At 52.7% G+C, this 121,067-nt stretch overlaps 2 protein-coding genes and 1 long non-coding RNA gene across 6 annotated transcripts; 2 read left to right on the top strand and 1 right to left on the bottom strand.

Moving 5' to 3' along the window:
- Window positions 1-3,847: 3,847 nt before the first annotated feature.
- POLE3 (DNA polymerase epsilon 3, accessory subunit) lies at window positions 3,848-6,511 on the bottom strand. The gene is made up of 5 exons (XM_074846420.1): window positions 6,397-6,511; window positions 6,240-6,315; window positions 5,378-5,463; window positions 4,572-4,690; window positions 3,848-4,073 (listed from the first exon to the last, which is right to left on the bottom strand). The coding sequence occupies exons 2-5, from the start codon at window positions 6,303-6,305 to the stop codon at window positions 3,913-3,915; spliced, it is 432 nt and encodes a 143-aa protein (XP_074702521.1). The 5' UTR covers window positions 6,306-6,315; window positions 6,397-6,511; the 3' UTR covers window positions 3,848-3,912.
- Window positions 6,512-15,783: 9,272 nt separating this feature from the next.
- Window positions 15,784-105,205, top strand: RGS3 (regulator of G protein signaling 3). 4 transcript variants are annotated; one of them, XM_074846178.1, is made up of 24 exons: window positions 15,784-16,001; window positions 18,728-18,880; window positions 30,524-30,574; window positions 32,742-32,800; window positions 33,485-33,579; window positions 34,478-34,546; window positions 35,332-35,392; window positions 37,290-37,380; window positions 38,037-38,104; window positions 42,266-42,347; window positions 43,052-43,157; window positions 43,432-43,771; window positions 44,230-44,269; window positions 48,539-48,729; window positions 51,022-51,105; window positions 58,734-58,845; window positions 65,857-65,897; window positions 78,712-78,834; window positions 94,284-94,940; window positions 98,296-98,369; window positions 102,065-102,166; window positions 102,921-102,982; window positions 103,670-103,836; window positions 103,927-105,205. In XM_074846178.1, the coding sequence occupies exons 1-24, from the start codon at window positions 15,959-15,961 to the stop codon at window positions 104,110-104,112; spliced, it is 3,057 nt and encodes a 1,018-aa protein (XP_074702279.1). In that variant the 5' UTR covers window positions 15,784-15,958; the 3' UTR covers window positions 104,113-105,205. The 4 variants fall into 4 exon arrangements, with proteins under 4 accessions (XP_074702279.1, XP_074702280.1, XP_074702283.1 ...); XM_074846179.1 differs by lacking the exons at window positions 15,784-16,001; window positions 18,728-18,880; window positions 30,524-30,574; ... (4 more) ...; window positions 37,290-37,380; window positions 38,037-38,104 and adding an exon at window positions 39,724-39,865; XM_074846182.1 differs by lacking the exons at window positions 15,784-16,001; window positions 18,728-18,880; window positions 30,524-30,574; ... (15 more) ...; window positions 94,284-94,940; window positions 98,296-98,369 and adding an exon at window positions 99,381-99,744.
- Window positions 105,206-108,990: 3,785 nt separating this feature from the next.
- LOC141932694 (uncharacterized) lies at window positions 108,991-110,491 on the top strand. Its single transcript, XR_012625887.1, has 3 exons — window positions 108,991-109,048; window positions 109,577-109,825; window positions 110,299-110,491. It is a non-coding gene; the product is annotated as an uncharacterized LOC141932694 (long non-coding RNA).
- Window positions 110,492-121,067: the final 10,576 nt, after the last annotated feature.

The raw sequence follows: 121,067 nt of genomic DNA, 5'->3' as shown, positions 1-121,067 counted from the left end.
GAATGTGCAAGTTGTGTCCTATAGATGAACTGAGCTCATTGTAATGTGAAAACCACACCTCCTGGTGAGCAGCAGCCCCCTACTCAGGTAAGACCCTCACCCTTTGAGTTTGCACAGAATAATTCAAACACACGGTAACTTTAAATCAAGACGACGCACGTTGTTAACCAGTGAGGGACAAAGTGATAAGAAACTCCCCCGTGGTCATTACAGTAAACGTGTATTCGTGTGGTTTGAAGTGCATAAATACGTCACCTGCCCGTGTCTACTGTGCCAGGTTTGTGGAATTACCACCTAGCACCCATCTCTGTGCGGCTATGGGTTAAAAAAATATCTCAACTCTGCGTTTTTCAGCTCATTGCACACTGGGTAAAAGAACCCAGATTTTGGCACAACACTGCAGGGACATAGAGCAGGGCTGGGGGTGCTGGGAGGGACTGGAGCAGGGCGTTAGGGTGCTGTGGGGCCATACAGCTGGGTTTTGGAGTGCTGCAGGGTGACCTGGAGTCAGGTTTTGGGGTGCTGGGGAAGCTGGAGCAAGGCCTTAGGGTGGTGTGAGGGGTCTGGAGCAGGGCTCTAGGGTGCTGGGGGGTGTCCAGAGCATGGCTTTGGGGTGCTGGGGGGCCCAGAGCATCGCTTTGGGGTGCTGTGGGGCTCAGAGCATGGCTTTGCGGTGCTGGGGGGCCCAGAGCATGGCTTTGGGGTGCTGGGGGGGCTCAGAGCATGGCTTTGGGGTGCTGGGGGGCCCAGAGCATGGCTTTGGGGTGCTGGGGGGGCTCAGAGCATGGCTTGGGGGTGCTGCAGGGGCCTGCCAGGCCAAGGGAGGCTGGAGCCACGCTGCAGACCTGGCAGCACACATGCAGGACACACTATTTTCTCCATCTCATCGGAGCATGGGAGATGCACGGATCAGGTTTACTAGTCTTTAGAAAGATCAAACAATAAAGCATTTTTCCCAGAAAAGGGGCTTATTCTAACATACTTTCTCATGGTCTTCTATAGCTCCTACACAACAACCGCATGTCCAACGTTAACAGGATGGGCTTCAACAGGGCCAAGTGCCAGGTCCTGCACTTGGGCCACAACAACCCCCTGCATGGCTACAGGCTCGGGGAGGTGTGGCTGGAGCTGTCTGGAAGAAAAGGATCTGGGGGTTCTAATTGACCAGCAGCTGAACATGAGCCGGCAGTGTGCCCAGGTGGCCAAGAAAGCCAACGGCATCCTGGCTTGTATCAGAAATAGTGTGACCAGCAGAAGCAGGGAGGTGACAGTCCCCCTGTGCTCTGCACTGGTGAGGCCACACCTGGAGTGTTGTGTCCAGTTTTGGGCACCTCAATACGAGAGAGATCTCGAGGGGCTGGAGCGAGGGCAGAGGAGGGCAACGAGGCTGGGGAAGGGCCTGGAGAATAAATCCTGTGAGGAGAGATTGAAGGAGCTGGGACTGTTCAGTGTGAGGAGGAGAAGGTGAGGGGAGACCTCATCACTCTCTACAGCTCCCTGAAAGGACGTTGTAGAGAGGTTGGTGCTGGTCTCTTCTCACAGGGGATTAGTGACAGAACAAGAGGGAACGGCTTTAAACTGCAACAGGGGAGGTTCAGGCTGGACATGAGGAAAAACTTTTTCCCAGAAAGAGTGGTCAGAGAGTGGAATAGGCTGCCCAGGGAGGGGGTGGAGTCACCATCCCTGGATGTGTTTAAGGGTCGTTTGGATGAGATGTTGGGGGATGTGGTGTAGGGGAGAACTTTGTAGAGTCAGGCTGATGGTTGGACTCGATGATCCCAAGGGTCTTTTCCAGCCTGAATGATTCTGTGATTCTGTCCTCGTCCTACTGCAGTGCAACACCCCGACCCAGTCTCTCCCCTCTCCCCCCAGCCCAGTGCCCCTCACCGGGAGCGAGGGTGAGCTGAAGGCTCCTTCCACCAGGGATACAACCACCAGCACCCGACCTCACCTCTCCGGTAACCGGCACTCCGCTGGTGCTCCAGGTCTCTGTGCTTCCCTCACTCCTCTCACACAAAGGCTGGGTTGCAGCAGCCTTCATCCTCCCCTTGCTGTCAGCTGCTCCGTGAGCAATTTCAGAGCGAGTTTGTTTCTGCCATCGCTGCACGCTCAGACGCATACCCATGCAGTCACAACCTGCTGATTTTATTAATTATTAATGACAGAAATAAAGAGACTCCATTTCTGTAAAAAATCTGGCTTTTAATTAGATATTGTTCCCTTCCAGAATATGCACCCCAGATATGTGCTAAAAGAGGAAAAAAGAAAAAAAAAAAAAAAAGATGAAAAAGAGCTAGAAGGAAGGCCTTTTTTGTTATTGGAGATCTTGGGAAGACATCGTCAACTCAGTTTTTTCATTTGTTGTTCACTGCCTGTCAGTAGAAACCAGACAGCTGAGAATCTTTTGCTGATTGAGTCCCTTCCAGGAGCTGGGCTTCTGTGTGTGAAAAGCCATCATGCCATAAAAGCATAAAGACAGGGTAGCTCTTGTGGGTACTCTGCATCAGTTTTTTGGTGAAAAGGACATACTATTCCTCACAAGTGCTATTTTAAAACTGCACATCAGCAAGACTCATGGGTTTTACTTAAACATAGCTAAAACTTTCCTCATTTCCGTCACCAGATGTCAGTTAAGTTCAAATACTAGGTTTACTAGTCTTCAAAAAGATCAAACAATAAAGCATTTTCCCCCAAAAGGAGCTTATTCTAATAGTTACTTTCTCAGAGAAGAGAAAGGAAAGGCATCAAAACTACAATTCAAGTATAAAAGGACAAACCTATATGACTACTAGGAGTACAGCTTGCTTCAACCCATCCTTCTTGAAGGAGCCATTTTAAAAAACTCAGGCTGGCCCTCCCAGGTAGGAGCATCCTGCCCTCCTGGAGCCCGTCACACTGCGAGGAGGTCACATCTCTGAACAACTGTCGAAGGCTAACGAGGGACCTCTGATGTAATGAGTCCATTCCAATTGGGAAAAGAAAAAAACAAACTGAACAAGATCCACCACTCTATTCTACCACGTGTAAACTTGCTGCAGTCGCCAACCTGTCTGCAGGAACTGCAGCTCTGCAGAGGGAAAGGTGAGACCTGCAGATCCACTGGTGCCCACTGCTGAGCTGCAACAAACGGACCACTTGGTACGGCCGCCTTTTTTCATTCCTATCACATTTTAGTCGTTCATTTTGCTTCAGATTCTTAACAAAATTCCTCTTGATCTCCCAGGGTTTAAAGACACAAACCAAGCACTTCCGGTATTTACATCATGAGCGCTGCAAAGTTTTTTGATTTAGGCTGATCTGGGCGAGAGTCAGCCGAGTGGAACACTGATCCCTGTACAGTTGTATTGTATTGCTGCATAATAATGTATATAATAATGTAAGGTTGAAAGACACAGTATCACTGTCACAGTTACAGCAGGAAGAGAAGGCACAGCCAGAATGCAAGAAAATGAAGAAAAAAACTAAGTCACTTGAATAAAAAGCTTAAATATTCAGCTTCTAAGCCTCCTGATATCACGTAGATTCTAAACCCCAAAGGGTTAATGACCTATTGATTCACCCCGACTTGATTTCACAAGATTATTCAACAGTCTCTCAAGTTCTCCTGGCCAGCTTCTGTTTCTTTTTCCCTCTATTTCAGAGCCAACCCCACACAGAAAGCTCGGTCCCATCGCTGTCTGTTCAGAACCCGGGGAGGGTGCCAAGCCCCCCGTGTGCGGGGAGGAGTGGTCCTTCCATGAGAAAAGCTTTAGCAGAAGTCCTTTATGTACAAGTTAAAGCCGAAAAGGGACAGGCCGCAGAGGAGCAGGACAAAGCTCTACTGGAAACAAGAGGGCACACAGCAAGGTTGATTTACAGCGTTTATATCCCTCTGAGCAAAACCCAGCCCCTGCACATGTCTCATCAGCAAGCTCAGTTGTCCACTTCTTCCTCATCATTTTGCTCTTCTTCCTCCATCCTTTCATCATCATCATCATTTTCTTCCTCTCGACTCTTATCCTGCTCCTCTGAGTCTGCCTTCTTGTCTTTATCTTTCCTTGCTTCTTTCTTTCCTTTCTGTTCACGCCTGTAAACTATAAAAAAAAAAAGAGAGAGAACACTGAAAACTTGCAAGCCAATGTTTCCACGGCATGGACAGTACAGTAGCTGAAGTCCAACGCCCACTTGCTCTCCAGGCTTACAAGGGGAGCAGTGAACTCATAGCAGCAACTCACCCTATTATTTGAGCTGTGCTGACCAGCTCCATAGGAAATCAGGTTAAGTTTCAGCAGAAAAATGCTGAAAAGGACGCAGGAGTTCACATTTACAGGCAGCACCTAAGACTTTCCTTAGATAAACATAATAGGGGAGTGATAGCAGATGAGACTTTCTCAATCCTCATCAGTTGTGCAATAATGTTATCCCAATCCTGTTAAGGTGCACATTATTTATTCCCCAGGCAAACTGCAGTGTAGGATGCTGGGCAAAGAGAAGAGAAACAAGACAGGCAAGTAAGTGTTGCTTGTCCAGTGTTCAAGAAAAACAGGACTTGGTGCTACTTAGACTCCATCGACACGAACTGAGGATGATACCTTCCAGTGATTCTTTCAAAGGAGCTACAAATCGCTGAAACTCCATTTCCTCCATGGCAGAGAGAACATCGCCAGCATTCAGCGTTTTCCTCTTCCCCTTCATGGCAAAGTTATTTGCACTAGTCAAAAACAAAAAGGAAAATAGAGTTGATTGGTAACTGTCATCCATTTAGTCTTGTTTATTAGTCACAAGCAACTTAAAAAAAATAAGCTGTCTCCGAAACATTTGGGGTTTTTTTAATCACTTACTAATAGTAGTTTAGATACCTTGTTTACATTGGCTGTTTGTGCTTTCATCTAGTTGCACTGCTTTCCCACAGCATTAGTTTTCTGCTTGCATGGACCTTTTCTACAACCGGGGGGAAGGAGAAAGTCTGAACGTTGGCTGTAAGGTGACAATTCCACAAAGCCACGTCAGTACTTAACACCAGAGAGTGTGCTGCCTGCACAGCATATTCTGGGCCACCCCAAAGACAAGACTGTGTCCTCTGTGACCAGCTCCAAGGCTGACTAGCTTGGCTCACGCTCGCCCATACGCAGCGATGCGGTGAGCAGCCTGGGAAGTGAGCAAAGTGCTCTTGCCTTTGCTGGGAAAAGCCATACTCCAAGGCTAACGGCAGTTTGGGACACCTCTGTGTGCAGAGCCAAGCTGCCTTCCCCACGGGTTGTTAAGGGCAGTCCAAACCCAACTAAAGATTGCTTTATTTATATAAACTGACAATACCGAAACAAATACTCCAGGACAGCCAGCAGAGAGGTGAATTATAAGTCAACTGCGCTGGTTTTCAGATGCAACAAACTCTTACCATGATGTTGCATAAAGCACAAACACACTTGCCGCACGGGATATCGCGCTCCGAGCTTCTTTGGAAATGTTTACTCCATCAGGAAGCTGAAAAATAAATTCAACATTTATCAGCAGCTGCTATAAATGACTTAAACTTGCAAAATTCACATGTCAGTTCTGTTAAGGCATTGAGAGCTCAGCACAATTGGAAACTAACTGTTGATCTCGGATGCTATTACAGAAACGTTGATGCCAGCTGAAAACCAACCAGAATTTGACTGAGCTCTCTCAAACGCAATAAGCTACACAGAAGTAAAGTAACTTCTGGGTCAGTGGTGGGTCCAGCCACTATCTCTGGGGCAATTCATCTGATGACTACCAAGCTCCTGACACAGACCAATCACCCTGCCATGTCCAGATCCATTCAGCAATGTCTCGTGGCTCAAGACCAAGCGTCTCATTAAATTAATGACTGGAAATTATTCTAGATTTTTGTACAGACAAGGAATCACTTCTGCTCTTTGTTCGTGGACCTGGTTCGGTTAGTCCCACTGCTAGAGCTCCCCTGCCTTTGAACTTTACTTCCAAACACCACTTGGACCATTACTGCGGGGTTTTGCAGCCTGGACCGTCGCTGCTGGCGTCTGAGGGCCACAGCGAGAGCCCAGGAGGCCTCGGGGACACAGCACGGGCAGCCCGCCGGGGGAGGCTCCTCCCGGGCTCGGGCACGTTCTGAGCAGCGAAACCGCGGAACAGCGAAGCCTCAGCGGGGGCTATCCGGGGAGAGGGGGGGCCGGCCGGGGAGAGCGGGGCCGGCCGGGGAGAGCTGGCCCGCCCGCAGCCGCCCCCCCGCTCGCAGGGGCCGCGGGCCCGGTACCCACCGCCTCCTTGATGATGCGAGTGATGACGGCGTTGGGCAGGTTCAGATCCTCCGGTCTCTCCGCCATCCTGGGCTTCCTGCAAGGCAAACGGGACGTCACCAGGCGCGGCCAGCGATGGGGGACCGGGGGAGCCCGGGGGAGCCCGGCCCGGCCGTACCTCGCCCGTACCGGCCCCGCCGCAGCCCGCGCAGCTCCGGCCCGTCCCGGCGTGCACCGCGGCCCTTCCCGCCCGCCACCGCGGCCGCGTTGCCTGGAGACGGGAGGGCGGCGGGGGGGTCGTGAGGGTGGGAGAGAGGGACGGGGAGTGGGGGCCTGGGGGGAGTGGGGGAATGGGGGGTGGAGGGGGGGGAATGGGAGCCCGGGGAGGCTGTGGGGGGGGGAATGGGAGGCCGGGGCGGGGTGTGGGGGGGAATGGGAGTCTGGGGGGAGTGTGTGTGTGTGTGAATGGGAGCCTGGGGGGGGTGGAGGGGGGGGAATGGGAGCCCGGGGAGGCTGTGTGGGGGGGAATGGGAGGCCGGGGGGGGGGTGTGGGGGGGAATGGGAGCCTGGGGGGAGTGTGTGTGTGTGAATGGGAGCCTGGGGGGAGGGGGGGGGGGAATGGGAGCCTGGGGGGGGTGGGGGGTGGGGAATGGGAGTCTGGGGGGATATGGGGGGGGAATGGGAGCCCGGGGGGGTTGTGGGGGGGGGAGTGGGAGCCCGGGGGGGGGGGTGTATGGGGGGAATGGGAACTGCGGGGGGGGGGGGGAATGGGAGCCTGGGGGGTGTGTGGGGGGGAATGGGAGCCCGGGGACTTTGTGGGGGGAATGGGAGCCTGGGGTGTGTGTGGGGGGGAGTGGGAGACTGGGGGTGTGTGTGGGGGGTGTGTGTGGAAATGGGAGGCTGGGGGGTGTGAGGTGAGGAAATGGGAGCTTGGGGGCTCTGGGGGCGCGGGTGTACCGGTGCAGGCAGCGGTATAAAGGGGAGACTGGGGAGTTAGCGGGAGCCTGAGGGGCTGTAGGGGCTGAGAGCAGGAGCCAGGGCAGAGGGTGAGAGCCTGGGGGGGCCAAGCTGATGGGAGCCCTGAGGGCAGAGGGCTGGTGGCCCTGGGGCAGGGGCTTTGCCCCCTCCTAATGTTCTCTGGCCTCTCCCCGCAGCGTTGTGTGAGGGCACGCAGCGTGTGTGCCCCTTCAGCCAAGTCACTGCTGCCCCACAGCACTGCACCTGACCCAAACGTCCATTAATTTCGTGAGACTTTATCCCTATTGATAACCTGACAAGGTAATTAAATAAGCTCAGAGCGCAAGAAGGGAGGAGATTAATTTGGCACTCTGTTGGGGTGATACTTGAAATTGAGAATAGTGTTTGTCAATGCAGCTTTTTTCTATAGAAAGTATTTTCCAGTAGCAAGGGCAGTATTATTGTAATGGGGATAGTTTACTGACGTTTGTGAGACACGCTTATAGGTAGAGGTAATTGTATCAGACATGATAGATGCCAAGGATATAGACAGCATTTTGAGTACACAAAGGTCAGACCTGAAGAAAGGCTTGTGTGCATGAGAGCTTGATGACTTCTCCAGTTACAGTGATTGGATTAATAAAAACCGTCATTGCGTGTACAAATCATGTCTCTCGAGTCTCATTTTTAGCTCCTATTAATGTATTCTGTTGGTAACTCTGTGTCGCCTCAGGGCTCTCGGAGGTGCGATGCTGCAGCGGGTGTTGCTGAAGGCAGTGCCTGGCTGTAACCGGAACAGACGGTGCTAACGTCGGCTGGGTGCTGTCAGAGCCCTCTGAAGCCGCAGCAGCTTGTTTTGTTTTCTGTTTTGCCAGAGGGCGAGGTTGTTTTGTACATGACTTGAGAACAAAGCGAGGCAGTGTTGGGTTACTGTCTGGTGAAGGGGGGAGGATGGAGCAGAAACAGGGATGATGTATGGCCCAAAGCTCCCCTGCTCCCCAGCAAAGACTGGGCCCCTACTATCAAGTTGTGTGTATCTTCCTGATAGAGCAGGCTCTCTTCTTTCTGGGATGCTTTGGTCACTGGTGTGTGCATATATTTGTTTTCAATTACTGTATCTGGAGGGTCGAGGTACATCTATTAAAGTATTTCTGTTTTCATGAGGTACAGAAGAAAAACACTGTGTTTTCATGAGGTACAGAAGGTCAATATTGTCTCATGCTTTTTCCTTTTCCACTCAGACTGGTTTAGTCAAGCAGCTGCTGGTGTGTTGCTGTATTTATTTATTTATACATGTGCTACAAACAGCAATTTTTTTGTATCAGTGTGAAATGTGACTCGCCGTAGCAAGCTTGACTACTCCAAGTCACATTTAACAAGTTTCATGTTTTACACATGACGGCTAAATGAGACTAGAAAGCTGTTTTAACATAAAAGCTCTGGAGCTGCAGGTTATCAGCCTACAATGACCTAGGATGTACCCATACCTGAGGACAACCTGATTCCTCTGTGATTTTGTTCTGTTAACTTTATTTCACACTATATACATCCCCAGTGTTTTGGGTTTTCTTTCCGCCAAGTTAATTTGCACAGATTTTCTGTTTTGCAGAGTGTTTGAATAGATGATACCATCTTCCTGCTCTCCCTGCTGCAGTGGTTGCAAAGATGATGACTGCAGATATGAGCCAGTGGGATGGAACTGCTTGCGGTATGGTTACTTGTCAACATCCACAGGGCTGGGATACACTAAACAGAACTGAGGGACATCCTCGGATCGGTTTAGGAAACTCTGATTCAATTTTTAGAGCCTTTTTGGAAAGGGAAGGGAAAGTTATGGTTAAATTCTGATTTTCACTAAATAAGGGAAAAGAGCGTTCTTACTCTTGAGATAACTAACTTGGAGTCCTAGTGAAGTTAAGGCAGGTTTTGGTTTTCACATGAGGTAGCTAGTCAAGTTGAACACTGGTCACAGATTTTTAAAGCTGGAAGTGATCAATAGGTTGCCCAGTCTGACCTGTATAACGGGTGACTTCGCCAGAATTCACCTCAGTAGCTTGTTCAAATAAAGCCTCTCTTCTGTAAGTAACTCAGCTTGCATGGCTGACATCAAGAAGAGAGAACGTGTTACTTCCCTTGGCTGAGAAGTATTTCCTATGGCAGGAAATGGCTTGTTAAATTTTAGTGCTCAATTTCCAACGTGATTTTTTCCTCATGTATATATGTGCATATAACCTCACTCACTAATGATTTTACCTGTGGACCTCAGCAACTTTCTCTAGTTAAGTCCTTGTAAGTGAGGTTTGTATATCAGCTGCCTGGAGCTTGCTTTATATACTCACTGATCACTTCTTTCTAGTGTGTGCCTGTAGGTGTGATCTCCTGTTTAACCAAGTGATTCATCAATATTAGACAAACCTTGCCCTCCTATTCTTAAAGGGTTTTCTTGCTGTCAGCAAGAGCTGGGTAACTATGGAGTGATGATTAAGAAGAAAGAGCGGTTATACTTCCCTTACTAGAGTGTCTCAAGATACACAGCAGTCCGACCACGTGCCCTCCTCTTCTGTAGCTGGAGAGAGCCCTTTAATGGTGATTGTGAGCAGCAAAGTGGCCATTGTGGTTGTGGTGAGATGCATTTTTGGCAGTTAGGCCCTGGGAATGTGGTCTGCATATAGGAAAAATTGTACTGGCGATAAGGTGAATTCTTGTGGTTTGCTTAGCTAGAAATTCTGGTTATTGTTAAATGGAGGCATTGTGGCACTGCACTCTATAGTTTGTAGTTATCAGATCCTCAGTGTTCATCTTGCATTTGCTTTACTTTTCTTAGATGAACTTCCAACATTGAAAATAGTAAATATCCCCCCCAGCCATACTTCAGGGAGGTAAATTAGCTGTTCTGAGTGTCACAAGACTCCTTCCACCTCTGCCGCACCCTTTCTTCTACGTTCTCTAATTGAAGAATGCTCAGAAGAAGCTACTGGTGTCAGGAGAATTACACTGAAGGCCTATCTGTGAGTTTTAAGCCTGCAGTGATGGTGGGCACTGGGATGATAGACTGCTTGTTTTTCTCAGAATTTCACAAAAATGTTACATTTATGGTCCAGCTGCAGTAGACACAGAGCTTGCAAAGTGGTGTTTGTACTGCACAGAACACACTGTACAGATGGGTTTCAATCTTGATTAACTTGACTTCTGTGAAAATGATACTTCAGTATCATCATGGCCAAAGGAATAATAATAATAATAATAATAATTTTTAAAAGTACAGATTATTCCTGTATAGAGCAGTCATCATGGAACACCTATATTGTTTCCATCGTTCTTGCAGCTGTATTATTATAAGTGTGATACAAGTCCTGTAATAAAGAGGCTCTTACTGCAATAGATTCACCTCTTCCTCTTCTACAAATGGGGGGAGGAAGGACGCCAGAAGGTAGTCCACATGCAAGTTGATGATCTGATCTGCAAAACCTTCACTCTGGGCACTGAAAACAATCCTGTTGGGTCTGCTGAGAGTGCTCAGGTTGCAAAATTAAACGTAGGTGTAAGGTTCTGTGAGGTCTCGAGCCTGAAAATCGTTAAGTGTGTAGGGGAGTCAGAGGGGACAGCAGAGTGCCCAAGGCCAGAGTCAAGTGCATGGCCTGTTAGCTGTCAGTGTTTGTAACAAAACAGCAAGAGGCTGAATGTTCACAAAGCTGAAGGCAGGGACACAGCTACCCAGCTTGAACTGGAGTGGCTTCAGTGGTGTGGGATGTTGTTATGGGGATTTGCATTAACTAGTTTAAATTTGTCTGGGAGACTGTCCATGGCTGCTCTGCTGCTTTTTTTTTTTTTTTTTTTGGTTATAGAAGAAGAATGAATTTAAACACTTGACAGTATCCTTTTTAGAAGGAAATAAACTTTTACTTTCTCATTGTATTTTCTAAATTTTCAAGTGCATCTGTCCTCAAACATAGCTCTAATGTCTGGAATCATTCCAGCTTTCCCTAAAGACAAAACAGACACTGCAAGGAGGAGCCCAGTTCCCAGTGGAGTGTGCTGCCATATAGATGTCACTCACACACTTCTCTTCCTACCTCAGGTCTTCTCAGGTTAGATCATCTCTGACTAAGGCCTCCAAATACAGCAGTTTCATCCTCAAAATATCTTCCTGGGATCCTGTTTTACCATAAACTAATTCAGCAGTTTTGACTATCAAAAACTTGCCAGCCTAAAATTCTACTGATTGAGTGGACTTTCCGATCTGACCTAAGAAAGATATTTGGACAAATTTTGTGTACCAGTTAAGGAGCTATTTTCAGCTGCATGGACTATTACATTAATGCTAACTTTGTTAATTCATTTTGGGAAGTGCTTTGAAAAGGAAACCTGTAGGGTAACCTCTGATTTGCCTTTCATACTGTTAATTTGAATTTGTTTCACCATGAATCGTGCTTCTGTTTGTATTGCAGTTCAGAAAGACCTGTTTTTCCAGGCCTGAACTCTGCAGCAGGGTCAGACTTTATCTCACCTGGACAGATGAACCTCATGCTCTTTAATAACGTTGTAAAAGTGAGTGCTTTCAGTTTGGAGGGAGGGGAAGGCCTTTGACTACAGATAATATAATCATTGTGAAACAATATATGCAATAACCAGGCTATGCTCTGCTAATCGATCCAGAATGCAAATTAATTCACAGAGGTGGCTTAAAGTGGCCACATTAAGGCTGAACTAATGGTGTGCCACCACCTAAGTGGGATCCAACTCCTGTGGCTGCAAATGTACACGAAAGTCAAGTTGACCCTATTGTAGTGGAAAGTCCTTGAATTGAAAATTGTTAGGGGCTGGGCAACTATTCTGGGAAAATGTCTCATGTGCCTGCACTATTGTTGTGTTCAACCCTAGGCATCACCTTCTGACCGCTGTCAGAAACAGGATACTGAACTACACAGACCTTTGTCTGACCCAGTACCTCTGCTTTTATTTTCTTAAATATTCTTGAATTCTGTTAGGAAAAGGCTCTTCACTTGAAAGGGTGGTCAGTCACATAGTTATGGCGAGAGAAAGAAGGCATCTGCCCTTTCAGCAGCAGCCTTCAACTAAATTAGCTTAATCTGAACACAAATGTGTGGGAGAACCTTGGTACATTTTATTTTATTTTGTGCAGTCTAGAAGTGGGGCTTCACCAGATGACCAAGGAGATCTCTGCCAACAAAAGGGCATTTCTGGCATTTGATCTCTGTCTCCCTGCATTGTATGCCCTGGCCAAATCTGTTTGCTATAGAAATGCTAGAAATAGTTAATTTTCTGTTAAATTAGTGAGCTGAGCTGGCTCACTGAGAGGCTGAATAGTGCCAGACCCTGGGGGAAGCCCTGGAAAGCAGCGCCCAGGTGCACGGTGTCAGCTAGTGGGTAGAGCATTTCATGTCGTTTCAGACAACACACAATTCAGCTCAGGTGACAGGCAGTAACTTTTTAAGCTGTTTTAACTTAATTACTTTGATCCATGTGACCATATTAAGGCTAAAAGCATAATTCCCAAGAGGTCTTTTGCTATGCTGAAACCTGTCTCTTTTATGAGAGGTGTCACTAAAATTTTTGAAGACCCAGCTTGATTATTATATTATTTTTATTGCATTAAAATAAATCAGCAATGGATTAAGACTTAGCATTTGTCAAAATCCAGTAATCCACAGCAGCACTGCAGGCTCAGAAAAGCATACCTCTTCCAGTGTCTAATTGTTCCCTATCTGTATGCCAGCTTTGAGTGTTTCATTTTCCTGAGATAGCTGCTTTTAGGCAGGGTTACTGTTCAGACAGTGGAAATCTGGTTGTTCAGCTGGTCCCAAATAAACATCAAAAATATCAAAAGCCTGAACCACAGAAATGTCAGAGAGTTAGTTAACGCATAGAGAGGTTAACAGCTGCTCCAACAGCAGGGTGCTGGGTCCCAGCTCTGCGCAGGGCAGCGGGGGCTGAGGGCAGAGACTCAGCGTCGCAAACCCAGAGACCAGGTAGCCCCAGTGTTTAAGTGGCAGCAGTTGCTCCAGTGACCTGTGGGACTAGATAATCCTTGTCCAGGATTGCTGTACCTCATCGCTTGCTGGTGAAGTTTTTGCTGCATTTCCACTGTATTTATTTATTTTGCATATGTTTCTGTTTGACCTAGGCTGTCTTCTTGATCAGATCTTATGGGGCCTTGGGCTGTGGCAGAAGAACTGGATGTTCAGATCAGACATCCTGTAAGAGACATGGAATGTCTCACAGTGCTACTCTTCAGAGTGCATGGGGAAGAATGGCGCTGTGAGTTTATGTAGTGCTGTAATTAGGTGTTTTTATTTGGGTGGGACAGGTATGTGTTAAACACCTTGCCTGTGAAAGTCCCACTGCCTTTAAGAAATGCAAAGCCAAGGACAAAGCCTTGACATGGTAAGATTGTGAGGTGTTTGTGTGATGCTCCTAAATTAGGTGTGTGCCCAGCCTACTGTTATACTACAGGAGAGAAATGGCAAAAAGAAAAAAGGAAAACAAAAAAAAAAAAAGAAAAAAATAGTTTATTGTGACCCATTGATGCAACAGGGTCTGTATCTCCTCTCAGCCTCTGAGAGAGAATCAGACTGCGCCGTGTTCCTGAGGATAACCCACAGTTGCTCTGATCCCAGTATCCTCTATAGCTGCAATTTCCTCACTGTAAAGGGTGACAGTGGGAGGCTCTGCCAGCCCCTGTAGGAGACATTTTGTACAGGATGTTTCTGGAGTGACCAGGAAACATTGCTGTGATTCAAAGGGATCCCTTCCAAATTAGCCAAGGATGTTTCTCTTGCCAGCCAAAGGGCAGGCGAGGGAAGCAGCCAGGTAGTTTCTGCAGCCTCAGAGTGTTCAAGACAGGTGAAAATCTTCAAGAACTGAAAATAAAAGCAGATCTTCTTGCTCTCCCACCTGTTTCCCGGCCGTGTATTGTCTCATGGGGAGGGGCTGGTTTATGGAGTAGCTCTAATACAAACCACAGCCTACTTGTAGCTGCCTTAGTCTGAACAGTTTCAGCTACAGTTTAGCCTTAGCAGTAGAAAGGGGTGAGGGACAAGATGATCTGTTTTCAGAGTTCAGCAAGCTTGGCCCTGCTCAGAGATGGGCACAGGAACGAATAGTTGTGCATGGGGCTGTTCTGTGCTCTGCATTCCTTGTGAGTAGCCGAGGAGGTTGGTAACAGCTCCTGCTCATGTGGAATTTGTTGCAGATCCTTTGCCTGCCCTACAAGTACTTGCTGTGCTTTCAGCCACAGGCATCCTGAGTTCTTATAGCAACGCCTCACCAGTGCAGAGCCCAAGAATTGCTGTGGGTTAGTCCCTTTGCATGTTCAAATTGTTAATCTTTTGGGGAAGGGGCAGAAAGATTGATTTAGAAAAGGGATCAGCCAAAGAAGTTTGTTACCCAAAGCTATGGGTCAAAAATGCCAAACATGTCAAGTCCTATAAAGATGGGAAGATGAGATTCCTGTAAAACTCTGGACATGGCAGAGACTGGTCTCTCAGCAAAGCAGCAGTGCTGTGTTGGGATCCCGTGGTGGCTGACAGCTTTGTGCAATGGGCAGGAGCAGCTCACGAGGCGTTTGCTAACTTTGGGCCAATGCTAGATTAACCCCCAGGGCAGCGTTCACTCCCTGCTGGGAGGTGCAATTTTGCAGGAGCGTGGAGTGCAGGTGGATCTGCTCTGAAAGTCTGCCTGTGGTGTGAGCAGAGGGAGCTGCTGTTTGGCAAAGGCAGCAGCAAGGACCGTGCTGGGGCACAGTGTGGGTGCTGCTGTGGGTGCTGCTGTGGGTGCTGCTGTGGGTGCTGCTGTGGGTGCTGCAGCTGGCTCGCAGAGTTGAGCTCCAAGAGGATGTGCAGACTCTGGGATGTGAGCCAAGAAGGTGGGGTGTTTCTAAGATAACCTTGCAGCAGGGGAAGCCTTTCTTGGGTCCCAGATTGGAAAAAGATTTAGTAATCAGCCAGTCTGCATCTCTGTTGGATTTCTCACTGGCATTTTTCAGGGATGATTCAGCTGTGCTTGCTGCAGAGGTGGTGTCGGGGACAGGAGCTCCCCAGCTGTGCCCTGTACTTGCTGTAGCCCCTGGGGGAGAGGGGGCTGCAGCAATCCCACCGCTGGGAAAGTGCTGAGGTCAGTGTGTCCCAGAAATCTGCCCTCAGGATTGCCCAGAAATAATCCAAACTCTTTCTGTTCCATTCTCTTTCCATCTGGGAAGTCAGGTAATTTTTCCCAGTCTGATTTAGCTTCTTCAGTTTCAAAGCCAGCTTCAACCTTGTGGGTTTTCTGTGTGTGTATGTTACCCTTTTGCCTGGAATAACTGTCTAAGCACGTGTTTGGATTTGAATATCCAGCCAAAGGCAGATCCTGGTGCTGGCAAACTGAAATTTGTGATGGAGAACTGTGTTAAATTTTAAAAGAAAGTCATTAACTCCCAAGCCAACCAGCTGAATGTGCAGTTTGCTGGAGACTCTAATAGAAATGCAGGTTAAGGTCAGTCCCCTGGGGTTTGAATGTGAAGAGGAAAGTTAGAAGGAGTCAGTCCCTCGCTGCTTGGAGCCAGTAGAGGAAGGGGCCGTTGCCTGCGCCACTGCCACCATCTCTTCCCCGCATGCAATTTAGTTTGTAGCTTCCTAGTCCTGGAGCTCTGCTCACTTGGGACATTTATTACTGTTTCTTCCCCCCTCCTTTTTGGTGGTGCCAAGGTCAAAGGCTCGTGGCAGCTAAATCACAGCTTGAGTCCAGGACGTTGCTGGAGAGAGTGAGGGTCCCGCGTGGGAGTGATGGAGCGGCTGGGAGAGCCAGGGCTCACGCATCAGTGCTCAGGTGATTTCTTCGCTTAGTTTGCAGTGCTGTTCTGTCTCCTGGTGAAGGTTGGATTATGACTCTGCAGGTGCCTGGTTATCACCACTGAACCAGATCCTGGCTCTTGGGGGAGATGAGGGACTGTATCTCCCACATGCCCTTTGTGGGGTGTTGGAGATGCCCAGCTCCTTGTGTTTGATCTTGGGGCTCTCTGCTAGTGCCTTGCGCTGCAGGATGGAGCAGACTTGAGTCTGCTGGGTTTGAGAGGAGTGATTTTTGCAGACAGTGAGCCTCAAGCCCTCTGGGAGGATGGTGTGGGGGACTCCCATGGCCGTAGAGTCCTGAAGTCCCGCAGAGACTCTTCTTTACCTTTACTATTATTTTTTATTTATTTTGAAAAACCCTATCTCACAGGATTCTTTTACCAAAACTTGTGAGACTGCCTACTTTAGATAGACCTTTTACTGTTTGTTACTGCCTTTTGTTACTGTCCTGTTCATCTTTCCTTTTGCCTCTTAAAAGCATTTTGCAATAACGACATGGAGAGGGGAGGTTTTGTGTGAGCCTGGGGAGCTCCTAGCAGACAGGGTGGCATGTAAAAAAACCTCTCACCACTCACTGCATGTGCTGGGGAGAGCTGCAGGCTTGGCAGTGCTGGAGAAGAGCAACACAAGCCGTAGTCTCAATGCTGTTGTGGGGATTTGCAGTGGAGGAGACAAGGGCACAGCAAGGCTGGGCTGGTACACACTCTGCTTGCATCAACAGAGGTTTGGGGTACCTGGGACTGCTGAGTGTATCATTTTCTTGGTGTGGCATGTCCTGTGGGTTGAGATGTGCTGTGCTGGTCACTGGGAGCTGGGGATGTGCACTGAAACATGCAATCCAGACTGTATTTTTTTCCAGGGGTAAGTAAATTTTCCAGGATAAAGCTTTAATTTTGATAGGTGGCAGATGGAGATCACTGGGAGTGTCAGCAAATGGATTCAGCTGAACAAATGAGGGGAAGAGTTTCTGATAAGCCTGAAGGGAGGAACATTTTGAAGTGCCTTAGAAATTACCCTGTATCCCTGAACAGTGCCCATCCCACTTGTGTGCTGGTTCCTCATTGTCCAGGACAGTGCTTTGACACCATTTACGTGTGTCTGTGGTGCTCAGGCATCAACAGGGCTTCTGGAGGATGTGGCAAGGGATACATGGGTGATGGGAACAATAGCAGGGTTCTTCTTCAACCCTCCTGTCCAGGAGGTGACAGCAGCACTGACCGTGACCCCAGGCAGTTGGGGGCCTCTTTCCTGGGACCCCCATCTGCGATCTTGCTGTTAGACACAGCTATAAGAGAGGGGTTTTGAGCCTTTGTGAGGTTTCTCTGCAGACCCCAGGGCTGGGATGATGAGGGGTCCCCAGACCCTCCCTGTGGGGAGGAAGGGAGAGCTCTTGTAATATTCTGTAACATTGTGACTCAGTTCCTCTCCCAGGTTCATTGCCAGTGCTGCCTGTGAGGACAGGGGATGAAGGTGAGCATGGGGTGAAGGTGTTCATCCCCTTCTCAGCGCTGTGTCCAGAGCTCTCTTGCATGCCAGCAGATGTGGTAGAGGATGTGACACCTCCAGTTTCAGGTTGTTACAGTTTGGGTGAGCTCAGATGTTGGTGAGCTCTGCTGGAGCTGAAGGCTTCCCTGCTGGGGAAAGCCAGACCTGCTCCGCTGGCTGTACCCATGCCTACGAGAGAGCAGAGAGCAGGCCATGAGGATGTGTTTGTATGCCAGGGTGAAAATATCTCCTTGGGCAGCTGGGACAGGGAACTGCAGGATGTTGTGGCATAGGCTGCCTGCTTGGCCAGGTCATCTCTTCACTGGAGAGCCTGCATGTGGTGTGTGGGTGTACTCCTGGCTGCTGGCAAAGGACCTGCTTCCTCTCTGGGACTCCATGTTCCCCTCTTCGTGTTTGTGGGTTTTGTTGACTGCATTAGTCCCTACCTCACACAAAGCCAGGTACTTGTTATGGGCAGAGATGCTTTTATCACAGAGCCCCAAGAGCTGGAGCAGCCTTTTCCCTCCTGTGTCCCCCATGTTCCACCAGGCTCGCCTGAGCTTGCTGCTTCGAGTCCCTGTTGAAGAGGCTGGAGCCAACAGCACTGGCTTCCCCAGCTGCCTGTGGGTTACTGGGTCCTGAAGGATTCAGGTGCTCTGAAGGCTCCTGGGAGCGCTGGGGCCACCAGGCAGACAAAAGAATTTAGTTGGTGGCCCAGGCTTGCAGGGTTTGGACCAGTGTCACCAGGATGCATCTTCTGCTTGCCTCCCACGCCTCTGACATTGTCAGCCTTGCTGGGAAACTGGGATCCGTCTTTCCCCTGTACTCAAATCCAGCAGTATTGTGAGAAAAGACAGATGTGCTGGAGCTGCAGCTGAGCCGTGTGCCAGGGGTGACTCCCTCTGAACGCGGGTCTGTGTTCTGCTGTGACACTGCATCTACTGTGTTGCTATCACTCCTCTCCCTTCTGTGCACAGGCGGGGCTGGGCCGGGGGGTGATGGTGTGGGACAGATGTGCCATGCTGCCAGCACGTGCCACGTGCAGGTCTGGCCAGGGGAAGCTCAGTGCAAGAGACCTGGCAGTGGGGTATTCTCGGGAAGGCTGGGGCAAGGTGGAGACATACCCCTGTGGCAGGTAAAACGAAGGGTACTATGATGTCCCCTGTGTCCCAGCTCCCCACCCTGCCGTGTCCTGTTCTCATCTCCTCCTTTCTCCAGCAGGGACAGGGCAGAGTCCCCAGCTGCTGGATCTGGAGTGTCTGCCAGCGCTGGTGAAGGGGCGATGCGGGGCTGTACAATCCTCCCTGCGGAAGCAGCGGGGACCATTGGGGAGCAGAAGGAAGATCAGCCATGCACAAGTGAAGGGGAAAGGTAAGTGATGGGCATGTGAGAGGGGCTGTGAGCCAGCCAGTGGCTCAGCCCTGGTCAGGCCTGTGTGGAGGGGTGACCGTGGCGAGGAGTGGCAGGCGTGTGTGTCCAGCACCCTGGACTCTACAGGAGATCTTGTCCTTTTCCATCCCAGGGAGGTCACTATATTTGGTATTACTTCAGCTGGATGCAGGCTGGGAAATGGAGGTGCCTGCACAGCACTGAGAGCAGCCATCCACACTGGCAGTGCGTCTGCACAGAGCCTGCGCTGGGGTGCACCCTTGTCTCTCCCGACCTTCACTTGTCAGGGCTGAGCTCCCCCATTGCCCACCTCTGCCTGGGCCCAGGGCAGCAGGACCTCTCAATCGGCTGCTCTCACCCTGCGGGGCTGATCCAGGCTCACCACAGGCCCCCAGGTTGTTTTGGATCCTGTAGCCTCACAGCAGTGCCACGAGGAATGGAACTCATTGAGCAGGGCATTCCCTGCAGCACGGGGTGGTGTGGGAGCAGGTCCACTCTGCTGGAGATCAGTCCCCCATGGGGTCCTGTGCCGTGGGGAGTAGGGCTGCACAGGTCCGTGGGGGGGAAGCAGAGAGTCCTGGGACAGCCCAGCATTTGGGGAGGGTTTTTTTCAAAGACACCATCTCCATCATTCCTCCACAGTCTGCAGAAATTGTGCTCGGCCCTGAGTGCCTCCTGGTAAGCTGTGGCACAGCATCTGGAGCTGGTGGGTGCATCACCAGCTCCCAGGTGATGGAAAGTGCTGCTCTGGGGTCTTGCAGAGTGACCCCATGAGCCTGGGGGGGCTGCATGCTTCTTTCCTTGTTACATGAGAGCCAAGCAGGTAACCCCTGCCCTGCCATCCCTCCCTTTCTTGGCTCACCTCCACAGACCAATTCTCCTGCACCCTTTCCTTGCCTGCAATAATTTCCCCGCAGTGCTGTGAATGCCGCTGTCCCTTGTTGCTCCGGTGGGACAGTTCCCCGAGCAGCTGAGCATGTTCCAGCAAACCCGATGGCACTCACAGTCACGGGGATTACTTACAGCCTGGCACACTGCTGAGAAGAGGAAACGTTGCAAGGTTTTCCCTTTTTCCCAGGAGCTCATTCCTGGTGTATCAGCCGTGGGACGGGCGCGGGTCTCGGGCCTGCGGGTGAGGGCAGAGTGCTGCCTGCATCCTTGCACGTGGCTGCGGTGTGAGGCTCGGGCCTGTTTGCTCAGACAGGTGCAGTCCCCGTTCAAATCCGCGGGGCCGATGGGAGCTGCGCCGTTCAAACATGCGGCGGTTGGACGCGCGTCCCATGGAAACCCGGCTGCACGGCTGCCTGTCACTGCCTGCTTAAACGGCTGCTTGGCTCTCCCGGGCTAGGCAGGGCGGGCTCCAATTACTGCCTAATTAGAGGTGTCCTGCCATGGAGCCCGGCAATGTCCACAGAGTCTCGCTCTGCACCCACCAGGCTGCCCCCCTGGGAGCTTCTTTCTACCTCACCACCTTCGGTAAGCGTTGAGCCTGCAGCTCCGGGGAGCAGGGGGTGCACGCCATGCCTGGGGGATGTGGCCATGGCCGTGGCCGTGGTGGCCGCTGGCAGCTGCAGCAGGTCACAGCCAAAGCCCGGTGCGGTAGGAACGGGCTGGAGAGCTGCTCCCCGAAGGCATTAACGCTGAGCGGCAGCCTGCTCGCTTCTGCCTCGCTGAGCCAGAATAATACGTGGCTCCATCGAGCTGGCGGGCTGGGGAGCGCCCTGAAACCAAGCTGCAGCCGCTGTGGCATGCTGCGGGAGTCAGCCGGATGCCCAATACCCAGGTCGTTTTGCCCCCTGGATGGGCACAAGCTGGGATGCTGTGTAGGGCTGGCTGGAGCTGTGGCCCCCATTACAGCAGAGCCCCAACTTCTTTCTTTGCTCCTTGTGGGTCTTTCTGTGGCTGCCTCAGTTTTGCCACATGGACTTGAAGGAGCCCATGGGCAGTGGTGGCTCAGCTCTGTGGGCTGGAGCCAGCCCAGAGATGGCTATGAACCCTGTACACCTGCCCTGCGAGCAGGGGAATTTGACAGCAAATGTCATGGCCATCACTTGTGGTATGTGATGGCTTGTCAGCAGCCGTCTTATGCAGAGGGAAGCTGGGTGCCTTTCCCGGGTGCCACTTTTTAAGCAGCAGTTTTCTTTCAAAGCTTCTGCTTGTTCTGGTGAGCAGGGCAGGCAGTCATGCAGTGTGATGTTAAAGAGGCTGCAGGGAAGCAGAGAGGGTTATGTGAGTGGAGAAGGACGTCCCTTTCCTGGGCAGCCGGGGATGCTGCTCCTTCCCCCCTTTGATTTGTAACCATCAAACTGCTCAGGACAGCCTGGAAGCTGAAATCCTCCTGTTTTTGTCTGTATGACTTATGCATGTCAAGTAATGTGAGTTTTGCGGTGCCTGTAACCAAGTCCAGGCCAAGCATCATCTCTGCAGTCGCAGTTCCCTTCATGGGGTGTTGAGAAGTGACGTTGCGTGCTCTGAGCAGGAGAGCAGTGGCAGGACAGGGCCAGCACTACCCTTTCCATGTGGGTGACCAAGGAGAGGGTCTTCAGAAGGGCTGGTGCCAGGGCCCGAGGTTGCAGATGGTGATCTCGGGGTGCTCTGCCTTGTGCATGGGGACCTTCTGCCCAGGCAGTTATCTGACACTGCTTTCCCCTGTAGGAAACCCCCTGGTGTGTGCACTGATGGCTCTTGGCTGTGCCAGCCAGGGCAAAACCTGCATTTTTCCTACAATAAAACAGAAAAGCATTTAAAGAGCAGAAACCCAAATTTTCCATTTGTCGGAGATCATCAGTAAGAAACAGATTTTCCTGCCTGCTAGTTCTGCTCCCAAAGGACAACATTCACTTATCCCCTCCCTTAGCCTGGCAAACTTCTCTCATGGGTGGGAACCTGTTTGATTACCATCTTGTGCTTGTTCATGCCCTGCTCACCTTGTGCCAGCTTTGTTCATCAGCTTGAACTGCCTCTCCTGGCCCTGTGGATGGGGCCTGGGCACCCTCCCTGCTGCAGCCCTGTGAGCCCGGCTGAGCCCTGCTCTCTGTGATGGGGTGTGCACCCAGGAGCTGCGTGTGGGTCCTGTTGTGACATGAGCTGTCTGTTTTTTTGTCTCTCTCCGGCCCTTCTCTACACCTATTTTCATTCGTATTAACATTTATTGAACACATGTGACCTGGACAAGCTGTGTCAGGGCCTCTCTGCTGAAGCTATTTCCCTTAGTTCATGCTAGGGATGTATCAAAAGAGAGAAACCCTGGGGATAATGTTTCTCTGACCCTCTGCTCTTGGAGTGAGGTGGAAATACAGCCCAAGAACTTGTCTTGACAGGGGTTGTGTTTCTGCCCACCCAGGTCTGGAGGAAGGTTACTGCTCCCTGCACCTGAGAAAATGCAACTGCTGCCACTGAGCCGGTCTGTCCAAGTGCAGATGTTGGTACAGCAAATCCCTTCCACCAGCTCAGGCTGGATCGGCTCTTTCTGACAGCAGCTTCCCTCTCTGATCCTGGCCCTGTACAAGCACTGGAATTGCTACAAAGCCAACAAGTGCTTCCCCGGCATGAGCGGGCTGGGACCCCTCTGGGGTCGGGCAGGCTGGCTGGGTGTGCTGGGTGTGTGATTTGTCCCTTCATGTGCTTTGGAGACGCTTGGGATGCATTAAGAGAGAAATGACATCTGTTGCTCATGGGAAGGAAAGGACCTTTCCCACCGACACTCCCAAATACTTTCTACTAGGGGCAATTTATGGTACTTCTGAGAAAGGCGAAACTGCCCATCTTCTCCCTGCTCTCCTCTCTTTGGTGCTGGTGCAGCCTGCCCACAGGCACTGTCCCTGCACCAGAAGCAGCTCTAATTCACATGATGCAGGAGGCCGCGGTCCCGTCTGACCCCATCCCTCATCCTGCAGAAGCCTTGGCCCCTTGTGCTGCCTCGGGAGCTGAGCGGCCCCAGCCGCCCCCAGGCTAGGGCTGGGCTTAGCCTGCTCCCCCCCTGAATTACCCAGCACAAAAGCTTCCTTCCTCCTCCCCAGGGCCCATTCATTCCTGGGCTGACTCCTTTCATGCTTGGTTAGACAGGGGCAGTTTGCTTTCGTGTTGTAACGGTTGTTACAGGCTGACAGTGGAACAGCGAGAGGGTTCCCACAGCCTCAGAGATCTGGAGATAGCAGAAGGGTTAAAGCCTTGGTGCAAAAGGCACGATGAAACTGGGAGACAATATTGTCGCTGTTGTAAATCACTATTACCTTTAATAGAGCTGTCCTGATTTACCCCACCTGGCTCTTGTCTTTCTCACCTTGCTCTCACTTGCACAGGGATAAGTGCACATAAAGCCATGTGTTTCCACAGGTGCACAGACATGTGCTCTCAAACATGCAGATGCACACACAGACACCTGTGAGCTGGAGAGGGGTTTGAAAAGTTTCTGTTTTTTCGAGTGAAAAATGTGTTCTTTTGACTTGCTTCAGGTTAAACAATCCTGTAATATATCCCCACCCCAGCAAGCCTAAGCCCTTGGGTGTGTCTTTTGCAAAATGGAATGTTGGTTTTTAGTTTGAAAGATATTTAGAAGTCTGTAAATGATATTTACTGTTTATTTTGTTTGTTGTGTTTTCTAAGCTGGAAAACAAGTGAAAATGGTATATTTTGCTTTGGACTAAATGAAACGTTAGGCTAATGATGCTTTCAATCTTTTGATTTTTGAGGAGGATTGAGAAATATTTAGTTTTGGGTTGGTCCAGAATTATTACACAAATTTCAGACCCTGCTTCACCCTTAAAATCTGCACATCCTATGCAGGCTGGCAGCCGGCAGCTCCCAGGGAACCTCTTGGGAAGGTGTTCAGCGGGGCAGAGCCCTCTGTGCCCGAGCGGGGCCAGCGAGCCAGGGGCTGGCAGCCTGCTCTGCCCCCCCGACCCTGACAAATGCTGTCGGCGGAGTCTTTGTGCCAGTCTGAGTACTGTGGATAGATTTTTGCAGAGTCACTAGCGCATGGGAAAGCAAGTGCGTGACTAAGTAAGCTGGCAGAGCAGAGCTGCTGCCCTGGGACCCGTGTCCTTGCTCAGCAGGGGTTTACACGCGTGGCTCTCCCAGGTGCTGGCCTCCTGTGTGCGGTCTATGACCAGTTGGGTTTTCAATGCTGGGAATCAGTTGCTGGCAGACAGGTCCAGGCAGTGCTGAACATCACAGATTCAACTGGATGAGCTTCAATAAGGCCAAATGCCAGGTGCTGCACTTCGGCCACAACAACCCCCAGCAGTGCTACAGGCTTGGGGAGGAGTGGCTGGAGAGCTGCCAGTCAGAGAGGGACCTGGGGGGGTTGATTGCCAGCCGGCTGAACATGAGCCAGCAGTGTGCCCGGGTGGCCAAGAAGGCCAATGGCATCCTGGCTTGTATCAGCAATAGCGTGGCCAGCAGGGACAGGGAAGGGATCTCACCCCTGGACTCAGCACTGGTGAGGCCACCCCTCGATGAGTGGGTTCAGTTTTGGGCCCCTCACTCCAAAAAGGCCATTGAATGACTCGAGCGTGTCCAGAGAAGGGCAACGGAGCTGGTGCAGGGTCTGGAGCACAGGTCTGATGGGAAGCGGCTGAGGGAACTGGGGGGGTTTAGTCTGGAGAAGAGGAGGCTGAGGGGAGACCTCATGGCCCTCTCCAACTCCCTGAAAGGGGGGTGCAGAGAGAGGGGATGAGTCTTTTTAACCAAGTAATAATCAATAGAACAAGAGGGAATGGCCTCAAGTTGCACCAGGGATGGTTTAGACTGGCTCTTAGGAAGGATTTCTTTGCAGAAGGGGCTGTTGGGCGTTGGAATGGGCTGCCCAGGGCAGGGGGGGAGTCCCCATCCCTGGAGGGGTTGAAGAGTCGGGTTGACCCAGTGCTGAGGGATCTGGTGGAGTTGGGAACTGTTAACGTTGGGTTGATGGTTGGACTGGATGATCTTCAAGGTCTTTTCCAACCTAGACAATTCTGTGATTCTGTGATTCTGTGATTCTGTGATTGCAGCTCCAGAGAAGAGCTGGGAGCTCAGGGATCTAACACGGGCATATTGAAAAGCAGTGGGAACTGCAGGTTGGATTTGGAGCTGTGTAAGAGCTGAGTTTTATTCTTGGCTCTGTTTCAGAGTGGGCTGTGAGCAGTGTATTCTGCAGTTGTGGATGCCGTGTTTGCAGGTGGTGACTTTGCCTGTCGCCAGCCAAAGGCATGTTTGGGATGCTCCTTCCTTCATTCTTTCTTTAGAAATAATCTTCCCATCTTGTCCGTGCACCTCTGCAGAGGGGTTTCTGGATTCAAAGGCCTGCCTGAGCGCCCCCTGCCTTTGTAGTCGGGTTTCAGCTGATCCTGTCCCAAGTAGACGAACTTCTCATGAGCACAGAGGTTGGATCTGCCCACATAGTCCACACTGAGAGCAGGTCCCCAGGGGGATATTCAGGCCGAGCTGAGTTACTCTGGTCTGCTCCCTGTGGAACCCTGGTCTGACACTTCCCTGGCTCCATCCCTCCCACCTCCTCTCTCTGCTCCAAGTCCTCCCTTCCTCTCTCTCACCTTAGGTAACTTAAAAGGCACTGATGGATAGAAACATTGCCTGCTGCCCTGCTGTCTTGTACAGGTGGGTGCTGCAGCACCCATGAGGGACTGCCAGGTCCCACGGTGAGCTCTTGCTGCTGTGCTGTGCTGTGCCAATCTACATGGGGAGAATTCTCCTCCTGAAGGGCTGCCTGTGGGGTGGGTTAGGTTCTGGGTCCTCCTGCAACAAGTCAGATCAATCTCCTGATCCAAGAAAGATCCTATAATTTGCTCCAGGCACCAAATCTTGGCACTTTGAGCTCTCTTTCTCTTCTATGTTATTCTCTGCCCCACTGAGGGGCAGAAGTGGATGCCCCTGTGCTCTCATTAAGATCTGCTCTTTTGGCCTCTTAATGACTGTTGGAACCATCCTGCCTTTGATCTTCTGACTGTGCTCCTTGCTCTGCTCATGATGATGATGGGCAGCAGGTCCCCTGCAAGGCTTGGCAGGCCTGGCAGCCGAGAGCTGGGCACCTGTCACGGTCCACTCGGTGGACTCGTGATGATTCGTTTGCTACGATCTCGAAAGTGCAAAATTAAGGTGACCAACACCAAAGGGGATAGCAGTAATCAAACAGTGAAACTTTATTGGGTTGCCTGTGAAGAGGCACGCGATAGTTAGAGATGGGTGAAAGAAAGGAAAAAAAGTAAAGTTAAGTTTTAGAGAGAAGAGGGAGAGAGGTTATAGCTACCACCGCTGATCTCACGACGTCCTAACGGTCCCGGGTCCAGCTGATGCAGCGTCGTCAATCGTCGTGGTCCTTGGTGGGGAAGCTTCCAATTTTCGTTGTCCAGAAGTCATCTTTTATGCTTAGTAACACACCTTGCTCCACCTCTGCCTCAGGGGTCTCCGCCCTTCTCAGAATTAAATTATCATATCTCCACCCCTCTCGAGCAAGGCCATCGCGCGTGCGCGGGGGGGAGTGTCCGAGGTGTGGTCAGTCTCAGAGGCGGGTAACCTTCAACCAGGAGGTGTGTTTTGGTATTATAATGAAGCAAAGTTCATCTGAGGTTCATGATTTCTTCATCGGTGTTATGGCAACAGTCACGATCCATCTTTTTGACAATGGCTATGCAATTACCACTAACTGCTCTGGTTAGGCCCAGGTACCGAACAATAGCACAACACTCTTTGTACTGCACGGCTCAGGCACCAAAGAACAGCCCTGCACTGTCTGCACCACCCGGTTCAGTACTCAGGAGAACAGCACAGCACTGGCTGTGCCACACAGTTCTGCATTCAGGAGCCTTTGCACCACATTCCATTCCAGGTGTCGGCAGCTGCGCTCCAAACAGGCCGTTGTCGGGTACCTCACTGTCCATGTCCCTGATGACAATGTTGAGACAATGCTGATCTTCTGACCGACTCTTACAGCACCCCAGGCAGGCTGGCCCTGCTTCCCGGCTTGGTGGGTGGCTGTGGGTAAGCCAGTGCATCGGGAGCAAGGGTGGTCTCCATCCAGGCCAAAGTCATGTTTCTTTCATGTAGCTCCTCAAGGCTCTCCCTTATCACTACCTCCTCAATCAAAAGCTCTGGGTGCTGTTGTGCAGGGAGCCAGGCATTTCCCCAGCAGTGCTGTGTCACTGGGAACCAGGGGTCCTGCTTGGTCCAAGCCCCCCCAGGCTCTGTGGCAGAGGGATTGCAGGATTGTGGAGCACTGCTCTTTGCTGGGGCTTGGCTGCTCCTGGCCTCGTTGGCCACCTGACAATTGTTCAGTGTCAAAACACATGACTGAAACCATTCTTGTTTAATCCTAGATTAAAGGAAGTATTGACCCCTGTTTTTAGGAGATTACCTGTCTGCTCACCAGCCCGTACTGTCTGGGTTCCCCAGGAAATGCAGGAGGCTGCAATGTGGGTGCTCTTGCTGTGCTTCAGTTCCTGGGGGCTGGGTTTGTGCTGCAAGCAGTGCTGCATTAGTCCTTGTTGTTGAGTCTTCTCTGCTCGATAGTGCCAGTGATAACAAACTGTTGCTGGATGTGACAGTCGGTGAAGGGGCTTCTAAGGCTTTCTTGTTTTCCTCAAAACCACCCTGGACAGATGAGACATGCAGTAGGGCAAGCAGGCGGGAGATGTGCGTGGAGCAGGGTCCCACAGCAGCGGATGGACAAAAGCGGGTTAGTGCCATGGCCCAGGGTCCCCCGGCGGGGCCAGCCTTGGCTGACCCTGTGCCGGCATGTTCCTGCCACCAAAGGCACCAGTTGTCCTTGGCATTTGTCCAGGCCGCCTGCAGCTTGGCCTGCTGTCACCTTCTGCAGGGGTGACAGCCCTTTGCTGTCAGGGGAGCAGCAAAGGGGAAGTTGAATCTGGGCTGGGGGCAGGATTTGAGCGTGCTGCATCCCTCTTAAACAAGGGCTAATTCATCCCACAGCAACTGTTTCATCTTGGTGCTTCCACTTCCCCTCTGCCATGGGCTTCTGCCTCCTGCCATCAGAGTTTGCTGTGTGCTAAGAAAACAGTACTCAGGTTTTCCTGGAATGTTTTTGCATCTGAAGCCGTAAGACATGGGGCATGTGTGCATGGGCAACCAACAGGAGGAGTTGGAAGCCATTGTGCAGTAGGAAAACTGTGACATAGTTGCCATCATGGAAACATGGTGGGATGACTCGCACAACCAGAGTGCTGCAATGGATGGCTATATCTCTTCAGAAGGGATAGGCAAGGAAGGAGGTGGTGGGTAGCCCTGTATGTTAGGGAGTGTTTTGATTGTCTAGAGCTTAATGATGGTGACGATAGGGTTGAATGTTTATGGGTAGGAATCGAGGGAAGGCCAACAAGGCAGATAATGTGGTTGGGAGTCTGTTATAGACCATCCAACCAGGATGAAGAGACAAACGAAATATTCTATAAGCAGCTGGGAGAAATCTCAAAATTGCTAGCCCTTGTTTTCATGGGGGACTTCAACTTACCAGATGTCTGCTGGAAATACAATACAGCACAGAGGAAACAGTCTAGGAGGTTGCTGGAGTGTCTGGAAGAGACCTTCCTGACACAGCTGCTGAGGGAGCCAACTAGGGAAGGCGTCCTGCTGGACCTGTTGTTTGTGAACAGAGAAGGACTTGTGGGTGATGTGATGGTTGGAGGCCATCTTGGGCACAGCGATCACGAAATGATAGAATTCTCGATTCTTGGAGAAGTAAGGATGGGGGTCAGTAGAACTGCTACCTTGAACTTCCAGAGGGTAGACTTTGGCCTGTTTAGGAGCCTGGTTGACAGAGTCCCTTGGGAGGCAGTCCTGGAGGGCAGAGGAGTCCAGGAAGACTGGACATTCTTCAAGAAGAAAATCCTAAATGCACAGGAGCAGGCTGTCCCCATGTGCCAAAAGATGAGCTGGTGGGGAAGAAGACCGGCTTGGCTGAACAGAGAGCTTTGACTGGAACTCAGGAAAAGAACAGTTTATGACCTTTGGAATAAGGTCATCCACTCAGGAGGACTACAGGGATGTTGTAGGTTATGCAGGGAGAAAATCAGAAGGGCCAAAGCCCAACTAGAACTTAATCTGGCTACTGCCGTAAAAGACAATTAAAAAGTATTTACATAAATATACTAGGAACAAAAGGAGGGCTAAGGAGAATGTCCATCCTTTATTGGATGTGGGGGGAACATAGTGACAAAGGATGAGGAAAAGTCTGAGGTGCTTCATACCTTATTTGCCTCAGTCTTTAATAGTAAGACCAGTTGTTCCCTGGGTACCCAGCCCCCTGAGCTGGAAGACAGGGATGGAGAGCAGGATGAAGCCCCCATAATCCCAGGGGAAATGGTTAGTGACCTGCTACACCACTTAGACACACCAAAGTCTATGGGGATGGATGGGATCCACCAAGGGTACTGAGGGAGCTGGCAGAAGTGCTCAGCAAGCTGCTTTCCATCATTTATCAGCAGTTCTGGCTAACTGGGGAGGTCCCAGGTGACTGGGGTTTAGCAAATGTGATGCCCATCTACAGGAGGGGCTGGAGGGAGGATCTGGGGAACTACAGGCCTGTCAGTCTGACTTTGGTGCAGGGGAAGGTTATGGAGCAGATCACCACCATCGTGTGGCACGTACAGGACAACCAGGTGGTCAGGCCCAGTTCATGGGTTTATGAAAGGCAGGTCCTGCTTGACTAACCTGATCTCCTTCTGTGACAAGGTATGAGGTTCAACAAGGTTCAGTGCTGGGTCCTGCAGTTGGGTCACAACAACCCCATAAAACACTACAGGCTTGGGGCAGAGTGGCTGGAAAACTACGCGGTGGAAAAGGACCTGGGGGTGTTGGTCGACAGCCGGCTGAACAGGAGCCAGCAGTGTGCCCAGGTGGCAAGAAGGCCAGTGGCATCCTGGCTTGTATCAGCAATAGCGTGGGGAAGTGATTGTGCCCCTGTACCCAGCACAGGTGAGGCTGCACCTCGATTACTGTGTTCAGGTTTGGGCCCCTCACTACAAGACAGACATTGAGGTGCCAGAGCATATCCAAAGAAGAGCAACAAAGTTGGTGAAGGGTTTGGAGAACAAGCCTTAGCCTGGAGAAAAGGAGGCTCAGGGGAGACCTTATAACTCTCTAGAACTACCTGAAAGGAGGTTGTAGCGAGGTGGGTGTCAGTCTCTTCTCCCAAGTAGAAAGTGATGGGACAAGAGGAAATGGCTTCAAGTTACACCAGGGGAGATTTAGATTGGATATTAGGAAAAAGTTTCTCACCAAAAGGGTTGTCAAGCATTGGAACAGGCTGCCCCGGGGAAGTGATTGAGTCACCATCCCTGGAGGTATTTAAAAGACATGTAGATGTGGCAGTTAAGAACGTGGCTTAGTGGTGGGCTTGGCAGCTTTAGGTTTACGGTTGGACTTGATGATGTTAAAGGTCTTTTGAAGCCTAAACGATTCTGTGATTCTATGACTTTTTTGGTAGCAGAAGATGTTTCCTCCCACCTCTTTCCCCTTGGCTCCCTGAGCGATGCCCCCATGCCCAGGGGCGGGGAAGCAGGATGGGTTTGGCCCCGTGCAAGCCTCAGAGCTGTGGGGTCCCTGTGCTGCTGAGTGCCGACAGCGGTGGGTGCGCCCTGCGTCCTTCACTCTCTCCTCTCCTCTCCTCTCCTCCAGGCCAGCTGAAGCTTTCCATCGAGGTGCGGGGCCGGATCCTGGTGCTGCACAGTGAGTATCATCTTGGGGCTTATGGCGAGGTGGCCCTTGATGGGGACAGCACTTCTAAGCCTTTTCTTCAAACTCTTTGGAGCTTTGTGGCAGCCATTGGGAACAACTCAGTGGTAGAGTGGTACGATTCAGGGCTCTTAGATTTAGAGGCCAAATGGAAATTTCCAGGTGACCACGGCGTGTTTTGTGTCCACTTGTATACATTTTTTTCTTTAACTCCATGTGAAGAGAAAAAAGGCAAATATAATTTGAAAAGGAAAACTTGAAGTTCTTTGTCTGCTCCAAAATGTCTTTTACATTGGCCAAAACTGTTTGCCAGATTTGCCAGGTTTTCCAAATAGTTCCATTACCTCTGAATGCTGCATTTTTTTAACACCAGCAACATTTCTTCAGCAAAAGTATTTCACCTGGCCCAGGCTGGGGTTGCTGCCTGTCAAGCCATGGCATGTCCCACTGGGGACACAAGATGCTTTTCTTTCTCTGGGCACTCAGACTTGGCATGATCTGGGAAACTCTCCATCGCAGCCATGAGGCAGGTCCCAGGGAACTGTGGCACTGCATGGTGTTCATTACAAAGGCCAATGAGAGTGTGAAAACTAGCTCTTTTCTTTAGAAAAACCTGTCTGAAGACACTTAGGGGGGTCCCTTAGGATTGCTCCTGCAGTGAAGGATGTGTGTGTCCTGGTTTCCTGGCACAGAGCTTTCTACCAGAGGCTCATCAGGGCTTCATGATAAGTAAATGGTTAACAAAAAAGTTTGAAATGGTTAGAGCAAAAATTCCCTCCCTGTGAACACAGCAGGCTCGTTGCTGCCCAGGGTAGGGTGAAAGGAAAACAGGGCCCTGGGACTCCCAGTGCTTTTGGGGGTGGCTACCCTTTGTGGGGAAAGCACCCCTATCCCAGAGACCTGCACAGCAGGGCAGGAGGGATACAAAAGACTCTGAGCAACATCCCACCTTACAGCCCGGTCCCACCCTGCCTGGTTATAATGAAACGGGGGCAGAGGATGGCCTGGGCCTGGTGATGCTGCAGGGACCAGCCGAGCCCCACACAGCCCCTGTCCTCCGCTCGGCAGCCATGAGAGCTTGCTCCCCTTTTCTGGCTGCAGGCAAGTTTTTTAAAGAAACAACAGCAAAAAGATGTGGGTTTTATTTTTTTTCTTCTTCCATGCTGTGTGTGGTTCTGAGGGTCCGGCACAGGCTTTGCCCTAAATCCCTCCAGAGAGCAGCCCCAGCGTGAGCTGGGTGCGAGTCACTGTTTCGTTCTGATGCTGTCTTCAAAGGAGGGTCTCGGAAGAGGGAAATGGTCCAACAAAGAGGCAAAGGAGGCTCAAGGTCTGGAACTCGACATCCCGCTGCACATGCTGAGTGGTCAGGGTACTCGGTGTGGGCAGGAGGAGGCTGGGTGATGTGGGGTGATCCGTCTTACTTTTTCATTCTCCACCCCAACATCTTTAAACCCAAAGCAGGTCTGGCTGGAGGGGGAAGCTCCTGGCGCAGCCTGTTCGGGAGGAACCTTGCCAGACTGCTTTGTGAAGCACTAGAGGGTCTTGCAGAACCCCTTTCCCCTTATGCACTGGGGTGTCTGTTGGGCAGACCGTGTTTATTAGGAGCACATATCTGTATGACAAAGACAAAGTCACTGCTGCCTTGCCAGGCTTGTTAGGAGGGAGCTTAGTCTCATTCAGGCAGCCCATCCTGGGCTATCCAGACTCCGCTGCACATCTATTGCCTCCAGGCACACGGCTGGGGAGTGCAGGGTTCCCAGCTGTTGGCAGCAGTGCAGTGCTGAGTCCCTGCTGGCGGGGCTGCCATCAGGATGTGGCCATTGATATTTAACTTGATGATGCGTTTGGCTTCGGGGCAGGGAGCCCAGAGTTGTGTGAAGTCAGGCAAATGAAATGCAATTTGCCATCCGGATGCTGAACTGCATCTGCCACCAACCTCACCCACAGACGCTGGTATTTATAGCAAACACAATAAACTCCTTCACCTGTTTGTGGGTGCCCGGTGAGAGCAGTCTGCTGGGGAGCTGTGCGCGGGATCCTGTTGGGGCAGGAGGTGGGTTTGGTCCCACAAGGAGGGAGCACCCCGTGGAGCAGAGTGCTGCAGTGTAGGAGGATGCCTTCCCCGCTGCTTTGGAGCATCACCGTTTTGTTTCCTTTCCAGTCATGGAAGCAAAAGGTCTGATGGGAAAGGAGTACCGGACTTGTGACTCCTATGTGAAGGTGGGTTCTCCTGGGGCTTTGCTTGGGGAGCTTCATGCTTTCTTGGGATTTTGTGGTTGGGTCCTCCAAGCATGCTCTGGGCTGCCTGTCCCTTCCCTTTCCTCCTCTGTCCTGCTCTGGCTGAGCATCCACAGCATGCAGGGAGGTGGTTGGTCTCTTGCCCAGCGCTGGAGGGTTCACAAACCCCTCTGCATGGAGCTAGAAAAGCAAAGAACGGGACCCTGCTAAGGTCCGTGTCAGCCATTCATTGCAAGAGCATCCCACTGGGTGCCCAAGGACTGGTGGGGATAAGTGTTTGGCCAGCACAGTGTGGCTCTGGGCTCTCCTGGAGGTCACCTTGGCAGGCTGCTCCCACCGTGGTGTGCACAGTGCAGGCAGCATCACTCCTACAAGGGGGCTGCACATCAGACACCAGCCAGCAACATTTGTATGTATCAGTCCTTGACTTTTCTGCTCGTTTACTTCCCTTCCCTGCCCCGAGGAGTTTTGTAATGCAATTACTTGACACACATAGTGTAAAGTGATCTAAACCACCCGTTAGCACTGGCTCAGCTGGATATTTGAGGCTTAGCCATCCATAAAAGTGGCTGTGCCGGTCTCCTGCCACTGCGGCGGCAGAGCTACAGCTGTGTGCCAGTGCTTGCTTTGAGAGTGCTAACACGCTGCTTGTTTTCCTCTGTAAAGATGTCGATTGTGCCAGATGCTGACTGGAAATGCAGGCAAAAGACGAAGACTGTGCCAGACAGCAAAAATCCTGTCTTCCACGAGCACTTTCTTTTGTGAGTATGACAGCGCAGAGGTAGCTCTGACCCATCCGCCAGCACCGTGTTCACACTGAGCAGTGAGGGACCCACGTGGCTGCTGTCCTGGGGTACCCTCTTGAAGCCAAGACCCCATGTTTGCTTTTGCATTATGGTCTATAATAAGCACGCATCATGCATGAACAGGTCTGCTGCTGAGATGAGGAGTGACAGGCATTATACTGCTGGTTTTTATAGCTGAAATGCCTTGAACTTTTGGGCAGAGCTCTGCGGAGGCTCATGAAGCTGTTAGCACACAGCATGGCAGCGACGTTCCTGCACGGTTGGACTTTCTTGCTGGTCAGGAGTTGGGTAAACACACTCCATTTCCTAGACCTTACACCTGCAATAGTATGGGCATCGGTATGAATGAGGAAGGTAAAAGGATTTCCTTATAGCTACAGCATGTCTCTGCATGGGAAAGGAGCTGTATGGCTCGTGTTTCGGTAGAGTTGGTCACTGCTAGCTAACCAGTCTGTGTCAGATGTTTGTCCCCATGCAGCATTTAATCTGGCACAGGATGGTTGTTTCAGAGCATGGACTGTGGCTTGTTCCTTGCATTTACCCTTTGTTGTTGGATGTGTGTCTTTCTGCAAGATTATTTTTCCCCTTAAACCACCTGAGCAGTGTCCCCACTAGCTGCCCAGGACAGGTCACATCCCCTTGCAGTTGTCTGTCAGGAACGAGGGAATTAGTGCAACAGTAACTTGTTTGAGGAGGTTGCTATTTGGGGTGATGCTGCAGTGCTCTGTGCAGAGAATGATGGAGAAGACCCGGCTCTGAGGAGGGCGAGGGGTCTCCAGCCATGAGGGCAGCCCTTGCTGAGCCCTCCTGGGGAAGGTCAGTGCTCACGGGCTGTCCCCTCTGCTTGTTACAGCCTGGTGCAAGAGGAGCATGAACAGAAACGTCTCCTGGTCACAGTCTGGAACCGAGACAGAAATTCCAGGTAAGGGGCTGCCAGCCTGCCATGCAATCTGTTTCAGATGGGGCTGGTGTGGCAGTGAACCTGCCATCTGCTCTGGCCACCCCATGTGAGCTCGTCCAGCACCCAGGCCTCAAGGGCTGGCCCTGACGTCAGAGCTGCCCTGCATGAAGGCTGCAGGTCAGTGAAGTGGGGGGAGCTAAACAGTGGGGCTGGGACCTGCTGGCGGGGCGCCCCGGACAGGGTCATGCTCATGGGCAGCTCATGCTGGTGAGCACCACACCGTGTGCAGGCTGGCGGAGAGGAAATCCTGCCCTTGATGCTCTCTGTCGGCATTGCTGTGGCTTGGTAGCCATCAGCTGGACCGGTGTTTGAAAATTCTGAAGCCATTCATGTCTGCACTGCTGGATAAAGCCAAGTGGGGCTGGAGCCTGGCTCTGGGCTGGCCTTCCCTAACTGGGGGCAATGCAGTGAGGAGGGAAGCCCAGCAGCAAGGGGTCTGGCATCTCCCAGGCTGTGCTGCCTGCTCAGGCAAGTGGCATCTGCCTCCTTAGCCAAGCTCCTGCCAGCATCAGGTAGGCTGGGGGTGACCAGGATGCTTCAGCCCAGCTCCTCCTTGCCCCTGCTGCAGCTGAGCTGTGTGGTTACCCCATGCTTGCTCAAAGCATGGAGAGGGAGGCATGTCCCGGGCACTGCCTGACTCCTGGCGTGGGCAGGGATGTTTGTGGGGTCCCTTCGAAGGGGTGTATGTGCTGGTCCCTGCGGAGTTTTCACTAAGTGTGTGCTGACAGTCTCCATCTCTCCTGCAGACAGAGCGAACTGATCGGCTGCATGAGCTTTGGTGTCAAGTCCCTCCTGACTCTGGACAAGGTACCTCCGTGCCGGAGTGCAGCGCGTGAGGCTGGGGCCTGACTCTTGGGTCGGTGGGGGGGTGTAGTGCACCCGTGGGGCAGGAGCAGGCTTCTCCCACCCTGGGACAAAGATGCTCTGGAGGTGCCCAGGGAGTTCCCTGGTCCCATTCCCGGTAGGGATGGCCACTGGGAGACTGGTGTTGGTGTGGTTACTGGAGGCAGGAACAGGGAGGCTGTTAGAGGAGGGATCCTAGGACAGGGGACTGTCACTCCCTGCAGGGACAGAGAGTAGTGGCAGCTGGGCATGCAGAGAGGTGGCCCCAGCGAGTGCTGCCTGCCCTGCTCGCAGCAGGGCTGCCTGGGGGACGGGAGCTGGGGCCAGCCTCGCCCAGCCGGCATGTGTCACATCTGACACGTGGCTGCTGGTGGGTGCGATGGTGGGGAGATGCTCCTCCTCCAAGGAGTCTGCCCGATTCCCTGCGTTCAGCAGCCAGGGTGAGGTGAGGTGGAGGTGGACAGGGGGCAAATGCAGAGGTCTTGGGCTGTTCCTGGAGGCAGCAGTGCTGCCAGGATCCATGGCCCCACTGCTGCGGATTTGGTCACAGTACTGCTGCCCCAGCCTGGCTGCTGCTTGGTAATACAGCTTTCACATCAGCTGGGTTTGCCTTCCTAAAGAAGCCTGCAAGGCTACTGCTGCAAATGACTCCTGCCGACCCACTAAAACATGGCAGTGTTTCATCCTAGCTGTCAGTGGTGAGGGATTTCACCCCTGGACAGCTCTGGTCATCTTCTCTGGACATCAGAGTATGTCAGCAAACTGAAAGTGTTTTCTGAGTGTTAATACATCACCTGAGGTGTGAAAATTTACTCCCTAGCAAGAGGTTAGAAAGGAGCTATTTGTGGCAATGACCTGAGAAGAGGGTAAGAGGTAGCTTGAGCATGGCCTCCTCTGAAATTTGGACAAGTGCAATGCAGCTTTTTCATAACAGTGAAGGTAATTAGGCAAAGCAGCTCTAAACTGCAGCTCTCCCCAGGAGGGGCCTCTGCTCTGGTCATATTTGGCCTCCACAGAGATGTCCTTTCCTTCTCAGATTTAGGCAGTGAGTTTCCCAAAGTGTCATTGTGTACAGAGAGGATGGAGTGTTCATGTGTACAGCACCCATGCACAGCACCCTACTCTTGCAGGGAAGGGAGGAGGATGCATGTGGTCCTCCTGGGACCTCAGGAGGGACTGAGATGAGCTGACCCTGTCTCCTGGGTGCTGCATGATGTTGCTGGATATCGCCCCCTTTCCTCAGTTTCCTCACTGTGGATTTAAAACACTAATTTTAAAATAGGCTCCTTTCTCTGGCCTTTGGGAGCATGGTTCCTGCAACCCCATCTGACTCCTGGCCTTGGTCCAGAACGGTTGGTCTCTCTGGCTTCTGCCCAGGGAGCAATGGGAGACAGCAGCAGCTCCCTGGAAGAGAGGCGAGGGATCACCAAGGTCAGCTCTGTCCTCTTGGCTGCCCTGGCCACATGGGTAGGGGACAGGGGCAAAGGCAGCCCACTGCAGAGCACCCAGCACTGGTGAAGGCTGGTTTGGGCATCCTCCTCTGGTGATAAGGCTGGAGCTGTGTGCTCCCCGTGGGACTGCCAGCTGCTGCAAACATGATATGGACAGTTTTACTGGAGAGTGTCTGCTTTTCTGCACCTTGTCTCCCTCTAAAAACCTAGAAGCTTGCTACTTCAGTGATGCTTGGTCCCTCCTTGCAGGGGGATGGAATTTTAGCTGTTGCTGCATCCTAAGAGAAGGACTCTGGGCTGCGCCTCTGTGTGCAAACAAGTCTGGGGCAGCCCCTGCAATGGGACCCCTCTGGGGTTAAGCGAGGGTGAGTATCAGCCCCTGCACTGACAGCTTCTTTCCTCCCACCCAGGAGATCAGTGGCTGGTACTATCTCCTCGGGGAGGACCTGGGCAGGACCAAGCACCTGAAGGTGGCCATGCGGCGGCTGAAGCAGAGCAGAGGTGTGTCTCCCCGCTGGGATGTCCCAGGAAGTGCTGGCAAGGTTTGGAAGAGGAGTCAACCTCGCGTCCGTCCCTGTGCTGGCATGGAGCAGCCCCATGGCCCCTGTGCTCCCGTGGGCACTTCTCAGCCCTGTGATGCTCAGCGGGCACCGGGAACCCAAAAGAGCGGTGTCAGGGAGACCCTAGCTGGTTCAGCAGGCTCTGCACAGGCACCCAGCTCTCCCCTTCAACCCTTGCTCTGGCTTACCTGTGCCTGGCTGGGGCTCTGTGGGGATCCCAGTATTGCAGCCACGTCTCTCCCTCTTGCTTGGCCTTTTGTCATGCTGATTCCTGCCTCTCAGGCTTGGGGCTGAATCCTGTTGGCTCCTGGGCTCTGTGCAGGGTGGTGGGGAGCTTTTTCTCCTGCCTTGGTCTTGCTGTGCTGCCAGGGTGTGTGGAGGAGGACAGGCTGGCACAGGGCGGGGTGAGACAGCAGTACCTGTCCCAGATGTGCAACCACCCCACAGCTGCTGCCATGCAGGGCTGCCCAGCCTGGAGGAGATGTGCCCATGACATGTACAAATCTTATATATAGTGTTTAGATGCAGTGTGGAAGAAAAGGGATTGTCAGGAGGTGTGTGCTGTTGGGCTGATATGGCCTTTTTTTTTTTTTTTAGAGCCGATGCTGGGAAGTCAGAGTGCGGCGCAGGAGAGCCAGGATGCTGCTACCATGAAGCAGGTGAAGGTAGGTGTGACAGGGCTGTGACCCGCCAGGGGCATGAAGACGTGGGGTCAGGAGCTGGCTGCCAGCAGAGCCTGCATGGAGGGGTTTCAAGCGAGCCAAGGGACAGAGTATTAGTGAAGGTGATGCTGAGGTGAGAGCTGTGTCAGTCTCCCTGTCAACACCATGATTTTTACAGGCAATTCATTAACCCGATCAAGCAGCAGCTGATGGAGGTGAGTGATGTGGGTAGTAACCCCACACTCGCTCCCCATCGCCATATGGAGACCTCCTGTTTTTCCAGTATATTGCCACAGAGACAAAGCACCAGCCATTGACTGGGAGTAGTGGGGACTGTGAGCAATGGGGACGGGGCTGGCTGGCTGCCTGCCACACCGCATCAGTCCCTGGCCGGCTCCGTGTCTCCGTGGACGGGTGCGTCTGCTCCCCTCCTCCTTTCAGAGCCATTTGCTCTGGGAAGGGAAAGGCCCATGGTGGAGCCTTGGTGATTTATAGGAAAGGCAAGGATGGGAAATGGGAGCACAAACACATGGCTTGCATCGGAAATTGGGCTCAGCCGGCCCCGTGATTTATCTGTGCCGAATTCCGCTTTGCTGCTTCCCTCAGCTGCATTTTCAGTTATTTGTTTTAAAGCGTAGGATTGAGCAAGACAAACAAAGCCAGCGCCCCTCTCCTCCCTTCCTCTCCGGCAGTCGCCACTGACTTGAAAGATGGTGGCTGGGAAGGAAGATCGATCCTCCTTCCAGCTCAGCCTGGCGGTGCAGCGGGCTGGGACAACGCGCCCGGGCAGCCTCCAACGGCCCCGCCACGCTGCCCGGGCTCCTCGCGCTCCCTCCCCAGCCTCCCCTGGCCCAGCCACCCCAGCTGCTGTGCCAGGGAGCCCAGGGTTTGGGTTCTCTTGAGCCTCTCCTCTCTTTTCCATCCCCATGTAGGGGTGTGGAAGGTGCTTTTTTCTCCGTTGCAACCCCGTCTCTAAGGGGTTGCGCTGCAACGCTGGCAGTTGGGGCTGCACCGTGCAGACTCACTGAGTCCTGCTTTGCACCCTGCTGCTGGCTGTGTTAAGAGTTGCTCTTTGTCTTTAATTCCAAAATTACACCATGGGTACAATTCAATTGACCTCTCTGCTTCCCCCTCCGTGACTCTGTGAGCACAAAGCATCGGGACGTGCATATCCTCTGGGTCTGTGCTTTCAAAAACAAACTCTGCTTTTTCTTTTTTTTTAAATCTCTCTCATCCTTTACGAGTGTAACCAGTGCAAGCCGTCTTTTTAATGAAGTGAAGCTCGCACAGCCGGTGCCTGTGAAATGCCGCTTAAACATCCTCAAAGTGTTTGTGAGAACATTGCAATAACAAAGTGCTCCGTGCGGCTGAAGAATGCCGCGGGAACAAAAGCCACATCAACAGAGCAGGGACTAGGGAATACTAAAGAGTTGACAGGAATTTTAATATAAAACTCTCTCTCTTCCTTGTCAGTTAGGGGTTTCAGGAAGCCCTCTGGCTTATCGTAAAGCGGCATACAGCCCAGACAGGGGCTGGGGAGGTGAAAGGTGGCTTCCTGCCATTCTTCTCTGGAGCTGGGTTCCCATGGGCGGTCATGCCAGTTTGACTGTGGTTTGTTCCACACTTGTGTGATACAAGGAGATCGGGATTACGGCTGCTTCAGGGGACTGGATTTTCATGGGCTAACGGCGAGTTTAGGGTTTTCCAGCCATGAACCGCTTCAATGGACTCTGCAAGGTGTGCTCGGAGCGGAGATACAGACAGGTCTGTATCTCCCATGGAAAAAAATCCGTGTGCCAGCATGTGTGTGCGCGTTGCTGCAAGTCTCAGTTAAGTTTGAGTGTTTGTGGGCTTTCTTACCCTTTTTGGGCTCTGCGTTTGCTGTTTCTAGGGTGTTGATTTGCTATCATTAATAAATGATAATATTGGGAATACAAGGAAAGCATCTTCAGATAGGTGTCTAGCTGATCTGCCCGTTGCTGCAGTGTGTAAATGGGGATCAAGGGGGAGCATTTGCTGTGTACCTTGAGGATAGCATGCTGAGGATGAAGGTGCTAAGCTGTGAGGAGCTGTCTCAATCTACCACTCATTAGAGGAGACGCAGGCACAGCAGGCAGCTAAGGCTCTGCCAGGCTGCTGCTATCTCTTTTCAAAATTGTTTTAATGTGACGGTATTTGGGAATCAAGTGTTGCTTGAAGCTACTTACAGCCAACAGTGACTTGCTTTATGAGAAGTGGATTGCTGTGCTCCATAAAAGCTGGTGCAAGTTCTCTTGGACCCGCTCGGTGTGCAACGCTGGGTGCTGGTTTTACTTGTGCAGGTCCCAGTCTCCTACATTTTTGAACATAATTTTCGTCCCCATGGTCTGTGTTGGGGCTCCCAGTTTATGGTCAGCTTTTCTCTGTGCTCCTGTGCTAATCTTTCATGTCACGCTAAAGCTGTGGTGGGGGACAGTGTATATGGGGAATTGCACAAAGAACCAGCTTAAGTAAAAATACCCACTTCTTGTCAGGGCTATTGTGACTGTCTCATGTAGGAATGCTGCTTTGCTTTGTATTAATGACAACTGACTGATTTATTTCTTAGACCTCCTCAATTCTCTATTTCAACAATTTCTTCTGCATTTTTTTAACAAAGTTATGGGTACAGTGAGCCTCCGTGGTGCTGGAGTCTCTCACCATCTTACCATCCACCTTCCAGCTTATGTCAGATGCTTGTTTCTTAGTTCTGTGCACAGCAGCAAAAATGGATGTTTGACTCCCTGTAACGGCTGTGGTGGTGGGAGCTGAGGAAAGTGAACCACCAGCAGTGAGAAACTGCTATTTAGTGGCACAGGGAAGGTGTCTCCCTCCGTTGGTGGTGGACAAGAGCCAGCCAGCTCAGGGAGAAGGAGTGGGAGACCTCTCGGCACAGGGGAGCTTTGGGCTGGGAAGTGACCGTGGAGTGTCCTTGGTGGGAGGGATGCTGGGCTGGCTCCCGAGGTGCCAATGGTAACACTTCTGCAGGACTCGGATCCCCCGGTGCTGAATATTTGAAATGTGAGGTTGGTTTGAAGGTGCAGAGCCACAAGCAGTCTCCTCCCCTGTTTGAGGATCCAACAAACTCCAGAGAGAAAAATACTCAGGGTAGTGGGACTGGACCTACTTTTTGATCCCGCCAGGGAAAGACAGTTTCTCTTTTGAAGCCTGATTTTACGCTGAGCAATCAAGCAGGGATGAGGTGCAGAGAAATGAAAGCTCACTGCATTTGCCCTCCCGTGGTAAAGGAGCGAGGAACCAGTTCCCCTCCTTGGCAGCTTCTGCTGAATTTCTTGTCTTCTCTCTGGCTGTTTGTTCTCAAAATAATACAGGTCAGATGTTGGATTTTTTCTTTTCTTTTCTCTGTCAGTAAAACAAGTATCTTGACAAATGTCTTGGGGGGATAATCAGGTATTTACAGGAACTGTCATGCTGAGCTGCTGCTGGAAGCCAACATCAAAAAAATAAATATCATTTTATTAATAAGCTCAATGCTTCTTGAATCAGGAGGAGAAATGAGCCTTAATTAACACAGCATCCATCCTCTCCAAACTCAGCAAGAGAAAACACGCTCACCCCAGCTAATGGGGTGATGCAGACAGAGCCTGCTCCAGCACAGCTGCCTTGCAGACAGGAGTGTGCTGATCCTCGCAGCTTCCTCTGGGAAGTGCTGCTATTTCTGTACTACCCAACTGGAAATGAAATGTTTAAGTGACTTGCTTAGAGAAGTCGTGTTAGAAATCAGTGTCAGAGCCAGACTGCCACATTTTCCTTTCTAATGGCTTATCAGACCTTTCCTTACACTTGGAAGAGTCACGAGTGGAGACTTGTGTATGCTCCACAAACACTCGTTTTGTGGCATTCCTCTCTGCTGATCCTTGGCTCGATTTTGCATTGCTTTTTAGCACCCTTTCCACCCCTCTTTGGCTGCAGCAGGGGAGAGACCCATTGTCCATGGGGTTCACAGAGTGACAGTGTTCATCACTATGACGGTTCCTTTGGGCTCTGTGACCACTTCTAGAAATGCCGTGTGTCTGCATTTCCAAAGGCTGTGGGGCAGCGTGTGGGTGAAAGGGGGGATGCTCGCTGATCACACACAGCAGCTGCTTTCACACTTAACAGGGTGACTCCGGTGTCTCTCTTCAGATTACGATCCCTCGAGGAAGTGATGGGTTTGGCTTCACAATCTGCTGTGACTCCCCAGTCCGTGTGCAGGCAGTGGACTCTGGTAAGAAATCAGATCATTTTTAGCCGTCTTGATTTAAATGAATGACTCTGCTCCTTTTTTGCTTTCCAGAGCATGTTGTGATACAGAAGCTCCCATGCCTTGCAGGACTCTGGGCACCTCCAAGAAGCTTCACTTAATTAATTCTCTGTTGCCTCTAATGAGGTCAGAGGCCACTGTGTCACTATTTTGGCAGTGTGTTGCAGTAATTTGCAGAGATTTTGTTCCCTTCCCTCTCCAACCTGAGGAGCTGTCTGGCTGGTTGGGAGACCTATGGGAAGCATACAGGGGGGTGTTTCAGACAGGGGCACAGAGGGGAGCAGGATCACAGGAGCCCTCAGTTGCCTGACTAGATCCTCTTGGGATCTAGTCTAACCTGCAGGATGGACTTGGTGTCTCCATTGTACCCTGGTGCTCTCCACTGCACATGTGAAGTTCATGCAATAGTTCTGAGAGAGCTTTTATGACTTTGTCCTGGGTGCTCTTCATGTGTGTGCATGTTGGAAGGTGAAGCTGCAGGCTCTGCTAGCCCCACTTCATTTTCAGGTGTGGATGTGAGGGGAAACAGACTGGCTTTAGAGGAGTGAGTGGTGCAAGCTGTGAAGCTGTGCTATTTGGGTGTTCGCTAGCCCCAGCGCTTCTCATCCCCCTCATACTCTCAGCTCTCTGTCCAGCAGGTCACTGGTATTTGTCTCTTCTCTCTGCAGGTGGCCCGGCAGAAAAGGCCGGTCTGCAGCAGCTTGACACGGTGCTGCAGCTGAACGAGCAGCCTGTGGAGCACTGGAAATGTGTGGAGCTGGCACACGAGATCCGGTGAGTGTTCACCCAAAGCAACAGTGCAGGGCTCTGGGAGAGATTGTTTGAGGGAGCTCAGGGCAGGGGAGCAGAAGCTTTGAGTGGCTACAGGAAGGGGAAGGCTTTGAGGTTCAGGAGACTGAGAAGGGACTCTGGAGTGGAAGAAGAGAGGATACAGGGGCAGAGGTGTTAGAAGGAGGAAGGACCGCAGGGCTCATGGCTGTTTGAAGGACATGGGGTGCCTCACTCCCTGCTGCTCCATCTCTGACCTGCCCCATGCCATCTCTTTCAGGAACTGTCCCACTGAGATCATACTGCTGGTCTGGAGGCTCGTCCCGCAGGTCAAGCCAGGACACGAGGGCATGATCCGCAGGTCATCCTGCAAGTCTGCCTATGACCTCCAGTCACCGCCCAACAAGCGGGAAAAGAACAGCACCATGCCTCCACGGCCTGAGCAGCGCCGGAGCTGCCACATACTGTATGACGGGACTGATGGGCTGGTGCTGAACAGCTGGGAGAGGTACACGGAGATCGGCAAGCGGAGCCAGAACACCATGCCTCCCCTATCCCGGGTCCCCTCCACGGCAGACCAGAACTACATCATCTTGGCGCCTTTGAACCCGGGGAGCCAGGTAGAGCTGCTTTCCAGCCCCACGCTCAAGTTACTGCATGTGGCTGTTGGCTGTGTGTGCTGGATCCTCTCTTGGCCTGTGCTTCAGCCTTATCGAGCATCATCTCTAAATGTTTGCTAGAGCACATGCCATTTTTATAAACCCGTATCCCTTAGTGGAGCTTTCACTAATTTCCTAAAACATTTACCACTAGGACTGTAGAGCCGGGGTGAACGACCTGCTGCCTCCTCTCAGGGCTCACTCAAGGAGTAATGATGTGGGAAGTGTTCCCACCGCATAGACCACAGTGCAAGTCATTGCTCTTATTTTCTGCTGGCAATAGGGCAAAAATGATTCTCACCTCTCTAGAATGCTTTGGCTTTCTGGGTTTGGCATGCTAAAATTTACAGTTGGTTGTTGTAAAGTCTACCTCAAGCCTACTTCAGGTGACTGTGTCCTTTCTGGGTTGTGTTTTACAGCTGCTGAGGCCTGTCTATCAAGAGAACAACACTACTGCGGGTAAGTTGCCAATGTGCTGCAAACACTGCTCAGAGGAGCTAGGCATGGTCTTTCTAGCACTATCAAACCCTTGCCCTTAGTCCTGCAACAGAGTCCCTCATGTTTTGAGGACCCTGGCAGAAGCCTGGGGCTTTTGGGTACCATAATCTTCCTAGTCTCTGTGTCAAACAAGAACCCTACCCCCAGGCCCAGAGGAGAACACAGCTCCTAGTGTCACCGGATGAGCCTCACAGTGAGAAGGTCTCTGTGGGAGCTCGCAGAGCTGCTGAAGGGAGGCTGGTGGCAGGGACTTTCCATCAGGGGCGCGATGAAAGCATGAAGTGTGAAAGTGCTAAGCGCTGATGTTGTGGCGGTTCCCCAGATGTGTCTGTGGGCCTGTCCGTGACGTGTTTCCCTTCTTGTGCATGATGGCAAGCTAGGGGAGTGCTGATACTCTGACCCCTGCTTTGAGGTTCATTTTATTAGTAAGGGAATGAGGATGGCCATGACAGGAATTTGTACAAAGAGTAGTGCAGGTTGATGTGCCAGATTTGGGGAATACTCATTTCCAGGGCTGCTGCAAGGTCTCTGGCAGTCTCTGGACCAGCTCTTCTCAAAAACCCTTGGAAGCATAAACTCATTTTCTGCGACAGGTATGCTGGGGTCTTCCTGAAGAACCAGGTATGGTTGGGCTTGCAGGAAGAGTGGGATGAGGTGTGTAATGGCAGGGCTGGGGACTGTATGAATCCAGGTCCATGCAGAAACGCTTGCTCATTGGTTTGGGAGCTTTGGGAGGCCGCGCTTGCACCCTGGTCTGTTAGGATGCCCTTAGGATGAGCTGCATGGCTGTAGCAGAGGTGACCTCCCAGGCGTGATCTTGCAGGAGTGTCTTTAACCTGGTGCGGGCACAACCATCAGCAGCATTTCCAGCTAGAAAATATTGTGCTGCCTGTAAAGGTGGGGCAGCGTCCATAGAAGGCAAAGTGTGGGGCTGGCAAAGCCGTGGTGGGGATGCCGGGGGGCAGGGGGGAGCAGCGTGTGTCTGTGGCCCCTGTGCCGAGGCCTCTGCAGCCAGAAGAATTTTCCACAGCTCAACTGCAGGGGATGTTTTGTACCGTGGATAATTGCAACTCTTTCCTGCTGCTTGTGGATCCTGTGAAAAGATGAGCTGGACCGTGGGCACTTGTTCTTACAGCAGGGTGGAATTTGAAAGACTCAGGCTTCTTCCCATAGCAACTTTTAGTGATTGTTTTCAGTTTATTTAATGTTAAGTCTTGAGAGGGAAGAATGCATTAGTTAACCTGAGCAGCGATTAAGCGCGGCAGTGCAGAGCTGGCCACCAGTCACACAGTGACAGGAGCTGATGCTTCAGGCAGGCTGGATATGTTTCTGTGCCAGTGTGCAGAAAACAGGACTTGTGCAGGTGATGAATTTCTCTGATAAAATGAGGTTATTTAGGGATAAGAGGAAAAGCAGATCCTGAACAGCCCAGACTGATTGTATCTGTCCTGTGTTGAGCTGTCTCTCGTGCTTTGATTTTATCTGGCAGTGCAACCATGAAAAAGGGAAAAGAAAAAATGTCAGGATTATTGCACTTAGAGGTGGAAATAACCTTTTAGGTCACGAGGGCCACCCCCCTGCAAAGGCAGGCTGTTAAAGCAAGCAGTAAACAGCAGGTCTGGATTGCCAACAGAGCACGGTCTGGCTCTGCTGGTGTTTATCTGAAAGTAAATGCGCTATTTCCTGATACTTAATGGAATATGTAATGTTGGGTAGATTCGTATATTTGCTTTGGACGAGACCTTATCTGCTCCGAGCCATGTTCAGAAGTGTTTTGGCTCATTTCTGCTTGGGAAGGTTATGGGTATCCGTTACAGTGCAAAGGCAGAAGCCACTGTGCAGAAGCCTGCTGTGGTGGGAGCAGAAACTCCTGGGGCTGGGTGGCTGGAGGGAAGGATGCTGGGGGGTCTCTGCTGGGACACCCCTCTAGCAGGGAGCTGCAGGAGGGTTTGCTCAGGCATGTTCCTGAGACATTGCTGTGGGGAAGAATGGGCTAATGCTCCAACTTCTCACCGGGATATGTTAAAATCCAAGTGGAGAGGTCTGCCTGCTGGACCCAAGCTGGCTTGGTTCATCAGCTTCAGGAGGGAGGGGGGAAGGAAATACTTTGTTTTTTCAGTGCGGTTTCTTCTGAAGAAGGCATGAGGTTTTGGTTAAAGAGACATTCAGTTCCTGTTGGAGTTGTTTCCTGAGAGTTTTAGGACAGAGCACAGGTTGCAGGACATGTCTGGGGTTAAAGGCTCTTGGAGGACACGGACCTGTCCCACCTTCTCTCCCCAGCGTGGTAGGTCCTGTGATGGGAGTTTGTGTGTGGCAGGAGAGATGTGCACTGTGGGCCTGGTGACATCAGGGATGGCCAAAACTGTATGCTGGGGTCACCAGAGAGTGCTGAGGCCCTTGGGTTTAATGGATTAATATCATTAACGGGAAATATTTCACAGCTGCTCCTCGCTCAGCAGCCGTGCTGTCCCGGCACACCTGAGAGGAGAGCAACCCAGTGGGCAGCAGCTTGGCAGCTCCTTGATGGTTCTGGTCCTGTGTGTTGGTCTCATCCTGGCTCCATGTGATGGGTCTGGGGAGGAGGACGCATAAACCCATCCTTAGCACTGCTGCCTCCAACAGATCACCCACCAAACCCTCTAGTTGCTCACAGCGAGTTGTGCGCACCGGCAGCGGCTCCCAGCAGCCTGTGATGGTCTCACCTCGTTGTGCTGGTGCTGAGAAAATGGTACTAGCTTCTATCCAGGCAGAGCATCTTCAGAGAGCCCCACGTCCCGTGCCTGCACTCGTGAGACAACGTGCTGGTGGGAGCTTGCTGGATGTATTCAGAGGCATTCCTCTGGGCTGGGAGGAAAGGGCTTGGAAATCCTATATAGCAGCAATTGCCCGGCAAGAGGGGAAGGAAGGACTCACTCATGCAGCAGCTAGCAGGGAACAATGATAATTGTTGATAATTATCAATAATGCTTTTAATGACAGGATTATCAATTACATTAAAGATTCTGGGACTGGTTTGACATATGACCTAATGTCTCCTGGCCTCTAGTGATGCAGGTGTGGAGTGGCCGCAGTAGCTGGTGTTGGCTCGTTGGGAAAAGTCACAGCTCTGCTTGACCAGCTGAGACCAGCTGCAAAGGAAAGCTTCTGTGTAATCCCTCCTTTGAACGAGGATAACGGCTTTCTGCGATAAAGGACAGAGTGAAAAACCAGTCAGACTGCTCAGACTTTTTCCAGCACTGAAATGTAATGCTGAAAAACAGTGGATGATGTTGTGCCAGCCTCAAGCGAAATGAGATCATCCTTTATAAATACACCCCCAAGTCTGAGTAACCTGGGAGCGATTTGGAAAGGCCTGGATTGATCCCATGCACATGAATGTATTTATCACTTCTGTCCCTTTCTCTGACACCTCCAATCTTAGTATCTTCTAAAAACTGTGATTAACCCGCCACCCAGTGCCCCATGACATGAAATTCCCACACTTTGCTAACTCCCATGCCCGGAATCCAGGGCAGGAAGGGCTGAGGTGGATAAAAACGTCCCAAGGTTTAAATTTCCAGTGTTGATTTTTTCCTTCACCCTGAGTTAGTCACAAGATGGTTCTCCCCTCCCTGGAAAGGGAAGGGTTATATTTCAGTGGTGCAGGCAGGTATTCCCTGACGGTGGGAACCTCCTTGGTGCTTCTGTGATTTAAGACTGATCATTTAAAGTCATGTTTGGGGTTGTTCTGTATTTCTTATTTCGTACTTTCAGTACTGCATAGGGAGTTGCATATAATAGTACCACATCTCTTCCTTCAAAGTACTGTATTCATAAATTGTGCAGAAGGCGGCGTACACCCAAACAGAGGCTGATGTGCTGGCTTGCAGCTGAGCTTGCTGTGACTTCCTTGGGTGTTTCTTTGTACGTACATAGATGTGTTTGTGCTGCTGGTGTGATCCAGTTAAATCCTTGGTCCAGCAAGCGAGTAGCTCTTGAGCAGAAATGTCAAGGCACATCTTATTTTGCATTAGGAAAAATGAAGTCAGTGCTGTTATTTCATGAATCCCTGGGAAACTTTGATAGCAGGGTGACGAATGTCCCTGCAACTCTCAGCTCCAGCTATTCCCCTTAGGCTTTGTGTGTCCTCCTCCAGCCTGCGAGAGCAGGAACCGAGCTGGCAGCGTGCAGCAGCTCTGTGGGAGCTCTCTTCTGATTCTGTGTTTCTTTCTGCTTCCTCTGTCGCTCCAGGAAATGCAAGTAAAGGGAAATTGCACATGGGGTCTGGGAGAAAATCCAGGCTGATGAAGACTGTGCAGACGATGAAGAGCTATGGGAACTACCAGAACTGTACCATAGTGAGGCCACACGTCCCGCACTCCAGCTACGGCACGTATGTGACGCTGGCTCCCAAAGTGCTGGTGTTCCCTGTCTTTGTGCAGGTAAGTGCAGCTGGAAGTGAGGTGTTATGGATCTGATGTAATCAGGGCCCAGCCCAGCAGGCTGTATCAGAGCTTGCTGCTGTAGGTTGGGTCCAGGCTGTCATGGATATATTTCCCAGCAGTATACACCATGAATGTATGGATCCCCTGTCATCCTCAGCTCTCTCCTCTGGAGCTGGTTGTACTCAGCACAGTGCTGGGTACTTTCCCAAAGGGAATTGTGTCCTGTCCAAATGATTCTCTGTTGGAGTTTTTTCCCTTTTCAGCTTTCAAATCTGGTCCTCAGGTTCTTGCTTGTCAGGAGGTGTCCCAGCTTCTGGGCTTCAGCAACCAGCTCTGTGTAATTGAAGATCAATATGGTTTCTTCCTGTGGGTTCTTTGTGCTGCTAATTATAGTGTGCAAACGAAAGTTTTTTAGTTTAGCTTGTGGCCAGCACTAAAATCGTGGATGAGGGTCCAGAGCAGTAATGGCTTAACAGAGGATGTTCTCACTCCTCAGTTCTATAAATGGTTTTCTTAAAACTTATCCCTGAATTTGGTGGTAGTAGCTCTAACTACCTCTGTGTCTTCCATTTTGTCCTTCATATGGCCAGAACCCCAGAAAACCTCATCTGATCCTGTATGTTTAAGTACGTTGGTGATGAATACCTTCATCTCTGAGACCGTGGGGAACCATCCGTCCTCCCCTGCTAGCAGCAATGGCACTGTCATGTCAGCTCAGACAGGAGATGTCCTTTGGGCTGAAACCCATGATCTGTGTTGTCTGTCACTCCGGCCTCAGCCAGCAGACTGCTTGGGGCACATGTGGGGCTGGGCTGGTGCTGGCGGGCAGCCTTATGCTCACCTCCATCCTCCCCAATCGCAGCAGGTGGCTGTTCATGTTAGCACCAGCACATTCACCAGCCCTGGCTGCGTGCACAGTTTGCCTGTTGGTAGGAACACAGCTGGCACTTCTGCCTCTGCACTCCCCAGACTTGTGTCTTGGATTGAGTCTGGGGTGTTTCTGCCTCTTAAGGAACTGGTTTTTATGCTTTGCTCCTGCTGCCAGTCAGAGAGGGACCTGGGGGGGGGTGATTGCCAGCCGGCTGAACAGGAGCCAGCAGTGTGCCCCGGTGGCCAAGGCGGCCAATGGCATCCTGGCTTGTATCAGCACTAGCGTGGCCAGCAGGGACAGGGAAGGGATCTCACCCCTGGGCTCGGCACTGGTGAGGCCGCCCCTCGATGAGTGGGTTCAGTTTTGGGCCCCTCAACCCAAAAAGGCCATTGAATGACTCGAGCGTGTCCAGAGAAGGGCAACGGAGCTGGTGCAGGGTCTGGAGCACAGGTCTGATGGGGAGCGGCTGAGGGAACTGGGGGGGTTTAGTCTGGAGAAGAGGAGGCTGAGGGGAGACCTCATGGCCCTCTACAACTGCCTGAAAGGAGGGTGCAGAGAGGGGGGAGGAGTCTCTTGAGCCAAGGAACCAGCGCCAGGCCAAGAGGGAATGGCCTCAAGCTGCGCCAGGGCAGGGTCAGACTGGCTCTTAGGAAGGATTTCTTTGCAGAAGGGGTTGTTGGGCGTTGGAATGGGCTGCCCAGGGCAGGGGGGGAGTCCCCATCCCTGGAGGGGTTGAAGAGTCGGGTTGACCCAGCGCTGAGGGACCTGGTGGAGTTGGGAACGGTCAGTGTGAGGTTCATGGTTGGACTGGAGGATCTTCAAGGTCTTTTCCAACCTCGATGATTCTGTGATTCTGTGATCGTCCTGGGCTGGTTTTGCAGGGTTTGTTCTGCAGCTGGGACAACTGAACGTGTCCTGTTCTTCTCCAGCATTAAACAGAGGAGGTGCTGACTGGGGAGCTGGATAGGCAGCATGGCATGAGAAAGGGCAGCCCTGTTAAAGTTGCTTTAACTTACTGCAAGAGTAATCCATAAAATCATGTAGCAAATATTCTTGCCTGAGGGACATGAAAACCTAACCTGCCACTGTTGTGGTTGTGTTTCCTGCTAAAAAGCACCCATAACCAAGCCTCTGTGCAGAACAGTTAACGTACAAAGAGGCAAGTGGCTGATTGTCTTTTTATAGATGGATCTGACGTAGGTGTTAAGCGTAAAGCTTTCTTTTTATCGTGTAGCTGGACTGCAGACTTTCTGTCCTTTTGAGCACAGTGTGGGGTGGCTTCTCCCTGAACGAGTTACAGCTTAAAGTGAAGACAAAGTGGGTTTGGTGGGCGGAAAATTTTTCTGACAAACCACACTTCCAGTGGAAGGTTTGACTGTTTCTTTTTCTTTTTTTTTTTTTTTTTTCTTCATATGTAGCCCCTAGATCTTTGCAACCCAGCCCGGACTCTGCTTCTGTCAGAGGAGCTGCTTCTTCATGAGAGCAGAAGCAGGACTATACAGGTAAGACTCTTTCCATGCTGTCTGAGCTTTCTAAACGTGCTCTTCTGCAGTCTTATATAGTAGATTGAGAAGGGAAATACTGTGCACTACTTATGATATTTGGAAAAACTTGTAGTTTCATCGTGGATGGGATGAACTAAATATCAAAACTCTTCTCTGCTAGAAATCAACGTTTTTTCTTGTCTTCATGCTCACGAAGAAGAAACTGCACATGGCAAATGCATGCCAGTCACAGCCCAGCAGTTGAGGCCACTGCTAGACTCAGAAAGAGGGAGTTTAAGGTTATTTTGTACCAGGTTAGAGAATTAGACAGAGAACTTGTTACAGGGGTTTTCAGAAATTTAGTTCCTGAAATGGTCACATGTTTTGTCCAAATTCCTCTCTTTTTTCTTACTTCAGCTTCTTTTCTGCAATGTTATTGGAGGGCTGTTAAAAATCTGGGGAAACAACTAAGCTTTGGCTGCTGAACCTGTGTATGTGACAACTTTCAGCATCCAAACTGGCAGTTTGGACGTGTTGATATTTGCTGCTGGCTTCACTTGCATCCAACTGTAAAGTCTGCAAAGCCCTGGAATTTGGGACAGAGGAAGCAGCAGCTGGGAGAGCCCACTCATGCATTGCTCACTAGTGCTGGAGGAAACTGCAGTTTCTTTTGGGGCATTTTCAGATAATCTCACCACTGTACAGAAAAATTTTGGTTTGAATTTAGTTGGAGCGAACCATGTGTCATCTTCACAGAACCATAAAGAAATTTTTACTTGACTAATCTTAGTTTCTGGGTAGCACCTTCTGGGTGGCTGACAGCAGAATCTCAGAGACACGTCATACCACTGCCCTGTACCAAACAGTACAAGATTATGTTATGTTAAGTGACTCCTCTCTCTTCCTGGTTTTCAATGTGTAATTCATCCCCTGCTTTGACTTGAATCACTTTTTTTTTTTTTTTTTGGCCAAAGTACATGAAAAATCGCATGATCAGTTTGGAAACTTGCCACTGATTTGTAAATAAAACTCTTCCCCTGTCTGTCCTGCTGTTCTTTATCGCTCAGGGTCTTCTGGGCACCTGCATGAATGAAAATCAGGTAAACACATGGCTGTGTATCACGACTGTGCTGGGATGGCTTGGAAATATGGTGGTCAGCCTGAGGTCAGGATGCTTCTCCTGGGTGGTTTGGAGTTGTTTGCTTTCAGGTCAGAACAGAGGTCTGTAGTAGCGGCCAAATGGGGAATAATCATGAACAACTAATGCTGTTTGCAGCCTTGGGGGGAGCATGTGTGGGTATGGGGGTGTTCATATTTAGACAACAGAGAGCCTCAGGACGAGCATGTTTGGAAGAGGTGTGCTTCTGTCTCTCCAAATGGCCACATTAGCCATTTCAGAGACCCAGCTGTGGGTAGGATCAGAAGAATGTCTCAGGGAAAGGACTCTGCTTACGATAAGGATGAGCATGAGGCTGGAAGAGGATTTCCCAGTTGGAGCTGCTGCCAGGAAAGGGCAGGATGCTGTATGCTGGCCAGGAACCTGAGACAGTGTTTGATGGTGCCTCGAGGCCGTGATGTCTGTGTAAGCCTGGCAGAGGGGCAAGGCAAGAGGTTGTGACTAAGCATAGTGAAAAAATAGAAGCAGTGAATGGGAACAAGCATGTGGCAGCATCTGCTTTGGAAGGCAGGATTCTTTCCCTCGGTGTGAACCCAGGCGTGGTGCTGAGCCCTGTATTGCTGGGAGCTGACTGTGTAGGTAGCAACACTGGGACATCAGCCATATCCCTGGAGAAGGGCTTTCTCTTGTCTGCAGTGTGTCACAGGGTCATGGCAGGATTTGCAGAGCTTCAAGGAATCAGCGCAGGTCTGCTTTGGTCCTGATGGGCTCTGAGACAGGAGAACCCAAACTTCTGAGGCCAGCAAGACCTAAAATGGCCTGGACACAATGAAGCTTCCACTGGTAAAGAAGGGCTCTGGCTTCTCTTTTTGCTGGACTTGAGCTCACTCTCTCTCCAGCCTTCTCTGCTGCCCGAACAGAGGCTGCCTTGTTTGCGGTTGGTCCTTTCTTCCTTGCTCCATGTGGTTTTCCATTTTCCCACAGCTCTTCCCACCCAGCCTCTCTCAGACTGAACCGCTGCTCCTGTGCTTTGCAGGACTGTTTTCTGTATGTTATTCTGCTTTGGCTAAGTGGCTTGAGAGAGTAGGGTACAGGTGCAGGGGCTGGAGATGGAGGTCCCATTTAATTTTTTTCTCAAAAAACCAGAATTTTTTCCCCTTGGCGGTTTCCATGTCAGGCACTGCATCCTCATCACTGAGCAAACTCTCCCATCTCCTGAAGGAGTCAACCTATCTCTCTGGAGGCTTGCCAGGATCTGTCCTTTCCCTGACCTTACCTCTGGGGCAATCCTTATTCAGGCCTTAATCACATCCTGTCTAGACTTTGTTGCAATTCCCGCTTTTATGGTCTTCTGAAATCTATCCCTCCAGCCTGCCAAGTGCCAGAGGAACCAGTGTGGTGCAGGTGATTGTGCACAAGGTGTCTAACATGGACTTAGTCCTTGTTGGTCCATCTCTAATGTGCCTGGAGGCAACTTTCCAAAGCCCTGAGGTACCTTCACAGCATGGGCCATGCTCACCCCCTTCTCAGCTCTCTCTTCTGCCATCCTGTCAGGGTCTACAGATCAGGATGGTTCTCCCTTGAACTTTGAAAGCCCCCACCTCTGTCAGGAGTCTGGAGGACATGGACTGACATGCCCAGGTTTTATGTTCTTCTCTGCAGAGCAAGAGGCTCTTCTCTCTCATCCCAACTGTTGCCCTGCAAATTCCTGGCACTCCTGGCCTGGGATGGGGTTACCAGCTCCCTGTTTCAGTGGGTGGCTGAGTTTGGCCAATGCAGTGGGTTGACCAAAACCCTACTCCCTGGCACCAAGGTTTCAAGATCTTGTTTTCAGCCTTTTTTAGACACTTTCTTTTGGGTGAGAATACCAGAAAACTGCACTGACCTTCTCCCTCCACCACACTAGTACCACTTAGTCTGTCCCTTCTTCTTCACTGCCTCTTAATATCCTTCTCTTCCTCATTTTTTACACCATTTCCCCATCTGCACAGCCACTGCTTATGCTAGCTTACCCCTTGAGGTCTTCAGTGCCTGCTCTCCCCTGATGCTTATGGTAGAATAATGTTTGACTTGGGTAAGCCAAGGTGAGGTTCAGGGTTTACAGCTAAAGCCTTCACCACGGATCTCCTTTTGGCAAGTGTGGTGATGTATCTTCAGCAAACTCTAGCTGAGCATATTAACTCCTTCCTGAGTGTATAAATTCCTTGCCAGTAATTCTGGCAGAAAAAAATGTGTGAGGTGGTAAAGGAGGGTAAATGCATTGTGGGCTAAAAGACTGCTGAGAAGCCTTGGAGAACATGCATTTAATATGGATACATGCAGAAGTAGAAATCCAGGAGCAAAGGAGCAGGTCATGCTTAGAGAGTTAGGGCTGTAGCATGGAAAGCAATGACTCAAAGGCTTCAGTGTATCACTGAAGGGTGGGAAAGTTTCCCTGACCTGGGAAGTTCATGCCCACCTTGGAAGTGCCATGCCTGTGTGTGTGCACCTACCCCACCTGCAAAGCCTAGACTGCTTCTCTTTTTAGGCTGGGGCTCAGCTGACTGGGATGCTAATGTACGAAGCTGTGGTAACTGGATTACTTGTAATCATGTTCTCCTGCTGCTGTGGTCTCTGTGAAAACTGAGTAACTGCCAGTGCAAAGCTGTAGCCAAGGATGTCACCACTTTGAAGCATACGATCAGGGGAGCACTGAATAGAAGTGACTGGGTGATACCACCCTGTATGTGGGGAGCTGCATCATTCTTGGTCTGATGAGTCCAACAGTGATGTCTGCTTCATAGAGGATGCTGAGAATTTAGATGGTCTCACAAGAGGGCTACAAGGATAAATCAAGATCTGAAAAATTTGAGTAAGATTAAGAAAGCTTCATCCATTTAGCTCAACTGAATGAATGGGGACACATGAGCTCTGCAGGTACAACCCTCTTACTGCTATCACTGGAGTTTCTCTTTGGGGTTGCACCCAATTCTTCTGGAGAAGAATCCAGTACTGGGAAATAGAAAATGTGTGTGGCTCAGTCCTAGGGGTGGATACCTGTCTTAAGAGCTCCCAGTCAATGATTACAGGATTTCTGTAGCCAGCTGCAGGCAGCATTCTCTGGCCAGCGATGCAGGTGATCATCACCATGTTCTCCTTTTGCCATCTGACAGCTCTATCATAAAAGACCTGCCTCTGCTTCACTCTGCTTCCTCAGCTCCCTCTGTTTTGCTGGGCACAGCTACGAGACTATTGCTCGAGAGAGAGAGGGCGATGTCTCGGAAAGCATTCACTGGCTCAGGCTTTTCCTCCGGGCGCTGGGACAAGCAGGCAGGGTTTGCTCTGATCCGTTTTGCCGGTGCCTCTGCTGATGTGCTGCTGCACTTGCAACGTGCAAACTCCTCCCTGCTGTAACCCAAGTGGTGGTGGCTCTCTGCATAGGTGAGCAGAAAAGGATGGGGTTAGGAAGAGAGTTAATTATTCTTAAACTTGAATATGAAGGTACTTTGGCTGCAAGGCTTAATTTCTGAGCACCTTTTCATAATGTTTTTGTTACCATATTGCTTTACAAAGCATGGTTATCGCTTCCTCCTTCCTGTGGTGGGGCTTGGTAGCAGTCCCAGCGTTGATCTCCTGTTCTCATCTTGGGGAAGCACACTAACCTACTGCTTTCCACCTTCCCTCCTGGCTTTCATTTTCTCTTGTTTTCTTTTAGAAGACACTTTAAATGTGCCCCTTCCTTCTGTAACAGTGCTTTGCCAGTTATATTCTGTAGTTAGTTAAATCTATCAGAGAATAGGCTTTGCTGTTTGCCATGGTGCAGAGCACATGCGGATGAACATGTTCAAGACATCAGTGTCAGCCTCTATGATCATTTTTTGTTTCCCTGTAAAATCTATTCACATTCCTCTAAAAGGTCTGTGTGACAACTGCTCTAGCAATAACACAGGTGTGCCTATCTCTGTCTTCAGAGAAGTCCTTTCATCATGTCAGGTGTTTTATTTTTGATTTTGGGGTAGGAAATTAGTTCTGGGAAATACACAAAGTTACTCTGACTCTCCAAGGAGGAACTCTGGTGGATTCTGTGTCTTGCCTGGATGAATTCAGGTGCTACATTTCTCTTTTGTTTGCTCTTTTGCTGTTATGAGCCCTGTGATTTGTCATGGTAGATACCAGATCTGTTTGCAAAGGGCTGTTAGAGACATGTTACAGCTTGTCAGTGGTGTGATGGCAACTCTAGGCAGAGCTCCAGATTACTCACTCCAGCCCTCCCCTCTTATACCTGCTGGCTGCTGCCTTAGGGTCATCCATGATTCGAGTTTCCTGTGCTCAGCTCTGCAGGTGGGGTCCCTCTGTGAGCAGGGGCTGCTGGAGCCCTGGGCCTCGTGCTGCTGGGATGCTCTTGGCAGGCGCTGGCTGGCTGGGTGGAAGGGACACCCTTATTTTCTTCCTCCAGCAACTTGGAGGAGCAGAGGGACCTCTGTAAACTGTTTTGTGTGGAGCTGTTCTAAAATCAAGTATCTTTCTGGAAGCAGCATCTAATAGAGATGCTCTTATGTAACCCACACTGCCTGTGCTTTTATTTATCTACATCCTGAGTTCAATCAGTCCCATCTTCCCATAAAAGCACAATGTTACCTGTAAATACTTTTTGTGTATTTCTATTTCCATGATTCCCTATTTAAATCTGCTTGGTTTAGAAGTGATTTTTTTCTCCTGCTGCTCCTTCTAATCTTTTTCTACCCTTTAAACTTCCTTGTGTATTAGGTCTTAATTTTCTTTCCTCCATTTCCAGCATGACCACTTGCTGATCATGCTTTTATCTCCTTCACTTTGCTGAGCTGCTCTTCTCAAAATCCCTGAACATCTCTTCTCTGAGACTGAGGGACCTGGGATGGCACCAGTCATGTCCCAGAAAAGTTACCTTTTGGAATAAGATGGGTATGGGAGAAAGTTTATAGTGCAGTTTGTACTTTGTTATTCCTTCTATTAATAATAAGCTCAGAAGTAATGAAGAGGGTGAATGTGGGCACTAGGCCAACTGTATGTTGAGAGCAGAGGAAGGGATTTTCCAAATAATACAGAGAAAAACAGACACTCCCTGGTTTCATTGTCAATTAAAGTTATGCCAGTAGCTTTGTGCTTATTAAGAATCCCACAAAAATGAATTTGCCCAGCAAGGAGAAATCCTGTGGCAAGGGCTTGATTTTGGTTTCAAAGCCAGATGCTGCTGCCGTGATGTGAGACTCACCACCATGTGATAAACTGTTACCCAGCTTGTCGTCCTCCTGATGTGTGTCTGTCGTGGGCATGGAGACAAATTGTACTGGCAGTGTGTCCCTGTAAACAGTGACTCAGTCCCTGTCCAGAGCAAAGTCACCTTTCAAAGGGTGGCTTGGTGGTGTCAGAGGTACCAGCTCCCAGCAAGGCCCTGGGATTCTGAGATGTTTGCTTCTTTTGCAAAAGGTTTGCTAAAAGGCCACAAAACCTTCGTTGCTGTTGCTCAGTAATGCAAAGCAGCTTTCCCTTTGCTGTGCGAGGTTTTGGGGAGCATCTCTAGGAGCAGCTAAAAGCAGTGCTCATATGCTGTGTCCTGTGCTGAGAGCAGGGCGTGGTTTGGCAGTCCAGCATCCAGTATGCCCATGGGCATATTGCAGACACTTCCTGGCATCTTCTAATTTTTGCTGCATGCCCCCAAGTCCTGCTGGAGAGCAGGACAGGCTCAAACCTCGACTACCAGCATAGTGATTGCACCAAGCTACTCACCCCCAGTAGGCTTCTGGGTCAAGGATCTCCAGCACGGTGGAGAAGCTCATGCTTCTTAATGACGCTAATTTGAACTCAAGACCTCAGGCAGAAGCAAAACAAAATCTACCTTTCGAGTTGTGAGCACTTACCACTGCTCCGGAGTAGCTCCCAGCTTCTAGGACATTTGAGTTGCTGCTCAAGCACAGAGCTGGGCAGACACTGGGTTCAGTGTTTGCTTTCCACCCGTCAGCATGGTTTAAAGGTGTCAAGTTTGTTCTCTGCAACTGCTCTCATGGGTTCTGCTGCTGTAAAAGCCGAACTGTTATTTTCTCAAAGGGAGCGAAATGGGGCGTGCAAAGACTGAGAACAGTGAGAAGCTCTTTCGTGAGTGTGTTCAGGGAGATCACGTTTGCTTTTAAGTTGCAACTTCTATAGTGTGTTGGGATTAGTCGGCAGCTTATTCCCTCCTCCTGGTCCTCTGATTTATAACTTATGTAAATGGGAAGTTACACGAGAGCAGAGAGGGTGTGTTTGTGTGGCGTTAGACTGTCGGGCAGGTTTATCCCTCTTGTCACGGGACTCCACAAGCCTCAGTAGGTGGCTGCCAAGCGGGGGGAGCCTCGTCTGAAGCTTGCTGGGAGCACCCTGAGGGGTGTAGCAGGAATCAGCCCCTTAGGGAAGGGGTGCCTGGGCTGACTGTCATGGCTGGTGAATCTCCCCAGGGTAGAGGACCTTTCCAGGACATGTCCTAGTGCCAAGAGATGAATTCCTTATAGCTGCTTTGCTGCTCTTGTGCTTCCAGGTGACCCTCTTTGTCTACTCCGACCTGCTGCTCTTCACCAAGGAGGATGAGCCTGGGCGCTGCAATGTGCTGAGGAACCCTCTCTACCTGCAGAGTGTCAAGCTCCAGGAGGGTGAGTGTCTGCAGCAGCAGTTGGAGACATTTGGGGCATTTTCTGGGCTGCTAGCTATAAGGGTTTCTGGCCAGCAGCAGGACAGCACCCCACTAACAGTAGCATCAGCACAGTAGCAACAGTAACGGTACCGTCCAACTGGTGCTGGCAGATCATCCTTCCTTGGGCTGCAGGGCCAGCATCACCCTTCCCATCCCTGCATTAACCCAGTCCCTGGGAGCTCCATCTCCTGGGATACCTCAGGGCACTCAGGTAGTGCCAATTTCCAGGACTTTTTGGGTGCGTGTCTCAGGGATTTGGGGCTGGCATTCCTCAGGGTCTTGCTGTGCTGGGCTGTTCCCCTTGCTGGTGTTACGCTGCCTACAGTGGGGGCTTGCCAAGGCTGAGAAAGGGAAGTGAAGTCTTGAGGTTTCCCCCATGGTGCCTTGAGAGAGTTCAGAGGTTGTCTCCAAGGGAGTTTGGCTAAGCCCTACTGACCTTTACTTTGCTACTTCTCCCTTCAACCACCCACGGTTTTCCTCTGCACTAGCATCCCTCCCCCACGCACACCCCACTGGTGAGGAAAGAGCAAACCCTGGCCTTGGTGGGAGGCTGCAGACCATGCTCTTACTGTCTTCACCTTGGCTGGGCTTTCACATCCAGCTGAGGGCTCAGGGAGTGCTTCTAAGGCAGGGGGGTGACTTGGAATCAGTTATTTCAGTTGAAATGCTGAGACTGTATAAAAGATGGCCTTTAGCTTCTCAGGGTCAAAAGAGGAACAAACCAATTGCTCTACCACATCCTATTTGCTATGGTGGCACCACTTCTTGGCCCCAGGCCCAGACCCACCGTGTTCCTTTTATGGTGAAGTTGCTTTTTGTGTATGGGCGTGTGTACTGTTGCTCGACTGCCTCAGCGTGGGCCGATGCCCTGGCTTCTCCTCGAGCCCAGGCAGCACCTATCGCTGGACCAGGACCCCACATGGGAAGTCGTGATTAGATATAAGGAAAAACTTTTCTATGGTGAAGTTGGTCAAATATTAAGTTGCCCAGAGAGGTTGTGGGACCTCCATCCCTGGAGGTGTTCAGGACTCAACTGGTCACAGCCCTAAGCACCCTGATTTGAGCAGGGGCTTGGACTAGAGACCAGCAGAGGGGCCCCTTCCAACCTGAATTACTCTGTAACTGTATGAGCTGGTATCTTTATGCAGTCTCATAGCCCTGACCAAAAGGGATTAATCCAGATCTGGGCTGCTTCTCCAAAGGGATCATTTTCTGGATGAATTTTGCCACTTCCCATGACTTTCCCCAGAGGAGCTGTGAGCTCTGTGGATGAGCTGTGTCTCTCCATGTGCCCCACATTGTTGTGAGCCTCAGTGCTGGGGATTTGCAGCGCTGTGCCAGACACCATGGGCTGCCTGTCAGTTGTTATTTCCCATTTTCAACAATGTTTTTGCTCCGAGATTTATTCACTGACCCATTTGGTGGGGGCAGAAACACAGTGAGGGAGACGGGGCACCACGGCGTGAGCCATTTAGAAAAGCCATTGAAGCTTCCCTGGGGTTTGTTGAGTTTGTTCTCAGCGCTGCTTATTTCTAAGAAACGGACAAAAGAAATTGTTCCTTGTTGAAGTGCTTGTTGGTCAGCGTCTGCTCCTGGAGTGCACGCGCGTGTTGCCCCTGGCTGCTCTCAAAGGCTGTTGAATAACCCTGCTCTTGTCCACCTCCTTGAAGAAACCAGCTTCCTCGGTGCTGGTCCCAGCTCCGTGCACGAAGGTCTGTTTGCAGCTTGGCACAGGCTCGGTGCCTCCTAACCTCAGGCAGAGCGGTTGGATTTCGGGAGTGGTTTTCTGCCACTTATTTCCTTGTTGCCATAATAACTTGGCTGGATCACATCTGGAATAGCTTAACAAGCCTCTCTGAAGGGGATGTTTGTCTCTGCAGCACCGAACCACCCCTTGTACGCTGGGAATCCAGCACAGTCGGTTTTCAGGCAGCTCACCCTCCTGGTTTGGGCAGGGCTGCTTCAAAGGCGGGTGGAAGGAGCAAAAAGATGTCCGTCCCTTTTGGCAGGGATTTTCTGTTGGTCTCCTAAATAACTGAATGGCACATTAATAGGAACAGGCGTATTGCTGAGTATAACAATTGAGACATCTCCGGTACACTGAAGACCATTGTGATGTTTCCTGTTTCTGCCGCTCGCTGCACTGTGCGAAAGCAAATCAGTATAATCTGCTTTACAATGCTCTGTCTTCCTGCTTTAGAAGCCGAGCATGGCTGATGAGCACCACACCAGCCCATGTTTCCAGTGTGACAGGGCTGGCTTCCTCACTAGATACAGTGGGAATTTCCACGTGAAGGTCGCCGCCTCGCTGGGATCCTGGCCCCCCTGGGCGGGTGTGCTCGGCTTTGGGACAGAGAAGAGCCACTCCTGTTTTGCAGCCGGAGTGAGGACCCCCAGGCTGTGAGCCCCATCCCCAGCCAGGATCCTGCAAACAGGGACCTCTCATGTGCTGCTTTGCTGTCCCTGACATCCCAACCCACCATATCTTATAGCAAACAGCTCCAAGATAGACAGAGATTATATTATTATTAAAGTCTGATTCATGAGCCTTTTGCCCTACCATGGCTTCTCCCTGCTGCCCCAGGGATGTTGGGAAGCACCCAGGGCTTGCACCCAGGGACACGTGCCACAGAGTGTGACAAGCTCGCCCCATCTTGGCAGCCAGGTTTGGATATGCATAAGAGCCTTTCTCTTGCAGCCAGGGCCCCGTAGCACCCTGCCCTGTGAGCTCCTCTTTGGGTGCTGGATGCGGTCCCGTCCTCACTGAGCAGATGCAAGGGAGCAGGATACCTGCCCTTGCCGTGGGCATTGCCACAGTCCTCTGGGCCATGCAAGGAGCAGGACCATCTTCTCTCTTTTCCCATCTTTTTGACCCAACACCCAGCATGCACCACCCAAATCCTGCAAGCAGCGGGTGTTTTTCTTGGGTTGCACAGGGAGGTGGGCAGAGCCAGGGCGGCGCTGACAGCTGCTGCTGTGCCGGGAGCTGTGTAAGTGCCTGCCCCGCGCGTCAGCATGGGTGTGCAGGATGAGGCTTAGCCAGGGAGGGGGATGTGTCCCCACAAAACCTGCACCCTCCTCTTGTCTGTGCTGAGTGTACGCAGCAGCCTAGCCCTGGGGCAGGGATGGTCCAACTTACTCTGAAAGACAAGCCAGTCCCCGTCACAACACATCAGGAAGAAACTGAAATATTTTCAAGTGAGTTTTTTTTATTCCTGCTTATTTCCTTTTAACGTTTCACTTAATTTGGCTGAAAGTATGTGCTGTTCAGCTGTCAAAAAAGGCACGGATGTAGTGCTGCGCAGGGAATGGAGCCCCAGGTCAGCCTGGGCAGCTGGCTGCTATCTCCCCGGTGCAAGGTTGTGCCTCTCCTCTTCTCTTTCGTGGCCCCTGTGCGGTGCAGGAGATGAGCAGAGCACGTCACACGGCTCCGGGGCACAGTAGGCTCCGGCACTCCAGCCTGACCCTCCAGAGACTGGAAAAAGCTCCAGTGGAAGAAATCCTGGCAAACCTGGTTTGTGCTGAAATCTGCGCTCGGGTCTGCCTTTTCTGGCTCTGCCATTGCTCTCCTGCCTCCCCTTGTGCCTCGCTGGGGATGGGCACTGGCTCAAGCCCAGCTGCTGGGCTGGGCAGACAGTCTCTTACCTCCCATTTGTTTTCTCTGTGAAGGCAATGACTGGTAGAAAGCGGGATTTAAGCAGTTCCTTAGCTTAGGCTGGCTCCCTGCTTTGTGTCCCGTAGGCGCTGGGCTGCTTGGCCATGTGTAACAGTGAGACTTGGAGGGACAGGGGACAGGAGCTGCTGGTGGTGGAGGTTGCTAATGCCAAGATTCATAGCTCAACAGAGAGGAATTTGGAAGGGAACTTAATTTTGATGGTTTTGGGCTTTGTCAGGATCACTTGTTGTTGCAGAAGGAATAAACAGAGGCCCAAGAGAAGTGGGGTCATTCCCAGGGCCGTTACACTCTGACGTCACCTTTCTTTGCTGAGGGTGCGTGTCTCTAGAGGGTGACTTGTTCCTCACATCAGCCAGGAAAGCCTGGTTAAAGGTCCTGAGGGAAAGTGGATGGAACATGTTGGTCTTCTGCAATCTTCTTTGCAAGGCAGCCTGAGCTTTGGTCATGGTGCAGGGAGGGGCAGACAGCCTGGCTGAGAAGATGGGGTGGTTTGTGTACTGCTGACCACATGGGAAGCAGAAGCAGCAGAAGGGGAGGGTGGACTTGTGGTGTGCCGGCAGCAGACTCGGATCCTGCCTCCAAACCCTCCCACAAGGGGAAAAGCACTGGCTGAGGGGCTCCCATCAGAGGCTTTGGCTTTGCAAGGAAAATGCTACCTGATGGTCCTGCTGGGATTTACGGAAGAGGGTGCTGGGAGAGCTCGGGCACTCCATGGGGAGTGATGAATGGCTTTCCTGTGGTACAGGGGTGAGACATGGGCTCCCAATGAGGCCCATTCAGTGTGTGCTTTCAGGGTCCAGCATCACTCCCCTTCTGTAAGTGAAGATTTGGAGGGGCCCTCGGGCCAAGCAGATCCTGACCCTCACATTGCCCAGGGTGGAGCAGAGTGAAGGTTATGAAAACACAAAAAGGCTCCTCATCCGTGAGATGCACAGCAGTGCTCCTCGTGGTGCTGGACTCCGGCAGCTGATGTGGCATGGTGTTCTGGTGTCCCCATAGTGATGTTCCATATCCTGCAACGTGCATTAAACGTGAAGCTGGCAGCAGCAGCAGGCCTGCAATCCCCAAAGGGCAGCTGGAAGAGACATCCAGAAAATGGCTCCATGCCACTGCACTTCTTCATGGGTTTCGCATTGCCCATGGAGTGACTCAGGAGGCATCTGAGTCCCTCAATGGATCACAGCTCTTATCTTGACATTTGGGCTGCTGCCTGCGGCAGAAGAATTGCTTTCCTCTAGGGAACAGGGTGTTTCCACCACTGTACAGAGCCTGTTCCCATCGTTAGCGCAGCTCAGGCTGTTGAAATGAAGCAGAGCTTGTGCTGACACTGCTTTGAATAGGATCTGCAGCCATGCCCAGACTGCGGATCTGATCTCATGGCTGGGATAATGTCATTAAAAGGCTTATGAAAGCTGCACTCCAGCGGTGCTGCATGCTGCCAAGGGCAGAGCTGGTGCAGGGCACGCTGGTGTGAAGGAGCAAGCTGGCTCCAGGAGATGGGATGTCCTGCTTCAGAGCTGAGGTGACCCTGTCCTGTGGCAGCTTCGTGTCCTCCTGTGAGGCTGACGTATGCCAGGAGCTGGCTTCCTTGGGGCTGTGGCACTTGTGTCTCACCAGCTGGGATCGAAGACCAGGGCAAATCTTCCATTTGTTGGATACAGGGAAGGCTAGTCCTGCAGGAACCAGCCTGGTGGAGCAGCTGGAGTGTACCACATCCCCTGGGATAGCTTCAATAAGGCCAAATGCCGGGTGCTGCACTTCGGCCACAACAACCCCCAGCAGTGCTACAGGCTTGGGGAGGAGTGGCTGGAGAGCTGCCAGTCAGAGAGGGACCTGAGGGGGTTGATTGTCAGCCGGCTGAACAGGAGCCAGCAGTGTGCCCAGGTGGCCAAGAAGGCCAATGGCATCCTGGCTTGTATCAGCACTAGCGTGGCCAGCAGGGACAGGGAAGGGATCTGACCCCTGTGCTCGGCACTGGTGAGGCCGCCCCTCGATGAGTGGGTTCAGTTTTGGGCCCCTCACTGCAAAAAGGCCATTGAATGACTCGAGCGTGTCCAGAGAAGGGTAACGGAGCTGGTGCAGGGTCTGGAGCACAGGTCTGATGGGGAGCGGCTGAGGGAACTGGGGGGGTTTAGTCTGGAGAAGAGGAGGCTGAGGGGAGACCTCATGGCCCTCTCCAACTCCCTGAAAGGAGGGTGCAGAGAGGGGGGATGAGTCTTTTTAACCAAGTAATAAGCAATAGAACAAGAGGGAATGGCCTCAAGCTGTGCCAGGGCAGGTTCAGACTGGCTCTTAGGAAGGATTTCTTTGCAGAAGGGGTTGTTGGGCGTTGGAATGGGCTGCCCAGGGCAGGGGGGGAGTCCCCATCCCTGGAGGGGTTGAAAAGTCGGGTTGACCCAGCGCTGAGGGATCTGGTGGAGTTGGGAACTGTTAATGTTGGGTTGATGGTTGGACTGGATGATCTTCAAGGTCTTTTCCAACCTAGACAATTCTGTGATTCTGTGAGGAGCCATACTGGGCTGCTCCATGGTTTAGCAAGATGCGGATCGCAAGGTTGGTGATTGCATTGCCTCCAGCACCAACTCCTTTCCCAAAGTTGTGGAAGTGCACGTCCCTTGACCAGGTCTCCTGAGTGGCACCACGCTGGCGGGACCTTGGGGAATTTGCCCTCAGCCGGATAGAGCAGGATGAGATCTCTCCCCTGCCCCATGTCAGCTGCTTCCCATTGCCCTGGGATTCAGCTCCACCTCCTTGGAGAGGCACCAACCCCAACCACTGGCACTGATGGAGGCTGGGACAGACAGCACTAGACAGAGATACCACCAGCCTTGCCAAGGGCTTGGGGCAAGAAGCTGGGAATAAACAAGGACATAGGAATAGGAGCTGCTCTGGTTAGTCCTCCTGGGAAACATCCACAGAGGTAAGATGGGAGAGACCTGACCCCAGTGCCCAGGATGGCTGCGTGGGCACTGGTGGGGCGTCTGCAGCCCCCGGGAAGGAATTGGGCAGCACGTGGCCTCTGAATGAAACAAACCTTTTTCCAAAAGGACAAGCCCAAAGGAAAATCCATGACCGTGCAGTAAGTCCATGCAAAATACCATGCAGTGCAGCCTGCCCAGCGCATGGCCCCTGCAGATGCAGCATACATCACTCCCAGATCACAGCCTGGTACTGTAGGATGACAACAATAAATATTCATTAAATGCTGTCTCTTAGCCAATTCCTCTGCCAGTGGCTCTGCTTGCAGAAATGAAGTTGTAGCTTAATTATGATCCTGTTTTTTCTTCTTCATAGGTTCAGAAGATCGGAAATTCTGCATCCTTTACCTTGCAGAGGTGAGTAGTGCTGTTTTCCACATTAACTTTCTAGTGGGAGCTGAACACATACTAACAACTCTGATCCTTTCTGCTGGGGCAAGGAGCACTGAACGGGCTGATTTTAACTTGCTTTTAAACTAATTTGTCAGAGATCTGAAAAGGAAATGTAATGGCTGTAGCCAGAATATATTAGCGAGAAGCTGCTAAAAGGAATCTGTGAATGGGGAGGCTGGGCAGCACTGAGACAGGTTTGCTTTTCCCCTTCCCCTTGTACACACATTCCTTGTGGCATCTCACTTTCATTTTGTCTTGGGATTCTTTCACCTGGGGGCAGATATCCTTGCCAATTGTTTTGTCTCTATTTTTTAGGCATCTTGCTTTTCTTGTCTTCAAGCACCCAGATTTGAAGCCCTCAAATAAAATAAGGAAGCTCAATCTAAAAGATAATTATAACTCTAAAAATGTGTGGCTGGTACATGGCTAAATGCTCTAAACAGATTTGGAATCACTCAGACATTGGCACAGTTACGTTTGTGTCGTGAAGCAGCCAAGGAGACTGAAAAATTGGTTCACAATGACTGGACCTATTTATTCATTGAATATTGCGGCTTTTTTTCCTTTTCAAGTGACTTTACAGTGTTCCTGGTTTCAAGGCCTTGTATTTTCAGAGGTGGAAATTTGAATCTGGGAAAGATCCCCAGGGCACAGAGGAGAAAGGCAAACATTGCTCAGCAACACCACGAAATAATAAGCTATTGTGAAAGTTGGATGAAAATGTTCAGAATGAAAGTTGTTCACCTTGAGTGGCTGGGATTTGGGCCAAAGCACGCCTTGCTGTGTAACCATCGGCTGATGAGTTCTGTCTTACATTTCCCTCTTGTTTCTTCCTTGTCTCCTCTATTTCTTCCTGGGGCGGTGGGGCGGGAGCTGCCTCCTCGGGGTTTGCTCAGTGCGTGTCCCAGTGTGACATCAGGCTTGCGTGATGTCTCCTTACCCAGCTAATCCTGTGCTGTGACTCAGAAAGGCTGAGATGGGTGTTTGTCAGCGACATCCTGACAGTGGGATGAGGCACTCCTGCGTTTTCTCATGCATTTGGAAAAATGCATTTGGAGCCTGACGTTTAATTTAGAAGTTTTGGGCCTCTAGGTAGAAGTGACTGAAAGAGAGCTGGCTGTGTTTTATGAGATCCTGAGAGGTGAAGACTCATCTTTGTCAAGATGTAATGAAAATTAAATGGCTCTAATAGCTCAGGTGATTGAGATCTGTGACATCCATTGCGGTTGGAGTGTAGTAGTTTTATGGAAAATATGAAACATTTGCTTTCCTACATGCATGCTCCCCCGCAGAGGATAGTAGGTCTGGACCGGCCACGCTTACGGATTCTGCAAACCCCCTCTTGTTCCTCCTGTCTGCTCAGAGTGTTTTGGAGCTGGTCGCAAGTGGAGCTGGCACTTCCCATCTGCCACATGCCCATACCCCAGGAGTGGCTGCTCACACCCTGCGCTGTGCCAGCCCACAGCTTTCAGGGGACATCGGGGCAGCCCCTGGCTCAAAGATGGCACCCTGCTGAGCAGAACATCCTTCCCTCTCAGAGCCCACGGGGTTGCTTTGAGGCTGGTGGTCTGCACAGAGCTGGGAGATCAGGCTGATGTGAGATCCTGCCTGTGGGGAGGTGATTCTCCAGCTGCGTGGTTTGGCTGGGTCATTGCCACAAGGATGGGAGAAGGCGGCTTTTTTGTGTGCGCTGTGAGTACATAGCACAGATAGAAACAGCCGGCTTCAAGGTTAAGGGGACAGTGCACTTCCAGCTGTAAGTCTCATCAGACTCTCCAGTAATGGGCAATTTTGGTTCAGAAGGGGAAGCTGAGACGCAGAGAGGGGGACATGCCTGTGAGTCAGCAGCGAGCCAGCGCAGGACGGTGTGGCTTCCCGACTTCCCTGTGGCTGTTCTGGGAAACAGTGACATGCAAGTCACAACCCCGAGAGCCACGTGGAATGGGTGACGAGGCTGCAAGGACACGGGCTAGTCGTTAAAGCATGAGAGCAGAAACCCCTTGCTTTTGCAGCGTGGGGGATTGTGTGACTCAGTGAACTGTCCTCAGTGCAGGCAGACCTCAGCAAACAAAGATGGGCTTTTCTTAAATGATGGGATGCTGTCGTAGGAGCCAGCCTGGGAGTATTTAAGCATCTTCTTCCTACAGGGAAGCTAAGAAGAGAGTCACCTTCAGGTCAACTGTCTTTTCTTCTTTCCATTCACTTTTCAGGAGCAAGGCTTTAGTTAAAGGGTTGTGGGAGTGTCACCAGGAGGCTTTAAGTCTTGGCAGCCTGTGGGAGGGGATGGTCCCCCTCAAAGGCATTCCTGCAGGCTGGCTGCACACAGAGGCATTGCAGGCAGCTTGGATACCTCGCTGGGCTGGTGCGAGCACCAGTTTGTGGTGTTAAGGTTACTTTTGCAGCAGGGGGGATTCAAGGCGTGGCCTGCTGTCAAACGAAAGCTGGGATTTGGGCCCAGTGAAGTGGCACTCTCCTGTGGGGCTGTTGCGGGGGGTCTCCGGGCCAGCCCAGTGTGGCTCTCCCCATTGCCTGATGGCTGCGGTGTCCAGTGGGTGCCATGCTCCTGGCTGTGTGACCTCCTTTTGCCCTGGTGCAAGGCTCAGCCTCCTTCCTGACTGTGGGAATGAGACAGTTTCCCTCTGCAAGGATGGCTTCCCACGGCAAGGGGCTGGCTCTGCTTCGAGGCCGTGCTCGGGCTGCCGGGAGTTAGGACGGGGGGAAGCTTGGGAGGGCATCCCTGGCAGGGTGCTGGTGCTGGCACAGTCCTGGCACCCCGAGGGTCCCAGCGATGTGGTGCAGCAGTGCCCTGTGGCTGGGTCCTGCTGGCGGACGCAGCTGTCCTGCTGCCCATCCCTGCGACTGCTCAGAGCAGCTAGAAAGCTTTGTATAAGGATGGATAAGGGAAGGATGCTTGTGTGGACATGGCTTTTTCGTCCCATATCACCCTGAGGGGTCTCTCCCCGTCCTGATCTGCTCCTGTCCTGCTCTTTGCAGCAAGTGCTCCATCCCTGGGCTTCCCAGCAGCACTTTACCCTGCTGGGAGTGTTTTGCTGGCTCAGCTCTGCAGCTGGTCCTCTCTGGGGTGGAGGTGATGGGTCTGGGGACTTTGGTGATCATCATTGCCTGAGCTCTTCTGTCGCCGTGATCTGGGCAGACGCATCCATTGTGCTGTCATGATGGGGCCTGGGAGGTTGGTGGAAGCTCTCGTTCTGCTGTTTCTTACCCACAAATCATCGGCAATGAGCAATGATGTATTTAGTGCTGCTGTGAGTTGAAAGGGAGCCCACAGGGCCGGGCTGACTTTGCGTTTGCTGTGGGAATAGCTCTCTGCCGAGGCCTTGTGCTGCAGTTTCCTGCTCCTTCTCATCTGGAAGGTTTGTGAGTAATGTTCTGACCCATAAAGTTGCATTTTTGCATTCGGATCTGTTGTGATCCAAAATAAAAGTATGTTTCCTTGTCTGTGAGTTGCTTATTTTAAACAAGAAAGAAAATTCCAACCTTCAGGGCAAGTGGAGTGTCATAAAAAAGCAACCGCTAGTGATCCCATCTAATCACATGTAAATAAATCACTTCACAGAGTTTAAGTCGTGTGCATTCTGGTTATTTACAGTCAGATAGCAAACAGTAATCTTTATAACTTGGTGTAGGTTACAGCAGAAAGGGTGTTTATTTTACAGGCTCTTCAGCATGTGAATTGCAACGCTTGGAGGTCCTGAGTGCAGGTGACCCTGATCCTGGTGGGGCACGTGGCCTTCTGGAAGGGAAGGGCTAAATATAGGTTGGTGTTGGAAAGAATGCAGAAATAGAGGAAGGTTCTCCCCTGAGCTGTCCATTCTTGGTGGTTTTGTTCCTTGTGGTGGTCATGGAGTAGCACATAAGCAAGCCAGCATTTTGGAAGTGAAGGTGGTACCTTTTGATCTGAGGAATAAGTGTATACCTGGAAGCTTGCCTACTTTTTCTATTTGCAAATTGGTATGTGAATAAGTACTACTAATGCATGCAAACCTGGTCTAGTGTATGTTTCATTTCATTTTTTTGGGCTGATTCAGTGTGGGCCCATGTTTCTGCACCCTAGTGAATCTGGAGCGCGGGGGTTTGGCCCCGTTTCGCCCCTGCCTGCCTGCCATTCCTTGCAGCGCACATACACCTTCTATGATGCCATGTGTAAAACCTGTCAGAAGAAAACGTTTGCTGCGTGGTGGGAACTGGTAGCCTCACAGGGAGCCAGTCCAGAGATGTGAATGTGGTCTGGGGCTGTATTCACACCCTTCCCTGCTCCGGAAATATCCTACTGATAGGAAACTGCAGATCAGTGTTTTATTGCATTGTTAGAAGTTTTTTTATTTGAACCCAACATATTCAGACCAAATTGACTTAAAACCAAATAACTCAGTAAGTTTTTCATTTGAAAAGCACTAGCAAAATCGATCTTTTTCTCTGGAAGTTTTCATGTGCAGACACTGGAGTTTCTCTTGGGGAACTGCTCCAACAGAAAATCTTTCCAGTAGCAACTTCTTGGCCTGATGCAATGACCACACTTACAGACCTGAGCAAATTAATGCTGTAAATCTATGGTTGATCTTGTTTAGCCTTGGAGATGTGCATCCTAACTCTGCACAGGAGATGCTCTAGACAAGTATCAGAGAAATGACACTGTCCCCCTCTTTGGCTCCCCCCCCCCCGGCCATGCCCTGGCTCTATGTGGACACATCCCTGCATCCCTGCACCCGTAGGGTCCTCCGTGGGCACCATTCTTGTTTGCATCCTCGAGCTATGTCCCGGCTGCTGCCAAAGGCGTGCTTTGAACAAATGCTCTTTAAGCTGGACCACAACTTTAGTGAGGGGCAATATTGTAGCTTGTGTCAATGTGCATAACTCCATAGTCTTCGCTGGAGATGTCCCAGCTTACTCCATAGGAGAGTTAATTTCCCAAAGTGTTCTCCTAATTTAATGCCCTTAGGGATGTGGCATTTCCATTTCTGTCCTGCAGGGAAAGAGCAGGAATAACAGGGGCTCCTGTCTCCATACAGCAAATCTGAATGCTGGAAAAACAATTTACTGATGGTACTTTAAGTCTCAGGGACATGCTGTGACATGGCAGATATTATACACCTGCGTAATTTTGAAGTCAGCTGTTTTGGACGTGTCATCAGAAGAGTTTACAAGGAGGTTTTTTGGGCAGTGTCCTGGCAGATCTAGAGGGCAGATGGTTTGGTTATAGGGAAAAGGGCAAAAGAACTGGCCAGGGGTGACATCAAACCTACGCAACCAACTGAACAGCTAAGGTGAATTTGTTTAGTAAATAATTAAAAAAGTAATTTTTAATGAAAGATAGATAAAGAGTACAGATGGAGCACAACTAGAGCAGACATCCTCACAGGCACTTGGCTTGATATGACACAACACTTGGCCTGAAAACCTGGAAAGACAAGAAATTGCTGTGGTGCTTAATAAATAGTTAAAAACTCTGGTCTGAAATCTCAACATCATCTTCCATGAGCATTGCTCTGCCAGAGAGGGCTTGGGAAGCCTGGCTTTTGCTTAATTGCAGACAGTCATCATTGACATGGTAGTAAACAGCAAATTGTGCCTGATAAAGTGTGCACATGACTTGAAATTTGGGGAAGTAGGAGATGATAAGGAGGTGAGTTCACTGATAGAGCAGTGAGGGTTAGTTGTTAAGGTGGGTGAAAGCTGATCATGTGTTTTCGTGTGATCGTGGGGAAAAGAGGACTGTACACACAGGTCTGTGAGGGTCAGAAGTGACTGAGAAAGGCTTGTTGGGGGAAGGATAATCAGCAGCCATGAGCTCCTGCAGTGGAAAGACAGCATCAGTAATGATAAAAGTTTGGGATTCAGTCAACTTTCCCATTCCTCTGTTCTCTGACCCCAAAGTGATAGATTTGCATTTTGGATTGAATTTGTTTCCATCCAAAATGGGATGGTTTTGTCAGGAGGCCAAAACAAAGGAAGTTGTTCCCCTTCTCCTTTTTCCCAGCATTAAGGAGGATCTGGTGCCCTGGGCTGGGCTCTGCTGTTGCGGTTTCCCCCCATTCTGGTTACTCTTCTTAGTGGGGCTTGGGTAGCCTGACAGATGTTTTGATCCCTCCTTTTCAAATGCTCCAGCTATACTTTTGGTGCTTAAATACAAGAAAATACCCACAAAATGCAATGACAAAAAGGCCAGTTTAGAGACAGAAAACCTTGAGGCTGTGAATGAGACATGGAGCCAAGAACTGTGCCCAGCTCTGCCCCCCAAAGCAGCGCTGGCCAAAGGACACGGTCTGCGAGACCCCAACACAACTCACTGCAGGAGGGGTTTAACCACAGCCACTTTACAAAAAAGAACAGTGATTTAGCAGTCACTCAGCCTGGCCAGAGCACAGAATCCTGAATTTTGTGCTGTGATAGTCACCCTGCAGATGCCAGAGCACCACAGGGTGGAAGTATAGCTGGGATTTAAATTCCTGGTAAGAGAAAACCAAGTGTCAGCTGGCATTGGGTGCTGTGTTCAGGATGGGAGAAGGTAGAAGAGGTGAGCGTGTCTGTGAAGTGGACTATGTGCTCTGTTGAAATTGTATCTCAATTTCCTCTAATTCATTCCTCATAATAGGAAAAGAGATAATTGTCACATTTATGGACTGTTTTTGTCAGATGGGCTTGTTGTACTGCAGTAAGGTGAAAGATCCTCTGGGCTGTGGTGGAGCGGGCAGTGCAGACGAGGCTAGAAGTGTTGGGATCAGTCATACCAAAGGACTTCAAGTAGGGAAAATCTAGACACAGTCCCTACTGCCTGCTCTTGCCAGTTTTATTACATGAATTTGAAGCACACTGAGAGAACATGAAGTGTACTCCTCTGCATTCCTCCTCCTGTACCCAGTCCTATTCAGCATAAGAGGGGACTCCCTCTCCTCCAGCCGCTCTGCTGGTGGTGGTCAGGAGATGTTACCAGATGCCCTCTGACATGTCCTTTGCTTCTTCCGTGTCTGGCAAGCAGTGGCTCATTTCTGGGATGCGGGAGAGGTTCACCAAGCGGGGCTGTGTCCTGTGCTGCAGCGCACTGGCACGCGTTGCTTTGAGTCACCCAGCTCACGTGAAAACAGGACACACAATCTGCACACGCTGAATCCCCCTGCCGTGTCACGCCTACAGCAACAGCTTAACACTTTCCTGAATAGAGCTTTCCATTTTCCTCCATCCAAAGGATGGCAGGTCCCAGCCACTGGATTCCTCTGTGTGTGATGCTGAGAAGTCCCAACTGCAGCCTGGAGGCGCAGTGAGATAACATTAGACCAAGACCACCAACATTCTGAAATGTGCTTCTGAAGGATGTGACATGAGCCCGTGTGCAGATTACCCCAAATGCCAAGGCATTCCTGAAATGCAGCCCTACCCAGCAGCCCCATGACATGCCTCAAATTTCAACCGCAACTGAAACGTTCATCTGGTTCAAGCCAGCACTCTAGTGGCACGTGCCCGGAGCCAGAGCGTGCAAAACGATGGCTCTGGAGCTGGTGGCCAAGCTGCTTCTCTGTGCAGACAAGCCCCCGGGCTCTGTCTCCTCTGCCAGCACGCATTTACCCAGGTTGGGTGATGTGGGATGACACCAGTAGCAGAAGCCCTGGGTTAGCATAACCCACAGCCTGGGGACAGGGCAGCTCCTGGGCACTGACAGCTCCCAGTTCAGGTCTCTTCAGGCAGAGCAGGGAGTGCTCGTGTCTCACTTGGAGAAACAGGTAAAGAGGGGCGCTCTGCTTCCCTGGTTTTGTGAATCTTTACACAGTTCAACCTAAATATGAGTTTTGAGATGACCACAAAATGTGCTTGTTGGAGCAGAAATTCTTAATTTTTTTTCCCAGCTTTAATTCTGTGGTCACATTTCCCAAATGTTGGCAAAAATAAGAGCCAATATGATGCAGTTACAGTACTAGAGAGATTTTTAAAAGACCCAGGCACCAGAGAGTGATTTTGGAGGCAAACTGCTGTTCCCTGGGGCTGGCTGCACAGGCTGGAGCTTGCTCTCTTTGAGGCTGTGCTGGGGGAAGAGCCAGGGACAGCTCTGGGGCTGCATTTGCAGCGTGTGGGTAAGCTTAGTGTTACTGTTGCTGGGGCTGCTCAGCTCTGAGTCCTCTTGCCTGAGAGGAAAGCATGTTTGCAGAGTGGGAAGGTGGTGGACCTGCTCTCTGTTTGCCAGAGTGATGTTTGCAGTGGGAGCTCCATGCCTGGCTAGTCTCAGGGCTGGGGATTCCTGTGAAGGCTGTTATCTGATGAGCCACTTAAGGACAACCCGCTGGCCTGCGAAAACAGACCAAGCCCTGTGTCATTGTTGGTTGCTCCAAAATGGGTGGAAAATGTTATTGAGGCTGGCTTTTCCTCCTGGAGGCTTAGCATCCTCCAGGCTGTGCCATGAAACAGTGCTCCCGTGGCATTACTTCTCCATCTTCCCCCTCCTTAACAGTAGCATCTAAGTGCAACAGGGTCTGTCTGGCCTGGAGTGAGTTGGAGCCACTGGTGGCTCCGCACCATGACGTAGCAGGTCCACTTTGCTATCTTGGTGCCTCTCCAGATTCATGGGTGTCTGTAGGACAATGAAAACCCATTTCCTAAGAGCCAGCCCTTGGGGTCATGAGGAAGGATGGACACATCTATCATTCATCTTCACCTATTAGAGTATCCCTGGCCCGAAAACAATCCACACAGCAGTGAGCGATGCTTCTCTGCCGAGATTGCTGTGCCCTGCAACCGGCAGCTCTGTGCACATCATCTGTGCAAGCACCTGTGAGATCCTGTCACCTTTTGGTCACCCCAGCTTTCAATAGGGCCCCGGCTGTTACTGCCAGTGTTTGGTTTTTGGGCACCACCAGTGTGTCCAGGAGTCCAAAAACCACAGGAAGAGACATGGTCCCCTGCACCCCCCAGCACAGCTTAGCACGGGAGCAAACTGAACTTTCTTATCAGACCTAGCTCTGTGTGTCTTGAAATAACCAGCCAGCAGTTGCCCATGTTTTGTGCACAGGATATTCCCAGGGCTTGCTGTTTCGCTGGTGGAAGGTTTGCTCTGCATTTTAAAAGCTATTGTAGTCTGGAGCCCATTTCCGAGGAACTTCCCCTCTGGGATCTCTGCTGGGTTTGGCCACGGACCAATGCTCTGAATGTTCGAGGCCAGGGGCTGGGCAGAGCTGAGCCAGGCTGCCAGCCCTGTCCCTGAACCACTTTTCCATAAACCCGGCAGAGGAGAGGAGCCTGGGGAAAGGAGCAGAAGTGCATCCCCCTGATCTGCGGGGGGAACATCCACCCAAGGACCTGACCACCCCCTGGGAGCAAGGTCTGCTAGCACAGCTGGGGGAGGCAGTGGTGAGATGAGATAGCCCCAGGGCCAGGCTGGTCACCGAGTTCAAGGCATTGGAGGTGTCAGGCTGAGGCTAGCTCATTGTTGTTGTTAATCTTAGCTTTGCAGTGTCATGTAGAGCCACACTTGTGTACCAGCTGCTGTTGTGCTGGGTCCTGCACAGAGGGGCATGTCTGCAGTGTAGGGTCTTGCTATGTAGGGTCTGGAGGCCTCTCCTGCGGTGTGGTGCCGTTCTGTGGGAGGTCCTTGGCTGATCTATGGGCTATGGAGCCAACAGTCTCTCTTTGGTTGGTGTCTGCTGGGGTACCCAGGAGCTCTGCTTGGGCAGACCCCTTGCCTGTTACCTCCCCGTGCTCCTGGATGCAGTGGGGCTGGGTCTCAGTCTGGGGGAGCGTCCGCAAGGGTGAGCTTTTCCCATGGAGCAAAAGGAATATTTTCCTGCAGATAATCCCTGGCTGTAGCAGGGCCCGTCTGGGGCTTGTGTTGGCTAGTGTGTGTCCTCCTCTGTGATACATGCCCTGTGTTTTCCTCCTGCTCTCCTATGGGCAGTACTGGTACTGGGTTTTGTGCTGGCGCAGGGTCTGGCACTGCCCCGGAGCCGTGGGCTCACCAGAGGCTCTCATGTCAGTCGGCACGCAACACCTGCAATAACATGTTTTTCAGAACGCTGGAGTGAAGGCAGGCAGAAAGCAACTGGCAGCCACTTCAGTCGTTCGCTTTATCTAGTCGCAAACGCCCCCTTCACGCCATCTGCATCCTCCTTTCCCAGCACTGTGAGATTAAACCCTGTTTTCTCTTTGTAAATATTGGCAGGCAAAGCAGCAGCCTCCCTGAATGAAAACAATAGTGGGGAGGTCTGTTCCCAGAGTGATCCCTGAGCGAGGCAGCGTGCGCAGGACATGGCGCAGCCCCTGTGTTAGCCACCCTCCCTGCTCCAGCCTCCCCGGTGCGCCGGAGTGCTGAGCTGGGCAGGGGATGGGCTCCCGGGACACGTGCCATCGGTAGAGCTTTATCCCGTAGAACCATCAGTCCTTCACACGTCTGCCCTCCGTCTGGCTGGATCCCAAAGGACTTTGCAAGCCGGAGCCTGTGCTTTAGAGGCAGCTGGGAGGTGCTCAGCCCCTGTGGGTTGGGCTGCCTCTTTCCCCAACTCAGCTGAACGTTACTGGGGGGAGCAGGTTGATAGAAGAGAGAGAAACAGAGCTCTTCCCCTGGGAAATGGGTGTTGGAGAGGTTAAGTATCACTATGAAGGCGTAAAGTGCTGAGGTCTCACTGCTGTAGCACAGAAATGGTAGTAAAATGTGTACAGATTGAATAAATGCAATTTTGGCTGTTCATGTTCCTCCTCAGCCTTGCCCAGGACACACGTTGGGCTAGTTGACTTTATCCTCTGACTTTTGGCCAGAGGGCAATCTCCTCTCCTGGCTTTAATATTCTGAGGCGGTTGGGGCCAAGGAGTCTCTCTGGCTGGCTGAGGCTGAACCAGGGGGAGAGAGGCACTTTGCTCTCAACAGCCAGTGCAGGCTGAGCACCGCTTTATGCTAAATTCAATCAAAGAGATGGGGACTGTAATTGAATCAGCACGGGGCTGCAGAGCAGGGGTAGGTGAGCTGTGCATCCGTTACAAGCAAGGGGATATGAGATGTCCTTGGAATTGCTTTAAGTCTCACAAAGGGGGAAATTGTAGAAGCTTGGTAGGGACAGGAGTGTGCAGTAGTTACAGCATCAGTGTGGACGCTGGACTCCTTGCAGCTGTACTGATCTTTTAGGGTCTGCTGAGACCTTGCTGCCATTCACTTCAGGCCCCAAGTGCGGGGCGGGGAAATGCCAGCCTGGATTTCCTCTGAAAGCAGGAATGATGAGGGACCTTCCTAGGGACGGGTGGATATTACAGTGGTACAGCTGGGACTGGGAGAGACTGAGACACCTGGAATGAGAAAGAGCACTGTGATGCTCTGGGCGATTCTCAGAGCATCACTGCAACTCAGGAGCTGGGGGGCAAGGGGCAGCCCCACCACCTTGTGTCCCTGAGTCACAAACCTCTCTATTCCATTTAGATAGTTCTCAGTAAGCCCGAGCATGCATCTTCTGTGTTTAAGAGTGTTTCGGCTGTAGGAATAGATGTGGTGATGTCCAGACTAAGAAAGGTCAAATCTTTTTCCTGGAAGTCTCCTTGGAGGGGAAAAGGACTGAACTAGAGGTAACATGGGAGGTTGCTTCATTTACTGCTTTAGTAGGGATTTTGGGTTAAATGTGAATGAATTAGCATCCAATAAAAACAGTGTTTTAAATGGTGTGACTAAAAGGCATTTCCCCTTTTGCTTGTGTTGTGTCTTTGGAGTCACAAAGCTGCAAGTTCCTTAGTTCTCTCTGACCTTTCTGGGAAAAACAGTCTATTGGAGACCTGCCCTTCTGGAAGGAAATCCTAGGGGGAAATGAAAGACCTTTTTCATGCCCCTTTAGTAGAAGACTTTTTTCTTTCTTTGCAGTTCTGTACTAAAGTTCTGCTTTTTTTTTTTTTTTTTCCCCCCCATATCTGGCCACAGAAGGAGATCATCCAGCCATGGAAATTTCTGGACCCTTTTTAAAGCAAAACCTGCAAAATTCCAGTGGGCAGCAAATGTTACTAATGCATAATTTTTAGCACAAGAGATGAGCGATATAAGGGCTGGGAGACACTTGCTGAGAGAAGTTGGTCAGAAAGTTTCTTAAATGAGTGGGATTTGGCCCAAAGAAAACTGTCCAAGAGGATCATGCCCATATCAAAAAGGGTGTGTGCAGGGAAGGGGCTAGGGCATGAGGGAGGTGGGCTCAGCTGGAATGAATTCCCATCATTTCTGTTAATTCCTTCCTCACTGCACGTTGCTCACAGACAGTGCGTGACCAGAGCTGGAGCATCATCCTCAAAACAACCCCTGATGTGTGCTCTAAGTAAGGAGCAGAACAGGCGAGGCTGGTCTGGAGCATCTCCTGAGGTCTGCTTTCCTCCCAGCCCCGCCCAGCCCAAAGGCGCTTGTTTTCATCAGTTCATGCGAAGGGGCCTCATTAATGTTTGTGTACAGCATGGAGCAATTTCCACCCTCTAAATTAGCTTAATAGACACGTTTCCACTGTGGTGGCAGAGGGTGCAGAATTGCTGGTGCTCTGCCCGTGCCTTACTACTCTGCTCCTGCTTATTAAAGCAGAAGGCTGCTGCTCTGCACCACAGCAGCTTTCCACCCTCTCTCTGGAGGAGATGCCACCGTGAAGCTGATTTCTCTTCTATTTTGCATTCTCGTGCCCAGAGCAGAGTACACTGGTGTGAGCTCTCCCATTATACTTACGTTCATCTGATACAGTGTGTTGGAAGCAAGTAGTTTGCAAACAAAGCCAGGCCCTGCGACACATAGCTAATGACCTTCTCTCTGCCTGTGTTTCCTTTACGTCAGAAGTCGGAGTGCTTATTAAGTTTGGAGACTTACTCCCAGGAGCAGAAGAAGAGGATCTGCTGGTGTCTGGCTGAGAACATCACCAAGCAGCAACATCCGGCATCAGCTCCTACAGAGAACAAGGTAAGAGACCCATGCGGGAGCTTGAAAACCCCACTCAGAGCATTGCGGGGCTCTGCCTGTGGCTGGGGCTTTGCTCCAGTGATGCTCCGGCCAGCCAAGCTGCTCTGGGGGCTGGTTTTTTGCCAGGTGAGAAGCGAGTTTGTACTCAGGCACTGCTGCGTCTGCAGCTTCCTGCCCTGCTCGGGGAAGCAGATACTGCGTTTGCATCCGCTGACCTGAGTCGAGGCAGGCTTCAGTGAGCAGGCTGCTTCTGACGCCTCCCAGCATCTGTATTTGGACAGCTGAGGCCGTGCAACCCGGCGTACGGCCTTCCCCCAGAGCTCGGCTCTAGGGCAGAGGACTGAAGGCAGAGGAAGAGCTTCAGGCCGTGATCTCTGGGTTCTGATTAAAAGGCTGAGGTCATGGGATTAGTGGTGCAGAGATTTGCCCCTTCTGTGCACTCAGCTGGGCTCAAGCGTTTGATCTGGACCCCACAGACAGCCTCAAAGCACAGAAAGGTCGTTTGATGAGTGCTGTTTTTCATACCTAGCGAGACAGCACCAGCACTTTTCCCACACTGAAGAGCCTCAGCCTGGCCAGAGAGCTGCACTGGCAAGAGAAATGTGTGCGTGGAGCAGGTTTGAAGCACTGTCGGGCACGCCTGCCCTGCGTGGATGTAGTTAACACCTCCCATCTCCCTGGCTTTGGGGCTGGGGCTGCCACCACAGCGTTGTCTGGGACAGTGGCAATCTCTGCTGGAGTCATCTCATCCCCCAGGGATTGGGTTCGGAACGTTGGTGGGTGACCCTCTGCTCTGGGAGAAGAGAAACACCCTGTGCTGAGTGTTTAAAGAGTTTTAAGTGAGGCAGATGGGGATCTCGGGGGTAAAGGCAGCCGGATACGTCTGATGCATGGTGGTGAAACAGCTCCTGCCCCACGTCGATGGGTGGATGCAGCCTTGGTGCATGGTCTGTCTCAAAGGCAGGCGACTCACTCTCACCGTGCTGCGGGCAAAAGCAGGAGCAGGCGACTGCGTTGCTTCACAGGTCCGGAGGCTTTGGCTCTGCAGCGTCCCAAAATGGGTCAGCACAAACATCTCCGCAGGAGGCAGAGCCTCCAGATTCCTTTTCCTGCACGTTTCAGACATACTAAAATAGCAACAACATACAAAGCCTGAGAACCTCCTTACCAACCAAACCTCTAGAAATGCAAATAGCCCAGGGCAGCTAATTCAACGAGGTGACAAGACTCTGCCATCTCTCTTATTTTCCTGTGATGCATCTTGCTGCCATGACACAGTGCCTGGGCGGGGGGTCCCAGGCGGCTCAGCACTGGGGGGGTGCCTGTGATGGGGCTGCTGCTGGGGGCTTGGCACAGCTCTGCTCTTGGCTGGGTGTGATCCCACCATGGGCTGGGGGATCCTCCAGGACGAAGCTGTGCAGGGACACGTTCAGATCTGAGCATCTCAAATAGATCCTAAACTGGGGGGATCTTGGCGACTCTCCATCTCAACACGTGCTCTGGGACCGTTTGGGTTTTTGGGTGATATTGCTGTTTGCTCTCCCCACCCCAGACCTGTGTTCATGGCAGGGTGTGGGATTTTGGCACTCTGCTAGACTGACAAGCGCTGTGGCTCACAGCAAAGCCCTGGAGAGTGTCTGCTCCCCACGTTATGGAAGGAGCCTGGCTAATGAACAGGTGACAAAATACTCTAGAAGACAACACAAAGCTTTTTAAGGCTTTTTTGTGCCTCAGTAGCCAAGAGGGTGCTCCTTGGGTGCAGTGGAGAGCTGGCGTGAGCCCTCTGAGGTTGTGACAAGGAGGTTTTGTCTCAGGTTACCAAAGCTGATGGAAATCCCACTGGTGGGACATGGTGCCAGGAGGGAGAAAAGGAGCATGAGAGCAATCACCAGGCACTTAATTGAGTTCGTAGCACCATTTCCCATCCCAGCAAGGTACAAAGTGCCCAGGATGCAATTTTAAAGCAAACCTGATCCCAAAATGCAGGAAGGAACAGTGTGGGGAGGGAAGAGCAGCCCTGTATGAGGCTGCAGCTCCTGAGTGGACAGGCGAGGATGCTTGGTGGGTGTGCAAGCTTGGAGTGGAGTGGGCGGCTGCTCACAAGGTCAGGCTGCGGACAGAAGCCTGACATGGGTGAGCTGCAGCTGGGGCTGCTGTGACCAGGCTGCACCGCAGCTGGTTTGTCAGGGCAGATAATCTTTGGGGATGCTGGAAGGCAAGAGCTGGGAAAATCAGTCACTTTTTGCAAGGGAGAAGGGGTCCATTAGCTTTGCTTGTTGCTTACAAGTCATTTGATACTAGGTCTATTTAAGGAAACAGAACAGTGTCTGTGCTCTGTGAACAGACAAATTAAGCTGGAAATACCGGCCTCAGCATGGCTGATTTCTGCTCCAAACAGGAATCTGATTTGCAAAGCCTTCAAAGCTGCTCCAACTTGGCAAGAGGCAGCTCATCTCCCCGCAGCCAGAGCCCAGCTGAGGGTATGTGGGCTTTGCCGTGTGATGGGAGCGAAGGGCTGGTGCAGCCTCAGTGCCAGGCAGAGATGTGCCATGCGCCAGCTGTGTGCTGGAGCCAGAGAAAGGGACACTGTCTGAGCAGAGAGCAGCTCCTCAGCAGCCTCAGCAACTGCTGCGCCAGCGTGAGAGGCGGGAACGGCTCTGCCTTCAGCATGTTAACACTGCTGTTCATGGTGCCCCTCCGTCCTTCGCAGAGCAGACAGCTGCAGCGGGGCAGAGGAGCCCCAGCAGGATGGGCACAGCTGGAGAGGAGGGTCTGGACTGGCCGAACTGAGGGAGGAAAGTTGCGTGGTGCCGACTTCTTGGAGCTGTGGGAAATCAGACAAATTTTGGGCTTTGGGATGGCATCTCTTGTTCTTCAAGGCCCCCTGAGCCATGCCCAGTTAGGGCAGCGCTAAGGGCCGGAAGGTCCTTCTGGCTCCAGGACACGGCTCTGCAGAGCTGTCACTGCCTCCAGCAACATCTCCTGGGAGGATGGTGACAAACCTGGAGGATGCACCCTGTATGGGGCCCGTGTTGGCACGGCTGCTACTTTCAGAGCAGCTGGTTTTAGAGCAAAGCTGCTCATTTCTGGGAGACACAAGCATACGGTGAATGTAGCATCCACTTCTGGAGATGTAGGAAGAGAAAACCATGAGGGACACAGCTGTGATGGTCCAGCCATGCTCCCATTGGGCTTTTCCTGGCAGAGTCAGTGCAGGAGGAGCCCTGGGGATAACCATGGCTGTTGGTGTGGTCCTGCTCTCTAGCCCTGGTGTTCAGGAGACATGGTGGAAGTGGGGCTCCAGTGGCTTCTCTGCTGCTCCTGTAAGACTTGGCTGAACTTCACTGAGTGATGAACTCATTCTGCCATCTGCAGCAGGTCACAGGAGCTGTTCTGTGGACATTTTCTTCCTCTGCAGAGCCTTCCCCACTCTCATCTGCGGGTCTGGGTCTGCCCTGGGAGGCTACTCCCTGTTCCTTGGCTGTGCTGAGCAAGGATCTGTAAAACGCATCACCAGGGTGACCCAACTTGGTGACATATGTCCCCAAATGGGGAGGCGTGGAGCCTGGAGGTGGGCTGGGGCTGGTGAGGAACCACAGCGGTGGCAATGTGATTATAGTGAGAGCAGCTTTATGAATTAATCGAGTTAGTGAGGCTGCCTCCTTGGGCCAAATAATGACCATCTGCGCAGAGCATGGTGCTTTTTTTGAACCTTGCATCGCTGCACTGGTTCTGTTTCCAGTCTGGCCCCGTGATGAATTGCATTAGCACGATTGAAGAGATGGCAAACTGCAGAACAGGGGCAAGGATGAGATGCCGGGGATTGGAGCTGCTCCAGCTGGTTTGGCTGCCAGGGAAAAGATTAGTGCCACAACACCCTGCTTATAACGAACCTGCTACAACCATCTGATTCTCACTGCTTGTTTCTTTGTGTCTTCCACACTCAGAACGGCTGATTACTCTTCCTTCTGACTCCGTGACCTGAGATTACCTCGGAGATGATGGCTGGCTCTATCTGAAAGATATAGATTATCCCTAAACTAAATAATTACGGACGCTTTGTGCTGTGGACTTTGGGCCGTGGGAGTCCAGGACGGGCGCTCCCCTTGTTTCCCATGGGAGGTGGTGGATCCTCAGCACTTTTCAAAGCCCGGCTGCCCGTCTCTCTCCCATGGCTGCTGACGGTGTGAGCAGGCGTGGACCGATCCTGCGCCCCGGCCCTTCCTGGCAGCGCTGGCTCCGGTGCTGGGAATGAGCCGCCGGCGAGTGTGCGGCCAGGAGGGACTGGCCGGCCCCTTCCTGGCTGTTCCTCTGGTCAGGAAGGGCAGAGCTGTTTCTCTCACTATTTACAGTGTGCTTGACAAGTGCAAGTAAATGTGCTGTCAACAAGAGCAAACAGCGTGTAATCGAGAGATGATTGAAACCAGGGCCCGCGCGGTGGTGCGGGGAGGGCTCTGTGAGGGCTGCCGCGGCGGAGCAGCAGGCGGAGGAGTGGCTGCGCTCCCCCAGGTGCTGGCCCCAGCTCCTGCAGCGTGGGGAAGGGGGAGTGTGGGTGACCCCTCTCCTGTCCCATGTCCTGCCTTCTCTTCCTCACCCCGAGCACCCTGGTGTGTCCCAGGCACCCACCCCGCTATGCACCAATGTCCCTCTGCAATCCCTGTTCCCCAACACCTCGCTGCCTTCAGCAACACCCTTTGTCTTTACACTGGGTCATTTCCCATTGTACGCCCTTGAGCTGGCACGGCCAAGGGACCACTGGCATTGGGGTGGCTGTGACAAGCACTCAGGCTGGGGACAAGTGGGGCAAACCTCTCTCTGATCCAGCGTTCACAGGGTGCTGTGCTCAGCAGGAGCATATTCAGAGTGCGATTGGCTGTTTGATGGGGAAGGAGGGGAAGAATTTGCACCTTCTCACTTTATTTTTGGCCCAAAGCCCTTCCATTTTGGGCTAGGAACCCGCTGCCCTGTCTGTGCCAGCTCTGCTTCAGAGAGTCCTGCTCACCTGCTGCTGGGGGGCAGACCGGGCAGGGCATGGCCAAGGCTGCAGGAAACACAGAGCTTCCCCAGAGTCTGATTTTGTTCTACAGTGACAGTGTGAGAGGCTGGGCAGGGCTAAGCACATCACAACAGCACCTGGAGGGCCAGCCTGACCTAGGCCATACACCCTCACAGCACCTCACTCATGCTGTCAGGGTGCCCCAAGAAGGGTTAAAGCATGAGCTGGCAGTACTTATGAACCAGGTTACAAAAGTAAAGCAAATAAGTGTGTTGTTCCATGTCAGTGAGCACAGCCCAGCTCTCACCCTGGGCTGGAAAATCTTGTTACTGAGGACAGCCAAAGTCTGCTTCAGTAACACTGTGAATTCGGGAGGGTGAGGGACCAGAGACACTGTCCCCCTGTGAGTCAGACTCCAGTTCAGCTGTGTCCACTTAAATATCTGGAGGAAACTGTCCATGCCAGAGATCCCCCTGCCATCAGAGTGAATGGGACCCTTGAATCCACATTGGTGACCTCGATGCATGGTGGCATGTAGATCCCACCCTCGGCACCCGATGGGCCAAGAGAAGGACAATGTGTTGACTTTAATTCAGCTGGGACAGGAGTTGAAGAGGTAGCAGTAGGTGTGAAGGAGGCTACAAACATAAAAGAAGTAGATGCAGTTTGAGCTACCCCGGATCGACCCATCCTGAGCCATATTCTTGCTGGGTTTGTAGCCCTCTTTCATGGGAACAAGCCCCAGATGCAACCACAGCATTGAAGGCGGCGCGGGGGAATTTTACAGCTCCCTGCGAGGCTTCAAAGCATGTCTCAGATGTCCTTTTATGAATTTAAAGACCCTCTTTATGCAGTAGCCTGACTGTTAATTCCCTGCCGTGCAGGTGAGCCTGGGTGAGTGTTGAGGGGTCCTGGGGCTGATCTTTCATGTCGTCATTCCCTTCTTGCACATCAGTTGTCTGCCAGTCCTAAGTGCAGGGACACAGCACAAAGCCCCGGGAGGCTGGGATTCGCCTGGCCGTTTGTGTGGGGCTGGACGGGATGTTGGGTTGGGGTACTGGGCTTTTTAACATCTCCCCCAGCACCAAGCCTTGGCTCCATCAAGCTCAGTTTCCAGCCCTGCCAGCTCTTGGTACTGGCCCAGGTGGCATGGAGGTGCTGGGGGCTGCTAGCCCAGGACAGCCACTTGCTCGGCCCCAGTGCCGCTGGCTTGTGGGCTCCCGAGGCACGTGTGTGCTGGGAGCCAGCGGGGAGGGGTGATGGAACAGATGGGCCAGCTGAGAGCCGCAGCTCCAGCTTTATTTGTTCATTTGCTTAGCTGGGCTCCAAAGCCGTTAGGAAAGCAGACCTCTCCCCTCCGGCAAACACCGGCTCCTGTTTCTCTGGCACTGTGCGATGTTCTCCCGGCCATGTCCAGTGTCACCAATGATCCTTCCCACATCCCCCCTGAGCAGGAAGGTGCAGTGGTGTAGCGGGGGCAGAGGCATTTTTGCCCTTGAAGACCCTTGAAGGTCTGTTTCTCATGAATCCCCAGAAGGGCTGGTAAGAGCAAGAGTGCTGGCAGGAGCGGCGCCGGCAGCCCAGGGGGGGCTGAGTGGTGTGGAGATCATTTGCACGGGGTGGTCAAAGGCACAGACTAAGTGGTTTAAGCCAGTGCTGCTGTGATTTAATGAAGACACTGGAAGTGCTTTGATGCAGTGTTGCCTGCGAAGGGGGGATGCTGCCTGTGCCAGGTAGGGCTGGCACTGTCCCTCAGGTGGAGCGCTCCTCTCCGGTGCCCAAATGACTCTTGTTTTGGGTAGCTGCCTCTTCCCTTCTGGTGTGGTAGGGGACTGTGAGCATGTGGTCAGGCAGACTCTGAAGCCAAGCTCAGGTGACTCCTTGCAAAAGTTACTTAAACTCTGATATCTTTGCAAAGCCAAAGGACGTGTTTGAAATGCCAGGGGGCTCTGGATGGTGATGCCCAGAGTGGTGTGGGACTGGGAGACATGGCTTCATCCTGCCCTCGTGGGGTCCCCTGGCCCTCTATGAGGCTTGGCATCCTGCCCTGTAACAAGAACCTTCCTGGTGGAGTGGCAGGGCAAGGCTTGACAGCACGATTGCAGGAGGGTTGCGTTTGGCCTTGGAGCCACCAGTGTTGGTTTTGGACTATTTGGGATTCCTCCGTTCTGTGTGTGGCTCATGGCCCTGTTGGTGCCTGTCACAGGCAGAGCTGCTCTGCCAGGTCCTCTTCTTTTGGTGGTTGTTTCCTTACTGTGATCTGTGCTGGCAGCAGCAACGGCTTCCAGTGCCAACCTCATGGTTCTGTTGTAAGTGATGTTGGGATGAGTCCTTCACTCTGCAGTGGCCAATTGCATCAACTCAGGCTCCTGCTGTCACCTCCCTCATCCAGCACAGGGGACAATGCTCTGCCCCTGCACAGAACACTGCAGAGAGGTTCTACTGCTGATCAGCACCATGTCACCCCTGGCAGGGAAAGCATGCTGAGGGTTGTGGGCTGAATGCCAATGGCAGGATCCACTCCTTCCCCTCCTTTCCCACCCCTCTGCTTTTTTATTGCCAGGGATATTTATGACCCAGATGTCATCTCACTAGCCTCCAGCACCAGGTCCCGCTGCACTCACCCTGCAGAGGCAGGTTACCTGGGCCAATGAGGCTGCAGGCAGTAGCTGGTGCCCAGCTTGGGAAAACTGGAGCTGTATCACCAAAACGATGGACAGAGTGCAGTGGGTGTGTGCAGGTCTGGATGGTGTCAGGGTTCGCTCAGCTCTGTGGCCAGTAAGAGTGGGTGAGGGAGCTTTTACATTTCCTGTACCACTGCAAAGTTGTGGCTACCCGCAAGGAAGAGGAGGCAGCACATTTCCCCTGCTCCATCCCAGGAGCATCCACGAACCTGAAGCTGCCTGGGAGCAGGGGGACATGTGTGTGCCTGAAGTCCATGCTGGGGGAGAGCCAAGCACAGCTTGTCACCGTGGCAGTGAGGACCCATCAGCAAATGGTGGCCAAGGTGCAAATAACCACCGGCAAATGGCTGTGACAGTGGCTGTGCACACACCCCCCGCTGTGCTCTCTGTCTGTAGCCATCAGGGCAACTTGCCTGTCTTGGTCAATAAAATGTAATACCAGGAGGAGAAACGTCCAGCCAAGGCAGTTTGGTTCCCGACCCAGTGTGTATGGGGGTGTCACAAGAGGGCACTGGTGCTTGCAGGAGAAGAGAAGGGGCAGATGGTCATGCACGGGCTGTCCCCTGGATGGAGACCCTGTGTATTTTTTCTTCCTGCCCATTTGGGTAGAGCCGCTTGTAGGGGATTGCAGTGCAGAGGGCAAAGTGCCGTGGTGCAGAGCATCTCCCACTTCAGAGCTCTCCCTTCTCCATAGAAAGTAGTTTGGGAAAAAACCCAACTGGGAACTTGCAGCAGGGATTCATTTAGCAGGAAGCACCGAAATCGGTCTGTGGCTTGGTGTCGCTTGGGGGCAGGACAGGGCAGGAGAAGGAGAGCTGCAAAAACAAATGTGCCAGGTTTCAGGGTGATACATAGCTCTTCCTCAAGGCAGAGCGGCCATCCACTTTTATCAGCAGGTAATAGTACCTCCAGGGATTGCTAGAAGAGCCGTAAATAGCACAAGGGGCACGAGGGAGCGGTGTCTGGGAGAGGCTGGGGCGGCTTCAGCTGCCGCTTGACATGAACATTAATAACCGCAGAGGCAGAGCCAAGCACTGCGCTAGCATCTGCCGAGCCGCGGCTGCGGGCACATGTTGGGGCCGGGGCTGCCGGAGAGAGATGCCGCTCGCTCGGCCCATGCTGCTGGGATGCAACTGAGAGCCCAGATTTGGTAGGTTTTGCTTTTAAAGATTGCAACCTGGGGGCTGTACCCTTCGCTGGGCAGGGTCTGGCCGCAGGTTGAGGAAGCAGCACAGTGCCGTCGGGAGCGCTGATGTCCTTTTAGATCAAAGGCATCTACTCCGTTCCCCACGCTGGTCCCCTGCACCCCTGCGCTGGGCTGGTCCCCGCTGTCTCCTGGGGAACCTGTGGCTCCTGACCGGCTTCATTTGCCACCAGGCTGGGCTTGAATGGTTGGTAGCAAGCAGCATCTGGGGGGATCAAAGGGGTCTTTGTAGCAACGGGGGCTTTTTGAGGTTCTCTTGCAAATTTGGGCGGTGTGTGGCTGTGCCATCTGCATCGGCTGGCTCTCGCTGCGGGAGCAGCCTTGCACTGTGCTGGCAATGTGAGCTTTCTGCTCCAGGACTTTTACAGCCCTTTGGATACCCCCCGTTTACTGGCACTGGGAACCAACCAGCAATTTCAGCCCGTACCACTGAAATCAGAGCTGTGGGCACGCTCACAGCCTCGGTGGGGATGGAGGGCACCGTCCAGGGGACAGGCTGGGGCCAGGTGCTGGGACTGCCGGGGCAGCTGCGGTTCGGGGGCGGCAGCCTGGTGCTGTGGTGGTGGCAAGGCTGTGTTAACTCCAGTTGCTCGGCTGAAGTACGTGGCGTGGGGAGGTTTTATCCCAGGTTGTTTGCTGACACCTTCAGCAGGTGGTCGCACCGAAACGCAGGGCGCGAGCTACACCTGCAGAGCGGGCTCCTTCCTGCATGCCCTCTGCTGTGGGCAAGGCTGTTGCCCTCATAGATCTGGGGGTTCTAATTGACAAGCAGCTGAACATGAGCCGGCAGTGTGCCCAGGTGGCCAAGAAAGCCAACGGCATCCTGGCTTGGATTAGAAATAGTGTGGCCAGCAGAAGCAGGGAGGTGACAGTCCCCCTGTGCTCTGCACTGGTGAGGCCACACCTGGAGTGTTGTGTCCAGTTTTGGGCACCTCAACACGAGAGAGATCTTGAGGGGCTGGAGTGAGTGCAGAGGAGGGCAACGAGGCTGGGGAAGGGCCTGGAGAATAAATCCTGTGAGGAGCGATTGAAGGAGCTGGGACTGTTCAGTGTGAGGAGGAGAAGGTGAGGGGAGACCTCATCACTCTCTACAGCTCCCTGAAAGGACGTTGTAGAGAGGTTGGTGCTGGTCTCTTCTCACAGGTGATTAGTGACAGAACAAGAGGGAACGGCTTTAACCTGCAACAGGGGAGGTTCAGACTGGACATTAGGAAAAAATGTTTCCCATAAAGAGTGGTCAGAGAGTGGAATAGGCTGCCCAGGGAGGGGGTGGAGTCACCATCCCTGGATGTGTTTAAGGGTCATTTAGATGAGCTGTTGGGGAAATATGGTGTAGGGGAGAACTTTGTAGAGTCAGGCTGATGGTTGGACTCGATGATCCCAAGGGTCTTTTCCAACCTGAATGATTCTGTGATTCTATGATTCTATGATTAAGCACTGGCTCCTGTTCACCGCTGTGCTGCAGGGAGAAGAGCGGCTCTGGGGAGAGGCGCAGAGTGTGGCCACTGCCACATTGGGGCTGGGCGATGCCCCGGTCAAGCCCTGTTTGCAGAGCAATCGGTTGGGAATGACAGTAACGGGGTAATGGGATTAGCGCAGGCTGCTGACAGGGGATTGTTTCCTCCCACAGAGGAGGACTTCTCCTTCCAGGGCTCGGAGACATTTCAAGCCCAGGGTTTTTTGTGTGGTATGAACATTCACACGCCCACAGGTGTCTCATCAGAGGCCGCCCTGCCCAAGTGCACTGTTGGATCCTGCTGTTTGGGTTTATACATCCACACTTGCTTTTGCTGTTGCACTAATTGCTCTGTATCAATTATTCATTGATTCAGTAATGAAGCAGGGAATGGGTAGAAAACCCTGCTGTGCAGTAAGCCCTGAGCTCCAGCCGGCCTCACAAGGTTGCTGTGGCTCAAGGAGGGCAAGGAGCGGAGCTGCTGGGGGTATGCTCCTTGTGAGCACTTTCAAAATGACTCCCATGGAAATGTTCTCAAGTTTTGGTAGTTCTGCTTTGCGTTTCTGGCTTAATTTTCTTCCTCTCAGCCCCATGCTGTGTACTTGGTTCTTAGCGGTCGCTTTTTAAGTCTCAAGGTGCTCATCATCAACAGTTTTGGTAGCGCTTCACAGGGCCAATTAGAAGTTTCTGATCTGATGGATCTGGGCACAGTTTGTCCCATGCTAAGAACTGAAATTGTAATTTTTTTATTCCACTTTAAAAAAACCCTACTTTGGAAATGTTGATATTTCCCTGGGTGATGTAGGTGCTGTTTTCCCCTCATCCTATCTGCCCTGGGGAGGGATGTTACCTCCTCACAGGGAATGCACTGCCAGTAGTGAAGCTGGCTGCATCCTCCCCAGAATTCCCCTGGATAGGGACTTGGTCTCATTCCCATGGAGCTAAATCCTTTTGGGGACAGGTGAGGCACCTTTGAGCAAAGGTCGATTTAAGAGCAGCAGGACCCAGAGAGGTTCCTCCGTGGGACGCGTGGAGGATGGGGCTGCCATGGTCTGGGGACAGCCCATGAGAGCAGCTCTTCCAGCAGTAGCTCGGGAGATCCATTAACTCTTCCCGGGCTGAGAGCGCAGTTGAGCAGCACGTCCTTCACTCTCCTGTTCATCTCAATGTCCAACAGTCTGTTACGTGCAGGGATTTTCCTGCTTTACTCAATCTCTGATTTTGGCAGAGGATCTGGGTGCAGGGCAGTTCTCCCAGGGGTGTTTAGCCTCCTCTTCCCCAGTATTACTGCAAGAGAAAGACATGCATCACAAAACCTGAGCACCCACATCAGGAGCCAGGAAAGGCTGAATTCAATTTTCTTGTGTCCAGGCATTGCTTGAGCCACAGTGGCTCCATGACTGCAAGGAGCAGAGGTTTTGAAATAAGAAGCCTCAGAAAAATCCCTGACTTCCCAGAGCTGGGGATTTAAGGGAATGCCACATATCACAGTGCTTCTGGCAGCGTGAGAGCTGGCAGCACCAGGGGAAGACCAGTGCAGGCGTCAGCTCACAGCTGTGCTATCTCTGTGGCTGGTGTTTTCCCAGCTGGAAGTCCCGGTTGTGGGCCACCAGAAAGGGCACATTATTTAAAGAAATGCTGGAGAAGTTGAGGCTGCACTGACAAACCCACATCTGTTAGCTGAAATTTGCTCTGCTGGCAAACTACAACAGTTCTAGTTGCTAGCAGCAACTGAAGAGCAACTGAAGAGCAGAGGGTTTGCAGTACTTTGCCGCTGTCTTGGTTTCAAGAAAACTTGTGAGTCAGTGAGTAATGCCCAAAGGCAGAGGGAATCCAGGCAGTGGGTTACAGGTGCAGAGATTGAGGATGCAGGAGCAGGCAGGGCAATATTTGGCCTTTTTGGGGTATGTTGAGGCTTGTTCAATGGTGAAATCAATATTAGGGACTCTATTGCTGTTGCTCTGATCTCAGACCTATCATCCTCCTTCCCTAAAATTACCCTTGATAGTCATCTTGAGGCTCAGAGGCAGCTCTTTCTTCTACTTTCTCTTCCCATTCTTGGGACATGCTGCCTTGGCCACTTAGTCTGAGATAGAAACTGAAAACAGTGAAGTGTGAGGTCCTCCAGGGAGGGTGTAGTAAAGCCCTGAGGCCTTCCTGGCTCAGGACAGGGAAACCCAGATGTTGAGGATGGGAAGATGCAGATGCTGAGAACAGGGAAACCCTCATATTGAGAATTGGGACACCCAGGTGTTGAGGGCAAGGAGTCCCAGGTGTTGAGAGCAGTGAGACCAAGATGTTGAGGATGGAGAGATCCAGATACTGGCCTCTGGCTCCTGAGCTACTGCTGCTGGCCAAGGGAGAGGGACCCATGCTGCAGCGGGACCATGGGATGTTTTGGATGAGCCCTTGAGGTGGAAGGACAGCAGCTCCCTGCTCAGGCAGCATCAGCACTGCCTCCATCTGCTCCCTCCTCCAGCAGCCCCTTGGCCACAGTGATGGTGAGAAGAACACCTGGTCACATCCCTGTCCTTGCTGGCCCAAATCAACTTTGTGCAGCAGGTGGCCCTGGGCTCCCTGATGAAGTCCCTGGTGCCTCCAGCCACGATCAGGCTTGTTGGCTGGCTGCAATGGCCTCACTGCTGCTTTCCTTCCCTGTCTTTCCCCCCACCATCAGGTGATGTTTAGCAGAGCTCAGCCATGGCCCTTTCTGCAAGAACAGGATTTCACAGCCTGGGTGATGCTTTCAACCAGAGATGGAAACCTCGCTTGGTGGTGAGGCTCCTGCTCATATCCTCTGTGCCACTGAAGAGCAGCAGAGTCTCTGATTGAATTAGTGCAGGGATTTAATTTAATCCTCAAATGTCTCTCATTTTAGAGGAGCCTGTTCATTTCCTTCTAGAGCCTTATCTGATGTGGGCAACCAGCAATATTAAGCAGAAGGACTGGACAGACAGGGAGTTGTTGGGGAGGGGGAGGGCTTTGTGGGGAGTGAATTGAGGGCTGCGTGGGTTTTTCCTCTAATTATTTCATGAAATAATGATGACAGTGATTGCAATACAAACAAGACAAAACCAGCATCATTAAAACACACACTGGTGCAAATAGCATCCTTGCATGGTAAGTCTGGAAACACTCCCTTTTTACAAGAAATTATCAGGGCAGGAGTGAAACAGCCCCAAGGACAGGGTAAACTGAGCATTTGTTTTGTGCCTCCCACCAAATCCAGCAGTTTTGGGGACAGAGCAGACGTTGCAATTGGGACTGAGAACACGATGGTCATTTTCGTCCTCAGAGTCACTGGGGCAGTTCAGGTGATGCTAAATTGCTGCCTGTGGTGAGTCAGGCTGGGAGGGGACAGAGCGGGTCCTCTCCATGCTCACGGGTGTAAAGGGAGCCCTTTTGGCATGATAAAAAAAGGACAAGGCACAGGCAGACACGGGTGAGCTCCTCTGCACGCTGCCCAGGAGGGAGCTGGCCGTGGCACTCAACTCAAGCATCCTTTTGGAAATCTGGCCGGCTTTTTGGACCTGTTAGCTCAGATGGGTGCCTGCAGATTCTGCCAGGTGCTGTGCGGTCTCTGTGCCATCCCCTCTGTGCAGAGGATGTTTAAGCTGTGGCTTAAACACCTCCAGGGTATTTCCTGGGGATGACAGCAGCTTTTGCAGCCCAACATCTCCATACAGCTCCCCAGTGATATCCAGTGGCGGGTCATGATCCGTGTGCGCTGGCTCTGCAGGGTGAGGAGGTGTTTAGCAGCAGGTTGGCTGCCCCAGGGGATGGCTTGCAGGGGTCTGCTGCCACCAGCTGGGACCACCGCGGGGATAGACCCTCTGTCCACACCCATGAGTGCCTCTTCCCAATGGGATATGAGGCTGGATGGGCTGATTCCTGGGGCCGCTGCTCTTTTTTGAAGCTGAAGTCAACCTAACTTAGGCTGGTAGCTTTGTTAACTTCAGCTTTCTGGTTGCCACTGGGTTCATGAAAATGCTTGGATCTTAATTGGGCATACAGCGACATTTTTTCTGGGTGACTTGTTACCTGGGACTGATCCTGTGTAATAACCCCTGCCCCAAGCCTACAGGATCTGCATAGGTGGGAGCTGCTTCCTGGAGGGAGGATTTTTCTCTGCTTTGGTCTTTCTCCCCTGCTGAGCTGGTTTTGCCCCTTTGGCTTAGATGGGCCCTGTGCAAAGGGAAAATCACACAGAAAAGAGGACACAGCTCTGGCAGGAGGGGCTCATCACAGGCTCCCCCAGCTCATGAAAAAAACTTGGAGGTTTTTTCCCTTGGGCTGCTCCTGGCTTTTCCCTTTGAAAGGGCAGAGCTTGCTCAGGCCTTTCCCAGCTGCAGAGGAAAGCTGGCAAAAAGCAGCCCTGAAGGCTTAGAAAACTGAAAGGGGCTGGTAGGAGTGGTTGTGGTTTTGCAGGGCCACATCTGCAGGGCACCCGGTCAAGGAGCCTGAGCCGCTCGTGGCTGTGGCTGGGCCGAGCTTGGGCAATCTGCAGATGAGCAGAGCCCAGCGCTTCCCTTCTGCATTTAATAATGCGGTGCAGGAGGGGCCGGAGCTGCTGGATGAGAGCTGCTGGTTTTCTCTGTCACACTCGGGGAAGATCTCTGCAGGGCTGAGCTGCCCCCAGCTCCCTGGAGGGCAGTGGAGCCATCAGGGTAAGGATGATGTTACCGGCTCTGCCTCTGTGGCTGGAACTCAGCCTGGCTGCACCCACTGCACTGCCAGGCTGAGCCACCTGCCACCGCCCCCCCCCCTTTCCTCCAAACCTGCTGGTGCTGCCAGGTGCTGGAGGGGGGAGCTGGGTGGCCCCATCCTGTTCCTGCCCCGTAGCCAGCAGCTTGCTGCTGGTGGGGGAACCTGGGGCTCCAGGGATCAGGACCAGGACTGGGTGCTGTGGGAGTGATGGGCAACCTGCCAGCACCTGGGGACATGGGGGACGATGCTGTCCCACCCCACCAGAGCACCGTTAGGGCTGTACCAGTTGGTGCCAGCCTTGTGGTTGGGGTGTTTGGAGCAAAAAGGCTCCCCAGGAAGGTGGCCAGTGAGATATTTGGGGTGTTTCTGCCATCATCCTTCTTTATCTTCTCTTTTGGGCAGATGCTGGAGACGGACGCTGAGAAGCCGGGGCAGATGCACTCGGAGGACAAGAAGGTGGCAGCGGATGATGCTCCTCCAGCCACAGAGGCACCAGCTCCGGCTGAGCCCTGGGAGGCTCTGGGAGCCACCCAGGGTCCTCTCCTGGCAGAGAAGCAGCCGGTGGCCACTGAGAAGAGAGAGGAGCAGCCCAGCTCCCTGCCAGCCTTCATCATCCCCGAGCTGCGGCTCGACAGCACTTTCAGCCAGAGCGCGGCAGGTGTAGCAGGCGGCACCACGGATGGCGAGGAGGAGGAGGAGGAGGAGGAGGAGGAAGAGGAAGATGAGGAAGAGGAGGAGGAGGAGGAGGAGGACAGCGACGAGCAATACTTGGAGAGGAATGAGGCGAAGCGCAGCAGCATGATCGAGACCTCAGGCTGTCAGCCCGTCTACACGCTGAGCGTGCAGAGCTCCCTGCGGCGCCGGACCCACAGCGAGGGCAGCCTGCTGCAGGAGGCCAAGAGCCACTGCTTCACCTCCGACACCACCCTCAACTGCTCGGACAGCCAGGGCACCAAGGGACACTGGGCCCTGCCCTCCCCCAGGACCCTCAAGAAAGAGCTTGCCAAAAACGGTGGCTCCATCCATCAGCTCACCCTGCTGTTTTCGGGCCACAGGAAGGTACGTGAGCTGGCGCTGGCTCCGCGGGGCGGCCGGCTCCTGCTTGGCTGTGGCGGTGGGGGAGCTCCTGGGGTGGACGTGTCCTGGCATGTGGCCCCTCTCTCCATGGCCATGACAAAGCTGGCATTTGAGGGTCTGGGAAGATCCCTGCCACTGGCAGTCAGCTCTGGGAGATGCTTAGCACCCAGGGGATCTTCATCCAGAGCCAGTGTGCTGGTGCTGTGGGTGGGCATCTCTCCCCAGTGTGATCCTGCAGGGTCTCATGTCCTGGAGAGTTGCTGTCTCGCTGTCTGCTGAGACCAGTGGAGGTAGAGGTGCACCCAGGTGTCTGCACTTGCAAAGAGCTGCTCGCAACGGCAGGGACAGGAGAAAACCAGGCTCCAGAGAGCCTCTGGTGACTGAATCCCCAGTGTGCTGAAGGATGCAAGGAACAGTGTGGCTTTCTGTCCTGGCTAGCCTCTTTCAGGGCTTTGATCATTGTGGAGGGCCCGTCTCAGAAAAAGGTTGACATCAGCAGTGATTCCTGACCCTGACATGCAGAAAGGAGGAGCAGCGGAGGGCTGTGCCACAGGAACTCTGCACAGGGCTGGCCTGTGCTCACAAGCCCGGCAGTCTGGGGTGCTTCCCGTGTCCCCTGGAGCAGAGCTTGCCTTGGCTGTACTTTTGCAGGAAATAATGTGCCATTGCAGAGATTGCGCGTGAGAAGTGCTGCTTGCCCCATTCTCCCCAGGTGAAGCCTGGCTGGGCACTGAGAGTGGCCACCTGCCTTCCTGCGGCGCTGGCCCAGCACCCTGCTCTGCCCAGCCAAGCTCACGCCAGCTTGATCTCTGCCAGGGTCTGTGGGTACTGCTCTACCTGGGGCTGTATTGCTTGGCTCAGGACCATGCTGCACTGCTCAGGGTCGTGTTGCATGGCTCAGGACCATGTCATGCTGCTCGGGACCACCCTGCAGAGCGCAGGATCACATTGCATGTGGCTGGCTCCTTGGCAGGAGAGGCTGGTGCAGAGCCTTGCATGCCACCAAGCATGTTAAACTCGTGATGGGGTTAACCCTCTTCCTGCCAGGCTCATGCTGCTTGACAAGCCATCTCTGATGCTGTTTCCAGGAGCACTCTTCGGTCTCAGAGTCCCTGGCCAGCTGGTGAGAGCCCTTACAAGTATGACAGGCCGGTTAGACGGGGCTGCTCTGCAAAAGGGGAGCCCAAACTCTCTTGGAGGCTGATGCCAGCAATTGTGGGATGGGGGGTTCAGACCTCCCAGATCCTATCGAGAAAGGACACCTTTGTGGCAGGGACACCTGTGCTGCCCTGCACAGATGCAAGGGAGGTGGTGGCAGTGTCAGTTCCTGCTGAGAGTGTCCCATTAGGGCTGTCGGTGACGAGTCTCCTGGAAAGAGGTTTCACAGTGCCGCTGTGTGTGCAGCCTGGGAGCGCGCAGCTCTGCACCCAGAGGCTGCTGCAGCACTGGCTGAGACTGAGTGGGCTGCCTGCCCACTGCTGGGGGGAGACCTGGGAAACGTACCCCACTCCTGCCCTGGAGAGCCCCCAGCTGTGCTTTCTGGGCTGATCTGGGTGGATGTTTTTCAGCGGAGGTAAACTGAGCTCCTCCTGGATTAAACTGCTCTGGTGCAGATGAGACTGGGTTTTTTTGGAGCAGGGACTAGGGCAGCCCGTGCTGGCAGTGAGGGCAGCGTGGCTGCTGGACCTCCTGGTGCTCCCATTTCCAGCCCTACAGCAGCTCTGTCTGTCTGGTGCCTTTACCCCCTGCCCATATGTCCTCCTACCCGCCCCCCCACCCCCCGGCCTGCTCCCATTGCCCTACCTCTCCAGCTGCCTGCCCAGGGACCGAGGCTGCCTGTGGGCTGTAGCGGGCAGGGGAGCTGGGCACAGGGCTGGGCCACCATGTGCATGGGGTTTTGGGCTACTGCCATCCCCTTGCCTACACTTTGGAGGGACTTTTGTTGGGCTGTGCCTTTTGATTAGTTCAAGGAAACCCTCTGAGGTTTCTGGAGCAGGACACTGATGTACAATTCCCCTATGGATCCTCTCCAATGACAGCACCAAGCTGCCAAGCACCAGCAATACCTGCACACGGTGGCCTCAGTGGCAGGGCCACAGCATCCATCAAGGTGTTGGGGTTTTTTTCCCTCAGGGAATGTTTCAGAGGGGCTCATTTTTTTGGCCCTTTTAATGCCCACCATCTCCCCTCCTTCCTGCAGTTGGGGCTGGGAGGTGGTTGTTTTAAGAGCATATTGTGGCTGGGAGTGCTGGGACTCCTCGGGCGAGCTCTGCTGCTGCCTTTTGTCCCCGAGCGCGGTGGAGCCTCTCCGGACAATGGCAGGAAACGTGCTCCGGCTGCGTGTCGCCCCGGCCAGCCCGCCTGCCGGGGCCCTATCTGGTTGGGGAAGGTGCTTTGCAAGGGCTGCATTGTTTGGGGCCGATAAACTCCGGAAACCCGGGTGCAGAATGGAAGGAAGTGTCAAAAGCCTCGAGCCCAGGGCTGTGGGGCTGCGCAGCGGGTTCCCACGGCACAGCCGCAGGGCGGCGATCCTGGAAAGCGCCCTGCAGCCCCCAGCAGCGCGGGGCTGAGCTTGGTGTGGGGTCGAGCTGGATGCAGGGCCAGCTGCAAGCATCTTCCAGTCTCATGCAGTAATGGATGAATTACTAAAGCCCCTGAGCTATGGTGGTCCCAGGGGTCCCCATGCCTGGCCTCAGGCTTCATGGCTCAGAGGCTGCATGGTGCTGCCCCAAGCTCACAGTGCATCCGAGGTCCCCTTGGTTTGCCTGGGTTGCCCCAAGGTGGTGGTCAGGGAGTGGAGCCCTCTGGGGACTACCATGATATGATTAAATTATGGCTGAACTGCTCTGATTTTTCCTGCCTGGGGACTGCTGGGCAATCCCTGATTGATTCTGCGTGCCCAGCCTGGTTCTGCGGGCACAAGGTACTCTGTGGGCTGGGGAGGGGTCCCTGTGCCCACTCCAGACAGCAGGAATAGGAGCATCAGGAAAGGAGATGCGGATGTCCTCACCACTGTCAGCATCTTGAACCTGGAGGGGTACCTGGGCCACCAGCCGTGGCATCTCCTCAGATGCTCTGGGGACACCGTGGACTGGAGATGGCATAGGACGGGCAGGGGGAGGCAGGTTCCCATGCTGGAGCGGGGAGGAGCTTGTCCCATTGCATTGCGGCTGCCAGCCGCGGCTGTGGGGAAGGGGCCCTGTGGATGGTGTGGCTCTGGGCTGTGTGGGTGTGGGGACCATGGGCGATGCTGGCAAGGCTTGTTGGTGACATTAGAGTGCCACTGTGGGCATGCACTGGCACTGTGATGCAGACACTGTTTTTCTGTCCCCTCCAGCTGAGCGGAGCTGACCCCGAATGCAGCTGTGATGAAGGGGATGAGACCTCTCGCAAGAAACGGAGCAGGAACCTGTAAGTGTCACATTGTGGTGACATCAGAGTGTGCCAGGGCTGTTTGCCGTGGTCAGACACCTCAGCTGAGCCCCACTAGTCCGAGCAGCCCTTAGAATCTCCCTGTCTTGTTTCCCCAAGCTTTTCCGGGAAGAAAGCAGCAAAGACTTGCATGAATGAAGGGCACATTCAGACAGGGAGTTGTGATTTTCAGGGAGGAGGGTGGCAGGCGCACTGGGGGCATTGCACAGCCAGCTGGGAGCAGCCCCTGTTCGCCTTGCTTTGGCAGATGGGGTGAAGGAGCCAGCTCTTGCTGGTGGTGTGGGGAAAAGAGCTTCCGTGGTGCTGGCAGAGCTCCGCTCCGGTGGCACCGGGTTCAGGGAGAGGACATGCAAGGGGTGAAACATGAGCTGGGGGCCTCCTTCCCACTGGCCCCATGCCGGGAGGAGAAATAGGGAGTTTTCCCACTGCGGGACAGGCTCCAGCCCTTGCAGCACAGCGCAGCGTGTGGGCAGTGTGACTGGAGCACTGGGAGCAGGGGCCGCTGAGGGACACTCGCAGACCCTCTGCCTCTTCTGGTAAGGCTTTGGGGCTGCCAAAAAGCGGGTCTGGGCAAGGACGAGGCATCCGTGGCCTTTGCTTCCCATGAGCACAGCTGCAGCTGGGTGGGGGCAGGCGCACCGGCAGGGACCAGAGAAGATGTTTTGGAACAAATCGCCACTGGTTTTGCAACGCGGGATCCAGCCGAGTGTCAGGGCTGCAGGGATGCCTGGGGCTGGGTCCTTCCCTGCTCCACGTGGCTCGGGCAGGTGGAGAAGCTGCACGTGGTTTGAGCGGCTCAGGGGGTGCGAGGGGGCCAAGGGCACCGGCTGCGCACGCAGGCTCGATGACTTCGCTGCATGTGCTGGTTGCCAGAGAGCGGCACTGTTGTCCTGCGCGCTTCCTAGCTGCAGCTGGCTATTTTTAGCTCTTTTTATTATTTCCACCCTCCTCCCCCTGACACTTGAAATGAAAATGATTCCCTCGCAGTCTGCAGCGGGGACGTCCCCTCATCCACATGTCCCTGCTGCGGCACTGAGCCGGGGGAATCGGGCTGGCGGGGGGAGGCTCAGCCACCCCCAGCTTAGCGGGGTCAGGGGCGGTTGCAGAGAAGGTTTTCTCCTCACCTTGAGACAGCAGTGGATGCGCTGGGGAGCCTCTTGGCATCACACCGGCCGGCTATTGGCTGCGCAGCCCGGTTGCCAGCTGCCTGCGGGGAGTATTTATGGTGCAAGTGGCTGGGGTTTGGCACTTGCCTCCCCTCCCGGCACCGGCACGCTCTGCCGGCCACGCTCGCCTGCTGGCGCTCCCCAATGTACCACGCGATGGTGGACTTTTCTGAAAAATACCTGGAAAGGTAGGACTTCAGCATCCTGCGAAGAAGGGTGACGTGCTTTGCAGGGGATGGTTTGGAAGCAGCACAGGGCGATGGTGCTGGATGGGGCCTCATGGCTATGCTGGAGCACTGGGGGCAGATCACTTTATAGGGGCAACTCCAGACAGAAACCAGCAATTTTTTATGAAACATTATTTTTGCTGTGGCATTTTATACTGCATATTGGCCTCAGCTGGAGGCTGTGCATGCCCATGGCTGCTGCAGCCTGGTTTCGTGCCTTTTGCTATTTATTTGCAAGTGTGTGCGAGGGGAGCAGCGGGTTTTAAGTTTGGGAACTTCCTCAGGTGGCGCTTGCTGGCGTATTACAGTTGGCAAATCTGCCCACGAGCCGTGGTCACCTGCGAGCCCCGAGCCTCGTGTGGGGCAGGGCTACCTGCTGCCGCTGGCTGGCACGCAGAGAGGGCTGTGCAGGTGGAGGTGGCCCACGTGTGCTGGAGACGCACAAGGACTTTTCAGTGCTTTGAAAGCCCCGCTGGGTGCTGAGCTGTGGCAGCTGCCTTGCTAAACTGGGAACACTGCTAAAATTGTTGCTCAGGGCTGTGTGGAATGGCCCGTCCTGTGTGGTGGCTGGTGCTCAGCTGCCAGCGTCGCTGGCAGCACGGTAATGGGAGGCAGATGGTGTTTGGAGTGTGAGGCTCCGTGTTTGGATCCGCTTCTCCCACATTAGCGCTGAGCTGGTGCCTGGCAGCTGGCAGCAGTGGGACACGTCTCCTGCTGGGACTGCAGCCCAGAGGATGCAAAGGCAGTGACACCGTCCATGGCCCCCATAAGGGCATGGATGGCACCAGGGACTAGGGGGGGGGAAAACTGCCCTCTAAAATCATTCCATGGCTCAGGGTGCTCAGCCCCTTGCAGGACTGAGCCCTGGGGTTGTTGCAGCTATTTTTTTTTCCCCGTGGATTTCTGTATTTTACCCTCCTGGGACTGGAGAGATCTGTGGGTTTAGATAGCATCACTCGAGGTGGGTACACCCTTGCCTTGAATCCCACTGCCCCTCGTGTCCCTAGCCCCTAGGAGCCAGAGGTGGCTCCTCTGAGCATCCTTGCATAGACCCGCTGATGTGGGACCTGCGGGGGGTTGCGGGGTGGCCTGGCCATGTCACCCTGGCGCCCCGTCCACCCTGGTGGCACGGTCAGCCTTGGTGCAGGATGAGCATCCCATGCCACTCTGTATGTCCCCAGCCCCCCTTCGTCGCATGGTGTCATGCAGGGGCTGTGCCACGAGGGGACAGCATAGTCCGCGCCTGCCCTCGCCCGTCACCTCTTCCACCTCTTGCTCCCCTGCCTTGGCCCCTGGGAAGACCTCGCAGATCCAGGCTGGGGCTGAGCTGGGGGGGTCTCATTTTCCCATGACACTTGCCAAAAATCTTTGTCCTGCATTGTCCTGGTGGCAGTTTCCTGGGGGAACTGGAGCCCTGTGTCCGTGTTACGTCAGTGTCTCTGTCCAGGGAGCGGGGACCCATGCAGGGTGGCAGCCTGGGGTGTCTGTGCCCCAGCACCCCTCGGTGCCACACGCTGCCAGACCCAGCCACCCCGTTATGGAGGTGTCCCCGCGGCCATGCCTGCCCCAGGCTGGCACTGAGAAGTGCGAACACCAGTGGGTCATGGGTGGGCTCCCAGCTCTGTCCCCGCAGCAGGGAAACGGAGAAGCGCTGCTGTTCCCGCTCTGCTCCTAACCCCCCCCAGCCCCGCCGCCGGCCCCGCTGCCTTCCCCGGGATGCCTGCGCTCTATAAATAGCCCTCGTAAATCCCCGCCGTGATTATTTTCCCTGCCGTCTCTTGAAAGGCCCCACTATCCGCCCTCGGTGATGATTTTTCCACCTTTCCTTGAGTTTCCCCAGCAACGGCGGAGCCGTCTGAAATAGCAGCGGGGCTGACACAGCCCTTACTCACACGCGCCTCGTTCACCCCACGCTGCATTTAAAGCTCCTCCGGGCTGAGCCCTCCCACTTCCGCGCTGGCCGCATCGGGCGGGAGCGCGGCACGGAGCTGGCGTCACAGCACCCGAGCGTCTGGCCGCGCTGGGAGCCGCTGCACGGGCTGTCCCAACAGCCATGCCCTTTTTCCGCGACCTTTCCAAGCCCCAGCCGCTGGAGTTTCACGCAGAGATGCTGCTGGGCGTGCAGAGACCCCACAACGGCAGCCTGCAGCGCCGGCACACCATGAAGGAGTAGGTGGTGGGCATGGGGCAGTGGGTGACGCGCAGGACGAGGCTGCTGGCGGGTCTCCTGGGTGTCCCCCCAAACCCTCGCCTGCCTGCTAAAACTTGCTCTTCCCTCTAGAGCCAAGGACATGAAGAACCGGCTAGGGATTTTTCGGCGGCGAAACGAGTCCCCAGGGGCCAACCCCTCCGGCAAGCTGGACAAAGTGCTCAAATCACTCAAGTAGGTGCTGTGGTGTGGGGATCGGGGGCTGTGGGGGCTTGGGGACGAGCTGTGGTTGGGCTGAGCATCACCACCAGGGAGGCTGGCGTCACCCTGTTTGGGGCAGCTGTGGACAAACCGTTTTTGTAGCCGGAGGAGCATCAAAAACTTTTGTTGGCTGAAAATTCCCCCGCAGACGGGTGGGAGGTCTGTGCTCAGGAGGCAGCACAATGGCAGCTTGGGCTGGAAATTTCCCTGACGGCTGCTTTCTCCCAGTGCCTGTACGTGAAACTTTTAACTGGCCGGAGGACGGTTTGAAAAAACACTTTGCTCTGGAGATGCTCCAGCAGCCAGAGACGAGCCCTCCCTACTCTTGTGCCCAGCGGCTTATCCGGCTGCTCAAATGCTGTGGCTGAAATCCCTGCTGTCTCGCAGCCTCCTGAGCTTTGTCTGGGGCTTTTCCAATTCTTGCTCAGACACCCCAAGTGGCGCAGCTACCCGCACAGACCTCCTTATATCGGATTTTCTTCCTGCCAGTTTCAAGGCAGAGGTTTCCTTCCATCAGAGCCACTGCGGTGCTGCCTGGTGCAGAGCCTGGCTCTGCCTGCAGATGCTCCGGCAGTGCTGGTGCCAGCGTGGGAGCCAGGGCCAGCCCCGCTGGGGCACACAGCATTGCTTTATCAGCTGGAAATGTTTTGCTCGAGCTGTGTCGCGGCAGGCAGTGAACACAGCTTTCACAGCTTCACTTTGCCAACGTGCTGTCCTTCTCCTGCAGGCCCACTCCTGAGGAAGCTCTCAAGTGGGGGGACTCCCTGGAGAAGCTGCTGCTGCACAAATGTAAGTGTTTTCCCATCTCTTCCACCTTTGTTTGCTGCCGGGGGAATATTCAGACACGTGCAGGGATAAAGCTGGGATTTCCTCTTAATCCCTGCTGGTGTTTGGGGGTAGACAAAGAGGAATGAGGCTGCCCCTTGCCTGCACCCCTTATGCTCTTGCCTGGCCCAGGGGGGGATTTTGTGATAGGGGCTGGGGAGAGCCGTGGCTTGGGGCTGCAGCCCTGCTCCAGCTTGCAGGGGGAAAAGGCAGTGATGCGTGTCTGTGCCCGATTCGGAGCTGTGCAGTGGGTCCATGAAGGAGAAGCTGCTTTAGACCATTCCCCTTCTCTTGTATCACAGCTGAGGCATCTCACATCGTGAGCCTGTCCTACACCCGGCCCCCATAGGTGTGGCCAGGGGGTCCTCTCCCCGTTGCTGTCCCTGCTCCAAGTCCAGCCTCCCTCTTGGCTCTCCATGCATGCAGCCAGGCTGAGGACTGCAGACTCAGCACATGGATGGCTTGTGTTGCCATGCTTGGCCTGGCAGTGTCATCGCTGCCCACTTTGCACAGGGGCTTATGAGAGTTTTTTAGGGGACGCTGCGGGGAGGTAGTTTAGGTTGCACCTTTGCAAGGTTGCTGGGCTGAGAGTCTCATGGGGCTGTTCCCTGCCTGCGAGCCGGCAGTAGAGATGTGTCTCTGTCCCCACAGACGGGCTCGCTGCCTTCAGGGCCTTCCTGCGCACCGAGTTCAGCGAGGAGAACCTGGAGTTCTGGCTGGCCTGTGAGGAGTTCAAGAAGATCAAATCCCAGTCCAAGATGGTCTCCAAGGCCAAGAAGATCTTCGCTGAGTACATCGCCATTCAGTCCTGCAAGGAGGTGAGGGCTGGCACCCACGCTGGCGCGCGGCTCCATGGCACGGCGGCTGCCTGGGGAGCTGCTCACCAGCGCTGGTCTCTCTGCCTGCAGGTCAACCTGGACTCCTACACACGAGAGCACACCAAGGAGAACCTGCAGAACATCACCCGCAGCTGCTTCGACCTCGCGCAGAAGAGGATTTATGGGCTCATGGAGAAGGACTCGTACCCCCGCTTCCTCCGCTCTGACTTGTACTTAGACATAATTAACCAGAAGAAAGGCAGCTCCCCACTGTAGACCCAAGGACTCTCTCGGGGCAGGCTGGGAGCTGTGTGTTTACATGAAATCGGGTGGCAGAGGCCTTCCCGGGGGATGGCAGGAGCGTGCCTTCTCGCTGCCGTTTGTGCCCCCAAGCCATATTCCTGCAGCGGACGGGTGTGGGGCAGCTGAAGGCACCAAGCATGAGGCTGAGGGGACCAACAAGCCAAGCAGTCTGGTACTGCTCCATCTCCCCATCTCACCATCGCTGGTACGACGCCTTCGGGGTGACTTTGGCATGGATCCTAGCCAGGAGGGAAGCTCCCACAAGACTACTGTGAAGCATGTGCCTGAGCTGTGAGTGTTGCTGGAAGGTGACGAGTGATCCCGACTTGGTGAGGAGGAGGAGGACTTGTGCAGGGCTCTGGCAGGGGGACAACAGCACCGACATGAACATCGTCCCTGGATAAAAGACTTCTGAACTGGACCAGCCCCGCGATGCTGCTGTGCTTCCCTGTGCCGGTGATGCCTCCCGGCTCCCCCAAAGCAGCTATCTTGCAGGAGCCCGGCGCTTCCTTCGCTCGTGGTGGGTCCCCCCGGGAGCAGCGAAAGCTGGGTCCTTCCCCTGCTCTGGAGGTGTGCAAGCCAACCGCCTCTTGCTCCCACCCCTGGTTTATTTATTGACCTCCTATAGCTGGACGCGTTGCTGTGTAATAGGAAATCCTTGTTTCCTTTCCTGTTCTGAAATTACAAGTGCAATATTTGTGTGTGTCGCGGCGGAGTTCTCCGGTGGAGTGGATGCCTTTTTTTTTCTGAGTGCGTACATTTTCTAAGTTAGCAGGTTTTATCTGACAAAACGCGTTCCCTAGCAGCGGGCCGCTGGGGGAGCCTGGGTGTATATATCATGCCCTGACGACGGAGGGTTTGGTGATGGAGAAAAGCAGCTCTGTGAATCAGACGCTCTCCTTACTCTGGATAACAATATTGTGTTTTGAGAAGCGGGGGTTGTTGCTGAACCTGGCAGAGCTGGACGGACTGCCTGCCTCCAGGTGCCCAGTTTACAGTGCGAAGCATCTCTGCAGCTAGCAAAAATACATTGTCATGGTCATAGGTAAATAAAAGGAGAATATAATTTCTTGTAGCTGCCTTTTCTTCGTGGCATGTTTCTCAGCACTGGCAGAGCCAGGTGAATCCGGCTTCACCGAGGAGCATAAAATCCTGTTTTACTGCATGGCTAAAGATGGGAAAATCTGATTCCATGAATTTCTGAGCTGTTTTTTATGATGGAGCAGCTGCCAGATGTTCCTGAGGCCAGGCCTGGGTGTAGCCCCGCAGGAACACAGAAAGTTTTACCCAAAACGAGTCTGTTCCCAGGGACAGCGTTAGCTGTTTAAACACAGCAAGGCATGAGCCTCTGAACATGGAAATGCCCAGAAACATAAGTGACCTAGTGTAGCTCCAGGTCCCTCTGGGGACACACCAAAAGAAGCAACAAAAAGCCCAACAGTGCTATTTCAGGTCCCGGCTGCACAGCTTGGCAGGGCTGCTCCTCCCCTGGCAAAGGCAGCACTTTGACAGCTCTGGTGTATGATGAAAGCATTTTGTAAAGGCTGTTCATGGTGTGTTTGGAAGCTGAAATGTCTTGTGCCAGTCACCTGCTTGTGGTCAGCCTCAGATGGCTCAGACATGTCTCGGGGCTCGGGTGTCACCGGGCCATGCTGGGCGGTGGGGCGGCGTGGCACAGAGGTGCTGCTGGTGATGCCCAGGGATGGAGGTGTGAGGCTGCCCCAGCAATCCCGCCCGGGCACAGCTCTCCCTGGTAGATACGACCTCTTCTGTGGAACTGTCTGTATTTCCCTCTTTAAACAACCAGCAGGTTATGGACAGGTGGGGAAACTGAGGCAGAGCTGAGAGGACCCCTTGGGGGTTGGCTGGAGACAGCAGGGCTGGTGGGACGCCTATGTGGCTCTCCTGGGGATGCTTTCGGCACCCTGGGGTTGAGGCCTGTGGTGTTCCAGCTGTGACCTGGTCACTGACTCCAGAGCTGCTGGGACCCAGCAGGTCAGTGCAACCTCCCTGTGAGTGCTGCCACTGTCCTTCAGCCCAGTCCCTCCTCTTTCTCCCAGCATTGCTGAGAGCCTTCATCTCCTTTTTCCCAGATGGGAGGCCTTCCATTCACATCTGGCCTCAACACAGGTTTTCTTGCCCTTTCCCCACATCTTTCCATCACCCACATACTCTTGGCCTCCTCTCACTCAGTCCCAAGCCATCAGTGTTAGGAAACTGTTACTACACGATCACTTTGTTGCCCCCCCCACTTCTCCGTGTCCCTGGGCTCGCAGGGGGAGCATGCAGGGAACTCGACTCGGGGGCTTTGTGAGTACCGGACAGCTCGGTACCTGCTGTTACCTTCTCTCTGCCCCAAACGCCAGGTCCAGCAAGCTTTCCTGTGGCTGTTGGTGATGCTCAGGAGCACCCAACCTGCATAACCACGCCTGGTTTCAAGCCCATAAGCTGCCTTGCTTACGTGAATTATGTGTCAGGGCAGGCAGCAAGGGCTGGAGCTGCTGCGGGACATGCGGTGCAGGAGGCTGGTGCACAGCTTTGAATGAACGCCACCGACCTGCCTGCAGACAGTCCCTGCAGGGGACAGAGGCACCAGTGCACGCAAAAGGTGGAGAAATGGGGACCTGGGGTGACTTCCCGGAGAAAATGGAAATAACCCTGCGTGAGCAACAGAAATTTCATTATTGCTGTAACAGAATTTATTGCCGACCTGCCAGGTTGGCATGAGTCACTCTGCAAGCACCATCCCCACGTGCTTGGGAGGCGCTTGATTTCTGGGAGAGGCAGGGCTGGGCTGGGAGGTGGAAATGCCGGGTGCTTGTCCCATGTTTTCCCAGGACAACCAATGCCCTCTGCAGCAGGACAGGTCTTATCATGGACTCTGCAGTGACACCAAAGCCACAGCTTTGTCCCCTCTGTGCTGCAGGAGAGGAGCTGTGCCTCCAAGTCTCCAAGACTTTGTGTCTCAGAGTGAAGGGTATGAGAAACTTGGAGCATCTGGATGGGAACTGGATGGGGGGACATCAGCTCATGGAGGGGATTTGTTCTGGGGGAGTGGTGGTTGGGAGCCCCACTGCTCCGAGCAGCTCCTTCCTTTTCCAGGGGGAATTAGGGGATGGGGAGCTGCTAGGGCTGTTACGGGGTCATGGAGCTTACAACACAAGCAGAAGGGGGACAGAAATGTCCTTGTTTAGCACAAAATAAGATGGCCAGGACAAAATCCAATCAGGCTGCAAGGGATGCAAAGAAGAAATTACTGAGTTGTTGATGCCAATGCAACAAGCCTGAGCAATGAAAATGGGAATTAGGTATTCCTGATTCCTAATTTGAGACACAACCTCAAACCAACCAGAATTGCTGACAGCCGGAGGGATGTTCCCACGGCAGCAACGCTGAAATCACGAGGGGGTCGCCTGGGTGGGGATGGCCCTGGGGAGGGAGAAGTGGTCTTTTGCAGAGAAAAAGCCATTACCTGCACCCAAGCCACCCACCACCGAAGCCATGAAGGTGGTGGGTGGCACAGAGTGGTGACAGCGAGAGTCACTGCCTGCCTCGAGCTCATCCCGAAGCTCAGGTGTGTGTTCAGCAGCTGCCTGCGGACATCGCTGCTGCCACGCTGCCGTTTCACACAGCGGCCAAAGGCAACTTCCCAATGCGGAAACCGGTGCCTTCCAAAATGGGAGGATGCTGTAGCGGACCTTATCTCAGCAGATAACAAGGATTTATCTCAGGGCTTAAAATTAGTGGTTGCTCAGTTGCAAGTAGTCACAACTCAGCTGTGTTTTTCATGTGCAAACAGGATAAAGTCCACTGAGGCGTGGATGCTCTCGGTTCACTTGTGGGACAAAGCTCACCAGGCTGAAGACAGCCATGAGGCAAAGCACCCCAGGGAAAGAATTTAAAAGGGAAAATGACAATAATCACCAGAAAGTGCTGAATGCTTTGTTAGGTTCAAAAAATGCTGTGACCCCACTGGGAAAAACATCCTAAGGTCCTGGGTCTAACCTCACAGTTTCCTCACAGACCTCACACAGACAGGACATGGGGAGGCTGGTAAATCAGTCTTACCTGTCCCAGGTGACGGGCCTTGACCCTTCAAATGTCCCTCAGCTCAGTATTTCATCAGCTTCCTAATGCAGCAGCCAGAGACGGATGCTGGGGTCACCTGTGATTTACAAAAGCAAATGAAGTTCTGAAAATAGCTGCTACATGAAAATACAGCTCAAGCTGCTGGGCACCTCTTGGATGAAGAGTTATTGGGAGAAGTTAATGAGCAGTGTGGGCATCCCCTGCCGGGGTTGTGCCAGCCTTGGCCAGCACTGGTCCTCACCTGCATGCAGACGAGCATCTGCAGCGTCTGGGGAAGTACAACTCTTCACAGCAAGCTGCACTCAGGTTGCAACGGGGCTTCATTTCAGAGCTGGCTAGAAGCTGTGAGCATAAAGCCTTTCTCTTGTTTCTGCAAAAATAAAAAGTTTGCACTTTTTACAGGTGTGCACCATACCCTGAGACACTCTGGCAATGCACAGCCTTTATTGGGCTTTTCCAAGGCACCCATCCTGGAGTATAAACTTATCCAAATAAACATAACTGTCTACTGAGCAAAATAATTCCTTGGACCCTTGATTAGACAAATATTCTTAGAATAGAAACAAGGCTACTTTATAGCCATAGACTAAACATAGCTCAACAGCTAGATACTGAAACTGCAGACACAAGAATTCCCCTGCCCTGGTGAAACAGCTGACTTGCTGTGCGAGTCACCTAATCCCTCTCAGAAACTTACTGAGGCTTATCAGGGGCACACCGGACTCTTATTTGGGTAGCCGAGATAACCAGAAGCCGGCCAGAGACCCACCACGGGAACACCCAGTCTTTGATCGTCTGCACAGCGGGGATGGAAATCGGGGTTAGTCTGGGTTTGTCTGGGGACTTTTGCTTCCACTGGGTTTGATAAGGGCCAGGGAGTACAGAGATGTATTTGAGGACTCTTGTCCTTCCAGATGGTGACCGTGGGGCTGGGCTCAGAAAAGCCATATGGGTCAGTTCTGCAGTGCGATGGGGGTACCCAGCTCAGCACTGCCCTGTGTGGGGTGTCATCCTGCCCAGGGGAGCAACAAACAGTGACATCCTTCAGATTCATCATTGAATTGAGACTGTAAGGACAAATGCCACCAACCTCTGTGGCTGGCATTAGCAATGTCATTCCTAAACAATCCAAGGGAGCAAAGAAGGAGAAAATAAAACGTTTCTGAAGTAAAAATAAAAATAGGCAGACTCACATGCTGTCTGTCAAGGAAATAAAATATGCTCAGCTAGGTTGCTGCCAGGACAGGAAATCCAGTGGTGGTAAGAGTCCCCTGGGTGCCGCTAACTCATTCGGGAAGCATTGTTACAACCCTCTCATTGCTCATTTTCTGATTCTTCTCTGCATTAGGTCATTTTCACTCAGCTCATACAGCTCACACATTCCCTGGTGCTGGGGAAGGAAGGCAAATAATACCGACTCTTGGCCAGACTTGAGGCGCTGGGGAAAGCTGGAGAAAAGGTTGCTGAGCAGACCTGCAGGGCAGTGACAGAGGGTGAGGATGAGGAGGACCTTCTCCCCAGAGTGACCCACCAACATCCTCCCCCAGCCTGCTTTGGGTACCACTGAGCTGTGCACGGGGCACAGGCAGAGACAGAGGTAATGAAATGGATTCTCACCTTGGAAAGATCTGGGACCCCCCCTCTTCCTTGCCTTCATCCCTTGGCAGAGGGCGAAGACGTGGGGGAGAGGGAGAAGAGCCAAGCAGGAGCAGGTGGGGACTGGGGAAGGGGTGTTTGCATAGGAGCCATTTGCAAGTAATTTCTTGTCCCTTCCTGAACTAATGGGGCAATTATTTCAGACACGTGTTTCTCATGGAAAGTTCCACCCAGCCTGTGCGTCAGTTTGTCAGTGTAGCAGCCCTGTTCTCCTTAACGTGATCACAATGTTTCTAGACAAAGACAAGTGGGTGAAACCTCCTGCTCCTGGGACCGGGGACAGCAGTGACCGGTCACAGAGTGCCAGACAAACCTCCTGGTCCAGGGCAAATCAACAGCTTGGCAGAAAATGGGCTCACATGCTGAAAGCCAATCTGCAAAGCTGAACAAACACCACTCTGTTCTTTGATGTAGCTCCCGTGCTTGACGCTAGATATTTGGACGAGTGCATCTGATTTCGTACCCTGTTCCCTCCAACCAGCTCAAGAAGGATGTGGAGAAATTGGAGGGAGTCCTGCAGAGGCTACTGAGGTGGTCATGGACCTCAGGCACAGGATCATGCAGAGGGATGGAGTTCTAACAGCATCCTACAACTTTGGGAAGGACAGCTACGAAGGTGATGGAGCCAAACTCTTCTTGGTAGCACCAGTGACAAAATAAGGGGCAACAGCCACAATATGTGACAACTTTCAGACCTTCAGTCTGGACAACAGGAAAAATATTTTCCTTGTAAGGCTAATACAGTAGAAAAACAGGCCCCCAGAAAAGTAGAGGGTCTCCATTGTCAGAAGTGGTCAAGACTTGGTCAGACAAAGTCACGACTGACCTGATCAGGTGCTGGCGATATTCCTGGTCTGAGGGAGGGTTGGACTGGAGACCCCCAGGGATGCACCCCTGGCACACCGAGGAGTCTGCCCCTCGTTTGGCTGGTGGACGTGGGCAACGTCTTCCAGGGTACAGGCACTGAGCCCATGGGAGATGTGGAACAGAGGTGCAGCAGACCAAAGTCCTCATGGGAGCAGTGGAGATGAGTCCTGTGTTTTTGTACAAGAAAAAAATTAATTAATTTCCATGGCTTGGGGATGGGCCTATCGTGACAATGTTTGAGCTGAGGGAAGAGCTCCTTCCTTTTGCCCTCTGACCAGCTCTGAATCTGTTTTATTCTGGGTAAAAGATGAGAGCTGAGTGCCAGAATTTGGGCTGGATTGGGCTGTGGGGTGATGACGTAGAGCTCAGGGTGACGTCTCTGCTGTCTGCAGCTGCCCTGTCCCCTGATTGGGCAAGCTCATCTCTCTAAATGATGTGACTATACAATTTTGATCTCCAGATTATCGGGTTTTCCAGAACTAATTTTTAGAATTTTTTTTGGTGCCACAAACATGCCAACCACCCAATGTCTGAGCAGCAACCTGATAACTGTGCAGGGATCAGATGTGCGATGGGGCTACTGGATGACTCTTGCAGCTATTGCCCAACACATTTCATTTAAACTGTCATTTGAATGCAAACAATTGACTTAATTAACTAGATGATTTTTCAGGTAAACAAAGTGTTGTTCCAGGTAGGAAGTCTGATAAGTTAATACAGACAATCATTCCTTTTCTAAAATAAGTAGAGAGGAAGGAAGTAGGATGGGAGTCCTTGCAAATCACGTTTTAACATAGTGCCAACTTTTATGGCTAAACCATAAAATAGTAGTCTCTGAAGCACTGGCACAGCATTAATTAGATGAGAATTATGGACACACTCATTACTGCAGCTTCATTACAGCCCAGGAATCGACTCCGGCAATGAGCGTAGTGGTTCCTGCTGTGCCTGCACTCATTTGCTGCCAGGTGCCCACATGTCAGGGAAATTATTTCCTGGGAGTGCTCACCACCGCTCTGCATGTGCTTCCCACCAGCTGAGGGTCCAGCCAGGTTGTTCACAGCAGATTGGACAATGTTCTGGGTCCATGTGGGCAGTTTTGGGATGCACGGTCTCACAGACCCAGCATGGGGGCTCTGAGTGCAGTTGCAGACTGATCTCACAGGAGGTAATCATTTCTGTCCTCTTTCTCTCCTACCAGAGAGGAGCCTGAGGAGCAGCTTTAGGGCCACCACTTGAAGATTAAGAGGAGTCTCAGCTTGGACCTGCTGGTCCATCACTGCAGCTGAAAAGGCTTCAAGGGCACTGGCCCCTCTGCAGAAGAGCATTTTAGAGGGATGGAAGTTTGCTGGGAAATGTAGCAGCCCTTGCTGGCTCCTCATTCAGACATGCAGGTCTCCATCTGAGCTGGCCAACCAGAGACCTCTGTGATCTGCTGAGAGACACAGACCCCATGAGAGCTATTTACTCTCCCCCACAGGCACCTGTGTAAGAAGAGGAGACTGGTGTCTTGGCATGCTGCTTTGTCCCCACAGACCAGGACAAGAGCTTCCAGTTCTCCTGGGTCTGGAGAGGTAGAGTCTTCCATGGAAGGTGGGAAGATACTTTTCTGCCTGTGTTATTGGCCACATAGGTCTGTGGAGGTGATCATGTTACCTGTCAGCCAGCCACTGTGGTGGGGCTCAGACACTGTAGGTATTTTCCAAGCTCTAGTTTGGTTGGTCTGTTTTCTGGGTCCGTCCTCTTGCGCTGTTCATGTCCTCTGCTTCTGGGGATGGCTGAAGCTCCTGCTTGCTGAGAAAAGACAGGTTTGGGAGATTCAGATGGTTTTTTACCCTCAGGGTCCTATGTCCCCCACATGCTTTCGTTTCTTCAGCTGGATTTTTGAACCCATTGAATATGGCTCCTACTTCTTGGCTTGAAATCCTCTCTGCTCTGTGCTGTGTTTCTCGGGCTGAGGTTCTCTGGATGGGCATCCTCACACCTGGGCTCAGCCTGCCTGTGCAAATAATTTTCAGGACTGCCCTGAGGAGATGCATGGGACCAACTCTTGCTGTAGCATCTCACTGGAAGTGATGCTGCAGGAGGCAGTGGGACCCAGCAGTGGGGACAGGGCTGGGTGAGGTTCAAGCCTGGATTGCAGCAGGCAAATGTGGGCTGGCGGCCACAGACAGAGGGAAAGGGCCAAAGATGTGCTTCCTCTTAGCCATAGAGGTGAAAATGAGAAGGAAATACTGTTGCAGATCTGCTTGGAGGTGTCTGGTTGAGCTGGGAATCACACCACTGCACCCACCCTGGAGCAGGCTGGGCCCTGAGGCTGTTCTTTCCCCTGTGGATTGAGATGCAATGCAATTCCTGTGACTCCTTCCATGGCTGTCATAGCAGCAGAAACATGGGTGCTCAGGTGTGGTATGGAGGAGTGTGGAAATTGTTCATCAGGGGGGTCACTGTTTCCTACTGGTGTGGCTTGGCCAGTCCTGCTACTTCATCCTCAAGCACCCAGGAGATGGAAACAGGAGCTTCGGTGGACGCTTACGTGGTCATGACCAGGTAGGTGGAAAGGGGTTGAAGCAAACATGCTGGTGACGCAGACCTCCATAGGACATGCCCAGTCCTTGGCATGATTTCTCCATCCCCAGGCATCAGGGCAGAGGTTGGTCAAACTCATTCCATATGGGGCCCCCCAGCATCCATTGCATGGAGCAGCTCCTGGTCTTTTCTGGGTGAGGGGGGTCCCTGTTGCCTGATGCTGTTCTGCAGCATCCATCTGCACAACTCCTCCTCCAAACCTATTGCCATTACGTGGGTGAGTGCTGAGCCTGAGGGTTGGACTGTTGGACTGTGATTGGACGCTGGGCAGAGGGCTAAGCACTGAGGAGCTTCTCCCCCTGGTTTAGAGGCAGGGAGCTGAGACACAGAGAGGTGAAAGTCAAAGGTTTTCCTGCTCAGTGTCCAGGGCTTGGCTGTACACACACCAAGCAGGAGGTTCCCCCAGCTTATGTCCCCATGGAAGGTGCTCCATGCCAGGAGTTGCCTTGCTTACCCTGGGTCCACCAGCTGACTCAGTCTCCAGGGAGCTGACCCCAAAGGGGTCCTCTGAAAAATAACCCTTTCCCACATCATGCAGCCAGCTGCGACAGTCCCCACCTCAGAGCTGGACTGGGACCAGATGGGCGATCTTTATTCTGCAGCTTTGTAATTGCTCCCTGCCTGACATCACATCCCTGAGGAGTCATTTTAAAGCACCTCCCCCCACCCCCCCCCCCCCCCCCCCGCCTCCCCCAGCAATATCCTTGCTGTTGGTTTTCAAAGGCATGTGGGCAGTTGTCCATGTGGCATCATGTAGGCCTCCCCATGTTTAAACCTCCAGACTGGGAGGCAGAAAGGGGCTGTTCTCCCTGTGTTAGTGGCATGTGCAGAAGAGATACTCTGCTGGTGGGGTATTCACGTGTAGATGTGGGCCCAAAACACATGGCAGTGGGGCAGACTTGGCCAGGATGCTTCGGAACAGCCTTGATCTCCTTGTCCAGCTCCTCTCCTTGTCCTCCGTTCTGGTCTTCTCCCGGTTCCTTCTCTCCACTCCTCATCTTGGTGGCTTCTCCCCACAGCCCGCCTCTGCAGTGTCTTCATCCTTGTCTGTCTCTGACTACTCTGCAGAAAGGCTCTGGCTGCCATATGGTCCCTGGCATTTCTTCTCCTCTTCCTCCTCCCTGGTCCTCCTCACCCTGCCCAGCACATCCTGTTGCCCCTGCCCGCCTCCTCCTCTGTCTCTGCCCACACACGTGGGCTCTGAGCTTCTAAGTCACCTATGATAAAAGAGTTGGTGAACCCTGGTCTTACCATGTGAGATGTGGGAATTCTCATGCTGGCAACGCTGCAAGCCCTCCCAACATGGCCTTGCATCTGGCAGCCACATCCAGACTGGCCAGGGACACTGCTGGGCATATGTCACAAGCTTTGTGCCTGCAGAGGTTTGTCTTCAGAGCATCATGGCCTAATTTCAGATGGGGCTCAGGATAAACAACAAGCGCCTGGGTCCTGGTCTGAAGCCAATCTCCATCCCCAGCACTTCCCCCAAGCACCCCAAATTTGAAGCCCTCTTCTGTCAGGCACCCCCTTTGCTCTGCTCTGAGACCATCCTCCTCCTGTTTCCCACTTTTCCATGGCTGCACGGAGTCGTTAATAAATGTCGGACTCCTCCAATGTGAGGACACAGCAATGGAAACCCCTGGGCTGGAGAAGGCAGAGCTCCACTCAGCTTCCCGTGCTCTTTTCTGTGGCGCTGCACTCGGGTATTTCCAGCTGTGGCTTTTGGAAACCTTTGGTGCTTCTGCCACTTTTAGCTCTGGCGGTTCAGTAACTGCTCCTGGCAGAGCTGCCGCTCCTCATTTTCTGGAAAAACCTTAAAATGCTCCAGAGTGTCAGAAGAATGGCCAGCTAAGGAAAAACAAAAAAACAGAAAAACAAAACCCAGTCTTTTTCCAGTCAAGCTACAGCATTGTTGTATTTTTTTCAAAGAAAAATATATCTACTTTTTTCCTGGATCAGACTAGCCCCTGCAAATTCACTCCCCATTGTGCCGAGCTCCTAAAATAACTGCAGTTGTTAATGGAAATAAAGCCCTGGGAGAATCACTCGTTCCTGTCTAACCATCCAGCCTGCCTGACACGCTGCAGATCCCTGCGCTGGGTTGCAAATCTTCACTGTGGCAGTTCTTGTGTGCTTCAAATCGCAGCATGGCTTTGTGAGGGGCCATCCTGAGACGTTTATCTTCAAAGGCTGGCATAAATTAAATGCAGCACAAGGACGGCAAACGCTGGCTGGCTGGGCTTGTCAGTGTATCCCAGAAGTGTTTAACCTCTTCGTCTGCGGGGCTGGCAGCAGGACACGGCAGTGCCCGAGCCTTGGCCAGGGTGTTAAGCATCCTGGGGGCTGCACTTGGGCGTGGGGTATTTGCTGGGCTCCAACCCATTTTAGCACATACAGCCCTTGGTTAAGCCAGCCATTCCCAGACTAATTTGGACATATGAGTGCTGAAGATCTGCATGTTCCAGGTCAGGAAAACAAACGGTCACAGCACTCATTCATCTGAAATCCCTCAAATAGTTGTTTGTTGCTTTTTAAAAAACAATTTTCACAAATCTTTTCCTAACCTCCTGCTGCCTCTGCGAAGAGGTGACCTGTAAGCTCAGGGGCTGCAAGGCTGGGAGGGGGCATGCACCCACCTCTGGGTGTTGGAACAGCAGGCAGAGCCAAAGCGGGTGGCTCCAGAGGTCTGCTCTGCAGTGGGGTCACCAGGCTTCGTGCCGAGATACCTCCCCGAGAGAGGAGGGAAGAGGAAAGAGAGGGTCGTCCCGCTGATGGATGGTGAAAGTGCCCTTCTGCCTTGCACTGACCCTCCTGGGAAATGCCCTTTTCACAGTGGCACAGGTCTGCAGTCTTTTCTGGAGATGTGCCTGGTGAGCAGAGCTTTATTCCGCTCTGCTGCTCCATCCGAGTACTGCTCTGAGCATGGCTCGCTGCATGGATCCACCATGAAGGGCTGTGGGAGCCCTGCCTGCAGCTGCCTGTAGCATTTCAGGGGCTTTCAGGGGCTTTCCCATGCAGCTGTGGCCTCATCCCAGAGTGGCAGCAAATGTGTCTCACCCCACTCCTGACATCTCCGTGGGGGACCCCCACGTACTGAGCAGGGGATGGCTCAAGCTCTGACCCTCTCCTCCGGGGCTGGCCCTGCTGCCAGCTCTTGCACAAGTACAGGTATGTTTATGGGGGCTATTTTAGACTCATTTTTCATTAAACTACAGAAATCCTCCAAAAATGCAGAGTCAAGACTGGCCTCTGCTGAACCCCCTGGAGAGGATGCCCTGGTTTGGGGTCGCAGCAGCTCCAGGGCATGGCTCTGGTTTCCCATGAAAGGAGTGAGCTCTGCCAGCTCTTTTGCAACCAGTCGTGGCTGCTATCAGCAGTGCTGGGAGCCAGGGCCGGTCCAGGCTGACATCAATCACAAAGTGTGGGCGCATTTCACTGCGTTGCTGCCTTCTGCTCCCGCAGCCTTATTGGCACTCACTCTTCATCCCGTCTCAGCTCGTCCTGTCCTCCGTCCCAGTCTCCCTTCCCCGTGAGATGGGAGGGCAGCTTGGCACAGTGCAACCTTTGGGGGAGGCATGGTCCATGGGTGGAGGAGTTAGGGCCAAGTGTTGTCCCTCCCAGGCCTTCAAAATGCAGGGTGCAGCTCCCCAGAGCATCAAATTGCTGAGTTTTCTGCAGGGGCTGGTTTCATTTAATTTTGAGGGTTTATGGGTCCCCTTTTCCACCACTTTCTGCTAACCCAGGTGACTGGGGACCCATCATATGGGTAGGAATGGACATGCCTGCTCCAAATGCTGGGGAAACTCACAAAAGTGCTGGGAGGTGGTATGGAGAGATGTAGCTTTGTCCCAGGCTGACCAAGGTACAGTGTGATGTGTTGTCATGGCAGGTTTTGAGGTGTAAGCAAAGGACAGACCTGCCTGCGGGCTGTGTTGTGGCACATGCCACTATCCTGCTCCATGGGAACCCGCAGGGTCTTCACACCTGGCCCTTTCCTGGTGGACCAGTGTGATGAGTTCGGAAGTTCTCAAGCCTGCGTCATGCAAACCCAGAGGTCTCATCACAGCCAGTGCTGAGGCCTTGAACACATGTCCTCTGGAGCAGGTTTTGTGTGGGCCACCCATGTCTTGTCCTCCAGCCAAGGTCTTTGGGAGAACAAGGTGCATGGCAAAGGGCTGGAGCTGCTCCTGAGGTGCACCGTGGCCAAGGGCTGAAGGGCTCGCTGAGGATCTGTAGGAGCAGCTTCTGGTGATTTCACTTCTCTGACGTATTTCTCTACGTAAGGGGTAGAAGCCAGCTGTGGAGAGAGCAGGGGTGGCTGTTTTCATCACAGCTGCCTCCCTTTTGAGGGTGGCCATGAGGACAAGGAGATCTGGGTGGCTCTGTCGGCCACACAAACTCAGCTGGCGTGAGGACATGGTTCCCCTACCCCTCCGTTCATGCCCTGACCCTTCTGAAGCAGCCGTGGTCCTCCTGGGAGCAGTTGCTAGTTTGGGACTGGATCCAGTCCATTGCAGTGTGTTTCTTAGAAATCGCCCCAGCTTCTGTTTTAGTCATTTCCCTGCCTGCGTCACTCCTGCCTTCCAGCCCATCTCCTGCCGCCAGGGCTGCGTTCATTTCACACAATCTCATTTCTGCAGTCCTAGGTCGCTTCTGCTCCTGCAATGGCACCACTGCAGGCTGCTGTGTGGGTGGGGGAAAACAGCAGTGACAGGAATGAGCGAGGGTGAAGGGCTGAACCTGCTGGGACAACTCCTGCCCTCCTGTCCCCAGGTGACGAGGCTCCTCCTGGACATGATTAAGGGTGACGACACTCTAAACACCCAAACCCTTCCTATCCTTTGACTGTCCTTGGGGTGGCTGGCCTGCAGCAGGATGCTACCAAAGTACAGGTCAGTATTGGCATGAGGCACAGCTGATATCACCCAGAGCTAGGTGGGGAAGGGAGTGGCAGTCCTATCAGGTTCTACCTGGTGACACTGTGGGATGAGTGGGATGAGTCACAAGTGGTGTGGCATGCCCAGGTTCATGGGGATTTGGTGATTCAGCACCAGGAGCCTCTATTGCACTGCATCCTGCCACATGGCCAGGTGCTGGGCCAGGACACAGAAGTGTCCCTTGACCTGCAGAAGACCTTCAGCAAAACCACAGCCAGACCAACATGGTGGTGCCTGCAGGATGGACACCAGCCAGGACTGAGGACAAGGACTTGCACCAGGCTCCCAGCGAGGATGCTGAAAACTCCTAAGTGAATCTTACTGGAAGTCATCTCCTGACCACCCTTCAATGGAAAGCACTGATTGGGGTTTTTTTTCTCCTTAAAATGATGGGCTATAAATTGGGGTGATGACTGGGCTAATGCAGGGGCTGAGGCCAAGGTCAGTGGTCTTGAGTGATTCTCAGCTCCTGAGCTGGCTTATAGCCTACATGAGGACACAGTGTCCTGGTGGGTGCATCCTGAACAAGGGTTTGATGCCAGCACCTCCTCCCAGGGCATGACTGAGGGGAGCCTCTTCTGATCAGCACATGGGGGCACTTGGTGGGATTTGGAAGACCAGATCCTCAACACATCAAGGAAGCTTTGTGGACCATGCACAGAACAGCACCTTGGCTGGTAGGTTGGAAGAAAAGGGAATGGGGCTTTCTCAGCTGAAACCACCGAGAGTCTGAGGCAGCCTGATGGTTAGAGCAGGGGGAGGTGAATTCTGGTCCCTGCTCCAGGGACTTCCAGCATCTTGTGTGCAGCCCTCACTGGGAAGTGTTTTGCAGTGTGCTGGCCCAGCTCTGTGCAAGAGGATGCACTGTATGTCCTCCTTATGTACCCGTGCTCCAGGAGGAGCAGCTGAAAGGGACCACACCAAACACGGGTGACTCTCAGCCATTTGACCCAGCAGTGTGGGCAGGAGATGTGTGCTGCAGATCCCCCTCATGTTGGACCTGCACTGGACGGGGATGCACATGTGGTGTCATCCCCGAGGTCCCTTTCCAAACATCAGTGAAGCAGCAGGACATGGCAATGCTGTAAACTGTGCCGCGGTGCAGACATGGCTCCAGAGCCATTCCCACTTAGATCCATTAGCCCAAGTGAGATCTGAGCCCATGTCTGGTAACAACCTGCTCCTACCGCCATCCCTCCATCTGCTCTGTCTTCCACCTTCCACTTGCTGCTGGGGGTGCTGCTGTCTCTGTCCTCCCTCACACCACTACTGCAGTCCATGGACTTCTTGTCCCGGGGCTGTTCCTGCAGCCTTCTCCTGCCTTGCTCAGTTTCTTGGGTTTTTCTGGAAATGTGAGCCAGGGTGGTGGCTTCCAGGGGGTTTCTGCAGGGTGGAGACTTCATCATATCATTTTCTCATATTCTGCTGATGGCAAGTCTCAAAACCTTTGGAGGTGAGGTTTGTGTTTGAATGTTACCAGAGCAACCCCTGGAAGGCTGAGGAGCCTTGCCTGTCTGCGGCCACATCTGTCTGACATCTGTTTCCAGGCAGTCTGTACCTGCGGGCTTGGTGTCTGCCGAAGCACGGGGCTCTGGTCTGCAGGGTCCCCTTCAGAGTGGGAAGCCAACAAATGGCCCTTGCATTTGATTCCCTGTCTGCCTCAAGGATTGGACCAGGCTCTGGAAAGTGAATTTACAGAAAAAAGCTGAACTCAGTGTAACTAACTGAGGTACAGGCAAAGGGAGTGAGACAGTGCTGGCCTTGTACGGCCAGATTCAAACACTGTCCACAGCAGAGCTGCTGCCCAGAAATTACATTCAGTCAGCTCAGTGACTTTTACCAGACTTTTGGGTTTCCTTGTCAATCCTTTCTTGGGACCTTGAAGCTCCCTTTGCAGCACTTTCCAAAAGCAATAACCTTGAGCTTTGCAGCTAAACTCCAGCTAGGCACAAAATGAAAATTATGCTTGGGCAAGAGGCCAGCACAAGGCTCCAGAGCATCCTCTGATGCTAACCCAGCACATGCAGGGGAGATGACTGGGAAATAGCCCTGGGGGTTTGGGCCTGTTTGTGGCTGGGACCTTGTGGGAAAATTCCCTGTAGTTGCTTGACTCACAGCAGTTTTCCAAAAAAGCTTGCAAGCAGCACATGCCATTGTGCACATGCAGGAACCAAATAAAGCCTGGTCCTGTGTCTGCAGGGGAGAAAACAGCCCTGTTCCTCTGGCTGTTTCAGTTCCCAACAGTATGGAAGTGATTTAAAGCACATGCCACCAGCTGCCGAGGCTGACTGCTGTGGAAGCTGGGACTTGCCTTACTCCTGCATCCAGGCAGGGCTGCCTCTGCCTCGATGGGTGCCTGTGCAAGCTAGCAGGCAGTCTTGGTGTGTGGGGCAAGGTGGCCCCCTTTGCCCCATGGCAGGGCCTGTAAGTGGGGTGCCAGCGTGGGACTAGCCTTGCCAAGCTTCGCCTGTCTCATACAAATAGATTCCTCCCCAGTGGCCCCACTGCTCTGGGCTGTCTTCTCAGGGCTGCAGCAGCCAGGCTGGTTGTACTGTGAGATACACCTCCACCATGGGAGGTGGAGCTGGTTCCTGGCTTGCCAGAGCAAATAGGGATGTGTAATCCCTGTTGGGCAGGTGGGAAAATTGCTCTGGGCTGGATCTCTCTGTGCTTCATGACCCAGCAGGGCTGCAGGCAGGAGGAGAGGGCTGAGCTGCCTGTCCTGCCTGCCCTATCCCACCTTGCTGGGGCTACTCCAGAGGAAAGTGCTGCTTGGTCAGGTTGGTTTCC

Source organism: Strix aluco, chromosome 20 (genome assembly GCF_031877795.1).
Source record: "Strix aluco isolate bStrAlu1 chromosome 20, bStrAlu1.hap1, whole genome shotgun sequence".
NCBI lineage: Eukaryota > Metazoa > Chordata > Aves > Strigiformes > Strigidae > Strix > Strix aluco.
Note: the sequence above shows the minus strand (reverse complement) of the source record. Positions and strands in the feature narration are given on the sequence as shown.

Coding starts and splice junctions, on each gene's coding strand:
- RGS3 (XM_074846178.1), top strand. CDS start 15,959: ATGGAGCGGCTGGGAGAGCCAGGGCTCACGCATCAGTGCTCAG. Junction 37,381..38,036: donor GCGGCTGAAGCAGAGCAGAG/GTGTGTCTCCCC, acceptor TTTTTTTTTTAG/AGCCGATGCTGGGAAGTCAG. Junction 51,106..58,733: donor GCAGAAGCAGGACTATACAG/GTAAGACTCTTT, acceptor TTGTGCTTCCAG/GTGACCCTCTTTGTCTACTC.
- POLE3 (XM_074846420.1), bottom strand. CDS start 6,305: ATGGCGGAGAGACCGGAGGATCTGAACCTGCCCAACGCCGTCATCACT. Junction 5,464..6,239: donor CTCGCATCATCAAGGAGGCG/GTGGGTACCGGG, acceptor TTTATTTTTCAG/CTTCCTGATGGAGTAAACAT. Junction 4,691..5,377: donor GTGCTTTATGCAACATCATG/GTAAGAGTTTGT, acceptor GTTTTTGACTAG/TGCAAATAACTTTGCCATGA.